Source organism: Rhamphochromis longiceps, linkage group LG12 (genome assembly GCF_057381845.1).
Source record: "Rhamphochromis longiceps isolate RC_006_pf linkage group LG12, R_longiceps_female_GT1.1, whole genome shotgun sequence".
Classification (NCBI taxonomy): domain Eukaryota; kingdom Metazoa; phylum Chordata; class Actinopteri; order Cichliformes; family Cichlidae; genus Rhamphochromis; species Rhamphochromis longiceps.
The window spans coordinates 459,035-603,213 of NC_140568.1; the positions used below are offsets into that span (position 1 = coordinate 459,035).

General features: G+C 43.6%; 4 protein-coding genes across 6 annotated transcripts in view; 2 read left to right on the forward strand and 2 right to left on the reverse strand.

Moving 5' to 3' along the window:
* Positions 1-4, forward strand: part of ankrd34bb (ankyrin repeat domain 34Bb) — a 1,913-nt gene extending 1,909 nt beyond the window's left edge. Inside the window, exon 2 of the mRNA XM_085426955.1 lies at positions 1-4. This exon is cut by the window's left edge and continues 1,479 nt beyond it. Coding sequence (XP_085283081.1) covers positions 1-4 — 4 coding nt within the window.
* Positions 5-36,082: 36,078 nt separating this feature from the next.
* On the reverse strand, positions 36,083-61,968 carry fam151b (family with sequence similarity 151 member B). Of its 2 annotated transcripts, XM_085424253.1 has the most exons (7): positions 61,822-61,968; positions 61,595-61,720; positions 58,421-58,501; positions 49,059-49,218; positions 48,765-48,982; positions 38,320-38,455; positions 36,083-37,762 (listed from the first exon to the last, which is right to left on the reverse strand). In XM_085424253.1, the coding sequence occupies exons 1-7, from the start codon at positions 61,916-61,918 to the stop codon at positions 37,621-37,623; spliced, it is 960 nt and encodes a 319-aa protein (XP_085280379.1). In that variant the 5' UTR covers positions 61,919-61,968; the 3' UTR covers positions 36,083-37,620. The 2 variants fall into 2 exon arrangements, with proteins under 2 accessions (XP_085280379.1, XP_085280380.1); XM_085424254.1 differs by lacking the exon at positions 58,421-58,501.
* On the forward strand, positions 53,031-57,682 carry LOC146656506 (uncharacterized). Its single transcript, XM_085426925.1, has 3 exons — positions 53,031-53,275; positions 55,904-57,224; positions 57,662-57,682. Exons 1-3 carry the CDS (start codon positions 53,031-53,033, stop codon positions 57,680-57,682), a joined length of 1,587 nt encoding a protein of 528 aa, XP_085283051.1.
* A 3,627-nt stretch (positions 61,969-65,595) lies between the features above and the next one.
* zfr (zinc finger RNA binding protein) lies at positions 65,596-106,998 on the reverse strand. 2 transcript variants are annotated; one of them, XM_085424255.1, is made up of 20 exons: positions 106,880-106,998; positions 106,650-106,731; positions 103,101-103,383; positions 100,485-100,623; positions 93,372-93,590; positions 92,737-92,972; positions 89,168-89,371; positions 88,559-88,871; positions 82,395-82,585; positions 82,193-82,312; positions 81,466-81,611; positions 80,743-80,908; positions 79,954-80,156; positions 79,101-79,251; positions 78,398-78,539; positions 76,367-76,464; positions 75,454-75,549; positions 70,660-70,771; positions 69,138-69,235; positions 65,596-66,601 (listed from the first exon to the last, which is right to left on the reverse strand). In XM_085424255.1, exons 1-20 carry the CDS (start codon positions 106,914-106,916, stop codon positions 66,419-66,421), a joined length of 3,219 nt encoding a protein of 1,072 aa, XP_085280381.1. In that variant the 5' UTR covers positions 106,917-106,998; the 3' UTR covers positions 65,596-66,418. The 2 variants fall into 2 exon arrangements, 1 of the variants encoding a protein (XP_085280381.1); XR_014913885.1 differs by lacking the exons at positions 65,596-66,601; positions 69,138-69,235; positions 76,367-76,464 and having other exon boundaries at positions 70,728-70,771.
* Positions 106,999-144,179: the final 37,181 nt, after the last annotated feature.

Genomic DNA, 144,179 nt, shown 5'->3' on the forward strand with positions numbered 1-144,179 from the left:
CTAGAAAAAAAAATCTCTCAGGAGAAAATATGTGTGCAATAGCTGTATTATAGCTTTAACCCCATCTCTGATGCCAATTCATATGTGCTTTAAAAGTGATTATAGATTAGATGTGCTCACCTGTGTCAGTGTGTTGTTTTAGAGTAACATTTTAATTATCACCAGGGCAGTTTGGAAATGATAATTATAATAAATACTTTAGTATGAAACATTGCATTCCAAATACCTTGAAAACAAATGTATTTAAATATTGTAGTAATTTTGTAAACAGTTGTGAACAGAACAGCCCTCTTCATTAATACTTCGGCCATCCAATCATATCAATTAATGCTGTATGTTTATTTGTGAGTCTGTTCTGAGAAAAGTGACTAGTGTTATTAGATTAGATTAGATGAAACTTTATTAATCTCACGGGTGGGTTCCTCCGGGAAATTGAGTTTCCAGTAGCACAGCACCGACAGAAGTTGCATGTTACAGACACAATAAAGGGGAATGAGAGTAAGGATATAAGCATAATTATACCATATATACACATATATAAATACAGACTATATAATAGAGATAAATAGGAATACTAGTGAATTCCACATTTGAGTGAGTCTATTGCACAATGATTATTGCACAATCAGATGTAAGAAAAATATTGCAAATATTGCACAATGAAAAAAGCACTACAGGTCAGTTGTTCCCGACCCTCCTTTGTCCCCCTGTTTCCTCTCTCTCTCTCCTCCAGTGAGGAGTTAAGCAGTCTGATGGCGTGTGAGACAAAGAAGTTTTTAAGTCTGTTGGTTCTTGACTTTGGGACAAAGGACCTCCTAATGAACCCCTACCTAATTACATGAGCCAAGGTGTGAAAATGGGTGTAGTTCATAATCAGCTAAGGTTTTCGGTGAGCTCATTGTGAAACCTGGCCCCACCTTATCATGTGATTTCCTGAGGTCAGAAGTCCCGGGATGTGAGTGGGCGTTAAGGCGTCTGGGAAAGGATCTCAGAACTGGATTATAGATGGCAGACAGTGGACATAAATGGCTTCTTTCATTCCTCTTTCAAACCATCTGTCTTCTTTGTCCAAAATGTGAATATTGGTGTCCTCGAAGGAGTGACCTTTGACCTGTAGATGCAGATGGTCCACCAAGTCTCTTCCAGTTGACGTGGTATACATATACATATATATACATGTATAGATATATTTTTTCCGGATCCAAATAAACAGATGCGACCAATTAGATCCCTCCATCTGGCAACAAGTGCACTCCTAACTCAAGTCATGCGCTAGTACTGATATGGAAATAGTAAAATAATACTTTACCTCAGTCAATGTGGTCCTAATAAGAGCTGAAATCGCCCCATTGACATCCTGAATATATATATGAAAGCTTCAGATCGTGGATCAAACCATGACATCTTCCCTGTTGCTGCTGCCTTGAGAGGATTGGATAGACCCAGAATCTGTTTCTTCCTTTTCTTGTTTAGAAAGATCACGACCATCGTCAGTTGACGTAAACCTTTTTTCACAGTGAATTTTTTGATGATGAATTTTCAGCAAAAATACAATGCATTCCATTACATGGCAAATTCAGATATATTTCTGCAACCTGTTGGGTTTTTAAAGGCCTTTAGCCTTGTACATACTAATTAGAAAACTGAAAAAAAATTGTGTTATCTCTTATGTACCAACCACCTGGTCCTTATGCCCTGATATTGAAAGTTAAAGACCCTGCAGTGAAATTAATATCTCAGTGATGCAAAAATGTTGGAATAAATAAGGGCGTATAAGGGCCAAAATCAATTATCTCAGTCTCATGTACATGCATTCTTTATTCACATACATACTCTATATTGTCAAAAGTATTCCATATACCCATCTCCAACTCATTGAATTCACATGTCCCAATCATGTCCATGGCCACAGGTGCACAGAGGTTGCCAGCTTTCTGCAGAGTCACAGTTCAGTCACAATGACGAATCAACTTCTCCATCTGGCAATCTTATAAATGCCTAGTTTTGTGGCTGTGGCGCATTTTGTAAAGTTTCTGTTCCTTTGTTTAGTAGCTTTCTGCCTTCACCTGAGAGGGTGTGCCCTAAGTATGTGACTTCATAATTAGAGTTTATTTAAAGATACCTTGTGGCCTTAACTCAGCCAAGTGACGTAACACAGCCATGGTATTTTGCTTACACCCTTCCTCTGTGTGGCCAGTCACTAAAATGTCATCTACGTAGAGTAGAAACTGGCTCTGCTGCTGGCAGGAGGCTGGACATCATTGCTTTAAAGCTTCAGCATAGAGAGTGGGGATTTGCTACTACTGGTAGCATCATTTCAGGGATTTCATTTATTGCTCGCTGATCATGCACTAGTTGGTATTTTGCAGTATTAGCTTTCTTCATCACTTAAACAAAACATCACTCTTTGTTTTACTATTATTATTATTATTATTATTATTATAAATTTTCCTTTCTCAAAAACAGAAAATGAAATCGTAGTTGTTCTTGGCTGAGAAACACAAAACCTTCTTTCTTTTTTCCTCTTCAAGACAAGAAACTAAGTTTTAACTTTTCTGACTTATCACCTAAAGCAAAGCAGACAACCCAGCTCTCAGCTGGCTCTGAACTTATCATCATCAAGGTCGCATGGTGAGAGCTACTTCAGAAATCACAGTACTCCTCTCTCAAGCAACACGTCAAAAAACAAAAAACAAAAAACAAAACTCAGCACACTACACAGAGAACAACAGCCAAGACACAGCTGAAGATGCTGTTCTTCTTTGTTCTCCTTAAATTTTAGAATAAACTTCATCTGCATTAGTAAATCATATGCCTAATCATTATGTGTCACTGTGATCTACAAGTATGGTCACAAATTTATTTATTTTTCAAAACAAAACAAAACAAGTTGCTGATAGCATGAACACTTTACACACATGTGTCAGGATGCAAAAAGGCTGCTGCCAAAGGCAAATCAGAAGTGTGAGGAGAAAAAAACTGAGCTCACAGACAGCTGCATGTTTGAATTCTCATGCAGCTCCTGCTGTAAAAAAAACAAACATATTACTTGCTCATCAGCTTACAGTGACCACACATTTAATTCAGCTTCTCAATTATGTAGCTTTAGCTGCTGTCTACAGGGTTTAGCTTATTAGTTGTTAGTATAGGTGTGCTCTATATTTCAGCAATGTCTCATCTAGGATGACAGGTTTTCAAGCAGGTCAAGTGCCTCTATGCACTTCATTAGTTTAGATATTTTCTTTATTTTCTTCATCTCATATGTCATTGTACTGAATATGAGCAACCTTAAGCTTGATGCAGACTACTTCTAACAATTATCCACCTCACATCATAACTGACTGAGGTGCCTCTTATTATTAATATTATTTCATTATTAATGCTATTATTTTTTTACATTACAGCAATAGTATATTACAATATTTTATTTATATTTTATTTTGTATCCACCAAGGGCTGCAGGTGATCTACAGTTTCACCCTTTCCCAAGCTGGAGACATTTTCCTTTTCCCACACTTTCCTTGGCTGAACAATGACACAACCTTAATATACCTTATGCATCTCTCTATTTTATTTAATATGTGTTTGTGTGAATCATGTATTTTCTTTCATTCTATTCATTCTGGGCATGGTCTTCATCCCAACTATGTGTCATTGTTAATACCAGTTTACAGGTTGTTATCCTTGCTATTATCAGCTTGAATACATTACAGTTAAGTTCTAATTCAATTTAGCCTTTTGTTTATTTTACTTTATTCCTCTTGTATTTATATGTATTCAGTCAGGTCTGTTTCCAGCCCTTGTTAAACTTCTACTTTGATCTCTAATTTTTTACTTGGTGAGGGATTATTATGTTCTTCCTAATCTGAACTGCTCTCTTCACCTGAGCTGCTATCCTGTTCTGAGTCACTGTCTTCTATCTTTGTTAATGAACATTTCTCATCAGGTGTTAATTTTGCTTGTTTATTCTCCATTTTCAAAGATTTTGCTGGGCCGTCACCGGCACGCTTGACTTCAGAGTGGTTTACTGATACGGCCTTCGACTTCACCCTAGAGGTGAAGCGGTATCAGTTTTATGAGACGAAACTCAACCGTTCTCCTTTGTCACCAGTACGTGAGCCTCAGCAAAGAAAAATTAAAAAAAAAATGGAAGTAGTTCAGCAGCGTATTGTGCTGTAAAATCAACTTACTTCCAGACACATACACATATAGACATTTGCAGGCTTTTACAATTTGTTACGAAGTTTTTGACGGCTACCTCTAAAACCAGTCTAAACACAGTTCCTTTTGGCGAACTTAAACCTATTTTACTTTGTCAAAATATTTCAATTTGTCAAAACGTGTTTTAATTTGTCACGAACAGAGATGGGCAGTAACGCGTTACTTGTAACGCGTTGCTGTAATCTGATTACTTTTTTCAAGTAACGAGTAAAGTAAGGGATTACTATTGCAAAAACGGTAATTAGATTAACGTTACTTTCCCGTAGGAACGCTGCGTTACTGCGTTACTAAAACCGTGATTTCTTGCGAGAATGTCTCACGACAGTGACGTAAGCGAGTGCGATGTGACAACAGCTGTGTGCAGATCAACAGTGGATCATATATCGAGTGCGGGAGAGAGTATGAGCGTGCAGCGTTTAAAGCGTGGAAGTACTGACCTTACTTTGAGTTTGATTCCATAAAAAGTGACAAAAACATTAGCGTCCATCGTGCGTGGGAAGAAAACTTCTTTTTACAGCGAAAAAAACCCCTAAACTTCCAAGCAAGCGCCGAGTGCGCTATGACGTAATGGGAAATTCACAGAGAAACTCGCAGATTCTTCCATTGACCGCGGCACACCTGCACCAGGGTAAACCTCCGCCTACCGCAATCCTGCTTTACAGGTAAAAATAGAGCAACAGGACTGCTGAGTCTTTGACTTTATTTATTTTCTGCTGTGTTTTACTTGCATCTATTTGAAAGACTGAGTGTAAACACAAAAAATATTTTATTTTATGTGCTGGAATGTGCAGAAAATAGGTTTAAATGTTAAACTAATTTATTCAAGTCAGAGAATGTTGCTTATAGTTTAATTTTTACTTGATGCATAAAGTTAAAAGATTAAAACTGATAAAACAAGTTAAAAAGAGAGACTTTTCCATTTGATTACATTTTGTATGATGGATTATGCAGAAAAAGTAGAATTGGGCTGAAAGATCTATCGCTTTATTACCTATTCAGGTTGTAAATCGTGTTTTTAAAAAGTAACTAAGTAACTAAGTGACTAAGTAATTAATTACTTTTGAAAATAAGTAATCAGTAAAGTAACGGGATTACTTTTTTGGGGAAGTAATCAGTAATTAGTTACTGATTACTTTTTTCAAGTAACTTGACCAACACTGGTCACGAAGTAATTTTGGCTACTTCTAAAACCAGTCTAAACGTATCTTACATTTCTTTAAACAAAACAGTGTTTCTCACCCTCAGACGTCTTATGGGTGGTTCGGATCGCCAGACTGAATCCCACCGCCGTGGACCAGACTAAAAGCACCGGCCTGGACCCGAATTTTAACGTCCCAGGTCTTTCGGCCTCGTCTAAGAGGGCTGTGCACAGACTTCGGTGCTGGCTTCCCATGGCATCGGGAATCAGTGCTGGATCCTGGAACAGAGTCACAGATAACAGTTCTGATGTTTCTGCCCCGGCTCGAAGGACCAAAATAAATGTCAAGAGATTTATTCTAAATGACACTTCTTCAGCTGAGAGTCTAAGAGTGAAGACACACACAGACGCTGCAGTTTTAACTTGCAAGGGCGTTTCATAGAGCGCTCACATCAGACAGTGGGGCCCTGTGATCAGCGCTCTGTTCTTGCACTTGTCTTTTATTTATACAGAAGGAAAATGAAAACATTTGTTCAGTGGAATGTTGATACGTGAGTGTCAGTTTTGGCCGGCGGTCATAGGTTCTGTCCAATAATATGACGCGAGACTGGAGTAAAAGACATCCATGGATTGGCACTTTATTAAAGAAGGAGCATGATAACAGCACAAACACTAACTACAACTAAACAAAATGGCTTCCTTTTATACTCTACCTTTTCAGGTGAGCATCTGGAATAGCCCAAGTATGGGGGTTAACTAATCAAAATGAACACATAACCCTCCACACAAACAAACATACAATAACATTAAAGCACATCACAAACATATACATATTTCCAACACATACTATAAACAAACCAATAACATAAGCTTCACTCATTTCTATCTAAATTAAAACCCTCTTTATCCATACTCCCTAACCTGGCACACTGGTCTGCTCCAAGAGCTCTTAAACAGGTGATTGAGCCGCTCCACATCCTGCAAGAAGCAACTAGGACAGGTGAGTACCTTTACAAGTTCTCATTTCACATATGTTTAGGTTATTGATAAATGATTAACTGCAAACAGCTCTAACTTTGGCTCTTCTCTGACACAGGTAGGATGGCCAGTCCCACTGTCTCTTTTCTGTTACAAGCTGTCAATTTAATTGTATATCAAATAACCTAATAAAAGACTCCAAAAGAACTAATGTGTTTTCTTTATTACCCTATTTTAAATTCCCAATCCAACAATTTATTATTAACAATACCAACCAGGTAATGGAACCCCTGGTCTCCATTACAGTGAGCATGTGCGTATGTGATTGTGTGTGTGTGTGTGTGTGTGTGTGCGAGGTCAGAACTGCTTGTTCAACTTCTTACTATCGCTGTGGGAAGATTCAGATAGTAATGTCAGAACACGTTTTAGTTCAGAACAATCAGTTCTGAACAATGAAAAGGACAATCAGTTCTAAGCAGGGAAAAGGTCATCATGCAGTATTCTATCACATGTAAACTTACATCATTAATAGTTTATACTGACTATTAAGTACAATTTTCCCTTAAGAATGACTGAATGTAGTGTAAAGCGCTTTGGGGTCCATAGGACAAAGTAAAGCGCTATACAAATACAGGCCATTTAGCATTTATTTAGCAGCTCCTGGCTCCTACTAACTCTCTTAGTTCCCATGGAAGCATTAAGGGTGTAGTTAGTTTTTCACATTTATGCATTTTGGCGTAAGTTTTGTACATAATGATAATATGGTATATATAATTAATTTTAAGACCTTTTTTTTCTGTTCTGATATGCTGGAACTGAAACAAAGCATGCTTTTTTTCACACTTTTGTCAACTCAAAAAGTGATAGCATTGGCTCTCAGTCCAGTATATACAATAAAAGAGACTTCTCCTTGTAGAGGCATACAGTACTGTTGCACATTCACACCCATTGATTTGGGCTGCTACAACCGCACAAGGTGGAAAGCTGAATCTCCATAAACAAAAACACAAACTGGTATGGATTTTGCTTTTTAAGAGGAGCAGTTTCTTATTTGATTAGATCCATAGTCATTGATAGGTTTGTAGCATAAACCTATTCGCTGGAACGTTAAGGACAATCTGCTACGCAGCAAAAAGCAAGACTCAAGGCACCAAAGTTCTCTGGTTTACTCATGCATGAGGGAGACCTGCCTGGAGCCAAGTGTCGTTCCACCACTTGACCTCTGTCAGACTCTCAGCCAGGTTTCCCCACAGCACTCCTTTTATTGTGGTTACATGAATATGCATAGGGTCATTAACATATAGCATCTTACATAGGTATACATGTAAACAAAGAATGCTGTGTGTGTGTGTGTGTGTGTGTGTGTGTGTGTGTGTGTGTGTGTGTGTGTGTTACTGCTGGTCAAAGGGTCATATAACATGAAGGCAAACATCCTTGGTCAGGAAGAGGGTAGACCCCCCCCCCGGTGAGGAAGTCCAGCAGTTCATCTAAACAGAAAAGCACTTAGACTAGAACAGACGTAGCTACGTTAATCCTACCATAAAACAATTAAGACAAGATGCGACCTCTTCCCGTGCTCCCAGGATGTGGGTGTGCATTCTAGTGTGGAATACACACCAAGCCTCTGTAGCCTGTTAAAGATCACACAACCTATCACTACACAATTGATTATACACCTCTAAGCATATATGGTTAAATGTTTCCTAATACAAATGACAATAATAAAATCTAAACCCAACAGTCATTTATAAATGGAGCAAATTAGCTGTCACTATGTGTTTATACACCACTCAATATTTAATTAGTTATTATAATAGTATTTTCTCTGTTATTATCTCTGTTTTTTCCCCCAGTGTGTCTTCTCTTCCTCCCATCACTCACAGCCTGTGGGGGCAGATGGCTACCCCTCCCTGAGCCTGGTTCTTCTGGAGGTTTCTTCCAGTTAAATGAGAGTTTTTCCACTCCACTGTCACCAAGTGCTTGCTCATAGGGGGTTGTCTCTCTATTATTGTAGGGTCTATAAATTACAATATAAAGTACCTTGAGGCAGCTGTTGTTGTGATTTGTGGTAAAATAAATTACACTGAATTGAATTTTTAAAAAAGTACTATTCAACATCAACTACACAACCAGAAAAACACAACATTTTTACTTTTTTGCAAGAACTTTCTCTTTTTGAAAACCTTTTTTCTAAATTGCCATTTCATAACGCTGCATCCTTGAAAATCTAAAACATTTATAGCTTTTATTTCCATCACACTGACTTGCCAGTAGCAACACTTCAGGGACCCAAAGGTGTTAACCATTATACTGCATTATATTGCACTTCTGCTTCAATCCTTTTTGTGCTAAATTATGGAGAACATAATGTCTATCTTGCAGGTAGGTGTACTGACTCAGTCTGCGGATTTATCAGGAAATGCGTGGAAGATGTCGTCCCATCGAGAACAGTTAAATCCTTCCCAAATCAAAAACCCTGGATTAACGGAGATGTTCGCGCGGCACTGGCGGCACGGAGCACCGCCTTTGCCTCCGCGAACACATCGGACTACAAACACGCACATTACCAACTCCGGAAGACGATCAAAGCAGCCAAACGTGAGTACAGGGACAGGGTGGAGCAACAGTTTGACAACCCTCGGAGTATGTGGCAGGGACTAAACACGATCACAGACTTTAGAGGGAAAACCAGCACACCGCAGACCACGGCTTCTCTGTGTGAGGATCTAAACGTATTCTACGCTAGATTCGACACAGCGAACACCATGAGACCGGACAGTGTGCGCACCGCGGATGACGTCAGTGCGCACACTGTGTCTGAGGAGGATGTGCGGAGGTGCTTCAGGAAGGTGAACGCACGCAAAGCTACTGGTCCGGACGGGATTCCCGGCCGCGTCCTCAAGTCATGCGCGGCTCAGCTGGCTGGAGTGTTCACGCACATCTTCAACCTTTCCCTCTCTCTGTCTGTAGTCCCAGCCTGCTTCAAAATGGCCACCATCGTCCCTGTACCCAAATCCTCCACCATCTCCTCATTGAACGACTGGCGACCTGTAGCCCTGACCCCCATCGTAAGCAAATGCTTCGAGAAGCTGGTCAGGGACTTCATCTGCTCTGCACTACCCGACTCACTGGACCCTCTACAGTTTGCATACCGCCACAACAGGTCCACTGATGATGCCATAGCCCTGACACTACACACTGCCCTGTCACACCTGGAGAAGAGAGACACGTATGTGAGGATGCTGTTTGTAGATTACAGCTCAGCATTCAATACCATCGTTCCCTCGAAGCTGGACAGGAAACTGCAGGATCTAGGACTGAGCAGCTCCCTCTGCAGCTGGATCCTTAACTTCCTGTCTGACAGACGCCAAGTGGTCAGACTGGGCAGCATCACCTCATCCCCCATCACACTGAACACTGGTGCTCCACAGGGGTGTGTACTGAGCCCTCTCCTATACTCACTCTACACCTACGACTGCACAGCCTCTAACAACTCCAACATCATTGTGAAGTTTGCGGACGACACTGCAGTGGTGGGTGATCGTGGCTCAAGAGTTGGGAGTTCGCCTTGTAATCGGAAGGTTGCCGGTTCGAGTCCCGGCTTGGACAGTCTCGGTCGTTGTGTCCTTGGGCAAGACACTTCACCCGTTGCCTACTGGTGGTGGTCAGAGGGCCCGGTGGCGCCAGTGTCCGGCAGCCTCGCCTCTGTCAGTGCGCCCCAGGGTGGCTGTGGCTACAATGTAGCTTGCTATCACCAGTGTGTGAATGTGTGTGTGAATGGGTGGATGACTGGATATGTAAAGCGCTTTGGGGTCCTTAGGGACTAGTAAGGCGCTATATAAATACAGGCCATTTACCATTTTACCATTTATCACCAATGGTGATGAGACGGCTTACAGGGAGGAGGTCAGCGCCCTGACCCACTGGAGTCAAGACAACCATCTCACCCTCAACGTCGCAAAGACAAAGGAGTTGATAGTGGACTTCCGGAGGTGCAGAGAAGTACACACCCCCATCACCATCAACGGCGCTGCTGTGGAGAGAGTGAGCAGCTTCCGGTTCCTTGGTGTACATCTGGCTGAGGATCTTACGTGGTCAGTACACACAAACAAAACAGTGAAGAAGGCGCAGCAGCGCCTCTTCTTTCTCAGGAGACTGAAAAGATTCGGCATGAGCCCCCGCATCCTCAGGACCTTCTATCACTGTGCCATTGAGAGCATCCTCACTGGATGCATCACCACCTGGTATGGCAACAGCACCGCCTACAACTGCAAAGCTCTCCAGCAAGTAGTGCGGTGCTCTGAACGGATAATTGGAGGTGAGCTTCCCTCCCTCCAAGACATCTACAGGAAGCGCTGCCTGAGGAAAGCGGGGAGGATCATCAAGGACTCCAGTCACCCCAGCCATAAACTGTTCAGACTACTTCCATCAGGAAGGAGGTTCTGCAGCATCCAGTCCCGTACCAGCAGACTGAGAGACAGCTTCTTCCACCAGGCCATCAGACTGCTGAACACGTCATAGACACCTCAGCTTCACTACTGGAACTTTAACATTATGCACTCCATACTGTACAGTAACGCCACTGTTTTGCACATGTCTCAACTCTGTATATTTTATATATTTTATTTATTGTTTACTCTATTTAATTTGTAAAATATGTGTACACACACACACACACACACACGTAGAAAAATATTTAGTATACACATCCAGAAATGCATATACTATTATATATTGTACATATATTTATTAGTTTCAGATGTAGCCATTCTTGTATTTTGCTTGTTTACATTATTGTATTTTGCATAACTCTGTTGCTTGTGAAGCTCGCACACAAGAATTTCACTCACATGTGCTGTACCAATGTACCTGCACATGTGATGTGACAATAAAAGTGATTTGATTTGATTTGATTTGATTACTGAAAGCATGTCTTGAATTTTCCTCAGCATTTTTGTTTGCAGAGAACAAGACAATCTGCCCCAAGTGATTAACAGATCTTCATCCAGTGCTGTCACAACCAGAGATGGGCAGTAACGCGTTACTGTAATCTGATTACTTTTTTCAGGTAACGAGTAAAGTAAGGGATTACTATTGCAAAAACGGTAATTAGATTAACGTTACTTTCCCGTAGGAACGCTGCGTTACTGCGTTACTAAAACCGTGATTTTTTGCGAGAGTGTCTCATGACAGTGACGTAAGCGAGTGCGACGTTCGTGACAACAGCTGTGTGCAGATCAACAGTGGATAATATATCGAGTGCGGGAGAGAGTATGAGCGTGCAGCGTTTAAAGCGTGGAAGTACTGACCTTTAAGTTTAATTCCATAAAAAGTGACAAAAACATTAGCGTCCGTTGGGCGTGGGAAGAAAACTTCTTTTTACAGCGAAAAAAAACCCTAAACAAGCACCGAGTAGCTACGACGTAATGGGAAACTCACAGAGAAACTCGCGGATTCTTCCACTGACCGCTGCGGCACACCTGCACCAGGGTAAACCTCCGCCTACCCCGCTCCTGCTTTACAGGTGAAAATAGAGCAACAGGACCACTGAGTCTTTGACTTTATTTATTTTCTGCTGTGTTTTACTTGCATCTATTTGAAAGACTGAGTGTAAACACGCAAAAAAATATTTTATTTTATGTGCTGGAATGTGCAGAAAATAGGTTTAAATGTTAAACAAATTTCTTCCAGTCAGAGAATGGTGCATATAATTAAATTTTTGCTTGATGCATAAAGTTAAAAGATTAAAACTAATAAAACAAGTTTTAAAAAGAGACTTTTCCATTTGATTACATTTTGTATGATGGATTATGCAGAAAAAGTAGAATTGGGCTGAAAGATCTATCGCTCTATCACCTATTCAGGTTGTAAATCGTGTTTTTAAAAAGTAACTAAGTAACTAAGCAATTAATTACTTTTGAAAATAAGTAATCAGTAAAGTAACGGGATTACTCGGTAATCGGTAATTAGTTACTGATTACTTTTTTCAAGTAACTTGACCAACACTGGTCACAACACATGGTCTCTCTCTGCATTGTGGCAGTGTACAACAGAAAGACTACTGACAGTATGTGCAGCAGCAGCTGCAATGACAAAACAACTGAATATAAAGCAGCTTGCCCCAGAGGTGGGACCAAGTCATTGTTTTGCAAGTCTCAAGTAAGTCTCAAGTCTTTATCCTCAAGTCTCAAGTCAAGTCTCAAGTAATGTCAGGCAAGTCAGAGTCGAGTCTCAAGTCACTGGTTTAAAAGTCAGAGTAAAGTCACAAGTCTGAAATTTTGAATTTCAAGTCCTTTCGAGTCTTTAAAAAAAAACACGAAAAAAAGCATGTTGCAGTTATATGCTAAATGTAAATATTAGATCATGTAATTTTTAAATCTGTGTTTTTCTCAACACATGACAAAATAGTGAACTTAGAAAATATACACAAATTGTGAAATTGCACCTCTTTAAAATGCAGCTCAATTAAACTTAGCTCCAAGAATAATTTTCACCGACTGAGATAAGCTGCATGTTATTCTTGGATGCGGTTGTAGGACCAGCTTTAAAATCGCATGACAAAAATATCATACATAAATAAATGATATTTTTTTTAAAATATCATTTAAAAAAAACAACTGCATCACCAACGTAGCCTGGAAAACATTTGCTAGTTAGATGAAGTCAGCTATCTCATTGTTGCATATTTATATGTATATTTATAATCATACGGTTCTTGGAGTGAGTGCACACACTCATGAAGTTTAGTAACTTCAGGTCACTGCAACAAGCCCAGGTACAGTTTACCGACGGATGGGTGCAGGACCTTGAAATGCACCGTGTAGAACGAAAGACCATCGTACGTATCATAAGTTTACCAGTCTCACAAATTGTCGTCATAAACACACATTCGTTAACCGTTTATTAATATAACCTTTGAGCTCAATGGTAATTAATTAGTAGTGGAAATAATTTCTGGTAGCATCACAGAAATGTAGCAGTGACAATAATACTGTATGCTGTAATCGTACTGGGCAATTAGTGATACAAAACAACTGTTTTATCCTGTGAATAATATGTTTTTGTCAATGTACCATAATAACAGAAGCGAAAGGCAATATTGTGTCAGGACAATTTACTATTTATGCACAATAAACAAAGGAGCATAGCGCGACAATTTCTGTTCAGCGCCAGACTTGCTTGTAACCTATATCACCAATTATGTTAAGAAAAATGACGCATTAACTACAACAGCAGACTGATCTTTGTGGAAATGCTTGGAGCAGACTAACCTGTGAGCTGGAGTGTTCTGGGACGTTATATTTTGTCTTTGAATGGCTGCAATCCAGTCGCGTCTTTGTTACTTCGGAAACATGGCTTGAACAATTTCTCTTCAACGACGTAATCCGATAACAACCGATCTCTTTACCCGTCGGCTTCCCGTGGCTGTCATGCGACCGGCTATTGCAGTTAATAATACAACAGCTTCTTGACATTTTTGTGTTTCTTTTTATCGCTGTATAACTGATTTTAATTGAAAGCCTGCGTGCGCTAGTACCGCTTGCCACAAGTTCCCAGAATCCTTTGCGGTTCTACCCGTGAATGACGTCACATTTTCAATCTCTATATAATATGCATGTTAAATTTTATATTTGGGGTAAAATATCAAGTCTTTTAAAGTAAACCGGTTCAAGTCCAATTCAAGTCCCAAGTCATTGGTGTAAAAGTCCAAGTCAAGTCACAAGTCTTAGAACATTTTTTCAAGTCAAGTCTAAAGTCATAAAATTAATGACTCGAGTCCAAGTCATGTGACTCGAGTCCACACCTCTGGCTTGCCCTTGTCAGTTACTGATACTTTTAACTCATTACAGGTACAATCACACTCAGCTTGTAAGTTTAAAGAAGGAAATGTGTCACAATGAACACACGAGAATGGAGAATAAGTACTTTATGTCAAACCAGTGATTTATGGCTCCCTCTCAAATGATTTATAACTAAGGAAGTATTAAAGGAAGTATTCAAAGTTAATGGCAGCCATAATTTTTTGGAATATTGTAAAATTACAATATGTAATAAATCAGTAATAATCAATAATCATCCATCCATCCATCCATCCATCTTCATCCGTTTTATCAGAGGCCGGGTCGCGGGGGCAGCAGCCTAAGCAAAGAGGCCCAGACCTCCCTCTCCCCAGCCACCTCCTCCAGCTTATCCGGGGGAACACCAAGGCGTTCCCAGGCCAGCCGAGAGATATAATCTCTCCAGCGTGTCCTGGGTCTGCCCCGGGGCCTCCTCCCGGTGGGACATGCCTGGAACACCTCACCCAGGAGGCGCCCAGGGGGCATCCTTGTCAGATGCCCGAACCACCTCAGCTGGCTCCTTTCGATGTGGAGCAGCAGCGGCTCTACTCTGAGCCCCTCCCGGATGGCCGAACTTCTCACCCTATCTCTAAGGGAGAGGCCAGCCACCCTTCGGAGGAAGCTCATTTCTGCCGCTTGTATCCGTGATCTCGTTCTTTCGGTCACTACCCACAGCTCGTAGCCATAGGTGAGGGTAGGGACGTAGATCGACCGGTAAATTGAGAGCGGTGCAGCGTCTGCATTACTGCAGCTGCAGCCCCAATCCGTCTGTCGATCTCCGGCTCCCTTCTCCCATCACTCGCGAACAAGACCCCGAGATACTTGAACTCCTCCACTTGGGGCAGGAACTCATCCCCGACCCGGAGTGGGCACTCCACCCTTTTCCGGCTAAGAACCATGGCCTCAGATTTGGAGGTGCTGATCCTCATTCCCGCTGCTTCACACTCGGCTGCGAACCGTTCCAGTGCGAGCTGGAGGCCCTCACCCGATGAAGCCAACAGAACCACATCGTCCGCAAAAATCAGAGATGAGATTCTGAGGCCACCAAAGCGAAAGCCCTCCGCCACTTGGCTGCGCCTAGAAATCCTGTCCATAAAAATTATGAACAGAACCGGAGACAAAGGGCAGCCCTGGCGGAGCCCATCACCCACCGGGAACGAGTCCGACTTATTGCCGGCAATGCGAACCAAGCTCTTACAACGGTTGTATAGGGATCGAATGGCCCGTAGCAATGGGCCAGACACCCCATACTCCCGCAACACCTCCCACAGGACACCCCGAGGGACACGGTCGAATGCCTTCTCCAAGTCCACAAAACACATGTAGACTGGTTGGGCAAACTCCCATGCACCCTCAAGTATCCTGGAGAGGATAAAGAGCTGGTCCAGTGTTCCGCGACCAGGACGAAAACCGCATTGTTCCTCCTGTATCCGAGGTTCGACTAGCGGACGAACTCTCCTTTCCAGCACCCTGGCGTAGACTTTCCCAGGGAGGCTGAGGAGTGTGATCCCCCTGTAGTTGGAACACACCCTCCGGTCCCCCTTCTTAAAGATGGGGACCACCACCCCGGTCTGCCAGTCCACAGGTACTGCCCCTGATGTCCACGCAACATTGCAGAGGCGTGTCAACCAGGACAGCCCTACAATGTCCAGAGCCTTCAGGAACTCGGGGCGGACCTCATCAGCACCAGGGGCTCTGCCACCAAGGAGTTGTTTAACTGCCTCAGTGACCTCGCCCCCGGAAATTGGCGGGTCATTCCCCTCATCCCCAGACTCTGCTTCCTCCTCGGAAGACGTGTCAGTGGGATTAAGGAGGTCCTCGAAGTATTCCTTCCACCGCCTGACAATTTTCTCAGTCGATGTCAGCAGCGCTTCGCCAGCACTATACACAGTGCAGGTAGAGCACCGCTTTCCCCTCCTGAGACGCCTGACGGTTTGCCAGAATCTCTTCGAGGCAGTCTGAAAGTCTTTTTCCATGGCCTCTCCGAACTCCTCCCACACCTGAGTTTTTGCTTCAGCCACTGCCCGAGCCGCATTCCACTTGGCCTGTCGATACCTGTCGGCTGCCTCCGGAGTCCCACAGGCTAACCAAGCCCGATAGGACTCCTTCTTCAGTCTGGTGGCTCCCTTCACCTCTGGTGTCCACCATTTGGTTCGGGGATTACCACCACGGCAGGCACCAACCACCTTGCGGCCGCAGCTCAATGCAGCAGCTTCGGCAATGGAGACGCTGAACATGGTCCATTCGGACTCAATGTCCCCAGTCTCCCTCGGAATGCTGTTGAAGCTCTGCCGGAGGTGTGCGTTGAAGATCTCGCGGACTGGGGCCTCTGCTAGACGTTCCCAGCACACCCTCACTACCCGTTTAGGTGCACCAGGTCTGTCCAGCGTCCTCCCCCGCCACCTGATCCAACTCACCACCAGGTGGTGATCAGTTGACAGCTCAGCCCCTCTCTTTACCCGAGTGTCCAGAACATATGGTCGCAGGTCTGGTGATACGATTACAAAATCGATCATCGACCTACGGCCTAGAGCGTTCTGGTGCCACGTGCACTTATGGACACTCTTATGTTCGAACACGGTGTTCGTTATGGCCAAACTGTGATTAGCACAGAAGTCCAATAACAAAGCACCGCTCGGGTTCAGATCAGGGAGGCCGTTCCTCCCAATCACGCCCCTCCAGGTCTCGCTGTCGTTACCCACGTGAGCATTGAAGTCTCCCAGCAGGACAACAGAGTCTCCAGGTGGAGCACCTTCCAGCACCTCCCCAGGGACTCTAAGAAGGCTGGTGTGGGGATGAACAAAAAGTATTTTACCAGCATAATATAATCTGCAGTATGATCATTGCTTTAACAATGTAACAGATAGCTTTAAGATGGCCTTAAGATGTTTATGCATACAAGTTATTATATTAATTTTGTATTCCAGGTGCAGTTATAACTATTTTATACATATTGCATATCTGTGCTTATTTGAGTTGATGTTCAGGTTCTTTAAAGGTCTTAAGCTTCACTGACGTGACTGTTCAGGTGATACATGCTGAGGGAAAACTAGAACATAGAAGGAATTGCAATACATGCTTACAAAACACTTATATATCAGGTCATTTCATATTAAGGTTTTAGTAGAGGTTCTTGGTTAAAACATTTATTTAGTAGAAGACATACACATAGTCTCAGTGAGCCTCTGGTCTAGTGAAAGGTCAGAAGTGCAACAGGTGAATTGAGAAAGAGCATTTGAGGACGAGACACAGACAGTTAGTAGGTGAAGAGGTGACACAAAGAGCATGTGAGGTCAACACACACACACACATGAGTTAGATTTATTTAGAGGAGAGATTAGTCATGTCTCGGCAAGTAAGAGGAACAATTCACTTTAAGACAAGAACGGAAAGTACCAGCCATGAAAATAGAAGATGATCTTCTGGGTTAAAAGTCATTGTGGTGTTGATCTGATCTATGTATAAAATGTATCTGTGACGCATGAAGGGGCGTCAGTAAGCAAACCCTGATGTTATAAAATAATTGTTTGTGCTTTAGTAAGTCGAAGATCAATTGCTGTTTCCAGTGATCTTCCCACGTGTGAATTAAAATCTTCGTTTGACTTCACCCGGCCGGACCAGTGTGGTTATTTTTCGATCACCTCTTGTACCCTTCCTCAATTTTTGAACCTTAACATTTTGGGGGCTTCGTCCGGTGGTTGAGTAAGGGAGAAAAGTGGAGGTGTGAACGGTGGTCCGAGGTGGTCAGACGGGCAGACTTGGCCAGTGGTCAAAAGTGAGTGGACGCACGCCGGCGCATCATATTTAAAAAGGTAAGACACTACCTGTTGAATTATTTCCAAAGTGTGTCAAATTGGGCTGTGAAAATTAAAAGTCCGCTCACTGAAATTACTGGTGCATGTCTGTTTTGATTTTGATGAAAATTTCATGAGTTGAAGCAGTTAGAGTTCTGCTAAGAAGAAATGAAAGCAGTTAAAGTCTGCTAAAGCAGTTAGAGTCTTCCAGGAAAAGTTTAAATACTGGGTTGAAGTCCCAAAGAAATTGAGTTAGAGTCTCAAGTAGTTCGGTAGGGAATTGGTCACTTTGTTGGTTAGAGTCCAAATTTGGTCATAAGAGTGGACGTGAGCGGTCATTTTGTGAGTTGGAGTCTCCATTGACCACTAGGTTGCACCTGCCTCAGTTATACACTTGTTTTGGGTGTTGATTGTTGTTTCAAAGTATTATAAATTATTTTAGAACGGAACCGTGGGGGTTCTAGGAAGCGCAGAGCCCGGAGGTTACGCTCCCTCCTTGTCGTGGACGCGCGACATTGACCTCTCGGCGAAGAGGGATAGTTCAGTGTGGCTTAACTGTGGGGTACAGGGCATCCTGGAATTAAGCTAGGAGTTAGAGTCTCCTTACCGTTTGGAACGGTATCTGCGCTTTTTTGGCCAGCAGAAGTGGACTTCGGGCGTGTAACTTTAACTTAAAACTTCGGGGTAAGCCTTGGCTGTGAAACGCCAAAAATAGAGCTTCAGGCAAAGTTTGGGTTGGTGGACGCTTTTAAATTGAGTTAGGGATTTTAGAGATGAGGCCAGAAACAGTAGAGTCTGATACTGGTTAATTGGTCGCAAAAAACTCAGGGAGTTTATCGGTTGAACGGTTATGTTAAATTTGTCAAAATTGTTTAGGTGTTAAAAGGCTTAAAATCTGTGCAGTTGTAAATATAAGACGTCTTTGTAATATATATAAAAAAAATAGAGAATCAGAATCAGAATCAGAATACTTTATTGATCCCTGGGGGAAATTATTTTTTGTTACAGTGCTCCATTTTAAACCAACATTAAGACAAGACAGACAATACGCTAACTAAGAATAGTACAATATATACATATATATACATACATACATACATAAGTCACTTATAAATAAATATTTATTATTGGTGTGAGAGGAGGCTGTGTGTCGAGTCAGCAATGCACTGACTGCCTGCTGCTATTTTTAGATGGAGAGTGTGTGTGCATGCAAATGAGGCAGCTGATGCAGAGCGCATGAGAGGACTATGCTTTCGGTTTTGTGTGTTATTCAGCTCTATAACTATTGTTTGCAAATGTGGATAAATGTCTGCGATTAAAATGCTGGCTTAGTATATAATAACATTGTAAATGGAGCTTGAATGATGATTGTAAATATATGAATGGTGACAGCGTTTCAAAGTAGAATATAAGAATTGTTTGTGTTTAAAACCAACGTTTAGGTAAGAAGATTTAAGGTGGATTTGAAGGTATAAATAAGAAATAAAAGGGTAATGTTAATAAAAAGGGTTACAGTCTGCAAGTGTTGTTAATTCATGAGCTGACTGGATGCAGAGTAAGTGGAGTGGTCATCCTGAGAGGATTGAATGATGCTCTAACTCTGTGGTCAAGTCAGACATAGGCTTTAAGCAACCATGAGCCACTAATAAGCGTGACAGATTAATGAGTATGTGTAAATTGAACTTGTTAAATAGCCTTAATAGAAGTAACTCAATGAACACGCAATAAAGTGGACTTTTTAGGGGTAGTTTACCACTGATACCATAAAAAGCAACTTAATTAGTAGTTCAATAACAAATTTTAAAGATAACCTTTGTTATTTGATAAGAGAGAGAAAAATTCAGGTTACATATAGTAAATAAATAAGGGAATGTTAATCTCTGCGTCATTTCACACTGAAATTTCAATTGTAGGGGATCATTTGGAGGTGAATTGTGTAGGACACGGGGAGACAGAATAATCTCCCCATGATTTTTCGGTGTGCATAGAAATTGAGGAGGCTGAACTGGAAGCCTGCCTGAGTCGTTGTTTTTGTTTATTCGAGGGTCTGCTGGAAATTTGTGAGAACGACCACCTTGATATGTGGGAGCCTTCTCGGGCAGCGATTTTTTTGTTAAACATGTGGCAGGCTGTGCAAAATGGAGAAAGCTTTGACATAATGACATAAAGGTGATTTCTTGGTTTTAGATTTATTAGTACGGGATAAGTTGAGGGACGCTTGAGGGTGTGTTGCTGTAAAGTGTATAAGGGACGCGCAGCGCCGTTAATGGGTTTAAAATAAATGAAAAAACGAAAAAACACTAATCAGAGGAACTATTGGAGAGGTAAGTATACGGAGGCGCGTTGCGCATAAGGGTTGCTGGTGTCATATATTAACACTTTGAGGGCGAAGAATTTTGATTGAGTGTCAACGCTTGAGAGCGCGAGGACAGCGTCTAAAGTGCTGGGTTAAACTTTGTGTGTCACCGAGCAGGGGAAGAGGAGCCAGTGGATGCGAGAACAGCGAGACGAAGACTGAAACCGAAAGTTAAGCGTGTCTGGGTGACCTAGACCTAGAAGGTGGAGTCGACCAACGTCATTGGAAGAGGTAAGTCTGTGTTTCAGAGAATGGCTGACAGCTCGGGTGCGACACCTAGTGGGAAAAAGGGATACAAACCTCTGAAGGATCAGCTTGAACAGCTTAAGAAAGCTATTCGTTTGGCTTCCCCTGGAGTATTAAAATCAGCAGAGAAGGAGTGCCAAGCGATGGAGGTTGAGGTAAGCAAACTTATTACATCCCAACAGAAAGGGCTGGGTGATAAAATAGCTCTGAGCTTGGTGTTAAAAACTGAAGGAGAGAGATGTGAACAGAAATTGAAACAATTAGAAGAGGAGTCTAAGGGACATTCAGTGAACAGGAAAGCCAGAGGAGAAATTAAGGACCTAAAAGAAACTCATGCCAAGTGCTGTAAGTGGCTGTTCCTGTGGAGGGCAGCCCCTTCTTGGATGACTGAGGAGGAGGATGACACAGGAAAATCAGGAGACATGGTGAGTATAATGGAGTCTTTGAAACATCTGAAGGAGGAAAATAAAAAGCTAGAGGACCAAGTGAAGGACTTGACTCCGAAGGTAGAAGAGGCTAACAGGTATTACACACCGAAACTATATCCTTGGGCCGAATTGGCACGTAGTGCACCACCACCACCATATGTCATGCCTGTAATGACCCTTGGAGGGGGACAAGTTCGTGGTCCTGATGGACAGACTGGAGTTGTCCTTGGCGGAATAGCAGACGTTGAATATACTACTACTCCCCTGAATATCCCCGAAGAAGGGATAAGGGCAGTGGAATGTCAGTCCCAAGATATGGGAGGGAGAATGATAGCCTCAGCTGCAGATGAAGGCTCGACCTCGCCTCCCAGTTTGTTGGATAGTGGAAACATCATACGGGCCGAAGTGTCTACAGTGGAACAGCCAAAGCAGGACGGGGAGGCCAAAAGGACCCCTAGAATGAAGGACAAAATACCACAAGGAGTGATAACCAAGGGAGAACATTGGGAAGGAGAAGTGTATGGACAAATGCATGAGGCCCCACGTGCGTTAATAGAGGCATTAACGGCATTGGAGGTTATAAAGCAGAGAGTAATGCAGGGAGGGCCAGAAGAGGAGAATGAAGACCGTGCGAGGTCATCAGAAGAAGAGGACGATGAGGAGGACGAAGATGGAGGAGCTGAGCCCCAACCAAGTACAAGCCTAATTTTGAGGAAAAGAAGTGTGAAGAGAGACCAAGCACAGAGACAGCCCATATTTAAGAGCTTAAAGGGAAAAGGAAAGTTGAGGAAGAGTAGAAAAGTGAGTTTTGAACAAGGAGCTCCCGACCCTGGGTTAAATCTGCCTCTAATAGCAGGTCCAAAGAACGAACCAGTTTATCGCGCCTATAAGGTGAGAGATTTGGAAGCATTGCTTAAACAACTTCCACCAATAACTGAGGGAGGAGCTAGCTGGTTGAGAAGGTTGGGCGCGCTGACCGAAGGAGAAGAATTCGCGCTGGGCGATTTTCGCGCTTTGGCCGGACGTTGTATGCTGGGTGGTGGGTTAGCAGATGTAGAGCAGATAGCCCAAACAACCAGATATGCAAATGACCTGCCATACCATGAGGTGCAGAGTGACTTAGCAGATGCAGTTCGGGAGAAGTACCCAACTCCTAATACTGGAGCCATTCCAAAAATTATTTGGGATCCCAAAAATACACCCAGAGAGTTTTTAGCTAAAGCAAAGGAACAATGGTTATTAGAAACAGGAATACATCCGGGGAAGGAGGGTGAAAGTAGAGCGTGGTTTCGTTCGGCAGTGCTGGCAGGGCTGCCCAACCAGGTTGCAGTTGACTTGGAAAAGAACCCAGATTTTGCCGTTGCAGACTCGGTGCAGTGGGAGAGACATGTGACCCACAGACTTCAGCAGGAACAGGATTTGGCAAACAAACAAAAGAAAGAGTTGGAGGAGGCACAGGCGCAGCTGGTAAAGATACAGCTGACGGAGGCGAGAAACAAGGCAGGTGACAGAAAGAAAGAGGATAAAGAGAGCGCAAGGAAAATAATGGTGGCAAGGCCCCAGGCTGATCCCGTGCCTGACTGGCCAGATCAGGATCCGGGTCTCTACCCTGATGACCGTTGGCCCGCCAATGCACCAAGGCAGCGTCAACCAGTAGGGAATTGGGGGACCGGTGGACCGCAGAGAGGGCGTGGTGGATCCGTGAGGGGAGGACAAAGGGCTCGGAATCCAGGGAATCCTAATAATGTGTCTTGGACTGGCTGTTACAGCTGTGGAGCAGAAGGACACTGGTCCCGAGAATGCCCTGAATCGCCGCGAAATTATCAGAAGCGAGGTTATCAACCCCAGGCACGAGGAGGCCCAAGACAAAGAGCTGCTTACAGGGGAGCACATCAAGCTCCAAACCCGAATGCAGCACCAGTCGCCCAGTACCCAGTAGCTGACTGGGGCTGGGAGGGGGAGCAATACTGACGGAGCCCGGAGAGACCGAACAGCGTGGGGACGGCAGAACCCATGCTGTCAATGACCGTGGAAGGCACTGAATTGCCCTTCCTGGTGGATACTGGAGCAACATACTCAACACTGAGAGACACACCAGACAGTGCAACACTCTCCTGTCACACAGTTAATGTGGTAGGCTTTTCCGGGATTCCAATGACACTGCCATTGACAGATCCAGCATTGACAAAGCTGGGAAAACAGACTTTGAAACACCAATATGTGGTGTCCTCACAGGTGCCTGCAAATCTCATGGGCAGGGACCTGCTTGTGAAACTGGGAGCCACAATCATGTGCTCACCAGATGGACTGATTGTTACTCTGCCTGGAGGAAAAGAATTCCCGTGCCTGGGATCACCTTCAAAGACTCAATATCTAGTCCAGAACTCTGAACAACCCACTGCCGAAATCTACTGGGGGAGGCTGGTGGAAGAAGGCATTTTGAGACATTATCAGCTGTGGAAACCCTGGATAATGAGCCTGGCCGTCTATTCCCCCCCGCGAGATCCTTTCCACGTTACACTCTTTTATGATAGGGAAGATAACGATATCTATCGGGAACAGTTCCAGTCTGATCTTGAGGGACAGACGTGGAATGTGCGAACACATAACATTTATGTTGGACCAGAAGGTGTGGCCGCGGCTGTGAAATTTACTGATGAACAACTGCCTTGGTACAATGTGGGAGAGGATTCAGCCCCTCACATTACATTGGCGGTCCACGAGGGTCATGGGCCAAGAGATCTGGGACCGATGGTCAAGCGGGCGCTGGACAACGCCAGCTGGCAAAGCACCCAAATTCCAAATGTCTGGTATGCACCAAAATGTAAAATATATCGCATAACTTGTTTGTCCAACGATGCAGTGATCTTAGAACATAAAGAAATCTCCAGAATACATGGCAGGGAAAGAATGGATCATCCTGATGCAGTAGCTGAGCTCTCAAAATTGCCTGATACTTTGTGGTCCGCAGGGCCCACAGATGTAGGTTTAGCTAACTGTTCGCCTGTCCTGTTCCAGCTGAAGTCTGACACACCAATTAACAGACCACAATATAAGCACAAAACTGAAGCAGAGGAAGGTATAGCTGAAACCATTGAAGGGCTGTGGAAGGCAGGAGTGCTTGAGCCCTCATGGTCATTTTGGAACACACCTATTTTGCCAGTGGAAAAACATGGGACAGGGAAGTACCGTATGGCACATGATTTGAGAGCAATAAATGCCATACTGAGGACTGACACTGTGCCTGTACCAAATCCCTACACAGCTCTGACCGAAATTACTGGGGACCAAAAGTGGTTCACATGTATTGACCTAGCGAATGCCTTCTTTTGTCTCCCACTGCACGAGTCACTAAGAGACATTTTCTCATTCACATACAGAGGCCGGAAATTTAGGTACACACGCCTACCACAAGGCTTTGCACTCTCACCAGGAATTTTCAATCAGGTGTTGAAAGAGGCATTGTCCCCATGTCAACTGCCAGAGGGCTGTACATTAATACAGTATGTTGATGATCTTCTTATTGCAGCCCCGTCAGCAGCGGCCTGTACGGCAGCATCGCTCGTGGTGTTGAACAGATTGGCGGAGTGTGGCTTCAAAGTGAGTAAAGAAAAACTGCAGTTGGTCCGGCCAGAGGTAACATTCCTGGGCCGGGTGATCGCACACAGATCAGTGGGGTTAATGAACACACACAGAGACCAAATTCTGACACATCCAAAACCAAGAACTGTGAAGGAGTTGCTTTCCTTTCTTGGCTTGACAGGTTACAGCAGGCAGTTCATTCCGAATTATGCGGGTAAAACTGCCCCTTTAAGGGACCTGATCAAGAAAGTTGGTGTTCGAAATCTGAAGGCTGAATTGCCTTGGACGCCCGACACAGAGACAGCGTTCATTTCGCTAAAACAGGATTTGTCAAGAGCCACAGATCTGGCCACACCTAACTATGATGAGGCATTTTATCTTGATGTTTCAGAAACAAAGGGAGTTGTGAATGGTGTGTTGTTTCAGAAAAAAGGGGGAGGTAGGGATGTACTTATGTATGTCAGCATAAGATTAAATTCAACAGAAGCAAGGCATCCCACATGCACACAACACGCAGCAGGAGTAGCAAAGATAATTCAGAAAACAGCACACATAGTGAGGGAACACCCACTGAAAGTGCTTACCACACACAGTGTAGTGGCCTATGTGAACTCACAGGTATTCACAATGACTCCACTGACGCAACAAAGGTTGAGCAAAATTTTAGAGGCGCCAAATTTGATATTCACACATGAAGGAATAAATATGGCAGACCTAATGGGGTCAGGAGAACCACATGACTGTATTAAGAAAGCCCAGGTTGAAGGAAAAATCAGGGAAGACCTAAAGGCAGAGCCCATACTTGGAGCTGAGGACTGGTTCACGGATGGATGCTGCCACAGAGATGAAGAAGGATTGAAAGCGGGCTATGCTGTAGTCTGTAGAGTAGGAACTGAGTTTCAGGTGAAAGAAGCAGGAAAAATTGAGGGACAACAGTCGGCCCAGAGAGCTGAAGTGATAGCCCTAACTCGAGCCCTGAGGTTGGCTAAAAACATGAGAGTGAACATCTACACTGACTCAGCATATGCGTTTGGAGCAGCTCATGTGGAACTGGCTCAGTGGAAGAGAGCCGGGTTCAGAACGGCCACTAATGCACCCATCTGTCACAAAAAGGAAATGGAGGAACTGGAAAAGGCCCTGGAGGACCCAGACGAGGTAAGTATTATAAAATGCGAAGGGCACTCACAAGCAGACAGTATGGTGGCAAAAGGAAATCAGAAAGCTGATGAAGCCGCAAAGGAAGCAGCGGGCTACAAAGGACAGAGACAAATGGTGCAGGTAACCCCAGAAGAGGAGGTTAGCACTAACAGCATGGAAGAAGTTAGACAGGCGCAGGAGGAGACATCCCAAGAGGAAAAGGGGGTGTGGGAAAACCAAGGAGCCTGGCAAGATGGTGGTTTGTGGAGGGGGCCAGATGGGCGTCCCGCTTTAACGGCCAAAATGGCGGAACAAAAGGTGAATGAGGCTCACGGGCTTGGTCACGTGGGAGTGAAACAGATGGAGAGAAATTTGTGCCGATGGTGGCATCCTGATTTGAGAAGGATGATACTAGAGAAGGCCAGAACGTGCCTAATTTGTGGGGCACACAACCCAAAGCCAGCAGTAAAACCTGAAGCTGGTAAGTTCCTCATGCCAGAAAGGCCAGGAGAAGAGGTCGTGATTGATTATACCGACATGATTGATACAGGCCCAGGTGGGGTGAGGTATTTGTTGGTGTGTGTGGATGTTCTGACTGGATGGCCCGAAGCATGGGCGACCAAACGTGAAGACGCGAAAAGCGTGATTAAGTGCTTAATCAATCATTACATTCCAAGGCATGGGTTTCCCAAGAGAATTAGATCAGACAATGGTACTCACTTCAAGAACAAAGATTTGCAAGAGGTAGAGAGGATGTTGGGAGTGCAACATAAGTTCGGGACGGTCTATCATCCTCAATCTCAAGGAAAGGTAGAGAGGATGAACCTAAATTTGAAAAACAAGTTGGCTAAAATCTGTGCGCAGACAGGGCTAAATTGGGTCGCAGCCCTGCCCATTGCTTTGATGACCATAAGATGTTCTGTTAACCAATCCACAGGTTTCACCCCTTACGAGCTGCTGACTGGGAGACAGTTTCCAGCACCCTGGACAGTGGTCCCGGTGGAGCAGCCCAGGACAAGCAACAGGTCTCATGCAGAATATTTTAATGAGTTGAAAGCTCTTGTGTCCAGCTTTACAAAACAGGTCACTTGTGAGAGACCCACGGGGAACGGAGAGGTCCCGGACGCAAAGGCAGTGTGGCTAAAGGTCATTAAGCGAAAGTGGAAGGAGCCCCGCTGGACTGGTCCGTATGAGGTGACCGCCCGGACGGCTACAGCAGTCCAGCTGAAAGGGAAAGGCGACACCTGGTACCACTGGTCGCAGTGTGCACCCGCACACGAGAGCTTGGTGGAGGAAAATTCGTCTTCAAAGAACGCAGGTGTCAAGGAACAGAGGCAGAATAAACCTCTTCACCTGTGCAACGGGCCGACCAGTAGTCCACCTGGAAGGCCGAAGAAAGAAGAGCAGCCTAGGAGGAAATCGCCGCGCCTACAGAAAGGAGTGGTAACACACTGAGAGTTTGAAAAGGGGTGGTTTAAATAAAAAGAGTAAAAAAAGGGAAAGAGGAAAACAGAAACAAAGTTTTAAAATTTATGCTAAGTACGAATATACATAACACAATGCTATCCCGCGAACCGGAGACTCGTGAGGAGAGAGGACTGATTAAAATGTTGCTTGTGATTGTTAGTTTGATGACTGTGATGATATTGATAATGGCCCTATGTTTGCTTGTTTATATTTTGCAGGGAGGCCCCCGCGAACTGTCTGAACACTGGGGCCAGTTGAATCCAGCACCAAAAGAGAAACCGTTTATTGAAACAGGGCTGAAAAGGAGATCAAAACGCGAGGTTTCGGGTAAAAGGGATGAGTGCCTCAGTACATATGGTGGTTTAGAGTTGAACTATGTTAATGGGTCCACAATTTCATTCACCTTTGATTTATGCGATGTTTTAAAGTGTGAAGGAGCAGATAGTAGTTGGAGAGGATATAATGTGTGGGTTTGTTGGGATTATGCAGTAAGTACACATTGTGAAAGAGGGAGTAGGCCCTTTGCAAACTGGTGTCGGAACTGGAATCAGGTAAAGGGTTACACTGGGGAAAATGGGGAAACGTTAGGACAAGGGTCAGAGAACGTGTTAAAACTCCAAAGAGATTATAGTCCATCTAAGAATCCTTTGACTATGTCACTGGGCAACTGGCGGCGTAAAAACTCTTTGTATTTAGTCTTGGGTGTGGAGACTGTGGGAACTGACCCGAAGGGGTTAATTAAAATTAACTTTCTTGAAAAGGCCAATCCCGTAAATCCCGTAGAGCCAGTTAGAGAAGAAAAGGAAATACACATGATTCTACAGGAAAAAGGGGAAATGGGTCGTCATATGTGGTACCAGAGGAACAGGAACTAAAGGATAGACGAGTCCTGGCGGTGGACTACACTAGACTGAAGCCTCAGGATTTAATTGAGCGCGCCACGGGGTACAGTGACAGTAATCTCTGGCTGGACTGGATAGCTCTAAATGCTAGGGAACAAGAGGTATCCAATTGTGTTGCTTGTGCCTCTGCTAGACCACGGTTGTTCACAGAGCCCGCTCTACTCCATCCGGAGGACAAGTGGGGTTATGATTGCATGTTGCGAATGACTAGAGGAGCGGTGAGTACTGGAGACTGTACTGTGTTATCCAGTTTGTTTCCTCCAGTTGATAAGCGGACAAAGGTAGGACCATTTTTGCCGAAAAAAGGTAATTATACGTGTTTTAAGTTCTCCACAGATAAAGTAATATATAACGTGGGGGAAATCGACCCAAGTTGGTGCGCTGTTACCCAGACGGGAAGAACCACAAACAATGTAAGTGATCCCAACACTTTAATTGGGACTTGGGCTAGAAGTGGACTTTATTATTATTGTGGGCACAAGACTCTTTTGGCTCGTGTTCCTCTGGGAAGTGTGGGGACGTGCGCGATGGTGAGACTAGGAGCACCTCTTATGCTAATTGGAAATCAGGTAAAAAGCATTTTACAGTACGACACACGCACATTGGCAGCTAGGCGGAAAAGACATATCCTGTCCAAAAGCGGGATTGAGGGAACACACGCTTATGACCCTAGGCTGAACTCGCCAACCTGGATTGACTCAATAGGGGTCCCCAGAGGAGTTCCGAATGAATATAAACTCGTAGACCAAATAGCTGCGGGTTTTGAGAATCTTCCAATAATTTCTGCTCTTTTTCCAGTGACCCCGAACAAAAATGTAGACAGAATCAATTATGTTCACTATAATTTGCTGAGGCTCTCTAACCTTACCAGAGACGGGATGGAAGGGTTAGCGGAGCAGATGGGTCCGACCTCATTAGTAGGGGTCCAAAATAGAATGGCCCTTGATATGTTGTTGGCGGAAAAAGGGGGTGTATGCTCGATGTTCGGAGATCAGTGTTGTACTTATATCCCGAATAACACAGCTCCAGATGGCTCAGTGACGCGAGCTTTGGAGGGGCTAAAGAGTCTCTCTAGAACCATGCATGACCACTCGGGAATTGCCAACTCGCTGGAGAGCTGGATGACCTCAGTGTTCGGACGGTGGAAGGGGCTTGCTCTGTCAATTATGTTTTCTCTATCTGTATTGGTGGGTATTTTGGTGACTTGTGGTTGTTGTCTCATTCCTTGTGCCCGAAGGTTGGTAGAGAGGGTGATAGTAAAGGCAGTGGACCCTGGGGCGGTGGCCCCTATGTCCATGATGCCAATGATGGATATGGAAGCAGTTGAGTGGACTGAGGAGTGAACAACAACATATGTATCGACCTCTGGTGTGCCAGAGGTCGAAAGGGGGATTGTGGGGATGAACAAAAAGTATTTTACCAGCATAATATAATCTGCAGTATGATCATTGCTTTAACAATGTAACAGATAGCTTTAAGATGGCCTTAAGATGTTTATGCATACAAGTTATTATATTAATTTTGTATTCCAGGTGCAGTTATAACTATTTTATACATATTGCATATCTGTGCTTATTTGAGTTGATGTTCAGGTTCTTTAAAGGTCTTAAGCTTCACTGACGTGACTGTTCAGGTGATACATGCTGAGGGAAAACTAGAACATAGAAGGAATTGCAATACATGCTTACAAAACACTTATATATCAGGTCATTTCATATTAAGGTTTTAGTAGAGGTTCTTGGTTAAAACATTTATTTAGTAGAAGACATACACATAGTCTCAGTGAGCCTCTGGTCTAGTGAAAGGTCAGAAGTGCAACAGGTGAATTGAGAAAGAGCATTTGAGGACGAGACACAGACAGTTAGTAGGTGAAGAGGTGACACAAAGAGCATGTGAGGTCAACACATACACACACATGAGTTAGATTTATTTAGAGGAGAGATTAGTCATGTCTCGGCAAGTAAGAGGAACAATTCACTTTAAGACAAGAACGGAAAGTACCAGCCATGAAAATAGAAGATGATCTTCTGGGTTAAAAGTCATTGTGGTGTTGATCTGATCTATGTATAAAATGTATCTGTGACGCATGAAGGGGCGTCAGTAAGCAAACCCTGATGTTATAAAATAATTGTTTGTGCTTTAGTAAGTCGAAGATCAATTGCTGTTTCCAGTGATCTTCCCACGTGTGAATTAAAATCTTCGTTTGACTTCACCCGGCCGGACCAGTGTGGTTATTTTTCGATCACCTCTTGTACCCTTCCTCAATTTTTGAACCTTAACACTGGGTACTCCGAACTGCCACTCGGCGCATAAATGGTAAATGGTAAATGGTCTGTATTTATATAGCGCTTTACTAGTCCCTAAGGACCCCAAAGCGCTTTACATATCCAGTCATCCACCCATTCACACACACATTCACACACTGGTGATGGCAAGCTACATTGTAGCCACAGCCACCCTGGGGCGCACTGACAGAGGCGAGGCTGCCGGACACTGGCGCCACCGGTCCCTCTGACCACCACCAGTAGGCAACGGGTGAAGTGTCTTGCCCAAGGACACAACGACCGAGACTGTCCAAGCCGGGGCTCGAACCGGCAACCTTCCGATTACAAGGCGAACTCCCAACTCTTGAGCTATGATCGCATAAGCGCAGATGACAGTCAGGACCCGTTCCCCGACCCTAAGGCGCAGGGAACAAACCCTCTCATCCACCGGGAAAAACCCCAACGTACCAGCCCGCCGCCTCTCACCAGGGGCAACTCCAGACTGAGATAGAGTCCAGCCCCTCTCCAGGAGACTGGTTCCAGAGCCCAAGCCATGCGTAGAGGTGAGCCCGACTATATCTAGCCGGTACCTCTCAACCTCACGCACTAACTCAGGCTCCTTCCCCACCAGAGAGGTGACATTCCATGTCCCTATTGCCAGTCTTGGCAGCCGGGGGTCAGTCCGCCAGGGCCTCCGCTCCTGGCCGCCACTTGGCACACAATGCACCCGACCCCAATGGCACCTCCTGCGCCATAGGGGTCAATAATCATACGACCATAAAATATGATTATGAAAATATGATGATGGACTATGATGATGAATAAGATGTTTGAATTAAAAATGGCGTGCTGTTGTCATTTTAAGCTAAAAAGTTTACTTTTTAGACAAAAAATGCCACCTTTTTAGACAACTGTTTTAGGGACCTGTGTAGGGGTGTGTGTGCGTGTCTGAGGTATTCACTGAGCACTCGGTCAGTTGGGGCCATCTTCCTGATGTATTCATGGATGTTTGTCGTCTCATCCTGGACCGTGGTGCTGACACTCATCAGTCCCCAGCCTCCATCCTTCTGCTTAGCGTACAGCCTCAGGTTGCTGGACTTGGGGTGAAACCCTCCATGCATGGTCAGGAGCTTCCTTGTCATTTGGAAAATCACAGAATAATTAGTATTTGAGATCAACACTAACATGTAGTTTAAAGGTGTGAGAAGTAAATGCATCACAGAAACTAAAAAGGAGCTGCTTCTCCTCTACATTTGTTCAAATAAAGTACAAGTGATTTGCAATAAGGTTGATACAAAACACACAAAAGAGATCCATGAGATGGTTCACATCATCTAAACAAGACTCGAACAGAACCTAAATTGTTAAAGTTCACTTCCTGTCTGTGGGTGGATTGTATTTTTATTACCTGAGCTACTGTTGATGCTGTAAAAGCACCCTCACTGAAAGAGAAGTACACATTTGGAGAAACTGTGCTGTAACTTCACATATTGTAAAATTTTCTGTCATTTCTTTCAGAAAAGAAAAATAAATAAGTTATAAACTCCTTGATATGGTGATGTCAGTATTTCACACAGACATCACATGTTAAAAACAGGTAAGGTACGGTCCTCCATATAGACTGTACACACTTTGTCATAGATGTAAGAGGACTGAAAAAAGGTGTAATAATAAATACAACCAAAAATGTTAATCGAGTCATTTGATTTATTCTATATTTGAAAATTGCTTTATGTCAACCATTCTTGTGACTGACAGTCTCACTACCAGGTGACTGTTGTTGTAATTTAGTGATCTATAGATAAAACTAGCGGTGTGCGATACTGCATATTTTGGAGGTGAGATGGACTCACCTGTACGCATCTACAATCATACCTGGCCAGCTTAAAACCTGTGCTCTGCTTGTGTTGTTGTTTCTGGTGGTGATGTGTACATCTGGCAGCGAGAGAGCTGCAGCCATTGAATGTACTGTTACAGCAACCATGTGATTATTGTAAATGTGGACAGCGCGTGGGAAGGACCGGAGCCTGGCGGGCCAGCGGGACCTGCCAAGCTGGAGACGGAGGTCGAGGTGGGGGTCCTGCCACACCCGAGGGCAGCGTGGTCCTGCGAGCTGGCCGCCTGCCCAGCTGCCTGTGAGCCCTGGCTCACTTCCACGCCTGCTGCGTTGCCACTGCTTGCCACATGGGTGGCCCCCGGACCAGCTCTGGGTCTGCCGCTGCAGGCAGCCCCGGGAATCACTCTCGTCACCGCCGCCGCTGGATACGAAGTGGTTCATCATCAGAAACCCTCACGTTAACTTTAATACAGGGAGTGCAGAATTATTAGGCAAGTTGTATTTTTGAGGAATAATCTTATTATTGAACAACAACCATGTTCTCAATGAACCCAAAAAACTCATTAATATCAAAGCTGAATGTTTTTGGAAGTAGTTTTTAGTTTGTTTTTAGTTTTAGCTATTTTAGGGGGATATCTGTGTGTGCAGGTGACTATTACTGTGTATAATTATTAGGCAACTTAACAAAAAACAAATATATACCCATTTCAATTATTTATTTTTACCAGTGAAACCAATATAACATCTCCACATTCACAAATATACATTTCTGACATTCAAAAACAAAACAAAAACAAATCAGCAACCAATATAGCCACCTTTCTTTGCAAGGACACTCAAAAGCCTGCCATCCATGGATTCTGTCAGTGTTTTGATCTGTTCACCATCAACATTGCGTGCAGCAGCAACCACAGCCTCCCAGACACTGTTCAGGGAGGTGTACTGTTTTCCCTCCTTGTAAATCTCACATTTGATGATGGACCACAGGTTCTCAAAGGGGTTCAGATCAGGTGAACAAGGTGGCCATGTCATTAGTTTTTCTTCTTTTATACCCTTTCTTGCCAGCCACGCTGTGGAGTACTTGGACGCGTGTGATGGAGCATTGTCCTGCATGAAAATCATGTTTTTCTTGAAGGATGCAGACTTCTTCCTGTACCACTGCTTGAAGAAGGTGTCTTCCAGAAACTGGCAGTAGGACTGGGAGTTGAGCTTGACTCCATCCTCAACCCGAAAAGGCCCCACAAGCTCATCTTTGATGATACCAGCCCAAACCAGTACTCCACCTCCACCTTGCTGGCGTCTGAGTCGGACTGGAGCTCTCTACCCTTTACCAATCCAGCCACGGGCCCATCCATCTGGCCCATCAAGACTCACTCTCATTTCATCAGTCCATAAAACCTTAGAAAAACCAGTCTTGAGATATTTCTTGGCCCAGTCTTGATGTTTCAGCTTGTGTGTCTTGTTCAGTGGTGGTCATCTTTCAGCCTTTCTTACCTTGGCCATGTCTCTGAGTATTGCACACCTTGTGCTTTTGGGCACTCCAGTGATGTTGCAGCTCTGAAATATGGCCAAACTGGTGGCAGGTGGCATCTTGGCAGCTGCACGTGTAGCAGATGTGAAATGGTCGACTGCGTTGTGACGACAGACACAGACTGGCTGAAAACTGGGTTTATTTCTATAAGACAAAGTGTAGCAGCGAAATCAGTGTCACACAGTGGCAGCAGGCTTCTCCTCACCCAGTGTGGAGTCCGTACAGCTCTGCTTGCATCATATAAAAGAAAATACAACTTATCAAAATAACAATTTTCACAACCGCCACTTCAAAATCAAACATTACAGTGGGGCAAAACAGAGACAATTATGAAATCACTAACAATAACGTATAACATTCAAATTCCCATTGAAATAGGTCAATTACATAATACATATTCAAACAACTTTTTAACTCTTCCCAACATGGCTGGAGATACTATTCAGAGCGCAGCCTCGGGACATGAGCTCATTACACACATAAAACGAAAACTACATATTTACACATACCTATAAGACAAAGTGTAGCAGCGAAATCAGTGTCACACAGCGGCAGCAGGCTTCTCCTCACCCTGTTTAACACAAGTCAGTTCCACATAAACGGATGATATAACAGATAAAGCGCAGTTCCAAATATCATTTTTCTCACTCAAAGCGATTGAAAACACTTTGAGAGCTTTTAACCATAGGAGCCAATACTTAACAAAGACAAATACACCGAATTTAGATGGATAATTTAGTACAGGGAGAAGAGCTACAGAAAGCGTGCCTCACCAGTGTGGAGTCCGTACAGCTCTGGCTAGGAAACCCCACACCCGCAATGTGGCCGCAGGTGGCGTTACACTGATTAATGTCCCACTTCAACAATGACACATGGAACCTTAGTTCCACAAAAATAAAGTTCACACAATAAAAAAGTATAACCTATGTACAATACAGTTTTGAGAATGTTCACAATTCGTACATTACATCTCAGCTACATACGCTTGACTTTTCTCAGTTCATGGGCAGTTATTTTGCGCCTTGGTTTTTCCACACGCTTCTTGCGACCCTGTTGACTATTTTGAATGAAACGCTTGATTGTTCGATGATCACGCTTCAGAAGCTTTGCAATTTTGAGACTGCTGCATCCCTCTGCAAGATATCTCACTATTTTTGACTTTTCTGAGCCTGTCAAGTCCTTCTTTTGACCCATTTTGCCAAAGGAAAGGAAGTTGCCTAATAATTATGCACACCTGATATAGGGTGTTGATGTCATTAGACCACACCCCTTCTCATTACAGAGATGCACATCACCTAATATGCTTAATTGGTAGTAGGCTTTCGAGCCTATACAGCTTGGAGTACGACAACATGCATGAAGAGGATGATGTGGACAAAATACTCATTTGCCTAATAATTCTGCACTCCCTGTAGAGTGGAAAGAGTTAGCATTCATCCTCCAACTTCACTGTGTTTATGTTATGCTAACATAGCTGTGTAGCTAGCGATCATGTAGCACATCATTATATACCAGCTAGTCCAACTTCAGTAACCCTACAAACATCACTGCTGTTTAGTTTTCTCTCTTCATTTAAGTTGGAAGTGAAACTAGCGAGCTAACTTCCTGCTAACTTCTAACTCCTTAAAAATTCATAAATTCTGTTTTCATGGAAGCCTGGATGTTAAACTTCATTGTTACACCTGGTAAAGCAGCAACGCTGATCATTTTATTAAAGATGAAAGAATTTAAACAGTTTTTAAGTCTCGGTAATGCTGCAGTGATCATTTAACTTTGGGACCTGAAGCTGAGTTTGAACCCATTAACAGCTAATGAGGTCAGACTTCAGACTTAAAGACCAGATTACAGGTACTGCACTGCAGTGATTTGTATTATAACTATTTAATGATGGCTGAGGGTCGAGGCCAACCCTCTTTGAATAGAGGGGGTGGCTTAATGACACTGTATGCTTATGACACTGGGTGGCTTATGACATAAAACACTTATTTGTACGTTATGTTATAATTTTCTTACACTGTGTAATTTTTATAGACACTTTGTTCATTGTATCAATGTGTAATTATGTATCTTTGATAAATAAATTATTTAATCTTGTATTTGTGTACTTTCTGGTTATTGAATAAAAAATTTGTCACACATTGCTCTGATAAACACAAATGGCTGAAAGAAATGTTTGATGGAAAAAAGGAAACAAGTGTCTTGCTGCAGTAGTACTAGAAGTAGTACCAGTAGCCCTAGTATTGTGCAACAACGAGGCTTCAAGAGCGATCACTCTTCTGGCTTGCAAATGGTGAAATAATGTCACAGTCTTAGCTGCAAATCAGAAATCTTAGTAAATTAAAAAAAGGAGTTTAAACTTTAGGTTTGGCATAGACACAGACTTTATTAATGACACACTCAGGAAATTCACGTTACAGGAGCACAACGGTCAGTAAGAAAACGTGAATCAGAGATATATTAGAAAAATACAAAAAAATAGTGCACAAATTTAAAACAAGCAAAACACCTATGCAAGAGTAATTACTAATGATTTACAAATGCTTGTCATATGCAGCCAATACACTCAGGGAATTTTATATCAGTATATCAGTATAAAGCTGTCTGTAATTCCTGGACAGCTCATGAAATAATTTTAAATTAAAGCTGCACTCCAGTTAATTTTAATAACTAATAACAGGTTTATGTCTTAGATCTACGGACACAGCCAAAACATATTGCTTGCATAATGCTGTATTCTCTCCCAGCTTACCATTTTCTCACAATCAAAGATTAAGGATTGTGTTTTTATAGCACGAAGTAAACTATCCCCTTTTCTTCTAGGCCTTGTTGTGTGTACCTCACAAGTCAAATTATACATTAGTGATACCAAAAACATTTTGAATTTCCTTTATAACCGAGATGCCAAGCTGATATCAGACATCTTATGCTCACCAGGAGCATATGTGTGATATGTGATTGGTAGCGGGCGAAGTTAGGCACGCCTATGAGGCGGAGTTGGTCTCGGGCACAAAGTTTCAAAAAAGAGGTAAGCATCACTCGGGAGCTGAGACGAGGCGAGTAAGACGGACAATTTAGGCTGTGCGCTGGATGTGAGAAGTTAGGAGTGCTGTGAGTTTGGAGGAAGACACAGGGTTTTTTCAGGAGAACACTGTTAACTTGCCTGAGGTTTGGGGGATAGACGGGAGACGCTGGGGGGTTTTCGGGATCGTGAGAGTTTGTGACTCGGACTTTGATTGTGAATTTCCTATTTCGTATTAAACAAATGGAAATAAATAGTAATAAAGCTTTCCATCGGGGCATGCAGCCTGTATCTCCATTCTAAATATTACAAAAGCACAAGTTTAACTAAGCACTAAGAACTATGATTTAACACATATTCACACACACACACACACACAGGCCCACGAACAGATGGCATTTTTGGCCATAAAAAAAATAAACTTCTTTTGGCTTAAAAATGGATTTTTTTTTGGATATTTTTAATAATCAAATAATTTTTGAATTATTGAATGAGTTATGAAATATGATCATTTTAATAATAGTTTTATTAATATGATAATTTCATGTTATTAAAAATATGTTATTAATAATTTTATTAATAACATATTTTTATGACTGCCATTTGTTTTATTACGTCCTTTATTACTCATAAATCATTTTATTGTGGGTCATAACATTAATGTCATGGCCTTAATACTGTGAGGCAGACACCTTACAGTACCGCAGAGGATCCTCATGAATAGACGATTCCTATGAGCAAGCAGTCGGTGACCGTGGGGAGGATGAACTCTGTTTTAACAGGAAATGAGCTTCAGATAAATTCAGGATGAAGTTAGTTTCCACTTGCAGGTGCACCAGTTAATGTCACAGCCAGACAACTTCTCACTGGATTCATATTTGCTTATTGTGCTGAACTGATCCGTGCTCTTAGAGAGTCTGGCAGGTCAAAGTAAATCCTGCTCGTGGCAAACTCGTCTCTGTAGGGCAGCAAGTCCTGCAGTGAGAACTCATCACTGTGGCCCGTCCACACAGTTAGAGTGTACCTGTCAATGTCAAGGAAAAAAGGTATTAACATATGTCAGAATGGTTTTGGAAACTCCGCCCATTTGACTTTATTCTGATTTTTTCAACTTTATTGTAACAACAGATGAAAATCTAACTTTGTGGCATTGAAACATTAAAATGGTCCAATGAAATCACAACTATGAGACGAGTGTGGATCGAGTTAAACTGTGATGCACACATGCTTCTGTCCAGTGATGACACTTTCTCTCTCACTGCTTGGCAGACAGAGATCTTATCGAAGAAGCTAAAAGGACAGTTTATGATTATATGGTAACATAACGTTTCAGCTGTGTCCCACACCAATGTGTGAGAAGTAAAAAGGAGAAACTACTGTGACTGCTTGCAGCCTACTGACTACCTCTGATCCACAATGAGGCTAATTAGACGAATACAGTGTTTGCTGGTTTTGATTTGCTCTCCTTTACTGATATCGAGCATATATATGGCTTCTTCAGACAACCAGGAGACAGCAAAGAAGCCACTGCATGTTTGTGGTGTTGTTCTGAGAAAAAGGTCCGATGTGGCCGACATTCACCTGTCTGACTGCTTCAGCAGCCATGCCAGCTGGGAGAAGGACTTGGCCAGCAGAGCTGCACGTACTGGGAATGTTACGGGATGTTTAAGGTCTCTACAGATCTTCTCCATCATATGAACCATATCCCAGCTGTAGCCTGAACAAAAGAGAAACAAAACATAAACGTGTTATGTGAGATGTGTCACTATGGTCTGCTGAGGACTCACTGACTCTCGTTCTAACCTCACTCAGGAAGTGCTCTCAGGTGAGACAGGCACATGGTCCCACAGTTCTGAGTATAACAGCCAGGCATTCTTGCCTTCTTCCCCATGAAAACTCACAAGAGCTCCTTAGTGGTTCTGGACCAACATTAGCCACCTGACTGCTGGCTGACTCGGCTGTCAAGATAGTCCATGAACATGGGTTCTTCTAGTGTCAGGATGAACTCTTATGTTGCATGCATGTATTTTCCTGGTGAGAATTTATTTGTCTAGTAGCAGCTGTTACCCGGATGGGTCGAGGGGACTAAATACACTGATCCACCAGGCTAGTAACGTTGTGTGGATGGAGTGGACTCTGCCAAGATGGTGTCAAAGAGACAGATGTTGTCCAAGACATGGAGGATGCTGGACAACACCTCCCACCCACTCCGTGATGTGCTGAGCATGCTCAGTGAGAGACAGATTTACCCAAATGAGACAGAAAATAGTTCCTGCCTGTGGCTACGTCCATCTAATTGCAGCAACAGCTGCACATCCTCTACAAAGGAGTCTAAGAGGGCATCTCAATTTCAGCTTTATCTACACTCTCTTCCATGTGAGATAATGGGATATTTATTTATTTATTAGAACTATTGCATAATATACTGTAATATTTTATTGTTCATTCAGTTCTAAGAAGCAAATGAGTAAATCCACTTGCTGACAACATGCTGCCAGGCTATTAGAGTCGGGTGCACCACCATGTTGTCTGCATATTTGAGAACTGTCATACTTTTTCACTCTGAGTTTTCTAAACCGGCTTCCTGAAATAGGGCCCTGGTAAAGACCTATAGTAAACGTTTGACCTCTGTTATTGCCAACAAAGGTTATGTTACAAAGTATTGAGTTGTATTTTTGTTATTGACCAAATACTTATTTTCCACCCTGATTTACGAATAAATTCTTTACAAATCCTACCATGTGAATTCATGAATTTTTTTTTCACATTCTGTCTCTCACAGTTGAAGTGTACCTCTGGTGCAAATTACTGACCTCTGTCATCATTTTAAGTGGGGGAACTTGCACAATCGGTTACTGACTAAATACTTTTTTGCCCCACTGTGTATGTGTGTGTGTATATATATATATATATATATATATATATATATATATATATATATATATATATATATATATATATATATATATATATATATACACACATACATACACGTACATATACACATATATATACGTACATATACACATACACATACACACACACACATATATATATATATATATAAGAAAAAAAACACCCAGCACGTCCCTGCGGGCGGTTTATCCTTCAAGCTCGGGTCCTCTACCAGAGGCCTGGGAGCTTGAGGGTCCTGCGCAGTATCTTAGCTGTTCCCAGGACTGCGCTCTTCTGGACAGAGATCTCCGATGTTGTTCCCGGGATCTGCTGGAGCCACTCGCCTAGCTTGGGAGTCACCGCACCTAGTGCTCCGATTACCACGGGGACCACCGTTACCTTCACCCTCCACATCCTCTCGAGCTCTTCTCTGAGCCCTTGGTATTTCTCCAGCTTCTCGTGTTCCTTCTTCCTGATATTGCTGTCATTCGGAACCGCTACATCGATCACTACGGCCGTCTTCTTCTGTTTGTCTACCACCACTATGTCCGGTTGGTTAGCCACCACCATTTTGTCCGTCTGTATCTGGAAGTCCCACAGGATCTTAGCTCGGTCATTCTCCACCACCCTTGGGGGCATCTCCCATTTTGACCTCGGGACTTCCAGGTTATACTCCGCACAGATGTTCCTGTACACTATGCCGGCCACTTGGTTATGGCGTTCCATGTATGCCTTGCCTGCTAGCATCTTGCACCCTGCTGTTATGTGCTGGATTGTCTCTGGGGCATCTTTACACAGCCTGCACCTGGGGTCTTGCCTGGTGTGATAGACCCCAGCCTCTATGGATCTTGTGCTCAGAGCTTGTTCTTGTGCTGCCATGATTAGTGCCTCTGTGCTGTCTTTCAGTCCAGCTTTGTCCAGCCACTGGTAGGATTTCTGGATATCAGCCACCTCCTCTATCTGCCGGTGGTACATACCGTGCAGGGGCCTGTCCTTCCATGATGGTTCCTCGTCTCCCTCCTCTTTCTTGGGTTTCTGCTGCCTGAGGTATTCACTGAGCACTCGGTCAGTTGGGGCCATCTTCCCAATGTATTCATCCTGGACTGTGGTGCTGACACTCACCACTCCCCGGCCCCCTTCCTTCCGCTTAGCGTACAGCCTCAGGGTGCTGGACTTGGGGTGAAACCCTCCATGCATGGTAAGGAGCTTTCTTGTCTTTATGTCAGTGGCTTCTATCTCCTCCTTTGGCCAGCCTATTACCCCAGCAGGGTACCTGATCACGGGCAGGGCGTACGTGTTGATGGCCCGGATCTTGTTCTTACCATTCAGCTGACTCCTCAGGACTTGCCTGACCCTCTGCAGGTACTTGGTGGTTGCAGCTTTTCTAGCGGCCTCTTCATGGTTCCCATTCGCCTGCGGGATCCCCAGGTACTTGTAACTGTCCTCTATGTCTGCAATGTTGCCTTCTGGTAGTTCAGTCCCCTCAGTTCTGACTACCTTCCCTCTCTTTGTTACCATCCGACTACACTTCTCCAGTCCGAACGACATTCCAATGTCATTGCTGTATAGCCTGGTAGTGTGGATCAGTGAATCGATGTCTCGTTCACTCTTGGCATACAGCGTGATGTCATCCATGTACAGGAGGTGGCTGACAACTGCTCCGTTCCGTAGTCGGTATCCGTAGCCAGTCTTGTTAATGATCTCACTGAGGGGGTTCAGGCCTATGCAGAACAGCAGTGGGGACAGAGCATCTCCTTGGTAGATCCTGCACTTGATGGTGACTTGTGCTATGGGCTTGGAGTTGGCCTCTAGTGTTGTACGCCACATCCCCATTGAGTTCCTGATGAAGGCTCTTAGGGTCCCATTGATCTTGTACAATTCTAGGCATTCCAGTATCCAGCTGTGGGGCATTGAGTCATAGGCCTTCTTGTAATCAATCCAGGCAGTGCACAGGTTGGTCAGTCTGGTCTTGCAGTCTCGGCTGATTGTTCTGTCTACCAGTAGCTGGTGTTTTGCGCCTCTGGTATTCTTGCCAATTCCTTTCTGTGTCCCGCTCATGTATTGACCCATGTGCCTGTTCATCTTAGCCGATATGATGCCTGACAGGAGCTTCCATGTAGTACTGAGGCAGGTTATTGGTCGGCAGTTGGAGGGGACCGGTCCCTTCTTGGGGTCCTTGGGGATCAGGACCGTCCGGCCTTCAGTTAGCCATTCCGGGTGTCTCTCGTTAACTAGCAGCTGGTTCATTTGTGCTGCCAGACGCTCGTGGAGTGCAGTCAGCTTCTTCAGCCAGTAGGCGTGAACCATGTCGGGCCCTGGTGCTGTCCAACTCTTCATACTGGAGACCCTTTCTTGGATATCTGCCACTGTGATGGTTACTGGACCCTGTTCAGGGAGGTCGCTGTGGTCTGCCCTCAGATCCACTAGCCACTGAGCATTGCCGTTATGGGTTGCGTCCTTCTCCCATATGCTCTTCCAGTATTGCTCCGTCTCCAGCCTTGGTGGTGCTGTTCTCTTATTGTTCCCTTGCCACTGAGAGTACACCTTTGCTGGTTCTGTGGAGAACAGCTGGTTTATTCTCCTGCCTTCTATCTCTCTGGTGTACCTCCTCAAGCGGCTGGCCAAGGCTGTGAGTCTTTGCTTGGCAGTTTCCAAGGCCTCAGGTATGGACAGCTTGCTGTATTTCTTAGGCACCTTCTTTGTCGCACCTTTCTGCAACTCCGTTAGTTGGCTACGCTATCCAGTTAGAGATATATATATATATATATCTCACACACACATAAATACACAGACATATATAAATAAAATATACGAAAGGGGGTAGAATAAATAGGAATAAAAATAAAAATACAAGTGAATTGCACATTTCAAGCATTGAGGTCTATTGCACCATTGACTATTTACAAAAGTATTGCACAAAAGGTAATTGCACAGTGAGGTGAAGAGGCACTACAGCTTAGTTGTTCCCCCCTCCTTTGTCCTCCTGTCTCCCCTCCCTCTCCCCTCCAGAGAGGAGTTAAACAGTCTGATGGCGTGTGGGACAAAGGAGTTTTTAAGTCTGTTAGTTCTTGTCTTGGGGAGAAGCAACCTGTCACTGAACAGAGTCTTCTGGTTGTTAATGGCCGTGTGCAGAGGATGCCCAGCATTGTTCATAATGTCCAGCAGTTTTTTGATGAACATGTCTCTCAGTGTGTCACTTGCAGATAGGGAAAAAGACCTGGATCAATTTCCCACATGCAGCAGTCGGAAGAAAATTATAGGTTAACATCTTTAGAAACACTCAGGCCGAGTTTTGACTGAATTGTTTACAGCTTCACTTCTATGTGTTAATTGCCCCTTGGGGATAAATAAAGTCTTTCTGATTCTGATTCCTCATCCTGAAAAGCGAGCTCCAAGGACGCTAACTTCTCCTTGAAGACAAGAAATGCAGTTCCAAAAAGCAACAACATGGCAGTCCAAGAGACAACAGCAGAGTCTTGAGCAGAGAGACCCAGCAGCAGCAGTATGTGCTGAGAGAAAGGGAACCCATCTTCTGATTTGATGGATGGACATGCGTTTCCAGCAAGCTGCAACTTCACTGTGTGTGACTGGTCTTTGAGAAGACTGTCTGAGTTTGACATTTTCCATGTTTGGAGTGAAATGGCAATGAACGAGACAGTGGGGACTGCACAGGACAAAGCTGAAGCTGGAATGCTGCAAGGGGGAGAGGAGACCAAAGTGGACAGAGCAGGTGAGGACCCAGAGGAATGCTGTTGTTTAGAGTGGGAAATTAAATTTGGGTTGGCGAACCTGGGAGGAAAATGACTGCTTTAAGTGGGAAAATTGAGAAGGAGTCTAAGACACTGCAGAGAGAAAGGTACACAAAATCACACACAAACAGAAAATGCATTAACCATACTAACACATACAATGAAACTCATGAAGACCAGACAGCATCTTCAGCATGTTTCTGTTTGTCATCTTGTCCAGTTCACTTAGTAAGATGAGAAGTGATACATAGACCACTGGACTGATATTATAGTAGGACAGATGATTAAATTATAGCAGGGGCAAACAGAATGCTGAAGAGGGGTCTGAATGAGTGAGGCTAATAGGTTGTTGAGTTTCTTGTTTCTGATGTGTGGAGGAAAGTTTTAACATGGCACACACCTGGTTACATCAGAAGAAACTCGTGATCTAATAAGACATTAGGGTTATTTTGTGAGGTGTGTGGCTGATGGATGCTTTGAGATAATCTCTGTCGTTTGAGAGATCTGCACGATTAGAACAGAAAGCGCTATACAACATGTTGTCGGGAAAACGGTCGCAAAGTGAGCTTTTCCATATTAAAATGGGCTCGGGGGAAAGCCACTTATTTAGGACAATCAGAGAGCAAGTCCCGGTTTAAAAGGATTCTTTTTTTTTTTTAAAGTGGCGTCATATTGCTGAAAGTGGGAACGAAATGCGACAAGATGCAAATGCTACTATCAGCAATGAATAATAAAAAAAAATGGTGAACTGACTGGACTGACAAAAGTTTGACAGAAGTTGACTTAACACCAACATGTAGGATTGCACCTCCACCCAGATGTGAAGGGTGGATGTATGGAAGTGTGTTTCTTTATTGCAGGAGCAGGAGGATGACAGAGACCAGAGGGGGAGATTTTAGGGTCACATGAGAGTGTGGGCCCTGCAGACTTTAACCTTTAACTGCTACTTTTCTGGGAAACTGATGTTGTGTGAGGAAACTGTGTTTACAGCCTGTGTGTTGGTTATGCTATTACACTGTGTTGTTGAGAAAATGTTGAATGTTACAGCGGGGGAATGAGCATACAATGTGAGACACATACTGTGTTGAAACCAGTGTCACTCTTTTCACGGCAGATTGTTAACTTTCTGGCCTTTTACAGCACCTCTGGAATCTGGTGACCCAGGCCTGACCTCCAGGATGCTACTGCTGCTGTTTGTTTCTCTCTAAGAGCGCTTGTGGAGGATTCAGCACAGACAGACAAGTGACAACAGAGCAGATGTGCAGTGATTATAGAACATTTTAGTGTTCGGCTCATTATCTGACCATCATTGAGCTCATAGAGGTAAAGTGAGTGACATTGCTTAAGGAAAGTGTCATGGTCCTGAGTCTCCTGACTCAATGTTTTGTTTTTCTTTATGCTTTTGTTTATCCTGAGTATGTACTCCGTTACGATTTGCATTTGTTAGGTTTGTGTTCTGTGCCTGCCCTGGTCCCACTTCTGTGTTCCACGGTGTTCTGTTCCTCCATCTGCGTCTCTCTGTCCCGCACCTCGTTTCTTATGATCTCAGGTTTGTCATTTAGTTTTCCCAGTTCAGGTTTCTCCAGTCATTTGTCATTCCTCACTGCCTGTTTTGTCTCTCAGTTACTGGTAGATAAACGTCACTAGCATTATCATCTACTGCCTGCATTTTGGGTCCTTTCTCACTCCAACACCACACGGCTCACCTCGGCAGCCGTGACAGAAAGTCAATGATTACAGTAGTGTGGAATAAGCACAGCACAAATTATATTCAAATAAAAAAATAAAGACCTGCCAGGAAATATTCAGAGTATGTTTTTTTTTTTGAAAGAAGGAAGTTATAATTTAAGGGGTTTTTGTAACTTCAAAACAATGAAGGTACGTACTACAAGAAAAAGCTTTTGTGTTTGCATGGAGTGAAACTGTGGAACAGTCTGAATATGGAATTAAAGCAACGTCCAAACATAAAACTGTTCAAAAAGAGTTATAAAAATATGATCTTCTCGAACTATAAAGAAAAGGAAAATATTTAAATTAAGTGAATGTCTCTATTTAAAAACAAACAAAAAAAAAAAACATTAAAAAAAACTCATGATGTGATATTATAGTATATAGTAAATCAGAAATCTGTTCACTATTTCTATTACAAATTATATCAGTGAGGAAGCTGACTAAATATTAACTGATAATTTATGGCAAAGGGGTGGGATTAATTAAGTGTGTACTTCCTCCCTTTCAACATGTAAATTAATCAGAATGTTTTTTTGTATGTAATTTGTATAGTAATTTTTCTCTCTTATTTTCTTTTCTAAATGTACTTGTATATTGTTCACATGTTGAAATAAATTACCAATCAATCAAACACATGGGATGATCCATGATTTGGAGAAATTATGGTGATAGTTGTGGTTTAATGATTTGGAATAAACTGTGTTGACACTTGTCTCTGTGGCGCTGAGTGCTTTATTATTATGAGCTACAGTTGCTTGCAATTGTGAAGTTTGTTTTAACTTACAGAGTTTGTCTTACAGGCAATAATGATAGTCTGTTAAGTTGAACAGACTTAACATTTAACCATTGGCTAATGTTTTTCCTTAATACGGGGTTACAGGTTTGTAGTGGAGCTACTCCAAGGGAGAAGCCCTAAGAATTTTTAAGTGAGAATGTGAAACTTTTTTGTGCATCTCTAATTGTGTGGAGTTGATGCATGGCAAGGACCATGAGGCAAAAGAGGGTTCTTGGGGAGTTTTCATTTTTTAAATTGCAGGTGGCATGAGGTGAAGTGGTGGAAGAAGAGGCTGAGATGCAGATGGAAGCTGAGACCAGGAGAGAGGCTTCAAGAGGATCAGTGAGGAGCAGAGACCATTCCAGCACAGCTGACAACCCACAGAGGGCTGTGCCGCTGGGCTTCCTGGAGATCATCGAAAGGAGATTGTGGACAGCAGCAAAATCCAAAATAAAGTGAAAGAGGTTCGACGTTGAGGAGGACAACTAGAGTGCTCTACCCTAAACCTTCAGGGTAGAGCAAGAAACCGAGGGATGAAGGGAGCGTGCCAAGCTCCAAGCGACAGCGCAGAAGGAGATCAGCGATGAAATTATGACTCTGTAAACAGCACAGACACCAGAAGCCGTGACTGTGACGGGAAATGACTGACAGCAATTTCCCCAGGAGGATCACCTAATGCTGTTTCACTGTGCCATGCAGACTTTGACACGCTGAAGAGGTTTCCTGTGTGTCATTGTTGCTGTCATTTGCATCATGAGCACTTCTACAAAGCTGGCTGAAATTTTGATGACTCTATCCCCCCACAGGAAGAACGCCTGAAGTCAGGAGATGGGGGTTGATAGAGGCCATAAAAAGGAAGTGCTGGTCCAACCCACAGTGAGGGGGCTGCTGACCAGGCCTACAGCTTTGAAGATAGCTCAGAAAGCCACCTGGATAGACAACAACACCAACTGCTGTGTTTGCATGCCCATGTGTACATACACTTGGACTCTGGCCGTATGGACAATGATACGAATGGAGAAAGTGCTGCAGAACTCAATGACTCTGCAGAGGAATCTACACCGGCAGGAAATGCACCACAAGGCTGGAATGATTTTGGAAGTGTTAATTCCTCTTTTTGGACTGTTAACTTTCATTTTCTTACTTGTAGGATGCAGTTTACCATGTGTGAGATCAATGAGAAATAGGATAACTGCTAACACATTTATCAACTGTTTGCTTTTACAGTAATATGAGGTGAATGATAGGACAGAGGATTTGTGTAAATGATGTATGGTTGAATAATTTAAAGGACAAAAAGGACAAACAGGACTGTTAGGGTAATTTTGATAATAGCTGTCATTGTTGTACTTAAATTCGTAAACTGCATGTTGAGATATTTTTCTGTTCCTCCATCAGCAGGAAGTCACACAAACACACACACACACGTGCTTGCACATGCATGACACACACACACAGTGCCTGACACACCACAGGGGTTTTACAATGGGTGGTGCTTGTGTAAACGGTATGCATCTCAATAAAAGGTGGCAAGCAAAGGCTGGGGGCGGAGTCGTCTGAGTCAAGTGCAGAGTTGCAGCTCTGAGATCCGACCAGGCTTCCCTTTTAAGTTAAATACTGTTTAAGATGATGTCTTGCTTTCTTCACAGGTGATAACTCTCTGAACCAGCGGGGCCTGCAAGCCCAGACCCAACATTTACATTTCTTCACTATTGAACAGCAGTTAGGCTTTTTAGTGACATCATCCTAAAACCCTCAAATATGGGTGACAATACTAAAAGGTCCTAAATGTGCTGGTGGCATCTCCTCCCACTAATCTGAATTAGGGGTGGGTTCTGATTATCGATTTTCTGATTACAATCGATTCCAGTTTGAAAAACGCAATATCGATTCATTAAATCCTGAATCGATTTTTACATATAAACGTATTTTACCTGAGACACCAGAATCTCAGGTTAAACCTCTCAAATTTCCAACAACCACCAAACAGCTAAAACAGTAAACGAGAGCAGGAACACGGATTCTGCACAAAGACGTAAACACAAAGCTCGGACCCGCCGACAGATCAGGATCAGTGAGATGTCGACTTTCTCACCCGACGGCACGGACACGGTCGGGGCTGAATCAGCTCACTGATTCTGATGTTTCGGTGGGTCGAGCTTTGTGTTCACGTGCTAGATTCTGGAGCTGCGGGTTTTATCTCTCTCCAAACAACATTGACTGAACCAGCAGCAAAAGAAGATCCAAACTACAGATAAACATCGTCATGACTTCAGTCTGACTTTTGCTGCTTTGCTTCCACCACGATAAAATCACACTTCCTGCACAGCTCTCTCTCCCTCTGTGTACTTGAAGAACAGTTTCCCATATGCTTGCTCATTACCAGTCTACCGTTTTTTACAGCGCTGTGGTTTTTCTTTTTACTTAAATGACTTCTGACAAGAAAGCCGCATTTCTGCTGTTCAATACTGAAGAAATGTAAACTTTTTAAAATGATCACAAATTGCAAAACTCTTAGCTGTGTCTGTAATCAAACCTCTGTAACTTTGTTTTTCTGTTTTATCCTCAGCTACTTTGACACAAAGGCGTCTGCTGTGATGCTCACACCTCTGATCAAGTCTCAAACGTGTCAGCGTTGCTTTTATAGATATAAAAATATAGACATGTACTGATAAGTGATCAGAATTATAATATTTCTGACTGTCTGAGGCAAAATTTCCCCGATTCAAATCTAATCGAATTGAATTGATTCCAGAAATCAGTGACGATACCCAGCCATAATCTGAATACATTTGTTTACATGATATTATTCTTGTATTATCAATAAAATTGAGTTCTCAGTGTACAAAAAGGCAATGGTGATGAGGTATGTTTACCTGGATTATCTGTCCCAGCAGTCCATCCTGTAGTCCAGCCCAGAGACAGCACAGTGTGTGAGGGAAGATGAGTCACAACAGAGAGGAAGGTGTGATGCTCCAGAGGTCCGATCTGCCCCCCAGGACCCGAGAAGATGTCTGCGTTGATCCACACAGGACGGTATGGCTCAGTCAGCACTTCCTGCAGCAGGACTAAAGATGTTGACACAGCCTCCATGCTATGTGGAGAGTATAGCTCAGCGTTAGCGTCACACAGACCCACACAGCATTGGTGGAACAGAACCTGCTTCTCACCTCTTAAAGTCCAGCTTTATCCCCTTGCCGTACTCTTTCACTCTCTCCAGCCATTCCCTCAGAGTGATGTCACTGTCTGTATCAGGGGGATGTGCCATGATTGGCTCTTTGGGATCACGACCTCTCATGACAATGTCAGCTTCAATCATAAGAGAAGGACCTGAAAAACAGTTGTTGCCCATTAGAAACCGACTCTTATCTTTCTTAAATATCATCCCAACGACAAACATCACTGAATATATCTTTTTATTTTCAGCCCAGAGGAGGTTAGCGCAGTATGACGAGCACACAGTCGCTCCGTGTTCAGCACAGCCACAAAGGCTCCTGATTTTACCTCCAGCTGTGGCCTCTGCGGGGAGTTTGTATGCTCTCCCTGTGCCTGTGTGGGTTTCTCCAGGGACTCTGGCCTCTTCCCACAGTCCAAACGTGGATTAAATGTTAGGTTAACTGGAAAATCTGGCTACGGATGTGAGACGGATAAAGTCCTCAAAGTGCACACAATGTAGTTAAAATGTGACTTGCAATCTAAAGTTCTTTGGTTGGTCAGTAAGACTAGAAAAGTGCTTTATAAAAAAAGAATGCATTACATTACAGTGTCCAGATTATTAGGCAGACCTGAGATGAATCACAGCTCACACACCAGCCCTCTAATCCATGTTACATATCATGAAGCCTCCTTCCTTCACAATAAAATTACATTTTATTTATTCAACACAAAATACAATAAGGACACGCTGTGGAAGAGAGCCGGAGATTAATAATAACTATTGATTAAATGTATCCACAAGTGGTGAGTAAAAACACTGAGTGCATCATGGGAAGCTCCCAGCAGCTCAGAGCCGCCGTTTGAGGAAGCAATGTGTTCCCATATTTCTGTAGAACAGCCAAAGATTATAATGCATTCTATTATTTTTACTCTAAAATTAGTATTTCTGTTGAAAAGTATGATAATTAACATGAGTTAGCGGGGAGAAACTATGATTTCAGCCTTTATCAGAGTGACGCTGCCATGGTTACGTTAATGCGGTTGCTAATGTGAAGGAAGCAGAAACTTAACACGATCACGCAAAATACCGCAGTAAAGTGAGCCGTCATTTGTGAGCCGCGGTCAAGCCAGCCGCCTCCTATCCGCCGCATAAATTTCCTTGCGCTTTTACACCAGTCTTTACGGTAGCGCCTTTTCGCTTTATGTGCCGATTGAAAGACTATACCCGCGCACACGCGCGCATGCGCGCGCACAAATTACAATGTAGCAGCCCGATACAGTCGATACAATTATGGAAATGTCAGAAATTCATTAAAAATCATCCTGAGTAGTTGATGTCCAACTTTCAACACATCCCCCCTCTGGGACACCTACTGTACCTGTGTGCCAGGTTTCATCTAGATTTACTGTAGAATTCCTCAGAAATTAATGGAAACATTTATTCAATCTAATACAGTCAGTACAATAGAATTATGTCAATTTTCAAAAATTCATTAAAAATCATCCTGAGTAGTTGATGTACAACTTTCAACACATCCCTCCTCTAGGACACCTACTGTACCTGTGTGCCAAGTTTCATCCAGATTTACTGTAGAATTCCTCAGAAATTAAAGGGCACTTGTATTCAATTCAATACAGTCAATACAATAGAATTATGTCAATTTTCAGAAATTCATTAAAAATCATCCTGAGTAGTTGATGTCCAACTTTCAACACATCCCCCCTCTGGGACACCTACTGTACCTGTGTGCCAAGTTTCAGCCAGATTTACTGTAGAATTCCTCAGAAATTAATGGAAACTTATATTCAATTCAATACAGTCAATACAATAGAATTATGTCAATTTTCAAAAATTCATTAAAAATCATCCTGAGTAGTTGATGTCCAACTTTCAACAGATTCCTTCTCTGGGACACCTACTGTACCTGTGTGCCAGGTTTCAGCCAGATTTACTGTAGAATTCCTCAGAAATTAAAGGGTACTTGTATTCAATGCAATACAGCCAATACACTATAATTATGTCAATTTTCAAAAATTCATTAAAAATCATCCTGAGTAGTTGATGTCCAACTTTCAACACATCCCCCCTCTGGGACACCTACTGTACCTGTGTGCCAAGTTTCATCCAGATTTACTGTAGAATTCCTCAGAAATTAAAGGAAACTTATATTCAATTCAATACAGTCAATACAATAGAATTATGTCAATTTTCAAAAATTCATTAAAAATCATCCTGATTAGTTGATGTCCAACTTTCAACACATCCCTCCTCTAGGACACCTACTGTACCTGTGTGCCAATTTTCATCCAGATTTACTGTAGAATTCCTCAGAAATTAAAGGAAACTTATATTCAATTCAATACAGTCAATACAATAGAATTATGTCAATTTTCAAAAATTCATTAAAAATCATCCTGAGTAGTTGATGTCCAACTTTCAACACATCCCTCCTCTAGGACACCTACTGTACCTGTGTGCCAAGTTTCATCCAGATTTACTGTAGAATTCCTCAGAAATTAATGGAAACATTTATTCAATCTAATACAGTCAGTACAATAGAATTATGTCAATTTTCAAAAATTCATTAAAAATTATCCTGAGTAGTTGATGTCCAACTTTCAACACATCCCTCCTCTAGGACACCTACTGTACCTGTGTGCCAGGTTTCAGCCAGATTCACTGTAAAATTACTCAGAAATTAATGGACATTTATATGCAATTCAATACAGCCAATACACTACAATTATGGAAATTTCAGAAATTCATTAAAAATCATCCTGAGTAGTTGAGGTCCAACTTTCAACACATCCCTCCTCCGGGAAACCTGCTGTACGTCTGGGCCAAGTTTCAGCCAGATTTACTGTAATATTCTTCAGAAATTGCAGGGAACTTATGTTCAGTGCAAGAAAGGCTGAAAGACGACCACCACTGAACAAGACACACAAGCTGAAACGTCAAGACTGGGCCAAGAAATATCTCAAGACTGGTTTTTCTAAGGTTTTATGGACTGATGAAATGAGAGTGAGTCTTGATGGGCCCGTGGCTGGATTGGTAAAGGGCAGATAGCTCCAGTCTGACTCAGATGCCAGCAAGGTGGAGGTGGAGTACTGGTTTGGGCTGGTATCATCAAAGATGAGCTTGTGGGGCCTTTTCGGGTTGAGGATGGAGTCAAGCTCAACTCCCAGTCCTACTGCCAGTTTCTGGAAGACACCTTCTTCAAGCAGTGGTACAGGAAGAAGTCTGCATCCTTCAAGAAAAACATGATTTTCATGCAGGACAATGCTCCATCACACGCGTCCAAGTACTCCACAGCGTGGCTGGCAAGAAAGGGTATAAAAGAAGAAGAACTAATGACATGGCCTCCTTGTTCACCTGATCTGAACCCCATTGAGAACCTGTGGTCCATCATCAAATGTGAGATTTACAAGGAGGGAAAACAGTACACCTCTCTGAACAGTGTCTGGGAGGCTGTGGTTGCTGCTGCACGCAATGTTGATGGTGAACAGATCAAAACACTGACAGAATCCATGGACGGCAGGCTTTTGAGTGTCCTTGCAAAGAAAGGTGGCTATATTGGTCGCTGATTTGTTGTTGTTTTGTTTTTGAATGTCGGCGAGGATTCCGCACGGCACTCCCCTCCATTCACCTCGCGAATCTCCGCTCTCTTCCAAACAAAGTCGACGAATTACTGCTCTTAAACCGGACTAACAAGGACTTTGCACGCTCTGCTGCCCTCTGCTTCACTGAAACCTGGCTCATTGAGCGAGTCCCAGACGCTGTCTTAAATCTGCCGGGCTTCCAACTTCACCGGGCGGACCGCGAAACAGAGCTCTCAGGGAAAACAAAGGGTGGTGGAGTCTGCTTCTACATTAATGAAGGTTGGTGTACTGATGTCACAGTGTTACAGAAACACTGCAGCCCACACTTGGAAAGTTTTCTCATCAACTGTAAACCTTTTTATTCACCGCGGGAGTTTTCTTCCTTCATGCTGGTCGGAGTTTACATCCCTCCACAGGCCAACGCGAACAACGCACTGTGCGAGCTGGCTGACCAGATTACTACCCTGGAGAGGAAATTCCCGGATTCCTTTACAATTATTCTTGGGGATTTTAACAGAGCAAACCTAAACCACGAACTCCCTAAATACAGACAGCATATAGACTGCCCCACCAGGGACAACATCATACTGGATCACTTCTACACCACTCTAAAAGATGCCTATCGCTCTGTGTAGGGCTGGGCGATATGACCCAAAATTCATATCTCGATATTTTTTAGCTGGATGGCGATATAAGATATATATCTCGATTTTTTTTTTTTAAAGCCATAAGTTAAGAACAAAAAGAGAGTTCTTAGTCACACTGTGTCCCAGATGTCACACGGGCACTTTTATTTACATACAGCGTAGATGTACATGAAGAAATTACTCAAAAATAAATTATCAGCATTTATTAAATAATCATGGTCCATAAATAAAAGAAAACAATGTTGTTTTTGTGCATAACAAAAAGCTCACAATTGTGCAGTCAAAATGTAAACTAATAGACGCTGAGCATAATAACAAAGAGACAGATTTCACAGCTGCACCACGTCTCTGAACAGGTGCCATTTGTGGTCCTTATACACACACAGTACGGTAATATTACGTTGAAGCAGAGTACGTATCACTCCGCGAGGCTCCTCCCCGGTAGCCGTAATCCTCCGACAATCCATCAAGCGGTGCAGCTCCGTAGCTTAGCAAAGTCATAATAAAACATTTTTGACAGATTGCTGAGCGCTGTGTACCACATAAAATCGGTTCGCGGTCAGTAAGCACAACCAGAATTCATACATAAGGCGCAATGTCGAGTTTTGAGAAAATGAAAGGATTTTAGGCCGTTAGCGCGGTTAGCTCGTTAGCGCGGTTAGCTCGCTAACACGTTGACGCCGTCCAGCCCCACGCACGGGGGCTCGCGGTAACTCGCTAACGGAGATTTTCCCCTTTCATCTTGTCATTGCCTGCAGGTGAAGCTATGGGGGAGGCGGAGTTGTGTTCAGTGAAGGAGAGGCGAGGCCGAGTAACGTTGCGTAGAGACAAAAGTGGACGAAAGAGAGGCAAACCTGCGGCTCCACAAGTATAATTATAACGTAACATAGACTATATCGATATAAACGATATTGTCACATCTTATATCTCGTATGAAAATATATCGATATTTTTAAAAAACTCGATATATCGCCCAGCCCTAGCTCTGTGCCCCGGGCAGCTTTGGGACATTCTGATCACTGCATGGTCCATCTTATTCCAGTTTATAGGCAAAAACTCAAACGTGCCAAGCCTGTAGTCAAAACTGTGAAGAAGTGGACTAACGCAGCAAAGCAGGAACTGCAGGACTGTTTTGACTCCACTGATTGGACTGTTTTTGAAGCTGCATCTGAGAACCTAGATGAGCTCACGGTAGAGCTGGGCGATAGAACGATAACGATATGTATCGCAATATAACTTTTACTCGATAGAGAAATTAAGCTATCGCGATAGACCTCGCCGCTCTTGTCCTCTTAAAAAAAAAAAAAAAAAAAAAAAGGTCAGCCGATCCAAATTAAGTAGCGCAAAGCCGAACCAATCACAGCCGCAGCGTCACGTCGCGTGACTTGTTACGTACAGCACAAGTGCCAAGCCGCACGTGTGTTTGTTTGGGAAGCAGCCAGCGGGTAATGGAGCCAGCGCGTAATGGAGGAAATGAGTGTGCCGACTAGAAAAATCAACCGAGCGTGACCGAAGAGAAAACAGACGATGGTTCCAATGCCGGAGAGATTGTCGAACGGAAGAGCCATAGAAGTTCCGTAGTGTGAAGGTATTTCGGCTATTTCAAGTCTGACAAAAAACAGAGTAGCGTGCACTGTAAATTGTGCCGAAAGCAAGTCTGGAAATACAATAAACTGGTGCATGCGTCACACTGTGCGCCACGTTATTGTTTCGGTGAAATGAATTTCTACAATACTGTTAATTCTACTCTCTGCAGTGTTTAAATGCTTACATATACACACAGTTACTGTCCGTCCACACATGCGACTCGGTTCTGCTTCTATGCCCCAGCTTTGTTTACTTTTTCCCACCGAGGCTTCTAGACTTCTGATTGGCCAACATTTCTGCACGGTTAGGAATCTAGCGCCACCTGCTGCTTTGGCATGTTCATAGCAGCGTTTTCCTTCATTTCTGCCTTTACGTGTGAACGGGATTATTTTTTAAAACGAAAACGGAAAATCTCCGTTTTCAAAAATACCCGTGTACGTGTGGACGTAGCCTCAGTCTCTGACTGGAAGCGCTGATTCGTCATTCGGCTTTTGTCAGACTAAAGTAACTGTTAAAACTGTTTGAAAAGCTCAGCTATACTACAAGGAGAGATTGAGAATTTCCTTTTAGTTCTCAGTTTATTTGATATTGACAAAAGTTAGTCAGTTTTGTCTGTTCTTCTGTAAAACAAACTAAGATTTATTTTTAGAATTAATATTTTGTTTCTAAGTGGAATTGACAATTTAGTTTCGTTTGTTCTATTTTGAAACTTAAACGCTTTAGCGGCTGCCTTTTGTGTAGTTTGCAATATTTGCCTTTATTTATCTGAAAAAGTCTCATGTTCCTTAAGTACATCTAACCTGTTGAACTTATTATGGGAAATAAATATTTAAATAAAAACAAGCTGCTGATTATTTCACATTTTACTTGTGAGCAACGGCACATTTAAATCTTACAAATATAGTTATTTGGCTTATATCGTGATAGATATCGTTATCGCCTGAAATGAAAAAAACATATCGTGATATGAAAAAATCTCATATCGCCCAGCTCTAGCTCACGGACACTGTGACATCATACATCAGTTTCTGTGAAGACGTGTGTGTGCCAACAAAGACCTTTTGCACATACAACAACAATAAACCATGGTTCACTCCTAAACTCCAACATCTTCGCAAGGCCAAGGAGGACGCCTACAGAAGTGGTGACAAGGTCCTGTACAAGCAAGCCAGGAACACACTGACCAAGGAGATCAAAGCAGCTAAAAGGATCTACTCCCAGAAGCTGGAAGAACGGCTCTCAGCCAACGACCCTGCATCAGTGTGGAGGGGCCTGCAGGAAATCACCAGCTACAGACGCCCCCCACCCACTATTGAAGCAAACAAAGACCTGGCCAACGAGTTAAACACTTTCTATTGCAGGTTTGAGACGGACAGACTCCCACGCCCCACCCTCCCCTCCCCAGGGACATTGCTTCAGACATTGACCCCCAACACACCTTCCACCTCTCCCCCCTTCACCCTGCCCCTCCCCAATCCAGACTCAACGACCACCACCACCCTCTCCATCCCAGACTCAACGACCTCCACCACACCTCTCACCCCCCTTTCCTCCTCCCTGAAACTAAGAATACACACTCAGGATGTGAGCCGACTATTCCAGAAACAGAAGCCCAGGAAAGCCCCCGGACCAGATGGCGTCTCACCCTCCTGCCTCAAGACCTGTGCTCAACAGCTGGCTCCCATCTTTACTCGCATCTTCAACAGATCCCTGGAGCTGTGTGAAGTTCCCTCCTGCTTCAAACGCTCCACCATCACCCCTGTTCCCAAGAAACCCACCATCACAGGACTGGATGACTACAGACCTGTCGCCTTGACGTCTGTGGTCATGAAATCCTTCGAACGACTGGTGTTAGCCCATCTGAAAGACATTACAGGCCACCAGCTGGACCCTCTGCAGTTTGCCTACCGGGCAAACAGGTCAGTGGATGATGCAGTGAACATGGGGCTGCATTACATCCTGCAACACCTTGACCGCCCGGGAACTTATGCCAGGGTCCTGTTTGTGGACTTTAGTTCGGCTTTTAACACCATTGTGCCTGAACTTCTTTCCTCCAAACTCTCCCAGCTCAGCGTGTCACCAGCTATCTGTCAGTGGATCACCAGCTTCCTGACAGACAGAAAGCAACAAGTGAGGCTGGGGGAGATCACCTCTGAAACCCGGTCCCTCAGTATTGGTGCCCCTCAAGGATGTGTCCTCTCACCACTACTGTTCTCCCTCTACACTAACGACTGCACCTCCAATAACTCTGCTGTCAAACTCCTAAAGTTTGCAGATGACACCACTGTCATTGGCCTCATTCAAGATGGTGATGAGTCTGCATACTGGCAGGAAGTTGAGCGGCTGGTACTCTGGTGCAGTCAGCACAATCTGGAGCTGAACACTCTTAAGACTGTAGAGATGACAGTGGACTTCAGGAGACATCCCTCAACTCTGCTCCCCCTCACCATATCAGACAGCCCTGTGTCGACTGTGAAGATCTTCAAGTTCCTGGGTACAACCATCTCCCAGGACCTGAAGTGGGAGACCAACATCAACTCCATCCTCAAAAAGACCCAGCAGAGGATGTACTTCCTGAGACAACTGGGGAAGTACAGTCTTCCACAGGAGCTGCTGATCCAGTTCTACACTGCGGTCATCGAGTCTGTCCTGTGCTCCTCCATCACAGTCTGGTATGGAGCAGCCACTAAACAGGACAGGAGCAGACCGCAGCGGACTGTACGGGCAGCAGAAAGGATCATCAGCGCCCCCCTGCCCTCCATCCAGGATCTGTACCTCTCAAGAACCAGGAAACGGGCAGGTAAAATCATCGCAGACCCCTCACACCCTGCACACAGACTTTTTGATCTGCTGCCCTCTGGCAGACGGTACAGAAGCCTGCAGACCAGGACCACCCGACACAGGAACAGTTTCTTTCCCCTCGCCATCTCCCTTCTTAACAGTTGACCTGTCACACTGCTCCCACTGCCAGACTGCAACTGCACCTTATTTACATTTTGTAGTATTCATTCCACCTCATTCATTTCTGTATTTTATGTATATAAGTTTAGATTCGTTATTTATAGTTGGTTTACATAGCTTTGTGTATGTATGTGTAATGTGTATATATAGACACTTGTGTGTGTGTGTGTGTGTGTGTGTGTGTGTGTGTGTGTGTGAGATTCACATTGCTGTGCTTGAGAGCCACCATCTACCAGAACCAAATTCCCTGTATGTGTCTGCACATATACTTGGCCAATAAACACGATTCTGATTCTGATTCTGAGATGTATATTTGTGAATGTGGAGATGTTATATTGGTTTCACTGGTAAAAATAAATAATTGAAATGGGTATATATTTGTTTTTTGTTAAGTTGCCTAATAATTATGCACAGTAATAGTCACCTGCACACACAGATATCCCCCTAAAATAACTAAAACTAAAAACAAACTAAAAACTACTTCCAAAAACATTCAGCTTTGATATTAATGAGTTTTTTGGGTTCATTGAGAACATGGTTGTTGTTCAATAATAAAATTATTCCTCAAAAATACAACTTGCCTAATAATTCTGCACTCCCTGTAGGTCTGTTGACAGAGCTCTGTACAGGTCTGCTCGAGCTGACCTGAAAAGGGGTCCCACCTGTCCAGCAACAACACATGGCATGGAATAATAGACATCATAAACCACAGAGGCAGAACTGTGAAAACAGAAAACCTGAGTGTGCAGCTAGCAGAGGACATAAACAGCTTCTTTGCCCGCTTTGAAACACCACAACAGCAGCATTCATCTGCCTCAGCCCTGCTCCCATCCTCATCCTCACCTGGTTCCTGCACCGCTCCATTCACTGTAACAGAGCACGATGTCGGATGTGTGCTCCTAGCAGTGAACCCCAGGAAGGCGGCCGGTCCAGACGGAATACGTGGTAAAGTGCTAAGACCATGTGCCCACCAGCTCACCCTCATCTCCACCAGAATCTTCAACCTCTCACTGGATGAAGCAGCCATCCCATCCTGTCTAAAATCAGCCACAATCATCCCAGTACCAAAGAAGTCTCCCATCACCAGCCTGAACTATTATTGCCCTGTGGCCCTCACACCGGTAATCATGAAATGCTTTGAGAGACTAGTCCTTCAGCACACCAAGGATTACCTCCCCCCAGAATTCGACACCCACCAGTTTGCATACCGTGCAAACAGATTCACAGAAGATGCCATCACCCTCCACTCGGTGCTGAGTCATCTAGAACAGCGGCAGAGCTACGCCAGAATGCTCTTTGTGGACTACAGCTCACCCTTCCACCACTCGCCCATTTAGAGCCTACTAACTTACTGCATCACAGTATGGTACAGCAGCTGCACTAAGGCGGATAGAGCCACCCTCCCAGCATGTTTGCAATGAGTAGGAGATGCTCTGTATCTCACTGTACAACTGTATAGTGACAAAGGTATTGGGTTCTTTTCTAAAGATTGCTATAAACAGAGGAACCCAAACTGATGAAAAGTGGCAAATTTTTTTTTTCAAATGACTATTTTTAGTGGATGTTTGATATAGAAGCAGAATGACAGAATGTTAAAAGAAGTTACTTTTAGTCATTCTAAGCTGGGCATTGTGTTCTCTGGCTGTTCAAAGCCATGGAACTTTAGACTTTCCAAGCAAATAATGATGGCCATACTGATGTTCTTTTCAGTACATTTTACTTTATGTTCACTTTCATTTTTATGATGTTTCTATTTTTACATAATTCCTCCCACATAGCAAAATTGGTATGGCCTGGATCTGTCCCACACAATGTGCTTACACATGGCCTGCGTACCGCAAAGAATGACGGCCCTATGGTGGCCCAGATCTGGTTTACCAGAGGTGGCCCACACATGAGCCAGCACAAGGCCAGTTGCAGACACACTGCTGGCCCTGTGCTGGCCCAGAACAGTTTCAGCTCTGGCCCCAGATGTCAGCCTAATGTGTACCTTAGCCATGTAAGCCATGTAATAACAACATGTGCTGGAACATAATAGTGCAAAAGTAACATGACGAAACTCTGTTCAGACAGTGAATGGACTGATTCTTATACAGCGCTTTTTTACTCACCCATATTACTCAAAGTGCTCTATACAACATGTCACATTCACCCAATCAGGCCAAATGTGGCATGCCATCACATAAACAGTGCCATCTTACCATGCCAGAAGTCAGCCAGCAGTGCCGGCTTGACACCAGATCCAGGCAAGACCCGTCTGCTATGTGGGATGACTTGTTCTTTTGGCATTTTAGTTGTGGATTATGTTTGGACTGTGTCTCTTGCCCTTTCAGTATTGTTTCCTTGTGCTTCTAAGTGTCCCTTTGTTTCTTTTTAGGTTATGTAGTATGGGTTAGAGATATTTTGTATGTTGTTTTTGTTTAATAAATCCGCCTTTTGGATTATTCCCTGATGTGCCTGAGTTCTGTTATTTAGTGTCACTTTGAAAGGACACACATCCAGCATTGACATATAATTGTTCTTTCAATTTTTGATAAAGATTACAGTGAATTGAGATGTAACTTGGCCCAGAGGTACGGTAGGACGCCCAGAGTAAGAAAGTGTTGAAAGTTGGACCTCAACTATTATGGATGATTTTTCATGAATTTTTGAAAATTGACAAAATTATATTGTATTGGCTGACTGCATTGGATACAAGTACCCTTTAATTTCTGAGGAATTCTACAGTAAATCTGGCTGAAACCTGGCACACAGGTACAGTAGGTGTCCCAGAGAAGGAATCTGTTGAAAGTTGTACATCAACTACTCAGGATGATTTTTAATGAATTTCTGAAAATTGACATAATTCTATTGTACTGACTGTATTAGATTGAATAAATGTTTCCATTAATTTCTGAGGAATTCTACAGTAAATCTGGATGAAACCTGGCACACAGGTACAGTAGGTGTCCCAGAGGGGGGATGTGTTGAAAGTTGGACATCAACTACTCAGGATGATTTTTAATGAATTTTTGAAAATTGACACAATTGTAGTGTATTGGCTGTATTAGACTGAATAAATGTTTCCATTAATTTCTGAGGAATTCTACAGTAAATCTGGATGAAACTTGGCACACAGGTACAGTAGGTGTCCCAGAGGGGGGATGTGTTGAAAGTTGGACCTCAACTATTCAGGATGACTTTTAATGAATTTTTGAAATAAACATAATTGTAGTGTATTGACTGTATTGCACTGAATATGAGTTTACTGTGATTTCTGAGTAATATTACAGTAAATCTGGGTAAAAACTGGCCCAGAGGTAAAGTAGGTGTCCCAGAAGAGTATTGTGTTGAAAGCTTGGCATCAACTTTTAAGAATGATTTTTAATGAATTTTTGAATATGCAACCAGACTATCACGATGGCTGTATTGAGCTGTTCCATTGTAATTTGTGTGCGCGCGTGCGTGTGACTGTTCACGCGCGTGTGCGCGCGCGAGTCTAGGCTTTCAATCAGGATATAAAGCGAAAAGGCGCTACCGTAAAGACTGGTGTAAAAGCGCAAGGAAATTTATGCGGCGGATAGGAGGCGGCTGGCTTGACCGCGGCTCACAAATGACGGCTCACTTTACCGCAGTCGCAAAATAGTTTCAACCTTCAGGACTAAACAAGGGCTGATTTAGACAAAATGACCTTTAACATAAACAACAATAAAATGTCAGGTGTTTGAATTTTCACGTTGACGTCAGCGGGACTGACAGCCACGTCACGGACTCACCTGTGAGCGCCTCCGCCAGCCTGCTCCTGCTGTTCGCTGCATGCGACCAGCTAACCTCGGCAGCGTCCATCCTCGTTATAAAACTCCGACTGAAGAAATAGTCCAGCGTTTGGTCACGCATCCCACCTGCGAACAGAACACGAGGGTCGCAGCCATTAGCTCCTCTCTGTCACAGTAAAGTGCAGCTCGCTAAAGCAAGTGAGCGTAGCTGCAAAGCTCGACATTACCTGTTTTACCCTTTAAATTCCACAAGACATAAAATATAAAACACACGATTAAAATTAAAGTAATTCTGTGAAAACTCAGCAAAAGACTCGTTTTCATTGCCGACTTCCACGATCCAAAACGGAAGATAAATAACAACACATTTCCGGTCCGAGATTGTCGAAATAAAAGAACCGGTAGTCTTTTACTGATTCAATACAATATTTATCGAGATTTCTAAGTTTAAAATCTAAGTGACCAAATTGCCCCAATCTTTATTCTACTCGACGTGAGACAATAAAATATCAGCTCTAAAAGAAAACATCTCTAAAGTTAGAAATATCCTGTCTCAGAGTGACGCTGAAAAACTAGTTCATGCATTTATTACTTCCAGGCTGGACGACTGTAATTCATTATTATCAGGAAGTCCTAAAAACTCCCTGAAAAGCCTTCAGCTGATCCAAAATGCTGCAGCAAGAGTCCTGACAGGGACTAGAAAGAGAGAGCAGATTTCTCCTGTTTTGGCTTCCTGTTAAATCCAGAATTCAAAATCCTGCTCCTCACATACAAGGTCTTAAATAATCAGGCCCCATCTTATCTTAATGACCTTGTAGTACCATATCAGCCTATTAGAGCACTTCGCTCTCGCTCTGCAGGCCTACTTCTTGTTCCTAGAGTATTTAAAAGTAGAATGGGAGGCAGAGCCTTCAGTTTTCAGGCCCCTCTTCTGTGGAACCAGCTTCCAGTTTGGATTCAGGAGACAGACACTATCTCTACTTTCAAGATTAGGCTTCAAACTTTCCTTTGATAGAAACTCCCTCAGCAGTATTGCTAATGTGTCTTCTTGAGCAGGGGGACCTTGTGGGCCCTGCCAGATTTCTATCCACTCGAGTGTAGTGTGTTATTGATGGTGTTTTTGGTGACTGTGGTCCCAGCTGCATACAGATCTTTAACAAGTTCCTCCCATGTGGTTTTGGGCTGATCCAGCACCTTTCCTATAATCACCCTCAGCCCTGTGGTGTAAAGTGCTTTGAGTGCTCAAATAAAGTAGAAAAGTGCGATATAAGAACCAGTCCATTTACCACGAGGCAAGGAGCTCTCTCATATTCTGGTTCCAGGCTTCTGGAGGGCATCGCTGCAGCTTCCCACCCTCGTTATCAAGCACATTTGTGACAAAGACATTCTCACCCTCACTGACACGACAAGATTTCGATTTATGTATCTGTGTATTTTCTATGTTTGGTTTTTTTTTTTGTGTTTTTGTCTCTTACAGATGCAGCAGTTGGTGATACATTGTGGATTTCTATTTGCTGGTTCTGATAACATCTTCCTCCCTTGAAAATAAATTCTTAGTAGCACCAGGCAGATTTTTTTTATGCATTAGTTTTGTTTGCGTAATTTGCATTAAAATGTCTCATGACTCATATTCTCCTACTGACAGTGTGATAGATTATTAGTCAAAGTTTAGTGTAAAGTAAAGCAGTCGTGGTCAAAGGTGACTTGATTTATTTAGAAAAGAATGTAAATATACAAATAAGAGTAAAAATGTCCCATCAAAGTGAGGTTAAATAATGCTTCAACTGTAAACATACTCCACCAATCTCTATTAAACAGCCGTGTACCACAGGCCTTCAAGCTGGCAGTAGTTAACCTGTTGCTTGACCCAGCTGTCTTAGCTAATTATAGGCCAATCTTCAACCTTCCTTTATTAAAAAAAAACAAAAACCTTGAAAGAGTGGTTGTAAAAAAGCTAAAAGACACACTGGTTCACTGTGTCCATTTCATGCTTTGCTTCTCCAAAATGTGCAACGTACACACATGCAGAAGTTGCAGTATGCTGCAGTAACAGCAGAGCGACATTTTTGATTTCGAGGCAACACGAACAGAATCACAGGAAATGTTTAAATGAATCTCCAGTTTGTTAAAGTTGTGGCTGCGGAAATAGACTAGTCTGCTCGGTAAAAAGAAACAGAATATGGCATATAACACATTCATGCAGCCTGGTCCTACCAGCTGCAGCCTTGTTCTACGAACAAGTTACAGGGTTGTGTAACATCCTGCATGTGTCAGCATTCCCCGTTTAGCTTTGGTCAGAGATACAGCTGCTATTAAAGTGTTCAGTAAAAAGGAGGGAAACAGGCTGTTAAGCAGTCTGCTGCATGTGAAAACCAAAAACAGGTGTGGAACAGGAGACTAAGGCTACGTTCACACTGCAGGCGAAAGCGCATCAAATCCGATTTTTTTGACCCTATGCGACCCATATCCGATCATGCTATGACAGTGTGAACGGCGCAAATCCGATATTTTCAAATCCGATCTGGGTCACTTTCGTATGTGGTACTGAATCCGATACATATCCGATGTTTTAGAAAGCGACTGCTGTTTGAACGGTCAAGTCGCATTAAATCCGCCTTTTACGTCACCGACACAAGACTGAAGCCAATTATCAGCGCCCGAGAAGACATCGCGAACGCTTCCTAGCCATCCAGTGTAGATGTCAGTGAAACTGTTGGGAAGACAACGTAAACATTTTATTTGTACTGTATAATCTGCAGATTCTGACAGAAATCTGCAGCTATCCTTTGAAGCACCGCTCCTCTCTTAAACAGCAATAAGGATCATTATTAGGTTATTTACATTATTATGTAAATAACAAAATAACTTAAAGCAAAAATTGGGAAACGTAAAGTCCGAAGTCTTTATATTAACGGCCATCAGTCAAACAATACTGTTTGTTCTTGGTCTAAACAGAGCGCGTTGTGTGTGACATCTTCTTTTGCGCATGCGGGCCGCTTTGAGCGTTCACACTAGAGCGCGTTTGCTGTCGCATTTTATTTGTAGTGTGAACGAGACGACAAAAAAATCGGATTTGATCAAAAAATCGGAATTGAGCATTAAGACCTGCAGTGTGAACGTAGCCAAAGAGGTCCTAAAATAAAAATTGAGGCTGCAGGCAGCGATGAGGGTCCTGGTGCACGTTTGGATGTGCCACGGTCGAGCCAACCTACAGCTCGAGTGTGTGGCTGGGTCTGAGATGCACTGCAATGTCCTGCTTGTAGAAAACGTTTCTGAATTTCTGTGACAAACCTGCTACGTAGGAGATGACAGCTTTGTCTCATCTGTCGCTCAGCTTCTCCCCACTTGGTGTTTGACCTCGTTTCCTCTGCATCTTTGCTGAAGGCCCGATGAAATAACCACGTTTTAAGAACATTCGTTACACGCGTGTTCATTCTCCTTCCCTTTGTGACTCAGAAAAGTCAAAGATAGAAAAACACTTAACCCTGCATACAGGTGGTTTGTAATTACACTCATACACAACAGCACTAACCAGCACACTGCAGTTCCCCTCGCTCTATTCTCATGCTCAGTTTGAGCTTCAGATCATCCTGACTATAAATTACTCACACCTCCATGCAGTCACTTTTGTACACAACATATTTGCGCAAGTCCTTTACATTTGTAACTCTATATTTATGTTAGTATTTCTCTATCATCATCTCTGTTTCTGCACTCATTTTATGAAAGTGCTTGTTGAGTTGTTATAGCAGCAAACTTCCCTCTGGGATCAATAAAGTTCCTCAGATTCTGATCGATGCCCGAGTTACTGCCATGGGATTGGCCCACATACTTGCCTTACCAAGCAGCTGAACGGGTCAGTCAGTGAGTAAATGTAGGGACAGCAGGGTACTTACTTGCATCATGAGGAAAAATGTGCTCCGGAGAAACAGGTGGAAATGCATTTACTGTGCTGGACGTGCGAGCAGAGCACAGTGAACATTCAGAGGAGGACAGACATCTCTCAGTCAGTAATAATCTTTATTCCTTTTCCTCAGGACAGAACTGATTTAGCACCTAACCAAGGTATGAGGCAAGCAAGCCAATACAATCCCCATTACACAAGAAAACTAATTTAAAAGCCAGAACAGTCGGCAGTGTCAACGTAGCCACTTTTTCCACAAATCAAAACTTGTCTTTTTACATCTATAGATTACACAAATACTTATTATATATGCAAATGAATAGACAAAACTACATACCTGGGCTTACAATGTCACTACTAACAAAGGTATCTCAACACTGAAATATTCTTCATAGTCTGCTGCATCCCATAGGTCTTCATCTGAAGTGTAGATTAGCATTGAAACGTAACAAGACCACAGCATCAAACAGCACTTGCATTAAGCACAGGGATACAGGAACTTTGACATATCTGTTGGCCAAATAAAAGGTTCACAATAACAACAAAAACACAGACCAGCTCTGAATGCAACTGTACAGATGAATGAAGGCATTGATATTTCTCCTCACGCTTCCTTCTGACCCACATTACACTTCAGTCCGGCTCCACTTTAAACACACAGGTGGGGAGCAGTGACACAAGCTCTGCTGTATTCATTCTTGTAAGAAGCACGTCAGGTAAAAACGTCCGTCTAGCACAGAGTCCTCAGCCCTCACGGTAAGAAATCTACAACTAATAACAATACACGTGTGTGTCATACAAAGTCAGGCTGTAGTTAGGCTGGTACACCTGGAGCTTAAAAACAAAGAAGCCAGTACACAGGAGACGAGCATACGACATTTTAGTACAGCTGGTATGTAGATTCAATTCATAACGCAAGCTTAGAAACTGTCGTAATCTTTCTTGTCTTTTTTGCCTTCGCCCTCGAAGCTGTCTGTGCCATCGCTGTTGTCACGGCGACGCTTCCGGCTGTTGCGGATGCTGAAGCGAGGGTTCATCTGCGGTAGAGGGTCCATTCCCAAAACTTTATGAATCTGACGGAACGCCAGCAGCCTAAGAGCAAACTAAACACACAAAGTTGGAGAACATTTGAGTCAAAGAGCAGAAGCAAAGCTTTCAACAGTCTCGGATGTGCACGTTTGGGGGGTTATTTACTCTTTGTGTGACCTGATCAACTACTTGGCAAAAACCTGACAGAAGGGCAAAGCCAGTAATTCCACTGGGGCACCAGGAGGAAGGGAAGCAAGGCCGGGAATGCTGCAGGTGGATTTAACGTGACATCCACGCTGGAGTACGGGTACAGAGTACGCTAGCAGGATCATCATGGGGTTCACTGCTGTCAGCAGGATGGAGGTCAGAAGACAGAGTTATTGGGAGAGAGTGGTGGGAGCAACGAGAGTCAGAGATGTTCCCTGGGAGTGAGCAGGATGGACAGGACAGCGTGCAGACGAGGGATAGAGCATATACTGGGTTTGTATTCATCTAATGGAGGACTGATAAGGAATGGGAAGGACAGCTACAGTTAGAAGACGGAGAACCAGCTTCAGCAAAACAACGTTGGTGAAGTCTGGAGAGGCCTCAGAACCATCTCGGGCCACAAACATCAGAACTCTCTGCCTGGGGGGGATGTGAGGTGGGCAAATGAACTGAATCATTTCTTCAACAGATTTGATTCAGCCATGAGACAGTCTGCAACATCGGCTGCAGACTCACCCACCCCCACTGCTGCTGCTCCACCTCTGACACTTCACACGTCCTCTACTCACCCTGCTCACTCCCCCCCACCCCCAACAACAGCATCCAATACACACTCAACACAAGGCTCCAGCCTGTCTCTCTCAACCACCCAGGTTAGGAGGGAACTGAGGAGGATTAAAGCCAAGAAGGCAGCGGGTCCAGATGGCATCAGCTCGAAGGTCGTCAGGTCCTGCGCGGACCAACTGTGTGGGGTGATGGAGCACCTCTTCAACCTGAGCCTGAGGCTGGGGAGAGTCCCACAGCTCTGGAAAACCTCCTGTGTTGTACCAGTGCCAAAGACTTCACGCCCCAAGGACCTCAACAGCTACAGGCCGGTGGCTCTGACATCCCACCTGATGAAGACCCTGGATTGGCTGGTCCTAGCTCAGCTTTGGCACCTGGTGAGCTCATCACTGGACCCACTTCAGATTGTTTACCAGCCTGGCATTGGAGCGGACGATGCCGTCATTCACCTCCTACATCGTTCCCTCTCTCACCTGGAGACCGCTGGAAGCACTGTGAGAATCATGTTCTTTGATTTCTCCAGTGCCTTCAACACTATTCTTCCCACGGTCCTGGACCATCACCTCACTACCTGGATTTTGGACTACCTCACCGACCGAACACAGTATGTGAGGACTCAGGGCTGTGTGTCGGACAGGGTCGTCTGCAGTACGGGGGCCCCACAGGGAACGGTTCTGGCTCCGTTCCTCTTCACCATCTACACTGCAGACTTCTCCCACAATTCCACCCAGTGCTTCCTGCAGAAGTTCTCTGATGACTCTGCAATAGTCGGCCTCATCACTGATGGGGACGACAAGGAGTACAGAGGTCTGACCCAAGACTTTGTGGACTGGTGCCAGCTGAACTACCTCCAGATCAACGCCAGTAAAACCAAGGAACTGGTGGTAGACTTCCGCAGGCACAAGCATTCTCCACTGCAACCACTGAACATCCAAGGTATGGACATCGAGGCTGTGGACAGCTACAGGTACCTTGGTATTCATCTGAACAACAAACTGGACTGGACTCATAATTCAGACGCCCTCTACAGGAAAGGGCAGAGCAGGCTGTACCTGCTGCAGATACTCAGGTCTTTTGGAGTGGAGGGCCCACTCCTGAACACCTTCTATGACTCTGTGGTGGCCTCAGCCATCTTTTACGGTGTGGTCTGCTGGGGACAGGAAGAGACTGAACAGGCTGATCCGCAGGGCCAGCTCTGTTCTGCCCTCTGGACCCAGTGGAGGTGGTGAGTGACAGGAGAACGGTGGCTAAGCTGTCATCCCTGTTGGACAACATCTCCCACCCCATGCAGGAGCCTCTGACAGCACTGAGCAGCTCCTTCAGTGGCTGCGGCACCCACGGTGTGGGACGGAGAGATTTCACAAGTCTTTCCTCCCCACTGCTGTCAGACTCCACAACAAAGACCTCAACTGATCAAACACATCCACACATGTGCAATAACACTGAGTGTAATACTCTTTTTCTGACAAAGTTGTACTTTTGTATTCTTTTACTCAGTTGTATATAGCATTTGTATTCTATTTTATTCTACTGTATATAGTATCTTATTTTTATTTTATTCCATTCCAGTGTTTTCTAATTTCTGCTACATAACGAAAGAAATTTCCCACCTGTGGGACTAATAAAGGTCATCTGATCTTATCTCTAATGCTAATGATGTCAAACAACAATCAGATTGCCAGGTGCTGAATCTAACAGGTGGTTTGCTCAGATCTTTGAAGGAGAAATGCTTTATGATCATGTAACCACAATCTTAAAAATCAAACAAAAGCAACTCATCTTAAATATTTTCAAATGCTAAACGTGTCTGCATGTTTACAGAGATATCGATTTTTTTACTTGGGCACTTGAGGTAATGTCCTCTCTCTGCTGCTCTCCCAAAGTCGCCAGGGTATCCACGGGCTTCTTTTCACAGGGATCTACCAGTCCTGGTCCACCTAGTGGGAAAAACACACTTCATTAGGAGGTATTCAAATCCTACTGATCAACACACCAACCAGCCAATAGGCCAGATGTTGGAGGTTTGAGTATACGTTACGATTTCTAATGTGAATATAAAACCACCCATCAAACCCTTTGATTGTCACAGATCTGGTTCTTTATATCTTCTTGCATAAAGCATTAGATGCGTTTACACCAAGTGCAGCCTTTACTGCTCTTAGAGCTCTTACAGCAAGGGAAAATAAAATATAAAAGGAAGACACAAGGTGGTCCTATAAACATTAGCAAACAGAAGCAAATCTACTCTACAAACTCGGACCATCTTATCCTGATTGCCAGTGAACGATTTCACTTGCTGCAAAAACTCACCACAAATAACTTGCTCCATTCATCCGGGCATTTTCCTATGCTAATTGTTTTCTAACATTCACACCCCGGCTCCAAAGGATGCATCACAGAAAAACTGGGGCTTGCTATCTCCCCCAAGGCTATTTGGATCGGCCTCCTGATCTACAGCCATGGGTGCACACAGCTTCATGCCCAGACATCTGCATCTGGTGTGCTCTTAAAAGTGTTCCTTTGGAGCATGTATTTTGAATTTGCCTGCACTGAAACGCGATCCAAGTGTCGGGAGAGCACACGAGGTAAACAAATGTTAACGGCTAAAAGAAACCTAGCTGAATTAGGAGCAATAAAGGACGTGGGTACAGAAACACACCCAATACTTCTGCATGGTTATAAAATCAGTCCTGAAAATGTTCACAATTCCGTGCTCCCTCAGTATTTCACATTCTCAGCACCTCTGACCTGTGGACACTGAAGAGCTACAGGGGTTGATTTTTGTTGGTGATATTTTACTGAAGCCCTTCAGCTTCCCTGACTGAAGCAATCAGATCCCAGATCAGAACAAAGGGAAGGAAGTTTGATTCATAATGAATGCATTCACCACAGTCACACAATGACCGTCAGTGGGAGTGGTGAAATAGCCTTATTTAAATTGGGAAATTGTAGCTTTGATCAGAACAATGGTTTCAGTTCCTCCTGTGAAAGAGCCGCCTGACAACAGCTTAAACCCAGAAAACTCACTGTGAAGTTAGCTGAAAGACATTTTGCTACTATTAGACATTTCTTACATGTTTCCCTGACAAATACCACCTATATTAGAACATTTAACATGACTGCAACTAATGAAAAATATAATTTAACTGAGGGGAAATGAAGATAACCCCAAAACAAAAAGAAAAAATTGAAAAGAAATAAAATCTGGAGAATACAAAACTTTAATAACTCAACAAAAGCCAAGAACAGAAGCAGAACTGGCCCACCGTTCTGCCATTTAGTTTTGATTTAAGAACAGAAATGGAATCAATTTTCTTCAAGTACAAAACTAACAATGCAAAAGAAAGCCAAACCACCTTACCTGGGAGTAAAATCCCAGAGGAGATGCATTCAAAGACACGTCTCAGTGCATCACCAGGGCTCAGAGGGGCAGACGCGCTACTGATGGCCTTCTCGACCAGTAGCTCCATGGCCTGAACAGAGCACACAGAGGAACAGAAGATGTTAGAGATGGTTGGGAACAGCATCGTGGCTTTTCTCACACCACTTTTATTAATTAAGATACCTAATATTTTACACTACCTTTAAATATTTCAAATATACCAGCAAAGCTTTAGAAAGGTTTCTGACTTTGTTAGTGCTGTAGCTGCTGAGTTCAGCATTTACACAGTTCAACAGTCAGGAGCCAGACTTTCAGTGGAAGGTTTGAAATGGCTTTGAGCAGTATCCCAAACAGCTGATTCTGCTCATCCAGATGTTTTCAGTGGGAGAAACGTTTCATCATCATCATCATCATCATGTGACTTCTTCAGTCTCACCTTATAAACAGGACACTGACCTCACAGCCCACTGAAGGAACAATGGGCTGGGATCTCAGTTTATTGATCATCAATATGCAAACCGTGATGACCATTGATCAACAACCATTGATCAACAACCACTGATCAATGGCCATGAGTCCCATTCACAGAGAGTTGGGGAATGGCTACAATCACAGCATTGTAAGATGGTGACAGATGGACCCTTAGGCCCCCTCCTCGATTCAGAGATGGTCTTTCCCTTTTCACGTAAATGGCCTCCTTGACTCGGCGCTCAAACCAGCGTTCCTACCTGTCCAGGATGTTACATCCTCATCATTGAAAGAGTGTCCACTGGCCTGTAGGTGTGAATAGACTGCAGAGTCCTGGCCTGATGGCTCTTCTGTGTTTATGGACTGAGCATGCACCAAGACGTTTAGAGCAGGAATTCTCACAGCTTTAACATCTGTAAGTTTTTGGCAGATTTCTCCAGGGTGCACAGTGTGGCCTGACAAAAAAAAATAAAAATCTGAAGATACTGGACAAGTATCAACAGCCGATAAACCTGACCTTAAAGTCATGTCCTTAAGAATTAAGGACAAACTCCCAAGTCATTTCAAATGTCCTCAAGGGGACAATGAGCTGGTCCAGCATTCCACAACAAAAATGAAAAGCTGATGCTCCTCACCAACATGATCCGATATATCCCAGGGCCACCGGTACTGGACGGATCATTCCCCCTCATCCCTGGACTCAGTTTCATCTACAAAAGGCTTGTTAGTGGGCCTGACGAGATCCTTGAAGTAGCCCTTCCACTGCCGGATTACGTCCTGAGCTCAGTAGCACTCCATCCACATTTAGTGCACAAATTACAAAATCAACCCGTGACCTAGGGTGTCCCAGTGCTGCGTGCACTTATGAACACCCTTATGTTCAAATATGGTATTCTGTTATTGGACTTGTGTGCTAATGACATGTCCACACCAGACACCATTCAGGCGCAGATCAGGCAGGCCATTTCTTCCAGTCATGCCCCCTTAGGTCTCACCGTCGTTGGCCACATGAGGGTCGAAGTCTCTCAGCAGGACATTAGCGCTGAGAAATGGTTACCCGCCAGCACTGCACCCAGTGGCTCTAAACGCCCCTCTCCACTAGCATGCACTTGGCTCAACACGGCTAGACTCTACTCGGCTGTAATCGTTTTCCATTACAATCGAGTACCAACTAATGTGTGTGAGGTCATTACAGCAAAACAGTGGAAAGCCCCATGACATCATTAGTATGTGACTCACACAACACAACAATGGAGTACATTGAATGAACTTCGATCGCTTAGTACACCAGCCGAATAGAGACTAAAAAAAAAAAAATTACCTGGTACCAGGTACTACGACCTAATGGAAAACCCTAAAAACCAAGTCAGTACCAGCAGAAACGGCTGAAGCAGAATGGGTACTGGGAACTGTTTTTCAGTGCATAACTACAAACGATAAGTCAGGACTTGTTCCCTGACACAAAGGTCAATGGAAACAATAGAGTCCCAATATACCAAATATTCACTGGAAAAATCCCAACATACAGGTAGCCAGCCAGAGGGGTACAAGAATACCCACCCCTGCCCACAGCCTCTAACCAAGGACAACTCGAGACTGGATCAGATCCCAGAGTGTCTCTTTAGCCTCACACATCAGTTCAGGCTCCTTCCCAACCAAAGAGGTGACATTCAGAGATCGACAGACCACGTGACTTTCACGAGTTGCATTGCAGGTACGAGTGGCAGCAAAATTAAAACACTGCATCAAGCGCTAGCACTTCCAGCAAGGGGTAATCATTAATTCTGCTGTTTTAATCCCTACTTGCATTTTATTTGCTCCAAAAACAGTTATGTACAAAACGAAGGAGAGCACGGCAGACAAGACAGACAAAAGGCCAAAAAATTAAAAATTAAAAAATAAATAAATAAAAAAGGTACGAGGAAAAAAAATCAAAGGGTTGAAAGGGTTAGACCCATACAAGCACACAGAGCGGACTAAAGACGTTAGCGTGCTGCCCAGCTTTCATCGCGCTCATATTTATAATTATATGGTCCTAAGTGTGAGTGCATACACTCATGAAGGGTTTGGTAACTTCAGATTCCTGCAACAAGCCCAGCTCCAGTTTACCGGCGGATGGGTACAGGACACTGACATGTGCCGAGTAGCCCGATACGTAGGTGGACACCAGGTTTTATTCTAAGTAAAGGGCAACCCTTCAAAAAAACAGACAGAGCAGTGGAGTAGCCAAGGCAATAGAACAATATAAAACTTGATTACCAAAATATAATTTATTTCACATAAAAGATTTAAAACAGTTAAAAACACCTCTGGCCAGGGAGAACACACAGTAAAAACATAAAAACAACACTAAAAGTCCAGTGGCATCAGCCACAGCAATAATAATAATGGATTGCATTTATATAGAGCTTTTCAAGACCCTCAAAGCGCTTTACAATTCCACTATTCATTCACTCTCACATTCACACACTGGTGGAGGCAGCTACAGTTGTAGCCACAGCTGCCCTGGTCAACACCAGTAGGCAGTAGGTGAAGTGTCTTGCACAAGGACCAAGACAGACAGAGCTGGGGATCAAACCGGCAACCTTCCGGTTACAAGATGAGCTTCCCAACCTCCTGAACCATGGTCGCCCCACTAAAATCAGAACGGGGCAAAGAAAACCCAGCGACGTCCCCGGCCGTCCTGTCTGTCTCTTCGCTCCGCAGTACTAGAAGAGAGAGGGGCAGCGACAGTCACTGTTCTTTCCAGTGAAAGGGATTTCTTGTACCACCGTGTGTTTCGGGACTTGCCCCACAATCCAGGCCCTCCGTCGCCTCTTCGTGACCTCGGAAACATGACTTGAACAATTTTTCTTCCACGAAGGAATCCGATAAAAACCGATCGCTTTACCCGTCGGCTTCCAGCGGCTGTCATGCGACCGGCTATGGCAGTTAATAATACAACAGCTTCTTGCCATTCTTTGCGTCTCTGTTTATCTCTGTGTGACCGTTTTCTTGTGCGCAGTAGCCACTTGTACCTACAATCCTTTGCGGTTTTACTCCGGAAATGACGTCACATTTTTGATCTCTATAGCCAGTCCCAGCAGCCGGGAACTGGAATGCCACAGCCTCTACCCTTGATTGTCACTTCACCCTTATGGCATCTACTGGAGGTGGTAAGGCCACAGGAGGGTGGACTGTTGTCTTCTCTTTGCCCACCAGCTGTGAACGGGACTCTGTAGTGGGGCCTCTGTATACCCATCCTGGGCAGGGTAACTTCGTCCCTGCATTTTTATTTTTCATGAGAACATTCTTCTATAATCAGAAATGGAAAATTAAGGAAATTTCATTTCTATTCTCGTTTCATTTTAGTCTTTAAGAATCTGATTTATCAAAACAACCACAACACTTTCTGTGACTGTAATATCAATTCAATGCACATGAAGGCAAAGCAACAAATGAACCATTTCCTCCAGCACTAAACAGACTTCATTCAGCATATTAACCCACACAATGAGGTGCCTGGGGGGGCATCTGAAGGATAGTCAAGACCACCATAGAAATTTCTAAGTAAAAAATAATTAAGTAAAATTTATTTATATAGCACATTTCACAGATAAAAATCACAAAGTGCTTTACAGTAAGATCAGACATACAAGTTAAAATTAATTAAATTAGTTAAAAGCCCGTTTGTATAAAAATGTCTTCAGCTGCTTTTTAAAGGAGTCAGTAGAGTCCAGACAGCGTAAAGACAACGGCAGAGAGTTCCACAGCCTAGGTGCCAGTGCCTGAAAAGCCCGATCCCCACGTGTTTTAAATCTAGTACGTGGGACCACCAGTAGCCTCTGACCTGAAGACCTAAGTGCTCGGGATGAAGCATGAGGTTTCAACAGGTCAGAGATATACTGGGGAGCTTCACCATGCAGAGCTCTAAAAGTTACAACTAAAATTTTAAAATGAACCCTAAAATTTACAGGCAACCAATGAAGAGAAGCCAAAACTGGAGTAATGTGTGACCTCTTGTTTGTACCAGTTAAAAGTCTTGCCGCTGCATTCTGTACAGACTGAAGGCGATCCAGAGCTGATTTGTTAAGACACGTAAAAAGACCGTTACAATAATCCAAACGAGAAGAGATAAAAGCATGAATAATCATCTCAAGTTCTGCCTTTGACACCAGTAGCCTGAGTTTAGAAATGTTTCTTAGATGATAAAAACAGTTCCGGACAAGTTGTTTAGAGTGTTTCTCTGAATTTTACAATTCCATTATAAAAACCGCAAAGTGTCAAAACGCACTGCGGTTGAGGTCTAATGTTAATGGCACTTACCCATCCGGGGAATGCTGACCACGTGGGAACTCGCTGGCAGAGGTCTCGCAGGATTCGGATGATGATCACGCAGGACTGAAGACCATTGGCTCTAGCCTTTGATGCAATAAAGTTAGGTTTATGGAGTGACCCAGCGTGATAAGAGATGGACCAAACACGTTAATCAGTTTCATTGTAGAGGCTCCAAATACTACTGTGCATAATGGAAGCTTGAGTATGGTTCGATTTGCATATAAGCCATAACTGTTTGCAATCAGCTGCCATTCCCAGTAGTCTTGGACCTCGCAGTTAGTAAGGGAAGTCACAGTTTGCAAGATGCACAAGAAATGAGGACTTTTCTTGCCATCTTCTAAACCCTGACCCCAGATTTGTCCAGGTATCTCACAAACAGGGACTTAAAGTACAAGAGTCCACCTGAGAGGAGAATATAAGGACTGAAAGAGGCAAGGAAATCTGTTTTACTTTGCCTGTGCTTTGCCTGGTAGCAAAATCAAAGCAAAATATACAGATGTTCCTTTTTCTCTCAATCCTCATTGTACAAAATATATAGAATAAAACAATACAAACATTGAACATGAAAGCACTTCTGGATGGTACAACCTTGTGCTGGTTACTGTGCAGCCTTATGGAATCACATGTCACTATATGTCAGTCTAAATTGGATTGGGGATACAAGGATGCCAATTCTTTGCTAGGTTTTTTTGTGAGAGATTCAAATGAACTTGGGTTATCATCTCTACATACAACATACTTTGACCAGATTTTTGTTGGCACAGATGACATCCTTGAATATATGTGTGTGTGTTTTTGCTATAAATAGTTTAATTATAACCCAAAAAAACCAAACAAATGAATATACTGAAATAATGCATCTCATAAGGCTACAAGAAGAAAGTAAAATGATGTTCCGAACCTGGAACCACTTAGCGTGGCGCAGAACAGCCAGAGCGTCAAGGCATTTTTGCCTGTCCAAGACGTCCACTGGGTCTTTCACCATACCCGAGGTTACATCTAAAAATGAATTCCAAGTGTCAAAATGGTGATGAGGAATGGGTGTTTGACCAGGTCAGCGAGGCTGGCAGAGAACAAACACATTGCCACACATACCAGCTTCTCTTTCCGTAACAACCTACACTTGCTTTTTCAGAATTTCAAAGAGATCACTGACATTTGAAAAACACAGCAAAACACTAATGTCAAAGCTTTGTTTGCAGACAGTGTACAGCATGTTAGGTCATTATGTTTACAGACTCACCTAAGACGAACAGACCAATACCATAGCTACACTGAGTGTTTGGTCACAAATGTTTGAAGCCAAAACTGTTTTATCAGGTAATTGTGTTTGTTGGCAACTGGTAAATTAATATGGACGTTTTGTAGATGTTTCTTGTTCAAGCACTGAGAATCAAGGGATTCGACAGCTAATGATGAACTGTGTTACAATTAGGAAGAACGGGCAAATAGCAAGTGACCTGATAAAAAAAGTGGCACAGCAACAGTAGGTGTGGCAAAGTTTTTGGGATGTGAGAAAACCTTGGTCAAAAATCCTTCCGAAGCTCTCAGGCCCTACCAACCCTTTCATAGGAGACGATGTACTAGTGTCGAAAGAAAGTGAGGGGGAGGAAAAATTTAACTCTGTGCTCAAGTTGTATATTACATCAGATATATATATCTATATATAGATATATATAGATATAGATAAAAAAAATATATATAAAAAGAGGAAGCAATGGTTGCTGAAGAGGAGAAGTACAAGAAAACAAAAGGGTTAGGATATCATGCATGCAAAAACCTAACATCAGTAGTTTGGAATAAGACCCCAACAATCATTATATACCAGAAGCCATATTCAGGTGCAACCACAGATTCCTCTGCCATAGTCTCCTTTCCTGAACTTTTATTAATACTCCCCTAAGAATAATCCTCAGAACAATCATCACAGTTACTGATTCAGTAGAATAGCTGACCATCTTCAAATCGTTTGTACTCCTTTTTCCATAATGTCTGAGGTTAAAGGTGTTTGCTTTTAGCTAAACATGAGCTGCTTTGAGCCCAATTTTGAGTGCAGTTTATGTAAAAAGACGACACGAATCAACTCAGGGGAGCACTTTAGAACAGGGGACGTCAGCATGGTGAAGTGTTCAGTACACAAAAGGAACATTTGTTTCCTGTGACAAAATCACAACCAAATTTCTCCAACTCGGCCAAATCTTGATTACAAAAGCAACGCAAAATTCCCACCTGTGCACAACTAGTTCAGATTAAACTTTAAGACATGTCGTGTCTCCTACGTCTGTTCATTTATCACTTAGACGCGTACAGGAATTGTCTTTTGTCGCATAGCTTGATGGAAATTTGGGAAAAAAAGTAATGTATGTCTCCCAACAACAAAATGGAAACAATCCCCTGAAACACAGGAAACAAAACAGAATCTCACCTGGGAATAACTAGACTTAACACAATGCAAACACTGATCATGCTTTGTTTAAAGGATAACGATAGCATCTGAGAGGTAAGAATTACAGAGCAAAAGCACGAGAGCAATACTGCTGGCACATACCCTTTTCATTTTCTTTACAACAAAACAAAGTAGTAATGAGAACCACACAATTACAAGACTCAGACAATCTTTAGGTTGGACGTCTCATAAAGCAGATTATAGAAATCTGAGGTTTCATTTAGGTTTTAAAAACTATAATTTGCTGTTTACATAAAGGCAGTTCACACTGTGCACAACACAGTAAAGGTAAGAAATGATCTCTCATGTTAATGAGCTCTTTCAGCTGAATCAAATAAGGAACATGGACTAGACCACTACAACGGCAAAACCACCGTGTGCCAGCAGGACAGTGCTCTTCAGAGCATCAACCAACATACTGAAACTGATTTTACAGAGAGATAAATATCAAAAAAAGAAAGCGAAAGGCTGTCTTGGGTTTCCAACCTCCATCCCGGCCATTTTCCTCTCTGATGACGGGTGAAGTCAGCGTGATTGTCACTTGCATCTTTGGCTCGGTACAGGACGTCAGAATGATGGCTGCTTCCTGGACAGACCCTTTGACTTCATATTTCTCTGATGTTACCATCTGGAGGAGAACATTTTTTAAAAAGTGAAAATCAATTCATTTCCAAAAGAAATAACTTGAGGGGCGTACGTAGTCAGCTCAGTGGACACTTTCATATGTACAGTTAAACCCTGTGATGGTTAAGAAGGTAAACCAGCTTCATAGCGGTGAGGTTACTCTGCATCGCAGCCCCAGTCTGTGTGCGCGTACGGTAACTCTGTAATATGCAGCAAGAAAATCAGAGCTTCTTCATCCCTGAAAGCTGCTGAACCCCTCCAGTTTATACCCTCATTCAGTTCATGAGGACCCCTCAGGAAGTCTCCTGTGGGGCACAAAAATACTGGAACTGGTGCAAGTACACAACAGGTCACATGACAGGCTGCCGTATCAATACTCTCATCTAACATTACTCTGAGGCATATTCACAAGTAAATATTTAGGCAATCTGAAGAAAGAAGTTGGTCTTCATAAAAACAGCAGTTTGTATGCCTTGTGTCCGAACTGAGGCGGGTGATCTAAGTGGGGTGTCTGTCAAAGCTGCCACTAAAGAACAAGTGTGGGGTGACATGGTGAAGATATTACTGTTAGCTGTTTGGGGAGGTGCTCCACGATGGAGGTGAGGAGGCTCTTTGTGGGCTTCTCAGAGCAGAGCAGGACGAGATTGACATTCTTGTCCCCACGGAGCAGCAAGCCTTTGGCCAGGACACCAACCCTCATCACTCCCTTCAGGGCTCTGGGAAATGAGCAAAGCACAACAGCAACTATTAGACTTGAAATCCCCCTAAGTCAGCGAGTTTTCCTGCCTCAGGAGAGCCATGTCACTACATCAGTTTTTCTTTGGACACGAGAGTCAAACCTTGGAGTAAGTGGTTCTCAGCATAATCTTACACCCCCTCCTTCCCCAGGAGCACCGACTGCACTGTGTCAGTTGTTTTGCCTTTTTATTGTCACTACACACACGTACAGTGAGATTCAGAGCATCTCCGACCCAGCGCACACATGTGGGACAAGACGGGGGCACAGCTCTGCAGCACTACATACATGTGAACAGCACCACCTCAATGTGCCTTGGGTTGTTATAGCAACGCAGCTGGAAGTAGGTACTAAGTAGGAGAAGGTACTAAAAATAGTGGCAATGGCCACCTAGTAGATGCACCCACAGTATGAATATCAAAACCCTGCATCACTGTGTGCTCAGCTTATCACACATTTCAACTTGACCTCTAACCTCAAGGTTACTACAACCTAACCGCACACCCTAAAAGAGCCGGGCTGAGTACGTACCAGTGGTAAAGGGCTATTGGATCTGCCAAACAGAAATGATCTGAACTTCGGCACTGGCTCCTGACCGACCTTGAAACTGTCTCGGTGGGTTAGGGGCTTCATCAAAGACTGTTCTACTACTAAAACTAAAGATTGTCATCCACCCACAGACCTGTCTTTTGCTGGTTCTTTCTTCTCTTTGTCTTCTTCTTTGGTCTTGTCCTGGTCTGTAATTATGTCAGACACCAGTTTGAGAGCACGTTCTGTAATTGACACAATTTTCTGGATGGACTGAAGCTCATCTTCTGAGGGGTAGATGGCTGCATGCTTGGTCATAACGTAGCGGTCATCTGAGGAGTCGGGCCGGCGTGGAGGCTGTAAGATGGAACAGTTCAAACAGGTTTAGGTTTTATTAAATGACATGCCAGCGCTAAGATCAAAAAGCTTAAACAGGTATAAAAAAAACAGACTTTCAAATGATACATTTCACCTCTTAAAAGCCAAACCAAGAAAAAAACCGCGTTATTTTTTAACAATAACTGTCAATTGCATTTTTTGTTAATTCAAACAAGAGATGGCCATCGTAGTCAAACTCCGAATACACAACGAGATAGGAGAAAAGCTAAGTTCTTGGAGCCTTCACTGCAAAAGCCATAAATCTTCCTCAAATGTTCGTTAGTGCAACAGAACCGCAGGCAGCAGAGGGGTCCACAGTTCCTAGAACTATATCCTAAAGATCAGCCAGGCTCTTGTTTCCTTTTGTTCACTGCTAAGTCCAGCATGCTCATCGTTTTCAGTGATGGGCTCAGACTTTGTTAGTTGTTCCCTGTACATGACTAAAGACTGGGGGACAGAGCTTTCAGTCTGTGGCACCGTCAACCATAAGCTCTGTTGAGAGCTTATTTATTTTACAACTACTCTATTAGTGTCTTATTACAAAAACCCCAAAGACATCTCCTACCACAGGCCCCTGAGGCTGCAGGCCGGGCATGCCAGGGCGGACTCCGAGTAGACCAGGAGGGCCCGGAGGCCCTTGTGGATATCCTCCATCTGGCATACGACGCCGCTCATCCCAATGGTGCTGTTCCTCCTCCATGCGTCTCCAGTACATGTCTTCTTCATAACGCCTGAAAATGTAAACCAGAACTGGTCTCACTCAAATATTTTATCTGTCTGCTTCTTGCACCATGTAGAAACGTTTCACTGCTCCTGGGAAAAAAGCATGTATCATCTGTTGTACTTTATAGAAGGAAAATGGGGCGATCGTGGCTCAAAAGTTGGGTGTTCGTCTTGTAATCGGAAGGTTGCCGGTTCGAGCCCCGGCTCGGACAGTCTCGGTCATTGTGTCCTTGGGCAAGACACTTCACCTACTGCCGGTGGTCAGAGGGGCCGATGGCGCGATATGGCAGCCTCGCCTCTGTCAGTCTGCCCCAGGGCAGCTGTGGATACACCTGTAGCTGCCTCCACCAGTGTGTGAATGTGAGAGTGAATGAACAGTGGCATTGTAAAGCGCTTTGAGGGGTCCCAAAAAGCGCTATATAAATGCAATTATTATTATTAAAATGTAACAACCAATTACGCAAACAGACATAATATTACAGCCCATAGGTGACCTTTTGATAAGGCACTGGTGCATACATGACTCCACCATCTCCACCCACTAATAACAAGATCATAGCCATACCTCATCTCCATTCTCCAGCGCTCCTCCTCTTCTCTTCTTCTCCAATACTCTTCTTTCTGCATCTGCTTTCTCATCTTCTCCTCCTGGATCTTTCTGGCTCGAATGCTGGGTTTGACTTCTACTTGGAGGTCTGGGTTTACCTTTTTCTACAAAACAAAAACTGCAATCAAGAACTCGACTGGTTATAAACGTAAGGCTAAGCAGCTGTGCCCCCCGCTGACCATATGCCACGAGGGACGACATCATGATGATGATACTGTAACAAAGTGCTGTGAGATACAGTTTAAAATTAGTTGTCTGCCAAGTTGTCTTTTGTGTGGACAACAATGGTTCCATCCTTGAGAGAGGCTCTGAAAAGCATCGAGTACAACGGGGCACGACCAGAGGAGCGTGTGCGACGTGACAAAGCAGGGCATGCAGTCTGAGCGTCTGTCTAAGGGGAGTGAAGTAAATAAAGTACAGTGTGTGGCAGGAAAATGTGCCCTGTCGTCACAGAGGAGAAGCTGCTACAGTCTGGCTGAATGAAAGTAAAAAATAACAAAGTGACTTCTTGCACAACACTGTATGTGAAGATAGGTGAGTTTAGCTCAGTTCACCTGTGCAGTGCTCAAACACACAGACTGGATAAGGGGACGGCTTTCCCTCATGTGTATGATAGGAACACGTGTTATCAAAAGAGCATTTCCTGCTGTCAGCTGTTAATTTGGGGAAGTGCTTGAAGACTAACCTTGTACTGCAGGCGATGCCGGCGACCTTTTAGATGCATCTCCTTTGCATTTGGATCATTGAAACTACATTCACACAACTTGCAATGGAAGCGAATGACTTTGCCTTCATCGTTGCGGACCTGGAAAAGAAAGCAACACATTACACTCCAAGTTTGAATTCCTGCATTGTTCCCAAGTATGTCCCAGTTTGTTCAAACTCACTTCTTCAACATAGTCATGGCCAACAGGCTGAACATCACTCTGCAGTACAGCAAGGGATGATGTGGAAAGATCTGGAATGTCACTCTTGGGTTCCTGGGACCCTGAAGAGGCTGCGACAGGCTTAGAGGCCTCGACTTTGGCCTCTGCCCTGGAATCTTCCATCTTCACTGTGGTCTGTAATTTGTTCCCACCTGCATGTCACCAATGACGCGTATTTAATCATCATAAAACCTAGAAAGTGAAGTACAGTCACAGAACAACTACACAGCTCGTGTGTTTAGTGGATTACAAAGGAAAGGTATGCTTTTGATGCTCACCTCTGTACCTTTAAACTGTTTATCAAAGGAAACGTGTGATTTCTTACTCAAGCCCAACATTAGCCAGGCATTTTATTAAGATGCCAATCTTTAGATTATTGAATGTGGTGGAGGGACAAGCCTGAAAACCTGCTCCTATGTATTTAGAATGGATTAATTGACCAGTCTGAACCTATTAACCACGTGATGTGTCATGTGATGCGTTGCACTGAGCAGATGTGAGTTTATGAGCTCTGCACTGGCCAGCTGTAAAATATTAGTATTTTAGCTCATTTTGCCAACAAATTGCCTCGAATGTTTATATAATGTCTTTAGACGAGTTTTTTGCACACCTTCGATTCAAGCAGAGAGAGAGAAATATGCAAACGAGGAGTCAAAGCGAAAACTAGCAGTGACATAGCAGCCAGCAATAGCCCCGAAAATGAGACCATGTGCGACGCTGAGGATTTGTTATTTGTGTTGGGGAGGGTTGAGGTTTCCAGGCTTTGTGTTCAGGTTTTGCTGGGAACCAGTGTTCTTGTTTTATGCTCAATTATTTTGGTCGATAGGTTCAGACTGGTCAAATGCAGATTTGGTTAAATATGTAACAACACAAAATATATATTACTCTTCTTATATGTCAGATAAGTACTTGGAATGTTAAAGGGTCCAACAATGTGGTGAAAAAAAGTCAAGTCTAAATTGTCTGAAGAAAGATTTGATTCACGTTGCTTTTTTGCAAGAAACCCATCTGACAGATGATGAACACAAATACTGTAGAGAATGGGTTGGTCAAATTTTTTTTCATCCTACTCCACAAATAAAAGGGGGTTTATTACCCTTATACACAAAAACCTTCCCTTCACTGCTACAGCCACTCACAAGGACAATGAAGGAAGATATATTTTGGTTAAAGGGATGTTGCATGGGGAAACTGTTCTTCTAGATAATATATATGCGCCGAATGCACAGGATGATGAGTTTTACACGGTATTATTTAGTCAATTAGAGGTCATGGACTGTGCTAATATAATATTAGCGGGTGACTTTAACTGTGTTTTATGCCCAAAAATGGATCAACTTCCCCCACAATCTACTTTGACAAAAAATCCCAAAGCCCTTTGGCAAATTGTAAATGAGCTTGACCTTATGGGCATCTGGCGACACTATAATCCATTATCTAAAGAGTACACTTTCCACTCTAACCCTCACTTGTCAGCATCTCGTATAGATTATATTTTTATGTCCAAGTATCAGTCAGTTGGTTCAGCAGGTAAAGATTGGTCATATAGGTCTCTCTGACCACACTCCTAACCATTCAACCCATGAGGCATATTGAGCGCCCCATGTCTTGGAAGATGAGCACACTGTCCCTTTTGGATGAGAAATGTATACATTTCATAACAGAGCAAACAACATTATTTTTTAGAAATAATGCTATAGAGCAGCGGTCCCCAACCCCTGGGCCTTGGACCGGTACCGGGCCGTGAGTCTAGAGGCTCAGGTGTGAAATGTATAGTTTTCAGGGTTTTTTGTTATCGTTTTTATCGTTAACTCTGTTTTCCTGGGTCTTTTCACGTGTGTTATGAATAAATATTTTTTTCGGTACCGGTACTAGTTTTATTTTGTTGTATTTATCCTCTTGTATTTAAAGGCCGGTCCGTGAAAATATTGTCGGGCATAAACCGGTCCGTGGCGCAAAAAAGATTGGGACCGCTGCTATAGAGGAGATAGACCCGAGAACCTCATGGGATAGTTATGAAGCTTACATGAGAGGGATGATTATTTCATACAAAAGTCATAAAAGAAAACAACGATTAACAAGGCAGTTAGAGATCGAGAATAATATAAAAAAGCTGGAGAAACAATATTATGTAACAAAATCAGCTGAAACATTAAGTGAGCTTAAAATTGCTAGGACATCTTTGCGTAATTTGATAATGCGAAAGGCTGAAAGAGACGTCCTTTTTGCCAGACGACGGCTTTTTGAATCAGCTAATAAGCCTAATGTGTGATGTGAATGGTGAAAGGCAAGTAGGAAACCGTCAGATTAATGAGTGCTTTAGAGAATTCTACACAAATTTATACCAGTCTGAGATGGACATAACAAGGCTTAACTCGACTTAGTATTCCCTCAGCTCTCTGAAGATCACGTCAGCCTGCTGGAGTCACCCATAACACTGATGGAGGTGGATAAAGCTATATCTGCACTGCAGTCAGGGAAACGTCCTGGGGCAGATGACTTCCCAGTAGAATTTAAGGTAATGAAAGTGAAGTTAAATAGTTTATTATTAAGGGTTTTTAATAAAGCACTTGAAGAATCGAAACTCCCAGAATCTATGTACCAGGCTAATATAACATTGATAGCTAAAAAAGATAAAAACCCGGAGTCATGCTCATCTTACAGGCCTATGAGCCTTCTTGGTGTTGATAATAAGATACTTTCAAAGATACTGGCTCTTAGGCTAGAAAAGGTAATGTGCTCTATTGTGCATGCTGACCAGACAGGTTTCATTAAGGGGAGGAATTCTTATAACAATACTCGACGCCTATTTAATATTATTCATTTTATAAATTTTTATCAAATGCCTGGGGTTGTTGTTTCTATGGATGCCGAAAACGCATTTGGTAGAATTGAATGGGATTTGAGTTTGGAAAAAACTTTCTGGGGTGGATCAAAATTATATACAAATACCAACAGCATCTGTGTTAACTAACGGCTTGCTATCCTCCCCAGTTACATTGAGCAGAGGTACAGCCCAAGGTAGCCCATTGTCACCACTATTATTTGCTTTGGCCATTGAGCCTCTGACCATTAGACAAAATCCAAGTGTTCATGGAGTTAAAATTGGGGATAAACAACCTGAAATTCTGCTCTATGCAGACGATATTCTTCTGACATTGACTGACCCTGCCAACTCTCTACCTGTTCTTACCAGGTGTATCAAGGACTTTGGTCTTATATCTGGATGTAAAGTAAATTTTGATAAATCTGTTGTAATGACTGTGTAGTGGAGGGGACCTTTTCACTGGGCACCATCAGGTTTTGTATATTTGGGAGCTGACAAGATGGAGGTCACTTCCGATATCATTTCTGGGAAGAATAAATCTCATTAAGATGGTAATCCTACCCAAAATATTATATCCCACAGGCATGTTGTTTGCAATTTTGAAATCAGAAGACATTAAAGTAATAATAAGGCTGGTGGATTTCATTTGGGCAGGAAGAAAACCCAAAATTAAATTGGAGACACTACAGTTACCGAAAGATCTGGGCGGGTGGGGAGTGCCAAACATTAAATTAAATTATGTTCTTTCAATACTAGGGCTGTGTGATATGATCAAAATCTCATATCCCGATATAAGACATCTATCGTCCCGATAACGATATAAATCACAAAAATGTAACATTTTCTGTAAATTCTGTGAATCTCGACTTGCGTGAAGTGTTTCCAGCTGGGCGTCATGTAGCTGGAGTCGAGTGTTTTAACCGATGCATGAAACTACACATTTTTAGACATAAGTTGTAACGGCGCCGTTTTCTTTGTGCGTATTTATTACACGGCGTGCTGCGGGGAAAAGCCTGTTCTAACGTTTGAGTCTAAGGTTTATTTTTTAGCACCTGGCGGCTCTTTTTTACTTCTCATCCGTAAATAATCTGCATCTTTCACGTGATTCAGTTTATTTTGAAAAGTCTCAGCAGGATCTTGAGCTTTATTGTGAAAGGTTTATGTGGAACATAAACAAGCAGACGCGCGATGGTGTTACCGTCGTTGTTGCTAACGACAACGCATAAAAACAGGCGCTTGTCCGTCCGTAGTGTGGTTATATTAAATATAAGAGAAAGAGAGAACTTGAAATTAATATAGCCACTACAGTGACATCAGAACGATGAACAAATATTGCTGTAAACAGTTTATTTTGCGACACCACGAAACAAACGATAGCGTAAAATGAAACGACAGATGTTTTTATATCGTCATCCGATACATATCATTATATCGAACAGCCCTACTCAATACAAGCGAGGTTTCTTTCTTCCTGGATACATGAACATTCTGGGCTGCCACGGCTAAATATTGAGGAAGTATTATGTAAACCATCCTCACCTGTTAGCTTTCTAGGGAAACGCCTAAATGACTTACCTCACGTAATAAAGCATAACCCACTATAATGCTATGTGGACGTGGGGAAAACTGAGAAAACTTTTTAACAGTAGTCATCCGTTTAATATTTTGTCAATGCTTATAAATAATCCAGACCTTCTGACATAGTGTTGAGCTTTGTGGGATGGCATAAAGTAGGTGTAAAGAGGTTTTATGACCTCTTTAAACATGGTGAGTTTAAATCATTTGAATCCCTGAAGTCCCAGTATTCTGTGTCAAAGACTGAGTTTTATAAGTATTCGCAATTGAGACAATAGGTGTTAAAAAATGCTAAATCATTACAAATCTCAACAGCCTCTTCTCGGTTGGAGAAGTTTCTTCTGGATAAAAGGGAGCATAAACATTTTGTATCAAAGTTTGATTCAGAGATTTATGCCCTAATTGTGGATAAATTGGCATGGTTGAGAAAATCTTGGGGGACGTTGCTTAAATGTGAAATAGATATACAGGCATGGGACAAAATCCTGCTCCTTCCATCTAAAATCTCTGTTTGTAACCGATTTAAAGAACTGCAGCACAAAATTTTGCACAATGTGTATATTTCTCTGTATATTTATAGTAAGTATAATATGGGAACATCTCCAAATTGTCTCCAGCGTAAGGCCGGAGTGGGCACTAGATTTCATTGCTTGTGGGAATGTGCTATTATTCAGTCACTTTGGAAAGAGGTCTGCGCCAATATTAGTACAGCCATTGGTCATCAGGTGACAGAAAACCCATTAATGTGTTTATTGGGATATATTCCTGTCTCACTGGTACAACATGAGCATGTAATTCAGTCACTGTTAATGTTGGCCAGGAAAAGCATTATGTTGAGATGGGAGGGGGCTGAGCCTCCCTCCATTCCTCTATGGAAGTCGCTCATCATTGATGTTATGACTCTGATCAGGCCGGGACATCATATTGATGGGAGCTCCCGAATTTTTGTGGACAAATGGAAGAAACCACTGGAAACACTGGGAGCAACCTGTAAACTGGATTCTAATGGACAACAATTATGGACATAATTTATCACAAGTTCTCTGTGGACTCTGGAGAATGTGTAATATTCTAGTGCTGTGCAGTGTTACTATCTTGGATGTGAACCAGTCTTGTATTTGTTGGAAAAAAAAGTTAAATAAAAGTTTAAAAAAAAGAAAAAAAAGAGAAAGGATTAATTCTATCTTTATGAGACACGGTTACTGTCATTGTTTTTCTGTTAAATAACCTAAAAAATGACTGCCTGCAGCTTAACTTCAGTAATCCCTCCCCTATCAATCACAACCCAATCCTACAACACTGCCTAAAGTCCTGCCATTAATTCATGTTTGGATTATGAATATGATCAAGTTGAACTGCTTGTTCCACCCGCTTCAAAACAAACAACAACAAAAGCTGCACCAGAGGACATGATCCACACTTCCTGCCAGTAAGTCAGTGCGAGTGAAATACAGCAGGGTGGTATTTATTTTAAATCATCAAGTAACAAAAGGTAAAAGCTTCACATCTCCTGCTCTGGTATTCAGACTGTTACTACCAACATTTTCAGACCCAACTTCAGTTTCTCTGCTTTTAATCAAAAGCCACACTTCCCGTTTCCCTCCAATCATCAGGAAAGCTCGTCACAAATAAAGCAGGATTGTTTTAAGCAGAACTATTCACATTTTTCATGAACAGGTGCAAATGAGACCAAAGAGCATTGCTGTTAAAAAAACTTACTAACCTACAAAGTTGATCTTGGGGGTGTTGACTTTTTTCCCCACTGAAGCAGCACTGGCAGCAGAAAGGCTGTTGGCTTGGGGGCTCTTAACACCTGCCACACCGCTGCTAACCAGGTTAATGGGCCTCAGGTAGGAGGAGCTGGAGGCAGGAGAGGAGGAGGTAGCCACACATGGAGAGCTGGTGGTACTGGAACTGCTGAAAGTAGCCAGTGTGGTCTTGCTTGGAGCAGCTGTCGTGGTGGATGATGTCTGAGTAACCATACTGGGCTCAGTGGATGGAATGGGCTTACCGAGTTTGGTGTGGAGTTTTACAACCTAGAAAAGAGAAACGAGTGCACAGACGCTTTCTGATTATTCTACATACAGCAGACACTAGAACAGATTCCTGTGTAGAGCCAGGTTTGCTTGAGCACTGACAATCATCGTGGACAGAAAGTATAGGCTGCCTCTTCAAATGACTGCTGTGTTTCATTCTTTGTTGTAACAATGCTAAATCTTACACCACTGCAAAGCCTGCTTCCTTCCCCTGAGTGGTGCTACGTTTGTTCATCTGTGGGTTTAGCAGCAGAGTGTGTGGGCTGTGAAAGACACAGTGGGAATGTGAATCATACCTTTTGGTGCTTGGCTCCACGAATATGGGCAGCATAGGCGTCAGCACCAGTACATGAAACATCACAAAGTTCACATCGGAGCTGGTTCTGAGCATTGCGGGCCAGTGCTCCTCCACCGCTACCACTGCTACTGCTGCTCTGAGAAACCTTCAATGCCGCTTCCTTCTTTTTGTGCTTCTGGCCTTCAAGGTGCTCCTTGTAAGTCTTATGCAGTCAGAATTGGAGGGACACACAGATTATTCATGAGACAAAACACTAATCAACATTCCCACAAGCGACTGCATAAATGTTTTATAAATGTTGCTCTTCGTCAACTGAAGTTGTAGATTCACAGAAACGTCCTCGATCATTCTTGTTATGGTTCACGGTTTTTTCCCTCCTCAGGACACATTACCATGTCAGTCCACCCAACTCTGATAAACTCCCCATCAAAGAATGGCTTTCTGTTTTTTGAGGGATTTGTAGAAAATCTCAAAGCTGGTCTTAACTGCTCCATCCCTGAAGCTTTGCTAGCAAACGTCTGATGTCTGAACCTGCTCTGCAACAGGCAGCTTCTTGTGTTTAGGCCGGTGATTCCTCAACACAGCAGTCTGCTCACTGCAAACTGAGCACATGGCTTTAACTCTGACTTCAGTACATAATACTTCCATGTCCACTAATAACCATAAAACAATTAAATATCTTATGATTGACTGTGAAAAGCATTGAACTTAACCCTGTGTGTTCATTAGTTATCAGTAAATTAACCCAAGCATCATATCCATACACACCATATTTAGCCTAACATTCATTGTCGTCAGTCTTTACTAAGTCGAATGGGAGGCGGAGCCTTCAGCTTACAGGCCCCTCTGCTGTCTGGATTCAGGACACATACACCATCTCTACTTTGGAGACAAATTTCTCTCCATAGCTTTGAGCCTAATCTTCAAAGGGTTGCAAACGTGTACGATGTGCTCCACAAGCATAAAATAAAATTTACAAATGTGTGCAATGATTTGTGTGTAACTGTTGATGTCCCACACGTGTGCGGCCTCTAGACTAATCCACACAAATACGAAGCAATCTGACCACACGTAAAACTATTTTACAAACGCGTACATCCAAACCTGAATAAATACTGATCGTTTACGCACAGTGTATTAAGTTCAGCTCCTGAATCTGATAATATTACCCTCCAAAACCCTTTCTTTGCACACAGATGTCTCAAACTACACGCAACTTCTCTCTCGCTCGCTCACAAAGCCTTCCATACGTGTGGACGAATCACCCGATAGGTCACGCCATACGGGTTTGTGGCAGGTTTAAAGCTTCGCACAGGTCCACTAATGTAGGCTGCTTTCAAGTCCCAGTGTAAACGTAGGACATCAGGGCTTCCACTGTATGCCTGCGTTTGTTTTTCTAAATGATCATCACAGTTAATAACCGCTTTACTAGAAACCATCGGTTTACCACACACAGACAGTGGCGCGAATGTTCGGGATTATTTGTTTGAACAGTAATGGTAGACCACCAAGACCTGGATGACCACTGACATGTTTGGGATCATTTATTATGCCGACATTAATAATAATAATGGATTGGATTTATATAGCGCTTTTCAAGGCACCCAAAGCGCTTTACAATGCCACTATTCATTCACTCTCACATTCACACACTGGTGGAGGCAGCTACAGTTGTAGCCACAGCTGCCCTGGGGCAGACTGACAGAAGCGAGGCTGCCATATCGCGCCATCGGCCCCTCTGGCCAACACCAGTAGGCGGTAGGGTAAAGTGTCTTGCCCAAGGAATCAGGACAGAGAGCCCGGGATCGAACCGGCGATCTTCCGGTTAGATGCGCTTCCCAACCCCCTGAGCCACGGTCGCTGTTATTAGAGAGTGCTAAGATTAACATTAAAGTGTTATTCCACCGTACCTGAATCAAATATCTGTTTATTTGAAATATATAACTTAACATACACTCACTCCAGTGGATGATCCACAGTACGACCATGCTGTCCCCTCTGTCTGCAGCTGAGCACTGGCTGAATTTCCCCAGCATGTAAGAGCACATTATTTAACCCATGCATGAACCTTTAGAGGCTGGTGTATCGGCTCTGTGATGGATAAATCACCTCTTCTAGTTTTGAAAAAAATAAAACAAACAAAGCTTTACACTGGGACCTGAAAGCAGCCTACCCGTGTGGATCTGTGAGAAGCTGCAGCATTAAATTAGTCTCAGACATCCCAGGGAAAGGCTCCTTCTCTCAGGAATATGAGGGGGGGTTGCTTCACTGGTGAAAGCACCACAAGGTATAAAATCTTAAGCCTGACTCTGCTAAAGGAAACAAGGCTGTAAATCTCTCTTCACGCAAGCCTGACCGGAGGGCGGGTTGCCATGGTAACAGGAGTGCTGCCTGCAGAAGGGTCATCTCCACAGAGGTGCAGAAGAAGAAACGTGAGCTGGTATCAGACTCAGTTTCTGTGAGTCACAATAAGAGTGTTCCCTGTGTGCGTGTGGTGCTCTGTGATCGTTTGGCTGTCCTGAGTGAGCAAACAGACACAGCAGCCGTTTTTAACTCACAGCTTTAACTGCTTAGCACATTTATGCACTTTCAGTTCAAAAATGAACCCAACAGCATGCGATGTGATCTGTGTCCACACGTATTTAAGGAGGTTTGACATCTGTGTGCACAGAAAGGTCTCTGCAAGGTAACATGATCAGATTCGTGAGGTGAACCTAATAAATTGTGCAGAAACAATCAGTACTTCTTCAGATTTGCATTGATTTGTAAAACAGTTTTACATTTGGTCAACCTGCTTTATATTTGTGTGTGTGGATTGAAGTACGACTCCTCAAAAGTTACACACAAAACACTGCACACATTTGTGAGTCTTCGTTTATGCTTGTTGAGCACATCATATGCATCTGCAGCTCTTCCACAGTGTCTGTGGCTACCTCCTCCTACGTCCACACTAGCGTTTCAGTCCTGTTCACAGAGGTGTGCGTCCACATTGAAAAGACCGAAAACACTTATGTTCCAGTACTGCGCATGCGTGAAACAAGATTCCTGCTTCATTTCTGTCTGCCGTTTATTTACTTTCCGGCTCTTTGAAACGTTGCGGCAAAATGTCGAGGAAATGCACCAAGTTTTTTAAATGGACTCACAATGAGGTGGAGTTGTTGCTGCGAGTAACACAAAAGTACAAAGTTGTATAAGCCAGTGAGAATTAAAGAATTTGAAGAAAAGCTCTCTGGAGCATGTACAAACTGATATTAATCTTTAATTATTTTAAAAAATTATTTTAAAAAGCAACAAAGTTACCACTCACTGATGAGTTGATCAAAGAGTGTCTGGTAGCTGAAAAGGAACAAACTGCATGACGCATCATTTACATTTGAATCCCACAGACCTCGTACAGGGCACACAGACAAGCTGATGAGCTGCATGGCATATATGTATTATCTTTGCATGGTTGAAAGACTTGCTGGCCAACATTAGGCACTCCATAGAAAACAAGTGGAGATATCACAAGACATTTTACATTTAAACATGACTGTTAGATATCCATGCACTCAGCGGTGAACTCACCTGTGGGCCAGCACAGCTGATCTTACACACATCACAATAGTGTATCTGAGGAGGTTTGGGGGGCTGTTTGGGCCTCAGCTGTTTACTCTGAAAGGGGGGCTTCTTAGTAAAGGTGTTGCCTGTCCATGCTGCAGTTGCAGCTACAGCTGCCACTGCCTGCTTCTGCTGCTGTTGCTGCTGGTAGTAACTGGAGGCTGCTGAGTAAACTGCAGCTTCATAGCCAGAGTATGAGGTTCCTGAAAAACATCCAAACCTACTTACTGCTGCTCTGTTTGTCAACTTCTCAAAAGGTTCTCAGAAAAAAAACATTTATTTACACAATGAGACCATATTCAACATTTCTAGTCAACATGTCACAGAATCAGACGAAAGGTCTCAAAGCTATGCTAACAGAGCTAAGGCGCTGTAGCTGTCCTCTGAGGTAAACACAGCATGACTAGCATCAAAAAAATGTTAGACATATTGTTTACCATTGTTATTGCCGCTCTCATACAGCTAAAAACAAACACATAGTCATTTGTTATCCAGAACACAACTGATCGGCTGCATTACGATTCACCTTCATGTTACTCACGAACTACAGTAAAAAAGTTGTTCCTGGAGCAGTGCTTTTGTGATAACGTCTCACAGCTTACCAGAGTATGTAACAGCATTAGTGCTGTATGTTGGGCTTTGGGAGTAAGACGGGACAACAGAGGCTGCAGCAGCCACGGGCTGGACAGTAGATGTCACTGGGTAGATGGAGAACGTTGAAGAGGCTGGACTAGGAGCAGCTGGCTTTATCACAGTCACCTGTCGAGTCTGCTGGCTCTGGGTGTATGATGTCACCCCCTGGCTGTAGACCGGTTTGGGGGCTAGAAAACACAGAAAAGGATACAAAATTTCAAAGTTCTGCTTGGTCACGTTGTGCTGTACTGCCACAAACGATATTTTGATAGTCGACTAGTCACAGATTATTTTTGCGATTAGTCGAGTAATCAGATCATCATCCATTGGACGTAAAACGTTCAGCTTATCGCACCAGCATCTGCTCTTATATAACTATCATTAGCTTACAGCTTTAAGTGTTTCAGGTCTGTGCCAACTAAAAATAAAGACAAGATGATAGTTTATTAAATTTTAATGACATTTGCAGATTGTTTCAGTGAAGTTTAATAAACTCCTTGCTATCTAAAATATAACAGGACATCGGAGTATATTCTGAGCATCTCACACTTCTGATAATCAGCTGTCTGCTTGACGTTTATTCAGCTGTGTAAAAACTATAACTTTAATCTCAGCCAAACCGATTTACTCAGGAACAAATAAAACACTGAAAAAAGCCAAACAATAACATTTCAAGTTATCTGAGTGACTTATATATCATGGTAAATGGTAAATGGCCTGTATTTATATCATGTTTAACCTGAGTAGCGAAAGACGGCGGTGGGTGTGTTATTCTTACTCCGAATCTGAATAAGTACGCGGGACCACTGTGTGCGGTAAGACCAACTCTTTACTCACTGTATTACCATCTCCCGGCATAATTACACAATCAAACAATGAACACATACTGCCCATACAACAAATGTACCAGAGACAATTATGAATACACCACAGTGGGTTTGAAAACGATTTGCCGGGAGTCTAGTGAGCCTTGCCCCCGGCTAGCTATCGAGCTGGTGGGTAACAGACGTCTCCGAAAACGTCGGAGCGCTTTTTTTTTTTCTTTTTTTTTTTTATTCTTTATTTCTAAAATATTACTTCACGATGGTGATTACAGGCATTAATCAACAAAATTTACAAGGGAAAAACAAAGCAAAACGAAAGAGGGAAAAAAAAAAAAAAAAAAAAAAAGAGTAAAAAAAGAAAAAACAGTCGGGAGTGACCAGTTAGCTAGGTTGGTGGTTTCAAGCTTTGAAAAGAAGATTCGGTTTATGGGTATTGGCATATAGGACCCACTTATCCCAACACAAATGGAACCAACCCACCCCGTCATTGACATGAGCTGTTACTTCCTCCATCCTATAAATCTCTAGCGTAATTTCCCACCATAATGACAAGGTCGGTATATCTTGCGAGGACCATTTCTTAGTTATACTTTTCTTACTTGCAACAAGTAAAGCTCTTAACAGACATGTATCATTTTTAGACCAGTTCCGCGGTATACAACCAAAAAAAGATTGTCTTCATGTCCAAAGAGAATGTACAGTCAAAAATGCCTTGTAATGTACCATGAATGTCTTTCCAGTAAGTCCGTAGCACAGGACAGTCCCACATAATATGGGTGTGATGTGCTCGTTGGTGTCCACAGTTTCTCCAACACACAGGAGGATTCCCATCATAATGAGCCTTTTGACACGGAGAAATAAAGAACCTTATCAAAGACTTCCATCCGAATTCCCTCCAGCTGTTGGAGGAAGTACTCCTCCATTGCCGTTCCCATATCTGAGTCCATTCATCCCTTGAAATACACATCCCTCCCTCCTTTTCCCATAACATCTTCACATAATCAGTTGAGTGGGGAAGCTTATTTATAAGAAAATTATACCAAAAGGAAATGAGCCTTGTATCGACATCCCCACTGTATGCCTGTCTAAACAAAGTTACCAGTTCCACATTAGTGTTTGACATCACACCGATTGTTGTCTTTATATAATGTCTTATTTGCAGGTATCGATAAAAATCCTGTTTTTCTAGATTGTATTTCTGTTTCAGTGTGTCAAAACTAATAAAGTTCCCATCCTTAATCAGACTATCGAATGTAGATAACCCTTTAGCAGACCAACTTTTAAAACGTGAGTCCAGTTTATTCGGGACAAAGTCAGAGTCATATGCATACCATTTAAATAAAGCCAAATCCTGTTCCAGTTTAAATTCTTTCACGACTTTTCTCCATATATTAAGTGTGCACGACACCCAGGGGTTGCAAACCTTGTCAATACATTTTCGAATGTTCGAATCCATCAAGACAGCTTGTATTGGAGAGGAAAACATGTTCTCCTCAATAGTCTTCCAGTGTGCTTGGTAGCTTGTATCACACCAATTGACCACAGTCACAAACCAAGAACATATGTAACTGCACAAACGTGTAACATAACTGATGCCTAGTTCTGAGTTTTATGTAATAAATAATGCAAAAGTATTGGGCTGTTCACATGAGCAGCCCGAAAATAATTTTTTAGTGACGGCAACCCCCATCCTCCCGCCTTCTTATGTAGTTGTAAAGTTTTAAAACAAACCCTCAGCCGCTTCCCCCCCCATATAAACCGCGATATTATTTTATCCCATTCATTGAAACGGCATAAATATAATATTCTTGGCAAAATATTCATTTTAATAGATTCAATTCGTGAGTGTAGAGAAAGAGAGGGGATCATGTTCCATCGTCTAATATCACCCACTATTCTCCTTTGTAGGGAACCAAAATTCTCCTCAAATAGTTTAGTTAAATCCTTGGGAATAACAACTCCTAAATATTTCAATGATTGTGCTTGCCAACTCATTGGATATTGAACAACCAAGTGAGCAGGAGGGCTATAGTTATAACTGAGAATTTGAGTATTAGACATATTAATTTTATAGCCAGAGAGTTTCCCAAATTTTTGGCATAAATTCATCAACAAAGGCAGGGAGGGAGGGGCAGCACGGTGGCACGGTGGTTAGCACTGTTGCCGCACAGCAAGAAGGTCCTGAGTTCAATTCCACCATCAGGCCGGGGTCTTTCTGTGTGGAGTTTGCATGTTCTCCCCGTGTTTGCGTGGGTTCTCTCCGGGTACTCCGGCTTCCTCCCACCGTCCAAAGACATGCAGCTTGTGGGGATAGGTTAATTGATTAATCCAAATTGTCACTAGGTGTGAATGTGAGTGTGAATGGTTGTCTGTCCCTGTGTGTTGGCCCTGCGACAGACTGGCGACCTGTCCAGGGTGTACCCCGCCTTTCGCCCTATGACAGCTGGGATAGGCTCCAGTGCCCCCCGCGACCCTGAAAAAGGATAAGCGGAAGCGAATGGATGGATGGAGGCAGGGAGTTAGTGGGCTGATCTAGGTATATCAATATGTCATCCGCATAGCAAGCAAGCTTGTGTTCCTGTCCCACAATGGTAATCCCCTTAATATCTTTATTTTGTCTAATTGATTGTGCCAAAGGTTCTAAATACAAAGCAAACAGAAGCGGGGACCAAGCACAGCCTTGTTTATTTCCTCTCTGCAGAACAAAGCTGTTTGAGAGACCCATTAACTTTAATTCTTGCGGTGGGGTTAGTATATAATGCCCTCACCGTATCAACAATTCCCTTATGTAAGCCGAATTTATCCAAGACTTTGTATAGAAAGTCCCAATTTACGGAGTCGAAGGCTTTTTCTGCATCAATACTCATAAGCATGGCTGTACTCTTAGATGTCTGTATCTGATGTATTACATGAAGAGTTCTACGTATATTATCCTGGGTCTGTCGTCGTCTTATGAACCCCGTTTGGTCATTACTAATCAGGTCGGGTAAAAATTCTTCCATTCTCCTGGCCATTATCGAAGTAAACAGTCTATAATCTATGTTAAGGACAGAAATGGGTCTATATGAGCCACACTCCATTTTGTCTTTCCCTTCACGTCGGAGCGCTTTTGAAAGTATGTGGTGTCTTGATAAACTGAGCAGATATTTGAGGTTTACACAGCTACATTCTTGCCTGAAAATATGTTAAACGTTTATTTTGTGACCCAGAAAGAATAATAAGAGTAATATTAAAACTAACTAGCTGCCGCCATTGTTGGAAACTGAGCAGGGCCGCGCTATGAATTCTGGGATAGGTTGGGCCACGAAGTATGCACCCGACCCATCCTTCAAACCTGGGGAAATAAAGGACGCATTTGTGGGCCGCATTATTTGGAGTCTTGGAATTTGGACAGTCTTCCTCGTGTCGCTGTAACGTAATCGGCCTACAAATGCGGGCACAGGAGGATGCGGTTCCTGAATTTGGACACAGCTACGATAACGGACACTGCTGCTTCTTCTTCTTCTTCGGGGTTTAACGGCAGCTGGCATCCTTGTACATGCAGTGCTGCCATCTTCTGTTTCAGTCCGTTATTACACTCTTAAATCCTACTACTTATTCCTGCGTCTTTTGGGATCTTACAAAGCTTCAAACGACGCGCTGACTATTAAAATAGTCGCCGCGACGTAATCGTGACTAGTCGACTAACCCTGCTTCTGAGCCACATAGTTAGCCTCCAATTTATAATATGTTTCAATATATGGGGCAGGGATAGCTCAGTAGGTAGAGTGGTTGCCCCATGATTGGAAGGTCTGGGTTTCGAATCCACTGAACGGCTACCCAGAGGTTCCCCTGAGCAAGATACCGTCCCTACACACTGCTCCCCATGCGCTTGATTAGTGGCTGCCCACTGCTTCACTGAGTTAATGGGTTAAATGCAGAGAGCATAATTTCCCCACGGGGATCAATTAGCTATACATTATTATTAAATGAAGGAAAAAAAAAAAAAGTTCACAAGTAGCAGAACAGAGTGTTTCGTGGTGGGGTTAGGCATTAATAGCAGCAGTTATTTCACATTCCCTGCTGTTGTACATCGTAGAGTGACAGCAGCTGAAAGCATGTCTTTCACGCATTGTGGCTGCAGCAGCCCGTCACTGAAGGAGCTGCTTAAGGCCGTCAGGCTGAGATGCATGGGGTGGCCACCGTTCTCCTGTCACCGACTACCTCACTGGGTCAACAGGTCGTCCAAGAACAGCGCTGGCCTTCTTGATCAGTGTGTTCAGTTTATTCCTCTCCCAGCAGAGATACGGCTGACCAACACAAACACAGTCATAGGAGCTCCCACTGCACTCCATAGGAGCCGAGGCTCCATTGCAGATACAACCTGCTGTGTCTTTACCTGTAGTGTATCATTAGTCCAGCCTACTGGTCGGACGAGTCAGAGATCATGGCTGTCAGGGGAACATCTACAGGCTGCTTAAGCCCCAGAATGCTGCCTTCAGCACTGGTAACACAACCAGTGTGAGAGCAGCAAAGGGTGTCATCACCGTGTGTTCCTTCTACTGTGGTGCCATTCAAAGCATCTTAACAAACTGGTGGAAACTCCCCCGCCTCCAGATCAGGAACCACGCTGTGTTTAGTAAAGATAGCTCTCCCACCAACACACGAAGCAGTCAGCATTACAGTGGCCTCCACCCATCCCTCACACAGCTTCCCTCAGGGACAAGATGAAACACCACCCTGTGCCTCCTCCACCCGACTAAGAACCAGCAACAGTTCCAGGCCAACTCACTCCCACACAAACACAAAGCAACCACTCCACACTGCATTGCTCCTGTGATTTCTATATATCCAGTCTTACACCTTTTCTTTATTAGCACTGTAAAGGACACACTCCAATAAATTACATTTACACTGTAACCATTCTTGTATAATTAATATTTGACCAATTAATACCAATTTTTTAGTTCTCCAACAGGCCTGTTATTCACAGCTCACATCTTTGCTTCCCACACAGTGACAATATATCAGCACAGTCCCATATGTAAGGCAGTAATAACAATAAATCTGACGTTGACTTCCCTCCCTGGGTAGGACACTTGACACTGTGATGTCGTTTCTGGTTAAGGAGTGGGTTAATAGAAGGAATACAACAGTTGTAGCCTCTTTCCTGGACACATCGGTGGGTGGGTGCAGTCAACGCACAAGGCTGACAGACACTGAATTTGCAGTGTACTGTGTGGTAACCAGTCAACTTACAATTCATTCTCTGGTGACAGTGTGACCTTCATGGCAGGCCTTGCATAGACAAACCACATTCTGCATGGCTTCATTGTAAAGAGTCAGCACTCTAAGGTGTGTAGTCTAGTCCCATCACTCACTGTAAACATTTGGCTCATTAGGAAATTCATTATAATTTAAAATTATGTTAGGAGTGTATTTGGGGGAATTTTTAACCATTCTTCCAGAAGTGCATTTGTGAGATCACACACACTGTTAGATGCCAAGGCCTGGCTCACACTCCAATTTATCCCAAAGTTGTTCTGTTGGGTTGAGGTCAGGACTCAGACCAGTCAAGCTCGTCCATGTTTTATGGACTTTGCCTCGGGCACTGGTTCACAGTGATGCTGGCATCCTCTCAACCCTCTGATTTTACGTGGCCCATCACTTTGTGTCACTGTTTGTGTGGTTCCCATTCATTTCCAGAGGGAAAGAGGAAAATTCCCAACTAGACTTTCTGCACAGGTGCATCCCATCACTGTACCATGCAGGAACTCACTGAGAGCGACCCAGTCTTTCACAAATGTTTGTAGAAGCAGTCTGGAAGCCTAGTTGCTTTATTCTGTACACATGTGGCCATTGAATTACTTTGCATACCTGAATTCAATTATTTGGATGGATGAGTGAATACTTCTAACAACATAGTGTGTAAAGAGTTTCAAAGTTTTAGAAGTTCAAATTCTTTTTACTTGTATAGCACCAATTCTTAACGGTCACTTCAATGCCCTTTATAACGTCCTGCAATAATAAAGAAAAAGCCCAATAAGCAGCTCATCCCCTATGAGCAAACACTTGGTGACAGTGGAAAGGAAAACAGGAAGAAATCTCCTGCAGATCCAGACTGGGGGACGTCAGGCCATCTCCCAGGTGGGGGTGAGGGGAAACAGAAGATCAAGTAGGGACAAAGTTTCTTGGTAGTAAAATAAGCAAGTAATCAAAATGATTACAAATCAATGCATTTGGTAGTAATGGGGTAGAAAAATGTGTATTTGAGTGTACCTGTCTGGTAGTAGGTATCTGCCACACTGGGTTGTGGCTGTGCAGCAGCAACAGCCGCTGTTGCAGTGGGTTGTTGGTAATACTGCTTACTGTCGTAAGCTACAGCTGGAGCCGTCGACCGGACGTAGGAGTAGGAATCCTGCAAAATGATCAGAGTCTCAGACATCGTTGTTCATGCCACTGTTTCAGTCTATATTTCAATGCACGTCTGAGAAAAGAATCAACTCCAAACTTCTACTGGAGGTCTACTGTGTTTCTTATCATAATACTTTACTAACAAATACTGAACCACAACTTTAAGTCTCACATCAATGATAAAACTGTCTGCTCTTAAACAGGACATGAAACATCAACTAAGTGTCATTTACACCATGGACAGGTCATCAGCCTTTCACAGCTGAGGGGTAAAAAGCAGTCTACAAGTGTTGGTTTTCCTATTAGCCCCTAGTTGCAGCAGAGTTTTATGTTTAAAAGCAACAAGGGGCAGATTGGCCACCTTCACTCTGTCTTTGGTTCTTCGTCATTGGCAGCTGCTCTGAAGTGGGAGGTTCCAGCAGTTCGCCGTAACACAGAGCTGTGTGGAGGTGTTTCATTCAGGTGCACGAGTGGTTTACTGGACTACATCCAATGAAGACTTCTTTTATTTTTCCCAAATATTTTCCAGATATGTGACCAAGAACCACATGACATCCATTTGTCCTAAACACGGCAGTTATGCATGACAATGACTGTGATAGACTCAAGTGATTAAGGCCCAGTCACACAGGCCTGGAGACAGGGCTGCAGCCACCAGTCATGGGGGCAAAATAAGTACTCATGACAGCTTTCAAATGGTTGCTTGAGGTTCATGGCAGTGCCTGGGAAAATTAGTCCTGTAGCCCCTATCACACAGGCTAATCCCTGGGGATACCATACTGGACACAATACAGCCACCGGTTCCTAGGAACCGGTGGCTGTATTATGTTTTAGAATAAAATGGTCCTCTCAGAATTCACTCAATTCCACAGCGACGTCCCAACATAATTTCATTATGAAGATACCTAAAACTTTATAACATTTTAAAACTGAACAAGGCAATGTTGATACATTTGAATAAAGTAAGATATATACTCTTGCCTCAATGGCAAATTAACAAGATCTCTAAATGTTCACTAGATAATTGATAACAACGGCCCGTGATTTTAGCTGTAATGTTTGAAGACGTTACACAGTTAAAAGCTTGAGTTTGAGCTTTTTGATGTCAACATTGTATTTGGTTTTTAATCTCCTTCCACATACTTTTAAAATATTTCTGTATACGATACCCACACATCTTTGATCGCTATAAGCAGTAATTAATTATTAATAAACAGAAAATTACATTTTAACTTTGCATTATTCTTATAGACTACATTCACAGTAAGAGCAAAAACTGTGACAATAACCACAACACTTCATTTTGTTAAACTTTATTGTCATTACTATTAGATTTTGTACAGAACCGCAGAGGTTTAAGGTCCAGAAAGAACGAATGCAGCTCAAGTCCGGTTTCTGGAGCCCTACTGCTGAAAGAAGAAGAAATATTAATACAAACATGTCAAAGGTGGAAATCAGTCAATTTACCTTCTTCCCCCACCAATATATAGCATTTATTATTTCTTAGACAGCTTCTATATTTTACACATCCTCCTGATAGTACACTTAAACAGCGCCTCAATAAGGGTAGGTTTAAAACAAAAACAACCATTTCCTTATTCAAATTGATTTTAGCATGAATAATGTGATATCCATTCATTAACTGCTGAATCGATTTCCTCAGTGGTGCTAGGTTTGAATACATGCCGCCTACAGACAGCAGTGTAACATGACAGCTGTCTGTAGGCTGTTAAACTAAAAATAAATGTGCTGCCATGTGCTGTGAAGTAACTTAAACATGTCACACATGCCTGCTACACCAAATCTAAAACCATTTCTTGGCCCAGTCCGATCTGCCAACTATTGCTGACCAACTGGTGCCCATACTAGGTTTGAACACTTACTAGTCAAGCAAAGCGACTGGACTGTTTAAATTGTACAGTTTCATTAAATCTATCTATTCCATTTCAGATGCTAAGTAGTTGTCATCAGAAAAGGTTCAGGTACCTGCTGGTTGCTTCCAGGTCTCCACACTGCTGGTGCACAGGCAGAGGATTGCCACGTTCGACACAGTTCCCTCACAGGCAGAGTCAAGTACTGTGGTGAGGATATGTAGGAAGATCCCCAAGCTAAGGATCCACAGCAGCTTCCTGGCAGCAGACCCACTTGCTTGCCAACTAACCAATCATGTCCGGTAACTCAATCGAGTTTCTCCCGTCCTCATTTTGAAACGCCATCATTAAGCTTTTGAGAGTCATTGCATTTAATTTGACTGATTTAAAGCATTTATGGAGAGAATGTATTAACTTGTGTGTAATTCATTTAATTCCTGCTGATAGTGTCCAATTAGAAACTAGTTAATGGAATTCTGCAAATGCATTTATGGCACGTGAGCTCCCACAAATATAATGAAGGCAGCACATCTCTCCCCATATTCCTCATTCAAAGAGACTCCAAAGAATGTTCTGGAATCTGTGAGTCTACAGAAAAATGTTGTGGTACCTGGTAGTTCTGTGAGGTGACTGGTGGGGGTGGCGGAGGGACTTCAGGCTGCCGTTGAGGGTAGCCATAATCTGTGGCCGCGTGGGTCGGCTGGTATCCTCCGTAAGCGGCAGCAGTGGCAGCAGCTGCCACGGCAACAGGCGCAGGCCTAGCTACTGCAACTGTGGCTGCAGCAGGGGCGTAAGCTGCTGCCACAGTGTGTGCTGCCACTGGTGCTTGATGAACTGTGTAACTGGCCACTGTGGTTGGATGGGTGTATGCTACCCCGGCTGCTGGCTGCTGGCTGGGAGACACAAAGGGAAACATGAAGGTTATCTCGACAGTCTAACTGAGAAATGCCTTGGCACATGTTAAAAGATCTTTTTCAGACTCCAGTGTCTCCAAAACTGTACAGCTTTCCCCAAACTGCCATGACAAATTGCATATTAATGATCAACAAACTGGTCTCACAGCCCACTGTTTCCCCAGTGGTGCCAGTTTCAGTCATTGTGCGAATGTCCTGTTTATAAGGCTGGACACCTGCAGTCAGCTGAGACTGTAGAAGTCAGCTGATGATGATGGAAGGTTTCTCCCACTGAAACGTCCAGATGAACAGATTCTGGGGATTTCTTACCTGGATGACTGAGGATGCATCAAGACTTTACAGCTGTACTAACTACCAAAGCATGTATGGAGATTCTTTTGACCCTGCTGAGATTATGCCACCATGATTACATTTAAAAATTGTCTTTTTTTAAAATCCTCCCACTAATGGGACTCAGGGGTCCCTTAAATTATCATCTGAATCGTGCAGTATAGACTACTGTTAATACATACCTTGAATTATTTGGCATATAAAGACTTTTTGTTGATTTATTTAAATGTGCATGACAATTATGGTGCAACTGCATGCTCTTCTGTACAGGTCAGCTGTAACACATATCAGGTTTACTTTGTGGACTAATTTGTAATAAAGCACTTCTCCTCCTGATAAATTCAATTGTATTTATATAACATCAAATCACAACAGCAGTTGTCTCAAGGTGCTTTGTGCTGTAAAGCAGGGGTGTCCAGCTCCAGGCCTCGAGGGCCGGTGTCCTGCAGGTTTTAGATGCGTCCTTAATCCAACACAGCTGATTTAAACGGCTAAATGACCTCCCCAACATGTCCTGAAGTTCTCCAGAGGCCTGGTAATGAACTAATCATGTGAGTCAGGTGTGTTGACCCAGGGTGAGATCTAAAACCTGCAGGACACCGGCCCTCCAGGCCGGGAGTTGGACACCCCTGCTGTAAGGTAAAGACCCTGCCATAATACAAAGAAGAACAGCCAACAGTCACATGTCCCCCTGTAAGCAAAACACAGCATTACAACTACTGAGTATCATCCTAAGTTGCTGCAATGAATCTCCGGGGAAATGAACTAGGCCGTCACATCATTATTTCACTTTGACTTTAAGATCGTCTTTAAATCCACCCCTCTGTAGGTTGATCCTCTTCATTTAAGTTCAGATGTTCTCAGGAATCTGAACATTCCTCAGATTTTTCCCAAAACCTCAGGAATGTTCTCAGCACCTTGCTGAAACTAGGCTGCGCAGACCTGAGGGAGTTCAGAAGGCAAAATTGGTCCAACCTGCAACATGCAAGCTGTGCCTAAAGATGAGTGTACTGTGTTACTCCATTTTATTAATGTGGAGTTAACAAAACAATCCTAAAACTAAATCCTGAAATATAGTGACTTGATGGTCATGATCATCCAGGACGGGTAAAGAGCAGAGCGTGCTGAGAGAGAAAGCCATCACAAGGACTAAAGGCGCCAACGCAGATCAATAAGACGTGATGAGAGTGAAAGGAAATGGAGACGGGGCCAACAAATAGGGTTACTGTATAAGTTTCCAAGAATCCTTTGTCATGTAAAAACATTGTTGATGTGGATTCAGCACACAAACCAGGATACTGACAGGATTCAGAGTCCAGTTTGATTTGAAACAAGACATTTTTAAGCACAGTGGTTAGCGCTGCTGCCTGAGTCAGCTGGGTCTGCGTTGGCATGCATCATCATTTGGAGTTTGTTCTGCCTGTGTGCTCGCTCCAGCTTCCAGCCACATAACACATGCTTCTTAGGTTAACTAACCATGGTTGGTGTTACTGAGTGTTTCCCTGTCTGTGTTAGAGTACTACACCTGTCACCTTATGACAACCAGGTGTTGGTTCAAGGTGAAAGGTGGTCTCTAACCTTCTTTCCACTGGTGCTTCAAATGCCTAAGTGATTTAAGTGTTTATACGGTGACACCAACACAATCTTTGTCATACTCAAGGAGAGCAACACAATCCAATCTGAGGACAATGTAAAACATCAGTGATATAGTTCATTTCGGGGCCTGAATATCTGTTTACCCCATATTACAACAGTCTCACTACTTCGCACACTTTAACGGGTTAGTTTGGATCCAAAGCTCCCACCTTTTTTTGTTCAGAAATAAAAAAAATAAATTAGACAAACAGCTGACGTCATGTTGCTGACCATGGCTTCCACCACAGCAGCTGCTCTACCACCATTTCACCATAAATCTTGTGTACAAAATTAAAATGTCAAAGGTAGAATAATTATGCCCGAAGCCTACAATACAATGTAAAATCAAAGAAACCATTTACAGTCACGGGGACATTTTAGCAGTTTGGAAACTTTCAACTTTTCCAAAGTGCTGAAATTTCACGGGGACATTTGGAGAGTAAGCGGTGCTCCTTTGGTTTATGTTTGAAGAAAAGTAAAAGAAAAGTGCATGAACACTTGGCTAGAACAGGGCCGAGGCTGTTGGTATGCAACCCCCCCCCCCCCCCCCCCCTTTGTTAAAATAACAGATTAAATTCATACAAAACTAGCAGGTGGCTTGCTCGTGCTTCAGAGGCCTGACTTAGTGATTGAATGCATACCATTATGCTCGGGGTGAGCACTGAAACGGCACATTTAGGCCGTAAAGCTTTTTTAAAAAGGTTTTTGACTGCAGCTGAATTTGGACCGAGCCCTGTTCCCTTTGCTCTGACACCGACCGCATCCCAGCACACACACTCACCTGTGAGAGCAGGTGCTGCTCAGCAACAACATCATCATAGTAATAATTATTATAATAATCCTGCACTCTCCCATGAGATGCATGTTTTGGGATAACGAGTGTTCAGCCGTGCAGTGAAAGGCAGGTTATATTTTCCTACCAAATAACTATTTCAGTTGGTCCTTATAATAAAGTCTAATAATGTCACACATAAGGGGGCTGTCCCGTATTTGGATGCCCGACCCCCATGGAGGCTCCCATGTGTTCGGCCTCGGTCTGGAGTGGATCGGCAGTGCTTCACGTTTATTTCCGTAGTTTTCCGTCGGAACTGTGGAGAAGGTCCAACCGTAGCACCGGGAACAACAGCCCCCTCCCCCAATGCGAACAACGGGATCAGTGGGCAGTAGCAAGCCTTAATATTAATATGTACGTACAGCATATAAACAAGCCATCGTTCGACCACAGAAGCATTATGCAGCACACAGGAACCCAACCAGCCACGTATCCCGCATCCCCCTACCTGTACTGAGCGGCAGCGCCGTGGGTAAATCCAAAGTAATTGCCGGTAGCCATTTTGGCATCTTCACCAAGCCGGCCAGGCACTGCGGAGGACACACACAGGATAAGCTAACCGTTAGCAGCGGTCCAACAACTATTTATTCACGGTTTTATTGCCTTTCTTACGCCTGCAGACACATCAACATTTTTAAAGTTGTCCTTAATATAAATTCACATTTGGTCGATACTTACCATAGGTGAAGGATACTACTGGACATATGGGAATCATTGGTTTTGTATATTCTACCCACTCTCTGCAGCGCTACACCAACCTATATTACATGTCGCACCCGGAAATGGCGTCATGACGCATGCGCAGAACGGTAAAACGTTAGCGTTGGGTGCGGTCCTACAGTGAGCAGAAACACACACATACATTCAGTCTGCAGTAACATGTCTGAATAGCGTTGGGACAGGGCCGTGAGTCCCGCTGTGCGGTGTCTTTTAACAACAGTCCGTAAATGTGTGCATACTGAGGACAGCAGCTGCTCCCATTCTGGTCTCATATGAGACTGTAGCTGCTCAGCAGACCCCACTCGCGCTTTTTTACATTTCACTGAGCGGCAGATGTTTTCAGTCGATGAACGTCTGGACTGGCATTTATAATCGTACTTTTCTAATCTTACTGATCACTCATATTCACACCACACATCCATAAAGCACGCACTGTCAAATATTACTCGTTTCAACATACAAACCTGATGTAGAGGACTGACTTAGAATTTTACGTAAAGTCAACAAATGGGTTCTGGGGACATTTTGTTTATCTTAAGTAATTCTTTAAGCCTTCCAACATCTATGTCAGCACTCCTGTAAGATTGATCTCAGATCTTACATTTAAATTTGTACATTAATTTAAATTTATTTTCAGTCATTTATGCTTCAGGTTTTATTTTAAAAAATTAAAATAAAACAGATTTAAGTATTCATTTCATGCATAAAGTTTGTTACATGGACATGACAGTTAGACATGAACATGGTCCATCTTACTCATGTGAGAAACATCACAATCCATCACAGTTCACATAATACTGCTTGTAAATAAATAAACGTGAACTTGGCTTTGAGCGTGGTTTGGGTGAAGAGTCATTAGGTGATCAGTTTGTGCAAGTTTGATTAAAATGTGACTGATACTCTAGGTGAAGTAGTGATTTTTGTGAACTGTGGACATCTGGACAACAGAACCTTTACCATGGCAGGAGCTTAGTCTTTCAACAGGATGAGCTAAAACTGCTGCATTAAAATTCACAGCATGGACATCAGTGTGTGAATATAAAGTATAAAAGACCTCAAACTCTGGTATTTGTCATGGTCAGAGTATTCTCTGAATGTTCCAAGAACCAGTAAACACAAAATATAAAAAGTTTGAATTGTCCCTCATCTTCCAAGGTGAAGTTAACATTCCCTCTTGACATCTGATTTCCCTGCAGCTGTGACAGCACTGAGCAGCTCCTTCAGTGGGAGACTGCGGCACCCACGGTGTGGGACGGAGAGATTTCGCAGGTCTTTCCTCCCCACTGCTGTCAGACTCCACAACAAAGACTTTAACTGAACAAACACACACATCCACACATGTGCAATAACACTAAGTGCAATAATCTTTTCTGGCATCGTTGTATTTTTACTCAGTTGTATATAGCATTCGTATTCTATTTTTATCTTATTGTATATTTTTATTCTATTTTATTCTACTGTATATAGTATATTATTTTATTCTATTCTGTACAGCTGTGTACTGTATTTATTCTTATTGTATTCTAATTTTTGCGTCATAACTTTTGCACTGTCCACTTCCTGCTGTGACAAAACAAATTTCCCACGTGTGGGACTAATAAAGGTTATCTTATCTTATCTTATCTTATCACACACACACACACACACACACACACTTAAAGGAGGAAGCAGGGGACTGGGAGGGGAGACAAAACAAAACACATAGAAAAACATACATACAGGCAGGTCGACTGACAGAGACTTCCAGAGCATCACGATTTAGGAGGGAAAATCCAAACCTACATCATATATAGAGAAAATACCGTAAAATGAATATTTTAGAAAGAGGGACTGAGAGATCGACAGAGAGAGAGAGATAAATCCCTTTTGCAGCACTTATGTTACAGTAAGACAGCTACTAGACCAGTTCTAGGTTTGCAGCTAAGAAGGTCACACTTAACGCAACTTTGTTCCAAATTACAAACCTAGGCTATTCTTTAAGCTTTACTTCTTGATTTAGGAATCAGATTTAATCTAAAACCCTTCAGTTTCAGATTCTACTTATTTAAGAGAATCTAAGACTGATCTGTTTTTGCAGGGCTGATAAAGCCAATGTAGTGCTATGAGCTCATTTAACTTGTGCTCAGTAGTAATCCCTCTGAGCAGTTTGTGTCTTTCATTGCATGAGAAATAAACTGTTATCAAAACCCAATTTGGTGCATTGACCCTTTAACACAGAGTTCCTATAGAGCCGGGGTCGGCAACCCTAGGCACGCGTGCCGCAGCTGGCACGCGAAGGGTTAACTGATGGCACGACCACAGCTGGACTGGCCATCAGGCATTTACCCCGTGGGCCGATGGTGATTTTTTGTTTTTATGGGCCGATGAATTTTATTTTATTTTATTTTTTTGTAATGGTATAAACAATGAAAGGTGGTTGATTGGCCAGATGCTGGCCGTTGTGTAAAAATAACTCAGTTGTTTTGTGGTGGCTATGGCGGAGCTTCCACAGAGGCCAGCAGGTGGATGAGGGAAAGGGGAGGCAGGAGGAGGAGAGGCCCGAGGCATTCATAAGGTTAGTTAGTAGAGTTGCCAACCGTCCTGTAAAAAGACAGAATCGTCCCGTACTCAGAGAAAATATTACGGGTTTCGTATTGAGCTGAAAAGGAGCACAGTTTGTCCCGTACTTCAGCTAGAATGGAAGAAGACACAAAGCTGGATTTATTCTGTGTCTTTATGCTGCAGCTGCTTCTTCTTCTCTCATTCTCTCCCCCTCCCTCTCCTGTTGCTACTTCAATCATAAAACTGATCAATGATCAGCTGATCGGCTTTTCTGTCACAAGTCCCGTCTCTCTCGTTTGTTTATCTCCCACTTTGCGCCAGAAACAGGAAACCGCAGGATGTCGCGCTAAACAACAGCAGCACGTTTAAGCTTGATCAGCTGTTGTTAGAATTTATTTAATATTAATTTCTAGTATCAGCTGATGTTTGCTGGAGCCACAGCTGTAAAGCTGCTGGTCATGATGTCGATTTGGATATGTGGTGAGAGGGAAACATGAAGATGAAACCAGGAGATGTCCTTACTGAATCATCAGAGCTGAACAGGTGATGGAGAAACAGGTTTACCTTTAGGTGACATGAATGAGTTGAAGTTATGAACTGTTTCTGAGAGACAAATAACACCAGGATCCTTTTCTAAGTAGCTGACAGCTGGTAACTGTGCAGGGGCGGGTCTAGCAAAGTTTTGCCAGGGGGCCAGGTAGGGCATTAACAGGGAAAGGGGGGCACAAAGAAATATTTTTCTTTCTTATTCTCATTTAAAATGTCTGGCTGTTATTAAATAATTATCTGAATCTTACAACCAAAGTTTTTATCTGATGTAACATGTATAGAAATCATACATATACCAACAAGACAGCGTACATCACTGTCACCACAGCGTTTGTTTTCATTCAAAGGCTTTATGGTTTTCCTATAATACCTGGTGGGTTGGTCTGTAGTCAAAATGCCTGGGCCGATTTTTTGTCCCAGTCCAGCCCTGTGCACGACACGCAGTGAATTAGGTGCATTAAAAAAAAAAAATGGCCACGCCAGCGGTGCACATCGCAAATTAGCTCACATAGACACATTAGTTGTGCCGCTTCTTAATGACGGTATCTTAGCTAACAACCCCAACTACCAGATTCAACTTCTAATTGGCTAAAAATAACTTAGCTACTGGTGAGAGGGACGTTGTTAGCTTTCCACATTCCGACACTTCAAATGCTTCAGGAGCTTTCCGCTCAGCGCAGCATCAGCACCGCGGAAATACACAGATACATCCGCAGACTCGAGACAGAATTCACTATGTGTTTTTGGGATTTTCAGGACATCGAAATGCAGCTGATTGAACTGACAACCTCGACTCAAAGTTTGCAGAACTACGAACGCAGCTGGAATCCACAGCTGTGCGTGTTCATGGAGCTTTCATTTTCAGCTGCTGGACGTCACTACCTGACAAGTTTAACTGTCTCCAGAACATTGCAGAGGCCTTATTAACAGTAGGTAGCTGTCTGAATGCTGGACACTCAGAGACCTGTGTCTCTGAGTGGGAGACCAGAGATCACATTAACATGTGTATCTCTGTGTAGCGCAGGGGTGGGCAATTCCAGGCCCCGAGGGCCGGTGTCCTGCAGGTTTTAGATGTCACCTTGGGTCAACACACTTGAATCACATGATTAGTTCGTTAACATGCCTCCGGAGAACTTCAGGACATGTTGAGGAGCTAATTTAGCCATTTAAATCAGCTGTGTTGGATCAAGGACACATCTAAAACCTGCGGAGACACCGGCCCTCGAGGCCTGGAATTGCCCACCCCTGGTGTAGTGAGTAAAAGCCACCGAGTAACTGCCTCTATACTACTCGTGCAAACTTTCAGGCCCAAAGCTCTTGCAGGAACAAGCCCAGAATAAACGGGACAAGAGGGTCAATATCAGCCAGATACGTTACAGTTTATTATTTTAAAAGAAAACACAAAGGGTTTGCAATCCGATTGTTCAGTCTGACGTTACTAGCCGTGTCTGGGTCTAAACTCCGCTGCAGGTTCATATATCAAACGATCACTATGGCATTACTGAGAGTTGAAAAACTGTCTAAAGTCTTTCATCTTTAATAAAATGATCAGCGTTCTGCTCTACCAGGTGTAACAATTGAGTTTAACATCCAGGCATCCATGAAAACGGAATTTATGACATTTAACGGAGTTAGAAGTTAGCAGGGAGTTAGCTCGCTAGCTTCTATCTAAATACAATATAGCATGTCCTGACTGCGGGGTTTTGGAAACAAATTAAAACGTACAGCTCTGCTATCACTTCCAGCATAAATGAAGACAGAAAACTAAACAGCAGTGACATTTGTAGGGTTACTGAAGTTTGGCTAGCTGGTATATAATGATGTGCTACGTGACCGCTAGCGACACAGCTATGTTAGCATAATATAAACAAGCGAACTTTTTTTCCACTCGAGTGTTCCACGTGAGTGTTCTCGGTGGTCAGGAACAAATGTAATCGCATGGCAGGATGCTGTAAAAGGACCAAACTTCAGCCAGGAGAACAACTGAGATAATCCATCCACAATACGAGGTTAGTCATTGTGGAGCAGGGAAATTATTTTACTGCTATTGTTAAATAATTGTCATCATTACCATTGCATTAATAATATAATCTGGAGTTTATATTGCATTCAGGGGTTGAACAGTGTGTGTCTTTCAGAAAGGCTAAAAGTCACAGGCTGACAGGAAACAGGCTTGCAGAGAGTTTGCAGAAGCAGGAAGTTATTTTGAGCAGCAGGCTAAGACGAGGCTTTAACAATGTAACAGATAGCTTTAAGAAGGCCTTAAGCAGTTATGACTATTTTATACACAATGCATATCTGTGCTTATTTGAGTTGATGTTCAGGTTCATTAATGGTCTTAAGCTTCATCTAGTGAGAGTGTCTAGATGATCCATGCTGAGGGAAAACTAGAACATAGAAGGAATTGCAGTACATGCTTACAAAACACTTATATATCAGGTCATTTCATATTAAGGTTTTAGTAGAAGTTCTTGGTTAAAACATTTATTTAGTAGAAGACATACATATAGTCTCAGTGAGCCTCTGGTCTGGTGAAAGGTCAGAAGTGCAACAGGTGAATTGAGAAAGAGCATGTGAGGTCGTGACACACACACATGAGTTAAATTTATTTAGAGGAGAGATTAGTCATGTCTGGTTGTAACTGCAAAAGTGTCTCGGTAAAAGAGGAACCGTCCTTGTTGTCTCGGCAAGAAAGAGGAACAATTTACTTTAAGACAAGAACGGAAAGTACCAGCCATGAAAATAGAAGATGATTTTCTGGGTGAAAAGCCATTGTGGTGTTGATCTGATCTATGTATAAAATGTATCTGTGACGCATGAAGGGGCGTCAGTAAATCAAACCCTGATGCTATAAAATATCTGTTTATGCTTTGATTAAGTCGAGGACTACTGGCTGTCTGCGTACAGAGTGTCTTCCCACACGTGTGTTCATTAAAATCATTGTTTGACCAAGAGCTTCTGGACCATGGGTGGTTTGTACTCTCCTTCCTCAATTGTGAACCTTAACATCATTCATATACTGCTGCATGGGCTGGGCTGTAGTTACATCCTAAGGTTTTAAAAACTGAGCTTAAATAAATGATTAGTGGTAATAAAAGCTGAGGGAGGTCAACAGTGATCACTGACTGTTTTAGGAGCTTTTTGAGATCAAATAGAAGAAAATACAAAACATTAAACATGTTAACAACACAAAAGCCATATTAAACGCAGACTACTTTAGACCCGGAAGTAGGATTCTTCGCGTCATCACTGAACAACCGGATAGGCCTAAAACATCACAATAAAAAGGTCACTAACGATCACAGTATAGGGCTTTGGAGTTGACGTCACGCCGCAATGCATTGTCGGGGTGCAGCACCATTTTCGAGGTCTACGAATCAAAACAAACACACTGTGTTGGAACGACGATTACAAGATGCTTAAAAGTAGCTCAAAAGAGAATGGACTGTATTAGTGATGTGTCGGTCGCGAAATGGCTCTTAGAGCCGGATCTTTGACGTGAACGACACGAGCCGTGGGGTTGTTTTTTTTTTCTTTCTCTCACCCTCTCTCTCTCGCACTTTTTTTCCGCGTCACTCCGCACGCGAGCCATGTGCTTTACGCTAAGAAGAGGGGGGAGGGGTGGTAGTTACACTCAGTAGCACAGGAACAGAGCGGGAGGGAGAGAGAGAGAACGAGAGCGAGGGACAACAACGCCACATTAGAAAGGTATAGTAATCATCCACAACTATTTTCAGTTGCAGATGATAAAGGATTCAGAAAGTTTATTCATGCAGGTCCATATGACAGAGAATATGCATCTTCTTTTTGTTTTCATATTGTAATTTATATTTAATTGTGTTGTGGTTTGCAGTGTTTTGTGTTGTTTCACTTTAAATTTGTTTAAAAGGAAAAAGCTGAAAATTTAAATAGTTAAAAGTAGGGATGGGTACCAGTATCTGGTGCCATTATGACATAAACGGTAGTAACCAGACCGAAAAGCAGCGCATATTTTGGTGCTTTATTTCAATGCTTTTTTTTTCCTGAGACATACACTTTGGATTCTAGCCAATCATTTTACCTTTCCAAAGATAGTAGGCGGGCCCAGGTACGTACGTTCTTTTAGAGCAGAGCTACAGATTAAAAATGCCCAAGGCGAAGCGGTCTGGCTATACTTCACAGCAAAAGATGCAAACTCAGCAGCCTGCAACAAGTGCTTTAAGCTGATACTGTGATACTGTGCAAAGGAGGTAACTCCTCAAATCTGATGAAACACCTGGCGACACATAGCGTTTTTTTAAAAGCAGAGAAATGCACCGTATTTGATAGCTTGCTGCAAGACCTCACACCGAGTGCGGTTGTGCTGCCTGTTATCGGACCCGGAGTTAGCAACATCCCCCAAGAACCCGAAGAGGAGAGTCCTGGCCCCTAGCCCTGCCAGTGTAGCAGAAATGATGAGGATGATGATGCAGCAGCAGCTGTTCTTCTCTGGGTGAGTAGCTTAATGTTGTTCGTGTGTAATTTACGTTGAGTAGGCTAACCACGTTATTACATTAATGCATGTAAGGTGAACTAGCAAACATCATCATAGCTACATGCGGCTGTCTTCTTGTTTGATGGCAGATACTCCCTTCACCCTGGCCAAAAAGGCTAAAATGACCAAAGAAAAAGTGGAAAACAGCTAAACATGAGAGGTTTTTGGACAAAGTTTGTTTTTTTTCCCATTGTTTAAGCACTGCTTCCAGCCAAGAGTGATATGCCCTGTAGCTGTAGAAAAGGCTAACATTGTTATCTTTTTACAAAAAACCTGCTAAACATGAGAGGTTTTTGGACAAAGTTTGTGTTCGCCATTCTTTGAGCACCGGCTTCAAAAGTACCGGTTTGGCACCGGTATCGGATAAAACCTAAACGATACCCATCCCTAGTTAAAAGTTGAAATGTGAATAGTTGGTTGTTGTATTATATGATTTATTTATTACATTTTATGTGGAGTGAATAAATAAAAGTATATTTACGGTGGCCCCTAGAGACAAAGCACGTAAAAACTCCAAAACACGTAAAAACTGGAAAACACGTAAAAACTCCAAAACACGTAAAAACCCAGAAGCACATAAAAACTCAAAACACATACAAAACACAACAGAAGTGCTCCAGGATGCTAGGGCGCAGTGTTGAGCTTTTGTTACCTACTGGCTACACAAGCCAGCAAGTACCAACAACCGGATTTGGTGTTTGGTAGTAACAGGTAAATGAACCTTTTTTTAAATTTTTTTTGAATATATATGAGTGCTTGTGTATAAATACACAAACAATACACACATGCTTTCAATTGTGTAATTTAAGTGATCTAGGTAGCTCTGTTTTGGAAGTTCAGTTAAAGCTAGAAATTGTCATGGTCCTGGGTCGGTGACCCAGCGCTTTTAGTTTATTATCATTTTCTAGTTTATTATGATGATGATGATTATTATTGTTTGAGTTCTATGTGTTATATTCGCTCTGCCTTTGAGTCTGCGTCTGTGTCTCTGTCTGTCTATCGTGTCACCCCGTCTGTTTGTGAAGCTGTCTGTTTAGTTTTGTGTCTTGTTTGGTTCCCCGTGTCTGAGTTTCCTGTTTTATTGTGAAGGTCTCTGTCTGATGTGAGTATGTTCAGTTTACATTTCCCCTGTCCCGTCAGCTCTGATTCCTCCCAGCTGTGTTGCCCTCCTGTCTCTCATCCCCTGATTACTGGTGTGTGTATTTAAGCCCTGTGTGTTCTCCTGCCTGTTACTCGGTGTCAGTCTGTGTTACTCGGTGTCCTGCTCGTCGTCTGCCTCTCTGCCCTTTGTCGTATGCTCCCAGGGCTGTTATTTTAGTTCTCCCAGTTTAGGTGTCTTCAGTTATTTGTCATCCCCCACTGCTTGTTTGCCACTACACCTTGTAAATAAACTTCACTAGCATTTTCATCCATTGCTTGCATCTTGGGTCCTCCTTCCTCCACACCACATGGCTCGCCTTCCCAGCCGTGACAGTACGAACCGGCCACTATGGACCCAGCAGCATTCAACCCGCCCAAGGAGCTCCGGGAGGATATTGTTTACTCTGTGGACCAATTAATTAACGTTTGGCTGTAGCACGTGGGGAGAGAATTCCGCCAAGCCGTGGCTAATCGGCTACAGCGCTTGGTTTCTGGTGTCCCCTGGCTGCTCAGCTCACTTCACCCGCTCGCACAGAATTTCATTCTGAACGAGCTCCGTCTTCACCCCCCGGCTGCTACCACCCACCCTGCAACTCATGCTTCACTGCCCGGTCCGACAGAGGATGTTCTGCCCGGCCCGTCAACCCAGCTTTCAAGGGGGAAACGGCGCTCACGCTGCCGACGCTCCTCGCCACAGTCGGACCTGGGGATTTCTGAGCGGCTGGCTGTGGTGAGTGGACAGGACAATATTATTGGTCTGAACTGTGGGACTGTTTACTCAGGGGTAATGTTCTGTACGGCACAGGACAAAGACTGTTTATCGCCTCAAGCTCAGTTAGCCGCCCGGCCAGAAGCCCAGTTAGCCGCCCGGCCAGAAGCCCAGTCGCCACCTCCACCACATTCAGCCTCACAATCCAGAGCTCCATTACAGTCACAGCCAGACTTATTACAAACCATGTTACAATCCATAGCCCAGTCAGTAGCCCAGTTGGCAGAAGAATCATTAGCCTTATCCTCCGTTCAGTCTCCAACTTCCCCACCATTATTGTCTCAACCTTTACTTCAGTCGCCCTCAGCTCAGCCACCTGTTCAGCCATCATCTTCACCAACTCCTCCTGTACAACCAGCTAGGCCAATTCAATCCGAAAGAAACTATTGTTCACCCATTTGTTCCAGGCAGAGAGACAAACCAAACAATCCTGCAAACTTTCCTCAAGAGCGGGCCAGTTCTGAGACTGAGATGCACTCCAGGGCCTCCCCAGAGGCTGGGTTTCAGCCCCCAGCAGACTCTGGACCCCTGGAGGTTAAGAAGCCAGCTGAGGACTGCACCCGGCTGTCGCTGCCTGAGCAGGGTCAATGCTCTGCGCAGCTGCAGTCTGCTATGTGTTTGCCAGAGGCCACCGCGCCTGCTGGTTCTGATCTGTTCCTGCCAGAGGCCCGTGCGCCTGCTGGTTCTGTTCTATCCCTGCCAGAGGCCCGTGCGCCTGCTGGTTCTGATCTGTTCCTGCCAGAGGTCCCCGCACCTGCTGGTTTTGTCCTGTGTGTTCCAGGGGCCCCTGTGCCCACTGGTCCTGAGACTGTTCTCGCTGGAGGGCCCGAGGAGCCTGTCCAGCCTCCTTCCTCGTCAGCTGGGGGGCCCGAGGAGCCCGTCCAGACACCGGCTGCTCCACCAGCAGCCTCATCCACGCTTGCAGCAGCAGTTTCATCCATGCCGCCGCCTGCTGTAGCGCCTCCGTCTCCGGCTTCCACGCCGCCGCCAGCTGCGGCCTCTGAGTCTTCATCCTCGCCAGCTGCGACCTCCGAGTCTTCATCCTCGCCAGCTGCGGCCTCCGAGTCTTCATCCTCGCCAGCTGCGGCCTCAGAGTCTTCATCCTCGCCGTCGCCTGGTCCAGCTTCAGCTTCACCCACGCCGTCGCCTGGTCCAGCATCAGCACCATCAGCGTCGCCTGGTCCAGCCTCAGCGTCGCCTGGTCCAGCCTCCGCCTCAGCTTCGCCTGGTCCAGCCTCCACTTCAGCTTCTGCCTTGTCTGGTCCAGCCTCCGCCTCGCCTGGTGCCGCAGGGATCACGCCACCTTCAGGTCCCAAACTGCCACCTCAACATCATCGATCATTTGTCAGGCCGCTTGTTGGGCATCACCACCACCGTGGCTGCCCTCCGGACTTCTGTTGCCGCCCCCGCCTTCCGCGTGGATGACCTCTTACACGCCGCCACTGCCTTCCGCGTGGCCGACCTCCAGACTTGCATTCCCGCCTCCGTTGCCGTCCGCACGGTCGGCCCCCAGAACTGCTTCCTCGCCGCCGCCGTCCGCACGGTCGGCCCCCAGAACTGTTTCCACGCCACTGCCTACTGCGTGACTGGCCTCCGGACCTGCTCCACTGCCGCTGCCATTCGCATGGTTGGCCTCCGGAACTGAACTGTTTTGGCCTCCTGCGCTGTCGGCCCCCTGAACTTGGCCATCTGGGCCTTTTTGGATTCTGTCCCTCCGTCCTGGACCCCGTCCGCCCGCCCTGGTCGGGTCGTTTTCTGTTTTGTTTTGGTCAGTTTTTGTGTTTCTGCTGGGCTGTCTGGAGCCAGCCCTTGAGGGGGGGGGGGTACTGTCATGGTCCTGGGTCGGTGACCCAGCGCTTTTAGTTTATTATCATTTTCTAGTTTATTATGATGATGATGATTATTATTGTTTGAGTTCTATGTGTTATATTCGGTCTGCCTTTGAGTCTGCGTCTGTGTCTTTGTCTGTCTATGGCAGGGGTGCCCAATCCCGGTCCTCGAGAGCTACCGTCCTGCAGCTTTTAGATGCATCCTTGTTCCCACACACCTGAATCAAATGAATGGCTTGTTATCAGGCCTTTGCCAAACATGATGGCATGCTGAAGAGGTAATCAAACCATTTGATTCAGCTGTGTTGGAGTAGGGATGCATCTAAAAGCTGCAGGATAGTAGCTCTCGAGGACTGGGATTGGGCAGCCCTGGTCTATGGTGTCACCCCGTCTGTTTGTGAAGCTGTCTGTTTAGTTCTGTGTCTTGTTTGGTTCCCCGTGTCTGAGTTTCCTGTTTTATTGTGAAGGTCTCTGTCTGATGTGAGTGTGTTCAGTTTACGTTTCCCCTGTCCCGTCAGCTCTGATTCCTCCCAGCCGTGTTGCCCTCCTGTCTCTCATCCCCTGATTACTGGTGTGTGTATTTAAGCCCTGTGTGTTCTCCTGCCTGTTTCCGGTTCGTCTGTGTTCCTCCGTGTCAGTAGGGCTGCCACAAACGATTATTTTGATAGTCGACTAGTCACCGATTATTTTTGCGATTAGTCGACTAATCAGATCATCATCCATTGGACGTACAGCGTACAGCTTATTGCACCAGCAGCATCTGGTCTTACATAACTATCATTAGCTTACAGCTTGAAGTGTTTGTGCTAACTAAAAATAAAGACAAGATGGTAGTTTATTAATTTTTAATGAAATTTGCAGATTGTTTCGGTGAAGTTTAATAAACTCCTTGCTTTCTAAAATATAACAGGACACCGGAGTATATTCTCCAGCGTCTCACACTTCTGACAATCAGCTGTCTGCTTGACAGTTTTAGCTGTGCAAAAACTATAACTTTAATCTCAGCCAAACCGATTTACTCAGGAACAAATAAAATACTAAAGAAAGCCAAACAATAACATTTTTAAGTTATCTAAGTGACTTATATATATGTTTAACCTGACTAGCGAAAGACGGCGGTGGGTTTGAAAACGATTTGCCGGGAGTCCGGTGTTCTCACGGCTCTAGTTAGCCTTGCCCCCGCCTAGCTAACGAGCTAGTGGGTAACAGACGTCTCCGAAAACGTCGGAGCGCTTTTGAAAATATGTGGTGTCTTGATAAACTGAGCAGATATTTGAGGTTTACACAGCTACATTCAAGCCTGAAAATATGTTAAACGTTTATTTTGTGCCCCAGAAAGAATAATAAGAGTAATATTAAAACTAACTAGCTGCCGCCATTGTTGACAACTGCGCTGGGCTGCGCTATGAATTCTGGGACACAGCTTCTTCTTCTTCGGGGTTTAACGGCAGCTGGCATCCTTGTACATGCAGTGCTGCCATCTTCTGTTTCAGTCCGTTATTACACTCTTAAATCCTACTACCGGTACTCATTCCTGCGTCCTTTGTGATCTTACAAAGCTTCAAACGATGCGTCGACTATTAAATTAGTCGTCGACGATTTTAATAGTCGACATAATCGTGACTAGTCGACTAATCGTGGCAGCCCTACGTGTCAGTCTGTGTTACTCGGTGTCCTGCTCGTCGTCTGCCTCTCTGCCCTTTGTCGTATGCTCCCAGGGCTGTTATTTTAGTTCTCCCAGTTTAGGTGTCTTCAGTTATTTGTCATCCCCCACTGCTTGTTTGCCACTACACCTTGTAAATAAACTTCACTAGCATTTTCATCCATTGCTTGCATCTTGGGTCCTCCTTCCTCCACACCACACGGCTCGCCTTCCCAGCCGTGACAGAAATGTGTTTTGGAGTTTGTACGTGCTTTGTCTCTAGGGGCCACCGCATATATTTATATATAAACATATATAAATAAAACCACTTCTTCAGCTTGAGTACTGCGAGTAAAATGCGTTTGATTTTCCCCCGAACATTCAGATTAGTGCAAGCATAAATTCATTCATGAGGGGGAAATTACAGTGACAACATGTGGAGGATGTTAGGTGGATAACATAGTGAGTTCAGTGCATTGATGAGACATTGTCCTGAAGGATTTAGTTATTCTTTATGGTTAAAGAAATTGCAATAATTTATTCATATTTATTATAAATAATCCTAATTATACATCTTGCTTCCATGTTTGTATCTTGCATCACTAAAAATACATTTTATTTTAGTTTTATACATTGATTAATGACCTGCAGAATCTCCTTATCATATTAGGTGATTCATAATTGTCACTTTATGCTTTCTCCATCTTGAAAGTGATGACATCCTTGCATTACATACTTTAGGTTCATTTTCTGCAGGCAGGTTTCTGACAGAGAACAGGCAGATTTAGAATATAACATGCAGCGTTCTATAGATGGATACATAAAAATATGAAAAATTACATGTATGTGCTAACTTTCTAAACACTTTGTTACATTTATGATAAAGTAGATAAAACACATTTATGTCGGCCTTGGCTCATTAGTTCTTGTCTTTAAATGAACTTTGTGTGTGTTTTTCAGGTACTGCGCTCTCAAATAGTGATGTTCGATTCGTGAATGAATCGTTCAATACTCGAGAAACACTTTACTGACTCGTGAATCATGATTCACAAGCCCAACTGACTCACTGACTCATCCCTGTTTCTGTTAGCAAACTAATTCGCTTAGTAGAAATATATCTAGCTTATAATTAAAATTGTGGGGGGGGGGGAACAACAGCCAGTTTCTTAACAAAAGCATTTCTGCTCTGAACTGGAAGAAAAAACCCTGAGTAGAAGCTCACATCAAGAAAATAGCTCCTCAGTTCACAGTAGCATCGCTCTGCTAACATGCTAACAGCACATTTGAGCTACTCACCCCCTCCCTCCTGTGCTGAATCGTAGAGCGAACAAATCACTCACTCACTCACTCCCTCCCTCCTGGCTCACAGCTTCTTCTTCTTCTTGGTTGGCAACCAATGTTAAGGCGCATTACCGCCCTCTGGCTCACAGCTCAGTGGACATTTAGATGAGAAAATATATATTTAACACATTTAAGGAAAATACTAATAAAATAAAAATAAACAAAATAAATGTTTATTAAGCAATTTTGATAGGAAATTGCTTAATTTTAGAAATGTTTTTGCTCTTTTTTGCTCTATAAAATAGTTTTGTTTTTTTTAATCATTCATCTTAGCAGTGGGATTTACATGAAAAGAGAAACAAATTAAGTTTGAGTGAAAATGTAAATTTTTTGCACTCTCTGGTCAACTGACTCAGTGAATCAAATGACTCAAAAAATCCGATTCACTTTGGTGAGTGACTCATTAAAACTCGATTCAGTAAAAAGAATCAAATTTACCATCACTACTCTCAAAGACTGAATGAACCAGCATTGCAGCCATGGGTCACTGTGAGCATCACAGGGAAGATTGAAGCCGCCCACTGCACCAGTATGGCCGGAGTGGCGAAGACCTGCACCCATGTCCCTGCTCTTCTGTTTAAAGTAGAAGCAACAGCAGGGCTCTAGAGTGCGACCAATTTGGTCGCAAATGCGACCAAAGTTTTCAGTGGTGCGACTAAAAAAAAAAATTTGGTTGCACCTGTGCGACCAAATGTTCAGGTAGCAAAAAAAAAAAAAAAAATCTGCAACCTTCCCTGTGGTCAACAACAGACACATTTTGCCCCTATCGTGGACTAAACCAATCAGAGATAGTAAGGGGCGGGACCTCTCTGATTGGCCGTGGTCCAGTTGAAAGTGCAGGTGGAAGTGGGAGGTGAGTAGCTTGAATAAAGCGATATCAATTCATTAAATCCTGAATCGACTTTTAAATATAACTGTGTTTTGCCAGAAACGCCAGATTCTCAGATTAAAGCTCACAAAACCATTTCAACAACAACCAAACAGCAAATGAGAGCAGGTACACGGATTCCACACAAAGACGTAAACACAGAACGACCCGACGCATCAGAATCAGCTTTGTCTTTCTCAGCTTTCTCACCCGACGGCCCGTAGACGGACACGCTGTCGGAGCTTAGCGGTTCTGATGCGTCCGGTCCGCGCTGTGATTATGTCTTTTTGCGCTGATTCTGAGCTGCAGGTTTTGTCTCTCTCCAACCAAAATCCACCGAGCCAGCAGCAAAAGAAGCAGCAAACTGCGCTTCACATTTGATCAATGTCGTCATAAATTTTGCTGTTTTGCTTCCACGACTATTAAAATCACACTCCATGCACAGCTAGCTCTCTCTCTATCTCTCTCTGTACTTCAAGAACAGTTTCCCGTCTCCAATCTCTGTTTTCTGTATTATTCAGTCGCTTATTACCCACCAGTCTACCGTTGTTTACAGCGCTGTGGCTGCTGTCTTTTTCTTTTCTTTCTTTCACTTAAATGACCTCGGACAAGAAAGCCTATTTTTTCTGTTGTTCAATACTGAAGAAATTTAAGCTTTATATGCAGAACATTGTAGAATATTTTTAAGGTTATCTGCTATAAAAAGCCAGACCAGGAAAATCTCCTTCATGTTTTTCTGTGTTTTATTCTCAGTTACTTTCACACAAAGGCATCTGCTGTGATGTTCACAATTCTGATGAAGTCAGTACTGATAAATGATCAGAATTATAATATTTCTGACTGTCTGAGGCTAAGTTGAATCGAATCGGGACTTTGAAAACCGGAATTGAATGGATAATAGAAATCAGTGATGATACCCAGCCCTAGTAAGCAGCCTAGGCACGACAGAAGTGGATGTAGCTGTAATAGGAAAAGAACTATTGCTAACTTTTCTGTTAAGTTAAGGCCTGATCCTTCTGAAATTCATAGCCAGTGCTCTGACACGGTGTCATCAATCTTTGAATGCTGAAAAAGCACAGTGTATCCAGAAAAACACATTATATTATATAAATTATTATAAAATTTGTGTGCGCCTAACTTTTGTGCCGGTACACCTAACTTTTTAAAGTTAGGCGTACCGGTACACCCATGGCAAAAAGTTAGTCTAGAGCCCTGCAACAGTGAGGATCTGTGGCACAAGGACTGTTACAGATGAACCTGCATACTGGATTTTGCTGGGTAATATGACCAAGATACAGCCAGAGGTTGGCCATAAGATAGACTTCTCCTCTTCAGCTGCCCAAAAAAAGGCTCTCAATCAAAACATAAACAGACCATCCGTAGTGACAGGTAAAAGGAGCCGTCCTCAAAACAGAAAAATCCCACCTGCTACTGTGGAGGAGTTGTCACTGCTATTGGATACTTTGCTGGAACACAGTAAAGCTGTGGGTTGTGGGCATGACCCATAATGTTTTATCTAGGGGTCTAGATTTATGCCTGTAGTGCACTGCCATGTAAATAATTTGCATTTACTGAATATGTACTGAGTACCACTGTTCAAAAGTTGAATAAAGAAACAAACAAATTTTTGCCTCTTTTTTTTTTTTTTAATTAAAACCACTTTATAGAACATCACATCCGGTACAATGATGATGTCATTTATAGTTTACAAATGACAAAATGTTTACACAAAATCATGACAGTGTTTACATGATATCACCCACTACTAACACGACTTTATTTACTGTATCTTTTAAAAAAAATACCGCTATTTATACAGCAAAAGACTTAAGAATATTTAACAGGAGCAAGTTTCATTTTCCCTGGTTTTACTACCACACTGTTCACCAAACGCAGCAAACCTTCACCATCTTATCCAGAAGGGTCACCTCTTCACCCTCACATGGAGGAAGTAATCTGATCTGACTAATCTAAATGGCTTCCGGAGCCTGGGGAGCGGACACCCGCATAAAGGGTGGCCAGGCGGCCCGGTCCGGGTTTTTTCTTCTTTTCTTCCTTCTTTCACACGCCTGGTGGGCGGTGCCACCCGATCACAAGGGCTGGCAAGGCTTTCAGAGCCTGGGAAGCGGACACCCGCACAAAGGGTGGCCAGGCGGCCCGGTTCGGGTTTTTTCTTCTTTTCTTCCCTTTGCTACTACCTCCTGGGCCGCCCATTCACCCTCTGCTCAGACCATGCCCTGCTGCAGTTGCTCCACCGCATGAAGGATGCCAACGCCCGGATCACTCAGCGGTATCTGGCTCTGCAGCCCTTTAAATTCAAGGTGACCCATAGGCCGGGCGCGCAGATGGTCGTGGCCGATTTCCTCTCCCACTCGCAGCCCAGACATAATCTGTATTCAGGAGACATGGCTCAAACCTACTTTAGATTTTGTTATTAAAGGTTTTAGTAGTGTTCGCAGAGATAGAAAGGAGGGTAATGGAGGAGGGTGTGCAATATTTGTGGCACAAGGGATTCAATATAGAGTTGTAGCTTTGGGAACACAGAATATATTATACTTGAAGTCTGGGGAGGGACTGGAAGTTTCAGAGTGATTAATTTCTACAATCCAGCTAATAAACTGATATCGGTGGATGAACTTGACGCATATTTAAAGGGAAAAGTAATTTGGTGTGGGGATTTTAATGCACACAGCACATTATGGGGTAATGGTAATGATCGGAATGGTGCAGTGATTGAGGAATTGATGGAGATGAAGAATTTTGTGTGTTTGAATGATGGAAGTGGCACGAGAGTGGATGTTAGAACAGGTGCAGAATCAGCAATTGACCTTACATTGGTGTCAGACTTGCTGGCAGGTATTTGTTCATGGCAGGTACTGAATGAGACAACGGTAGGCAGTGACCATTATCCTATAATGACAATGATTGGGTTCAGTATAGAAAAACGCGACGTAAGGGGGGTGAAGCAGTGGTGTTTTAGAGATGCTGATTGGGATACATTTAGATTAGTTAGTGATCAAGAAATGCAAAAGATTGATATAAATGTGGGGGTGGATGAGTTAAATTATTTTATTTGTAAGGCAGTTTTAGAGGCGGCCAGCAGGGTGATGAAGAGGACAGACGGTAGAGGGGAGAAGAAGATTGTACCATGGTGGACAAAGGAGTGTGATAGAGTGATTAAATATCGAAATAGGGTATTTAAGACTTTAAACAACAATCACAGTTTTCAGAATTTCATTGAATATAAAAGATTGCAAGCTAAGGTAAAAAGAACCATTAAAAGTGCAAAGAGGGACTTCCGGAGGGGGTTTTGTAATTTAGTGGGGAGGGAGACAAGAATACAGAACATTTGGTCAATGATTAGAAGGATGAATGGTATGAAAAGGGAGTGTGATTATCCAGTCCTGAGGGATGGAGACATCATAGCAGTAACAGATGAGGAAAAAGCAAATGTGTTGGCAAAAACTTTTGTTAAAGTCCACAGTTCAGGCAATGTTAGTGAGGAAGGGCGACAAGGAAGAGACATGACTATTGCAGAGAATAGAGGCTTAATGGACCTGGTAGGGGATACAGATGATTCATTAAATATCCTTTTTACAAAGACAGAACTACATCGGGTACTACAGAAATCTAAATTATCAGCACCGGGAAAAGATCAGGTATGCTATACCATGTTAAACCAACTCAGTGAGTCAGCTAAAGATCTTTTGTTAGGGTTGTATAACAGAGTTTGGGAGGGTGGGAAACTGCCGCAAAGCTGGAAGGAAGCTGTGGTGGTACCCATACGGAAACCTGGAAAGGATGTCACAAATCCAGGAAATTTTAGACCTATAGTATTAACATCGCATGTTTGTAAAGTGATGGAGCGTATGATAACTGAAAGATTGACGTACTATTTGGAAACTAGAGGATTTATCTCTAAATATCAAAGTGGGTTTAGAAGAGGGAGGAATACTATGGATCCAGTTTTATGTTTGGAACATGAAGTTCGAAAAGCACAAACAAACAGTGAGAGTGTAGTTGCGGTGTTTTTTGATATAGAAAAGGCCTATGATATGATGTGGAGAGATGGCCTACTAATTAAACTCTGTAAATTGGGTATTAGGGGGAGGATGTTTGGGTGGATAATGGATTTTTTAAAGGGGCGACATATTCAAGTGAGGACTGGGAAGGTTTTTCCTGAAAGGTTTTTGGTAGAAAATGGTACACCTCAAGGGAGCATAATGAGCCCTATGTTATTTTCTTTGATGATAGATGATGTGTTTATTGATATAGAGGCAGGGGTGGGATGTTCACTTTTTGCTGATGATGGAGCAATGTGGAAGAGAGGGAAAAATATAGAGTATAATGTGAAGAAACTGCAGGGAACAATTAGAAGAGTGGTCTTATAAGTGGGGCTTTAAATTTTCAGTTGATAAAACCAAGGTGATGTTTTTTTACAAGGAAGAGAGTTGGTAAAGACATCAAGCTTAAGTTGTATGATCAAGAATTAGAAAGGGTGAGTAAATTTAAGTTTCTTGGATTGTGGTTTGATGAAAGGTTAACATGGGCTGCGCATATTCAGAAGGTGGTGGACAAGTGTAAAAAAGTGTTGAATATAATGAGGTGTTTAGTTGGGAGGGACTGGGGAGCGGATAGGAAGTCTTTGAGGGCCATATACACTGGGTTGGTCAGATCACTGTTGGATTATGGGTGTGTAGCATTTAACTCAGCAGCAGACACAACTCTGGTAAAGTTAGACCATATTCAGTATCAGGCACTATGAATTTGCACAGATGCATTTAAAACAACTCCAACAGCAGCTTTATAGGTGGAGATGGGAGAGATGCCATTAGGACTGAGAAGGAAGCAGCTCATACTTAATTATTGGGCTAATTTACAGGGCCACGGGCAGGATCACCCAACGCATGAAGTACTTAAACCTTGCTGGGAGAAAGAAAGGAGGGAAATGAAGAGCTTTGGATGGATTGTGGGGAGACAACCTACAGAATTTAATCTGGATCAGTTAAACATTAGTCACAGAGTGCCGTTACCGGCAGTACCTCCATGGCTACTTCCTGATGCTACAGTAGACTTAACATTGTTGAACAAGAAGAATGAGGATAAGGCATTTACTTTGAACTCTCATGCGGTACAGGCTTACATTGACCAATATTATACAGTGGGGCAAAAAAGTATTTAGTCAGCCACCGATTGTGCAAGTTCCCCCACTTAAAATGATGACAGAGGTCAGTAATTTGCACCAGAGGTACACTTCAACTGTGAGAGACAGAATGTGAAAAAAAAATCCATGAATCCACATGGTAGGATTTGTAAAGGATTTATTCGTAAATCAGGGTGGAAAATAAGTATTTGGTCACCTCAAACAAGGAAAATCTCTGGCTCTCACAGACCTGTAACGTCTTCTGTAAGAAGCTTTTCTGTCCCCCACTCGTTACCTGTATGAATGGCACCTGTTTGAACTCATCATCTGTATAAAAGACACCTGTCCACAGCCTCAAACAGTCAGACTCCAAACGCCGCCAAGACCAAAGAGCTTTCGAAGGACACCAGGAAAAGTATTGTAGACCTGCACCAGACTGGGAAGAGTGAATCTACAATAGGCAAGCAGCTTGGTGTGAAAAAATCAACTGTGGGAGCAATCATCAGAAAATGGAAGACATACAAGACCACTGATAATCTCCCTCCATCTGGGGCTCCACGCAAGATCTCATCCCGTGGGGTCAAAATGATCATGAGAACGGTGAGCAAAGATCCCAGAACCACACGGGGGGACCTGGTGAATGACCTGCAGAGAGCTGGGACCAAAGTAACAAAGGTCACCATCAGTAACACACTACAACGGCAGGGAATCAAATCCCGCAGTGCCAGACGTGTTCCGCTGCTGAAGCCAGTGCATGTCCAGGCCCGTCTGAAGTTTGCCAGAGAGCACATGGATGATACAGCAGAGGATTGGGAGAATGTCATGTGGTCAGATGAAACCAAAGTAGAACTTTTTGGTATAAACTCAACTCGTCGTGTTTGGAGGAAGAAGAATACCGAGTTGCATCCCAAGAACACCATACCTACTGTGAAGCATGGGGGTGGGAACATCATGCTATGGGGCTGTTTTTCTGCCAAGGGGACAGGACGACTGATCCGTGTTAAGGACAGAATGAATGGGGCCATGTATCGTGAGATTTTGAGCCAAAACCTCCTTCCATCAGTGAGAACTTTGAAGATGAAACGAGGCTGGGTCTTCCAACATGACAATGACCCAAAACACACCGCCCGGGCAACAAAGGAGTGGCTCCGTAAGAAGCATTTGAAAGTCCTGGAGTGGCCTAGCCAGTCTCCAGACCTCAACCCCATAGAAAATCTGTGGCGGGAGTTGAAAGTCCGTGTTGCTCGGCGACAGCCCCAAAACATCACTGCTCTCGAGAAGATCTGCATGGAGGAATGGGCCAAAATACCAGCTACTGTGTGTGCAAACCTGGTAAAGACCTATAGTAAACATTTGACCTCTGTTATTGCCAACAAAGGTTATGTTACAAAGTATTGAGTTATATTTTTGTTATTGACCAAATACTTATTTTCCACCCTGATTTACGAATAAATTCTTTACAAATCCTACCATGTGAATTCATGGATTTTTTTTTCACATTCTGTCTCTCACAGTTGAAGTGTACCTCTGGTGCAAATTACTGACCTCTGTCATCATTTTAAGTGGGGGAACTTGCACAATCGGTGGCTGACTAAATACTTTTTTGCCCCACTGTATATACAGACGCCTCAAAGAACACAACCGGTCAAACCGGTGTTGCAGTTGTGGTCCCAGAGTTTTTGGTGGAAATGGGTAGAAGGATTAGTGATGGGCTTTCTGTATACACTGGGGAAGTGATCGCAATATTATTAGCTGTTCAGTGGATGGAAGACTTGAGACCATTACATGCTGTCATTTGTTCAGATTCAAGTTCATCATTGGTCAGTCTACAGCATAGTCACTCAGACAGTAGCGCAGATGTTTTGGCGGAAATTCAGCAGTCACTTTTCCGGATACGCATGATGGGACTTGCAGTGGTGTTTTTATGGGTTCCAGCGCACTATGGAATATGGGTGAATGAAAAGGCAGATAGAGTTGCAAAGGAGGCCGTAAAACATGTGAATTTTTGTTATTAGTCCTTTCTTGAGTGGGTCAAACTGAAATAAGTTATCTAAGGCAGAGTCTGGGGGCCGATCCGGAAAAGATGGAAAAAGCCTCCTTACAAAGCTTCTGATCTGTAAGTATTTGAAAAAGTCAAATTTTTCTTGCAGTTGCCGGAATGTGGGAAAACCCTTGTTGATGAATAAATCCTTTATTGAGTGCAGCCCCTTGTGGTTCCATTGAAGAAATGAAATATTTGAAAGTGATGGTGTGAACGTTGGGTTATTCATGAGTGGAGTTAGTATGGAGGCTTCCTTCAACCCGAAATGTTTCCTTATCTGTGTCCAGATTTTAATTGTGTGAGAGACTACAGGATTTTTAAAGTCATGTTTGGGGATAGGGAGAGCTGAATAGATCATAGCCTCTAATGAGGAGGGGTAACAGCTTTCATTCTCCATCGTTGTCCAGTCGGCCCCCTTAGTCCGCAACCAAAACGACATGGAACGAACATTACATGACCAACAATACAGACGGAAGCATGGTAACCCCATCCCTCCCTGACATGTCAGTCTCTGCAGGTAGCCTTTCTTGATTCTTGGATTCTTTCTGTTCTATATGAAATAGGATATTAAGGAGTCTAATTTATTAAAAAAGGCTTTATTAATCACAATAGGGATACACTGAAATAAAAATAAGAATTTGGGGAGAATATTCATTCTAACAATCTTTATCCTCCCTGCTAGTGAAATTGGTAGATTAATCCATTTGTCTATGTTATTTTTGGTTTCATCATATAATTTAGAGAGATTATGTTTGAATAAACCATAATAATCCTGAGTGATATTTATTCCAAGATATTGGAACTGATTAGAAACCCAAAATGGTAAGGTATTGAAACAACTTGGGTTACCTATTGCTTTAGAGTTGACTGGGAATAGCACACTTTTAGATAAATTCAATTTGTATCCTGACACTTCTCCAAAATTCTGCAAAATTTCCATGATGACTGGGACTGATTTTGCAGGGTTAGAGATATACAGTAGTAAATCATCTGCATAAAGCGAGACTTTATGTTCTACTTTTCCCCTTCTGATTCCTGTATATTCGTCTGTTGAGTGCAGTAGAAGAGCTAAAGGCTCAATAGCTAATGCAAAAAGCAGAGGTGAAAGAGGACAGCCTTGTCTTGTTGAGCGATTCAGATCAAAGTAGTCGGAGTGGACATTGTTTGTTTGTACCGACACTTTTGGTTAGGTGTATAGTAGTTTAACCAGAGAAATAAATGTCGGGCCAAATCCGAACCTCAACAGGGTCGAGAAGAGATAATCCCACTCCACCCTGTCGAAGGCCTTCTCCGCGTCTAAAGAAAGCAACATTTCAGGATCAGGATTATGCTTGTCTTGCGTATAGATAATGTTTAAAAGTCTTCTAATATTAAAAAACAGCTGCCTGTCTTTAATAAATCCTGTTTGGATATAATCGTTGGCAGAACTGTTTCCAGGCATGTTGCCAAAATCTTTGCAAGTATCTTATTGTCTACATTAATTAAACTGATCAGTCTATATGAAGCCGGGTCTAAAGGATCTTTTTCTTTTTTATAGATCAAAGAAATGTTAGCCTGATATAGAGTTGGCGGTAGGGCTTTTTTGTCCAGCGCTTCATTATATACTTCCAGTAACAGGGGCGAGATATGATCTTTAAAGGCCTTGTAAAATTCCGAGGTATAACTGTCATGGTCCTGAGTCTGCCGACTCAGTGTTTTGTGTTTCCTTATGTTTTTGTTTACCCTGAGTATGTATTCTGTTATGATTTGCCAGTTGTTAGGTTTCTGTTCTGTGCTTACCCTGGTCCCACTTCTGTGTTCTGTCTGTCTATGGTGTCACACTGTCTGTTTGTGAATCTGTTTAGTTAGTTCAGTGTCTTGTCTGGTTCTCTGTGTCTGAGTTTCCTGTTTTATTTTGAAAGTCCCTGTCTCGTGTGAGTGTGTTGAGTTAACGTCCCCTGTCCCGTCACCTCTGATTTCTCCCAGGTGTGTTGCCCTCCTGTCCCTCATCCCCTGATTACTGGTGTTTGTATTTAAGCCCTGTGTGTTCTCCTGCCTGTTGCCGGTTCGTCTGTGTTCCATGGTGTCCTGTTTCTCTGTGTAACTCCGCGTAAGTCAGTGTGTTCTACGTCTCTCTGCATCCTCTGTTCAGGTCTGTTCTTTAGTTTCCTCCGGTTTAGGTCTCGGTTAGCTCCCCACCTTTCTTTGACTTTCATCACCAGTCAACTGCCTGCATTTTGGGTCCTTTTCCTCCTACGCCACACGGCTCGACTCGGCAGCCGTGACAGTACGAACCGGCACAATGGACCCAGCAGCAGTCAACCCGCCCGAGGAGCTCCGGGAGGACATTATTCACTCGGTAGACAAATTAATTAACTTATGGCTGGAGCATGAGGGGAGAGAATTTCGCCAAGCCAGAGCTGTTTGGCTACAGCACAGTTTCAGATCTCCCCTGGTTGCTCAGCTCACTTCACCCGCTCACACAGAATTTCGTTCTGAACAAGCTTCGTCTTCTCCCCCGGTTACTACAACCCACCCTGCAACTCATGCTTCACTGCCTGGCCCGACAGAGAGTGTTCTTCCCGGCACGTCGGTCCAGCCTTCAAATGGGAAACGGCGCTCACGCCGTCGAGGCCCCTCGCCACAGTCGGACCCCGGGATGTCAGAGCGGCCGACTGTGGTGAGTAAAAAGGATGACTGCTCCGATTTGAACTTTGAGACTGTTTCTTCTGGGGTTGTTCGGGGTGTGTCGGTGGGAGCTAATTCGCAAAGCTTACCTACCTTCGTGGTAACTGATCTCTCCCAGGTTGGCATTTTTAAGACTTCAGTGAAAGCAAAGGGCTGTTGTTCTTCTGTTTCTTCTGTGTCATGGTCCTGGGTCGGTGACCCAGTGCTTTAAGTTTATTATTATCATTTTCTAGTTTATTATTATGATGATTATTATTGTTTGAGTTCGTTCTCTTCGGTCTGCCTCTGAGTCTGCGTCTGTATCTCTGTCTGTCTATGGTGTCACCCCGTCTGTTTGTGAATCTGTCTGTTCAGTTCAGCGTCTTGTCTGGTTCCCTGTGTCTGAGTTTCCTGTTTTATTGTGAAGGTCTGTGTCTTATGTGAGTGTGCTCAGTTTACTACTACCTTGTCTCGTCAGTTCTGATTTCTCCCAGCTGTGCTCTCCTTCTGTGTCTCATTCCCCTCGTTACTTCCCATTATATTTAAACCCTGTGTTTCTCTGAGTCAGTGTCGCGTTGTCCCTCATGCTGTGTGGATCTCCCTGTGTCTCACTGTGAGTTTTAGTTTGTTGTTTCCCAGTTTAGTTTAGTTTGTATGTTTTTTTCCTGCCAGCCAATAAAGCTGTGACTTTGAGTTGACACCGTGAGTCTGAGCGCCTGCATTTTTGGGTCCATATCTCCTGCCTGCCACACAGCGTTTCATGACATTCTGAGCCTGTTAAACCCATATCAAGTAACCCAGAGTCTACTAAAACTGTGGCATACACCCCAGGGACAATTAACACCAGCTCTGATAATACCAAGACTGTTTATTCTTTCAAGCTGCAACCTGAAGCTCAGTTAGCCGCCCGGCCTCAAGCTTAGTTAGCCGCCCGGCCTCAAGCTCAGTTAGCCGCCCGGCCTCAAGCTCAGTTAGCCGCCCAGCCTCAAGCTCAGTCTCCAATTCCACCACCGTCGTCATCCCAACCATTATTTCAGTCCCCTGTAGCAGTTCAGTCTTCTGGTCAGCCTAACATTGAGCCAGGGGTCCCAATTCCCTCTGGCTCTACATCAGCTCCTGCTGGAAGCTTGGATGAGTCCATCCAGCACTCCGCGGCTCCCACGCCACCACCTGCCTCATCCGCTGGGGGTTCTGGAGAGCCCGTGAGGGTCCGAGGAGCCCGTCCAGCCTCTTGCCTCGTCAGCTGGGGGTCCGGGAGGACCCAGCCAGCACGTCCTCATGTCTGCTGACGGTTCTGGCGAGACCGTTCAACCACCACCGGCTCCACCACCTGCAACCTCCACACTGCCCCCTGCAGCAGCTTCATCCACGCCGCCTGCAGCAGCGTCAGCTTCATCCGCTTCACCTGGTCCAGCTTCAGCTTCATCCGCTTCGCCTGGTCCAGCTTCAGCTTCACCCACGGCGTCGCCTGGTCCAGCTTCACCCACGGCGTCGCCTGGTCCAGCTTCAGCATCATCAGTGTCGTCTGGTCCAGCTTCAGCATCATCAGCGTCGCCTGCAGCAGCCTCTTCATCAGCCTCTTCATCAGCCTCCTCATCAGCTTCAAGGTTGCCTGCAGCAGCCTCCTCATCAGCTTCAAGGTCGCCTGCAGCAGCCTCTGCTTCAGCTTCCGCTTCGCCGGGTCCAGCCTCCGCCTCGCCTGGTGCTGCGGAGGCCACACAGCCTTTAGGTTTCTAACCGCCACCTCGACATCATCGGTCGTCTGCCAGGCCCCTTGTTGGGCATCATCGCTGCTATGGATCACTCCTGAACGCCGCCACTGCCTTCCGCGTGGCCGGCCTCCGGACTTGCATTGCCGCCGCCGTTGCCGTGCGCACGGTCGGCCCCCTGAACTGTTTCTACGCCGTTGCCGTCCGCACGGTCGGCCCCTGGAACTGAACTGTTTTGGCCTCCTGCGCTGTCGGGCTCCTAGTCGTCCCCCTGAACTTGACTATCTGGGTTTTTGGTTTGTTTTTGGACTCTGTGTTCCACGGTGTCCTGTTCCTCGTCTGCGTTTCTCTGTGTAACTCCGCGTAAGTCAGTGTGTTCTACGTCTCTCTGCATCCTCTGTTCTCCGTCCATGTTCAGGTCTGTTCTTTAGTTTCCTCCGGTTTAGGTCTCGGTTTGCTCCCCACCCTTCTTTGCCTGTTTTTGTCACTGCCACTTCTGTAAATAAACATCACTCTCATCACCAGTCAACTGCCTGCATTTTGGGTTCTTTTCCTCCTACACCACACGGCTCGCCTCGGCAGCCGTGACAATAACCGTCTGGACCCGGAGCCTTAGAGGTCTGTAAATTATTTATTGCTTGCTGTATCTCTTGTATAGTTATGGATTTTTCGAGTTGTTCTACTTTGTCTGGGTTGATCACAGGTATACTAAACTTGTTCAAGAACATCTCAAAAAGTGCAGGGTTCTTTTTTGATTCTGAGGTGTATAAGTCTACATAAAAACTTTTGAATATACTACTTATCTCCTTTGGGTCCCTTGTTATTTGTCCCGTATTGGTGCGAATTTCTGTGATCAATCTTGTTGGAGCTTGTCTCTTGATTTGTTGTGCTAGAACTTTACCCATCCTTTCCCCCTGTTCATAATATTTATATTTTGCCTTGGTTAGAAGCTTAACTGTTCTTGTAGTATACATCAATTCTAAATCAGCTTGCAGGGACAGTTTCTTCTTGTGCAAGACTGTTGAGGGCCGCGGCGTGTGTTGTCTGTCTACTCCCTGTATCCTGTCTTTTATACGACTTTCTTCTTCTTCTTGTTTATTCATTAGACTCTTCCGTGAAATTAACTGCCCCCGAATGTACGCTTTTAGCGCTTCCCACAAGGTAGACTTGGTAATATCCGGAGTGTTGTTAATTGACAGGTAGAAATCAATTTGGTTCTTAATGTCTTCTATCCCCTGTTTATTTGATAATAAACTATTATCAAATCTCCATATCTTTGTGTGATTGAACCTGAGGGCTAGTTGCAAAAGGAGGGGGCTGTGATCCGACAACATTATTGTGCCATATTTACAGTGCTTTACTGACGGTAGAAATTTAGAGTCGATTTTAAAATAAGTCTATCCTGGTATATGTCTGGTGGATCGGAGAATAGAATGAATATTGTCGCACATTAGGATTCTGAACTCTCCACGGGTCAATTATTCCATAATTTCCCATAAATTCCTGGATGGCCTTTGCCGATTTAGATATTTTGGTTGGTCTACTTGATGATCTATCAAGGTTAGTATTTAACACCAAGTTAAAATCACCTCCTATGATTAATTGGTGAGTGTCGATATCCGGAAGCTTTGATATTATCGACCGTATAAATTGCTCATCATCCACATTTGGAGCGTAAATATTTACTAACATAACTAAATGACCATAAAGTTTGCCAGTTACGATAACATATCTACCCTGAGTGTCTGGTAGTATTTTTGCTGCTGTAAATGGTACTGATTTTTTGATCAGTATGGCTGTGCCTCTGCTTCCAGCATTAAACGTAGAGTAAAATATTTGTTCTATCCATTTGCATCGTAATCTGTTGTGGTCTTGAACTTTTAGATGCGTTTCTTGCAAAAAGATTATGTCCGCATTTACTTTTCTTAAAGGAGTTCAGTGACTTTTTATCCTCGACTTTGAAGCTGTCCAGACTGGTTATAGTCGGGGATTTTAATATACACGTTGATGATGACTCTGACCTCTTTGGCAGAGGTTTCCTTAGCGTCATGGATTCTTTTCATTTTACTCAGCATGTGTCTGGTCCCACTCACACCAAAGGACACACACTGGACCTTGTTTTTACTTTAGGTTTAAACATTGATTTTATTTGTACTGAGGACATTTTTATTTTGGACCATCGTTGTATTCTTTTTAATCTGTCTTTTCATCTGTCCCTCTCTCCTATTCGACATGTGGTTAGCTCTCGCATCTTAAATTTCTCTACTGCTGTTAAATTTTCCGATGCCTTTAATTTAGTTTTATTTCCTTATAAAGATGTTCATTTTTTAACAAATCTTTTTAATAATCATTGTCTTTCTATTTTAGACAATGTTTGTCCTGTCAAAACTAGACTAGCTCCGGTTTCAAAGTCGTCTCCCAGGATAAATGACAGCATTCTCTTCTTAAAGCGTTGCTGCCGTAAGGTTGAGCGTTTATGGAGGAAAACGCGTTTGCATGTCCATCTCCTTCATTTAAAGGACCTTTTAGTCTCTTTTAACACTTCAGTTTGAGATGCGAGGGCGGCCTATTTCTCAGATTTAGTGTCTAAGAGCAGAGGTAACCCTAAGGTACTATTCGACACCATTAGTGATATTGTTGCCCCTGCTCCACATGCTGTCCCAATTTCATCAAATGAAGATTGTGAAAAATTTCTTTCTTTCTTCGTTGAAAAAGTCAGTAACGTGTGGAACAATATCTCTCCTTCTGTGTCTCTCTTGTCTGCTCCAAGTCAAGCTAGGCCTGTAATTTTAGAAAGATTTTTACCTGCGTCCTTACCTGAGCTGGTCAAGTTAGTTAATTCAATGAAAGCATCCTCCTGCTCTCTTGATATTTTACCTGGATCCATCCATCCATCCATTTTCATCCGCTTTATCCGAGGCCGGGTCGCGGGGGCAGCAGCCTAAGCAAAGAGTCCCAGACCTCCCTCTCCCCAGCCACCTCCTCCAGCTTATCCGGGGGAATACCAAGGCGTTCCCAGGCCAGCCGAGAGATATAATCTCTCCAGCGTGTCCTGGGTCTGCCCCGGGGCCTCCTCCCGGTGGGACATGCCTGGAACACCTCACCCAGGAGGCGCCCAGGGGGTATCCTTGTCAGATGCCCGAACCACCTCAGCTGGCTCCTTTCGATGTGGAGCAGCAGCTGCTCTACTCTGAGCCCCTCCCGGATGGCCGAACTTCTCACCCTATCTCTAAGGGAGAGGCCAGCCACCCTTCGGAGGAAGCTCATTTCTGCCGCTTGTATCCGCGATCTCGTTCTTTCGGTCACTACCCACAGCTCGTGGCCATAGGTGAGGGTAGGGACGTAGATCGACCGGTAAATTGAGAGCTTCGCTTTTACACTCAGCTCCCTCTTCACCACGACAGACCGGTGCAGCGTCCGCATTACTGCAGCTGCAGCCCCAATCCGTCTGTCGATCTCCGGCTCCCTTCTCCCATCACTCGCGAACAAGACCCCGAGATACTTGAACTCCTCCACTTGGGGCAGGAACTCATCCCCGACCCGGAGTGGGCACTCCACCCTTTTCCGGCTGAGAACCATGGCCTCAGATTTGGAGGTGCTGATCCTCCGTCCCGCTGCTTCACACTCGGCTGCGAACCGTTCCAGTGCGAGCTGGAGGCCCTCACCCGATGAAGCCAACAGAACCACATCATCTGCAAAAATCAGAGATGAGATTCTGAGGCCACCAAAGCGAAAGCCCTCCGCCACTTGGCTGCGCCTAGAAATCCTGTCCATAAAAATTATGAACAGAACCGGAGACAAAGGGCAGCCCTGGCAGAGCCCATCACCCACCGGGAACGAGTCCGACTTATTGCCGGCAATGCGAACCAAGCTCTTGCAACGGTTGTATAGGGATTGAATGGCCCGTAGCAATGGGCCAGACACCCCATACTCCCGCAACACCTCCCACAGGACACCCCGAGGGACACGGTCGAATGCCTTCTCCAAGTCCACAAAACACATGTAGACTGGTTGGGCAAACTCCCATGCACCCTCAAGTATCCTTGAGAGGATAAAGAGCTGGTCCAGTGTTCCGCGACCAGGACGAAAACCGCATTGTTCCTCCTGTATCCGAGGTTCGACTAACGGGCGAACTCTCCTTTCCAGCACCCTGGCATAGACTTTCCCAGGGAGGCTGAGGAGTGTGATCCCCCTGTAGTTGGAACACACCCTCCGGTCCCCCTTCTTAAAGATGGGGACCACCACCCCGGTCTGTCAGTCCACAGGTACTGCCCCTGATCTCCACGCAACATTGCAGAGGCGTGTCAACCAGGACAGCCCTACAACGTCCAGAGCCTTCAGGAACTCAGGGCGGACCTCATCAATTTTACCTGGATCTTTGTTTAAAATGTCTTTCAGTCTATTGGTCCCTGTGTGCTCACAATTATCAATACCTCACTGGTTTCTGGTCAGGTCCCTGTTTATTGTAAGAATGCTGCTATTCACCCACTGTTAAAAAAACCTAAGCTTGATGCTTCTCTTCTCAGTAGCTACAGACCGATTTCAAAATTACCGTTCATTGCTAAGATTTTAGAAAAGGTTGTGGCTAAGCAGCTTATAGCTGTTCTAGATGAATACAGCATTCTGGATAAATTCCAATCTGGCTTTCGTAGAGCTCACTCTACTGAAACTACACTTCTTAGAGTCTCCAACGACATTTTGATGAGATGTGATGCAGGAGAATGCTCCGTTCTGTTGATGTTGGACCTGACCTCCGCCTTTGATACTGTGGACCATCATATTCTGCTAGATAGGCTGAGACACTGGGTGGGTATATCAGGGGCTGCTTTGGACTGGTTTGAATCCTATTTGCATGAACGATCCTTTTCTGTGGCTACCTCTAAGTACAGTTCCTCTTCTACTTTTCTTGCCTATGGTGTGCCACAAGGTTCAGTTTTGGGGCCTTTATTGTTCTTACTGTATTTACTTCCTCTTCAACACTTATTGAGCACTTTTAAGGACATTTCGTATCACTGCTATGCAGATGATATTCAGTTATATATCTCCTTTAAGCCCCATGATGGTTCCAAGCTACAGATTTTGCATAAGTGCATAGACTCCATTAGAGGTTGGATGGCTGGAAACTTTCTTCAACTAAATGAGGAGAAGACTGAAGTTCTTGTTTGTGCTCCTAAAAATTTTGTACCTAGTGTTATGGAAAACTTGGGTCCACTTGCTACATTTGCAAAACCGTCTATCAGGAGCCTTGGTGTTACTATTGACTCAGCTCTGACTTTGGATGCCCATGTAAAATCTTTGGTCCGCTCCTGTTTTTATCACTTGAGAAACATTGCTAAGCTGAGTCCCATTGTATCGTGCTCTGAATTAGAAATTGTCATTCATGCATTTGTTTCATCTCGTCTGGACTATTGTAATTCTTTGTTTACTTGTTTATGTAAAGCCTCTTTGGAGCATCTGCAAGTTGTTCAGAACGCTGCGTCAAAGCTTCTGACAAAGTCCTCCAAGTCCTCCCATGTCACACCCCCTGCTGATTCAGCTGCACTGGCTCCCCGTTAAATTCAGAATCCAGTTTAAGGTTTTGACCTTGACTTTCAGGGCTCTGCATAGACAAGCACCAACATATATAAGTGAACTTTTACATCCATACATTCCCAGCAGGTCATGTGACCAGGGCTTGCTGGTTGTCCAAAACACGAGGCTGAAAACAAAAGGCGACAAAGCTTTTGTAACTGTGGCCCCCAGATTGTGGAACTCTTTCCCTTTGAGCCTGAGATCTGTGGACTCAGTGGTCGCTTTTAAAAAAACAGCTAAAAACTCATCTTTTTAAACTTGCTTTTGGTTGATTTTTATTTTTAGGTTTTAGCTTCTGTGAAGCACTTTGTGATTTTTATCTTGAAAGGTGCTATATAAATAAAGTTTTACTTACTTACTATTGTTACAACGCCGTTACCGTTAGTAACAAGAAAATGTGGTGCGGTCGTGTTACTATTTTTCAACAAACAGATGGTTGAAGCTGTCTTCATCTTACCACATCTTATATCAGTTGCACGGAAGTACGGAAGCTACAGTTTTAAGCAGCTGAGAGAGAGAGAGAGAGAGGGACCCCCCCCAGGCACAAGAAAAATAATAAAAAGAAGTAAATCACAGCTTTACAATGACTAGTCGTTTTATGAGTCAGAACTAACTTACCTATAGTGAATCAACCCCAAAAGAAAATACAAACCTCTAACCTGTCTCCCTACCCGAAACAGGAGAAAAAGGTTGTACAAGAAACGGCTTCCCACCCCTACGACTCTCTAAACTTTTTACTGCAGCCCAGCTCTGTCACGCGTAGGTGAACTCCAGGGGCTGAAGCTAGGGACCGCAAAACCATTCTTTAGCAAGTATTCCACCTCCTTCTTCATAACAGCCCGCTTTACTGGCATGGTATGGCCACAGCTCAGACTATACAGTGGGGCAAAAAAGTATTTAGTCAGCCACCGATTGTGCAAGTTCCCCCACTTAAAATGATGACAGAGGTCAGTAATTTGCACCAGAGGTACACTTCAACTGTGAGAGACAGAATGTGAAAAAAAATCCATGAATCCACATGGTAGGATTTGTAAAGCATTTATTCGTAAATCAGGGTGGAAAATAAGTATTTGGTCAATAACAAAAATACAACTCAATACTTTGTAACATAACCTTTGTTGGCAATAACAGAGGTCAAACGTTTACTATAGGTCTTTACCAGGTTTGCACACACAGTAGCTGGTATTTTGGCCCATTCCTCCATGCAGATCTTCTCGAGAGTAGTGATGTTTTGGGGCTGTCGCCGAGCAACACGGACTTTCAACTCCCGCCACAGATTTTCTATGGGGTTGAGGTCTGGAGACTGGCTAGGCCACTCCAGGACTTTCAAATGCTTCTTACGGAGCCACTCCTTTGTTGCCCGGGCGGTGTGTTTTGGGTCATTGTCATGTTGGAAGACCCAGCCTCGTTTCATCTTCAAAGTTCTCACTGATGGAAGGAGGTTTTGGCTCAAAATCTCACGATACATGGCCCCATTCATTCTGTCCTTAACACGGATCAGTCGTCCTGTCCCCTTGGCAGAAAAACAGCCCCATAGCATGATGTTTCCACCCCCATGCTTCACAGTAGGTATGGTGTTCTTGGGATGCAACTCAGTATTCTTCTTCCTCCAAACACGACGAGTTGAGTTTATACCAAAAAGTTCTACTTTGGTTTCATCTGACCACATGACATTCTCCCAATCCTCTGCTGTATCATCCATGTGCTCTCTGGCAAACTTCAGACGGGCCTGGACATGCACTGGCTTCAGCAGCGGAACACGTCTGGCACTGCGGGATTTGATTCCCTGCCGTTGTAGTGTGTTACTGATGGTGACCTTTGTTACTTTGGTCCCAGCTCTCTGCAGGTCATTCACCAGGTCCCCCCGTGTGGTTCTGGGACCTTTGCTCACCGTTCTCATGATCATTTTGACCCCACGGGATGAGATCTTGCGTGGAACCCCAGATCGAGGGAGATTATCAGTGGTCTTGTATGTCTTCCATTTTCTGATGATTGCTCCCACAGTTGATTTTTTCACACCAAGCTGCTTGCCTATTGTAGATTCACTCTTCCCAGTCTGGTGCAGGTCTACAATACTTTTCCTGGTGTCCTTCGAAAGCTCTTTGGTCTTGGCCATGGCGGAGTTTGGAGTCTGACTGTTTGAGGCTGTGGACAGGTGTCTTTTATACAGATGATGAGTTCAAACAGGTGCCATTCATACAGGTAACGAGTGGGGGACACAAAAGCTTCTTACAGAAGACGTTACAGGTCTGTGAGAGCCAGAGATTTTCCTTGTTTGAGGTGACCAAATACTTATTTTCCACCCTAATTTACGGATAAATTCTTTACAAATCCTACCATGTGGATTCATGGATTTTTTTTTCACATTCTGTCTCTCACAGTTGAAGTGTACCTCTGGTGCAAATTACTGACCTCTGTCATCATTTTAAGTGGGGGAACTTGCACAATCGGTGGCTGACTAAATACTTTTTTGCCCCACTGTATATGTCTTGCTTGAGGGGCTCATCCAAGTAAAACAAATGAGCCTCAAGATCCTCCAGGATGTTAGAATTCTCTAAGCGTGCCCCAACCCCAAACACGCAGCTCACTGGAAACAGGAAGTAGTAGGAGAGGCTGCCAGCCCAGTCAGGTCCCAATTTGTATCTGGCCTCATTCCCTCTTCCACCAATGGTCAGCCTCCACCTGGAAACTTACATAACAGACATCACAGAGTACAAACAATGCCCCCGCATGGTGTGGCGAGTAACAGCACCACACGGCAACAATGACCTGGGTCATAACACCTGCTTATGTCCTTGTCTAGTCTCGTGGTTTTTTTGTATTACTTTCGCTGGAACACTCTCTCACAGTCTGTTTCCAAAACCTAAAGAGAATTATGGATTTGATCAACTGGTCTCTGAATGCTATTGACACCCTTTAACGAGAAGTCTGGGCTCGGGAGAACCCGGGTGCCCTGGAAGGACTTTCCCTGCCAGATACACGATGGACGGGTGGCAGAAATGGAGGATCGTGTGCCTGGCGGGACTGTCGATCGAGGACGCTGAAGATATCTACCTATTCGGAACCATGATAACAGGGTTCTTGCTGATCGGAGCTGGCTTGGCCCTGGCTTATCGGAGAATTAAGACAGCGGAACCGGCTGTTCAAACCCCCCCCCCAAGGCTGCCCGCTGGGATTGGAACGATGGGACGAGGCGCTACTTCCCAGAACGGGCTCACTGAGTGCAGCATGGTTAAGACCTTGGAGACGCATACGGCTGCCGTAAATACTCTCAGAATAACACCTCTGAACATATATTGGGATACATCAAGAAGAGGCCTCCTCAAAATAACACCCTTGAGCGAAAGTTGGATTGCAGCGCAGAACAGCTCACTGCAGTTGTGAGTTCTCAGAATCGGCTGTTTGGGCAAAAGAATGAAAACACCAGCAAGTTTGATACCATCATCGGGAAGCTTGCGGTTCTCCAACGGGAGATTGAGAGACCAGTGTCAGAGTGTTAAAGAACAGCTTTGAAATTCTCATGAGTTGTCGCAAAAGAAAAATCACCATCACTTATGCGGCTACCCCTTTGGCGCCAGCTGCAAGGCCGGAGCTGAACAACAACACCCTGATAACGACTGTGTTTAGTCTGTTCTTCCCATTTCCTACAAGGCCACCTGGGTTGGCTGGAAGACTGTTTACTTAGCCTGGCAGGGCGAAGGACACTGTCTCAGCTGAACTATGGACACGCACACACATACATATACTGATACTGATAAGCACTCACTGACACATCACCCTCCCTACCCCGGATCCAACGCCACCTCCAACGCTTACCTCCCCTCTGATGTGGACATCGGGTCAGCTGGAGGCGCAGTCGAAGATTGCAGCGGTCCCAGATCAGATGTACACACTGGAACTCTTTCCCATGTTGCTGTCTGTGTTTATTGTGCTGTGATGTGTTGATATCTGTGCATTCCTGTATTATCCTTCTGTGTTACACATTTCGATGCTTTTTTCCTCGCTACCTAGCCTGACCTGTCTTCCCAATGTGATGTTTGTGTATTGTATGTACGGTCGGCAAGGTCTGTCATCTCGGTTGTGGGCAAAAGACCTGCAACTGACAAATAAAGGCTATCTCATCTCATCATCTCATCATCATGTTTGTGGTTGTTACAGTAAAAAAATAAAACTTTCTACTCAGATTTTATGTTTTTTGTCTGATTTTAGATCAATTGTGTTAATACAGTATGTCAAAATGAAAACATAACTGTAAATTCAGACACGTGAGGCTGTGCTGAAAAGAATGATACCAAACAAGGCAAAGTAAATATTTTTTAAGGGTGAAATATGGAGGAAAAATCAAAAGTGGTTAAAAATGGCCAATTATACCCTGGACCCCAGAGGGTTAAACATTTTTTTAAAGTAACACAATAGTTACTTTTCAAGTAATTAATTACTTTTAGAATCTTGTAACTCAGTTACTAACTCAATTACTTTTTTGAAGAAGTAACTAGTAACTATAATTAATTACTTTTTCAAAGTACCTTCCCAACACTGGCCATCAGTCACAATTCCAGCTCTCGTAGCTCTCTGTCCTTACACTTATAACTGATTTTACTTACCTTGAGCAAACTCGAATGAAGACAATTGTAAAATGTTTGTGAAACTCAAGCATGTCTTTACCGCAGTTCTCTATGATGCACCTCGAAATCAGTCATGGGAACATGATGATGCAGGTAGTTTAGAGCACTGCTGTGTGCAAACAACCTTTATTGTCAAGTTGATTTAAGTTGCTGATTTAGCTGGAAATTAACTTTCAAGTTAGCATCTTTTCTGTAGTTGAGACATTTTAAACAAATATCATTTCATGCTATAACAACAACTTCAGTAATCTACTGTCATACTGACATGGAATAACGGGTGAAAATAACAAACATCTAGAACTACATTTTACAGGCATATTCCCACTTCTCT

Coding starts and splice junctions, on each gene's coding strand:
- fam151b (XM_085424253.1), bottom strand. CDS start 61,918: ATGAAAACGAGTCTTTTGCTGAGTTTTCACAGAATTACTTTAATTTTA. Junction 61,721..61,821: donor GAATTTAAAGGGTAAAACAG/GTAATGTCGAGC, acceptor TTCTGTTCGCAG/GTGGGATGCGTGACCAAACG. Junction 37,763..38,319: donor CTGCTGAAGCAGTCAGACAG/GTGAATGTCGGC, acceptor TGACATTGACAG/GTACACTCTAACTGTGTGGA.
- zfr (XM_085424255.1), bottom strand. CDS start 106,916: ATGATTCCCATATGTCCAGTAGTATCCTTCACCTATG. Junction 82,586..88,558: donor CCCCAAGATCAACTTTGTAG/GTTAGTAAGTTT, acceptor GGTGACATGCAG/GTGGGAACAAATTACAGACC. Junction 78,540..79,100: donor ACCTCCCCAAACAGCTAACA/GTAATATCTTCA, acceptor GTTCTCCTCCAG/ATGGTAACATCAGAGAAATA.
- LOC146656506 (XM_085426925.1), top strand. CDS start 53,031: ATGCTGGTCGGAGTTTACATCCCTCCACAGGCCAACGCGAACAACGCA. Junction 53,276..55,903: donor AAAGATGCCTATCGCTCTGT/GTAGGGCTGGGC, acceptor ATCATACATCAG/TTTCTGTGAAGACGTGTGTG. Junction 57,225..57,661: donor GGCAGGAAGTTGAGCGGCTG/GTACTCTGGTGC, acceptor GTACCTCTCAAG/AACCAGGAAACGGGCAGGTA.